The following is a 144,179-nucleotide window of genomic DNA, read 5'->3' as shown; positions in this document are numbered from 1 at the left end:
AATATTAACATGATAATAGGTGCTACCATGCAGAGACCTGTAGTTCTACAGCAAAAAAGAAAGGGGGAGGAGCAGGTGCACACTATAAGCACTAAGAATTCTAGTGATCAAAAAATCTATAATAAACTGCAACAATTAAAATGGTTTTAAAAGTACAGTTTCTTAGTACATGTTTGGCCACCTACCACGTCATGGTGAACCTTGTACAGGTGGGTCCCTAACATTCCCAATACTGACACACTAATGAATTTATCCAGAACTTACCTTTCAGGCTACCTGTGGACAAGCCAACGAGCGGGCGAAACGCACGTCAACTCTACCCGGACACCCGTGTTGCACACACGGGATCCGACAGACAGACCCATCCTACCCACGACCAGGCATCCCTAAATCCACGGTATCAGGTACCTCCTCTCCGGCGCTCTCTCATCCAGCCGCAGGCCGAACCATACCTGCAATGTCAAATGACAACAGGGAGAGATTCACACCTGCTACATGGAAAGCAGAAGCGCCATTTTCTTCTAGTCTGCGCAGTCCGACACTCTCTTACCTTCCGTTTACTGATCCTAGAATCACACGGAAAGGAAGCAGAGGTGTTAAGATCGCTGTTCTCAGACAAAGGTTTTCAATGAATAGATCTATACATATACCGTGGTGCCTGATGGCTATACATTACTAAGAAATGATCTATATGTTTATTATGCAATATTAAGACAAGTTTATACTGCCTAGATATTGAGCCCTGTGATAAATAACCTCATGCTGGTCGGTTTATCTGATCTATCAAAACAAGGTTTCCTTTCTAACTATATGCTGCTTGCAAACAGATGTTGTTATTGATATATGAATCTATCATGAAATAAGATTGTATTTAGCACTTATAAAGATACAAAAATGTGTGTTAACTGCATTTCTGAATCACAACCTGTGGTAAGTATAAGGCAGAATAGCTGATACCTCTATATAGCAGACTTATCATTGTTTATATCTAGTGGTCACACATTCTTTAGGCTGACTGAGAAGATGGCCCTGCAGACCATGTTTTTCAGATAAATGCCGACTTCATATGCCAGGTTTTCTAATAGCACTATTTAAGGCTACATAAAGGCTTATAATTATGATAAACTTTGTCTCTATCTTTCTCCGTGGGTATTATTTGATAGCAATTTCTCTTATATGATTTATTATACGGATACATCTGTTTCAACACAAGCAATTTAGCAAAAGTGTTTTGATAGAAAAATTAATAATTTTAAATAAAAATGAGGCAAAAATATCTAACAATAATTAACATTTTCTCTCCAAAGGACATATAAGGGCCAAGCAGGTAGCTAAGCGAATGCTCCTGTTACTCTAAACATACTGACCCCTTTTCAATGCATCTCAAATAAAAGTTAAATCTTAATTACACATATTTACATATTTTTTCTTAAAAAGAGTGCCCCCAAAAAGGTTTTCTTCTTTTCCCTCCTGCTTCTTTGGGAGGAACTCCCTGAAATTAAAGGTATTTCTAAGATGAAAATAATAATGATAACTTACATAACAGCTGTCCCGAGGGATTAATGCAGTACGGACCTCTGCTGCCTGAAAGCACTGCCCAGTACATGACTGTAACTGGGAAATACTGAGAAGGGACCCCTTGGTGTAGAGTGCTGTACATTACTGGGCATGCTGCTGGGGAACGTTTTCTCAGCCTCTGCTAATACAGTAAGTGCATTCTCCTGCTGCTGCTGTGCCCGACAGGGAAAATAAGGGTCAGGATCTTTGCAGATCCTTCCCCATTCTCCCCCTCTTCCCTGCCAAAACTGTGAGACAGGCACAGCTGATGGCAGTGCTGGGCCTGTGTCCAGGGCCGGTGTAAGGTTTCCAGGCGCCCTAGGCAAAATTTCACCAACTGCCCCTGCTCCCCCCTATTCATAATATGCCAGGCATCAGTCTCCCCAGTTTATAATATGCCACACAGCAGTGTCCCAAATTCATAATATACTATATAGAATATACCACACAGCAGAGAACCAGTATCATATTGTATCTCATAACACTGCCACAAATTCATAGTATGTCGCACAGCTGTAAATTATGCAATCAATTTTTTTTGTGGACTCAGTGACGCCCCTAGGCAGCTGCCTAATGGTAGCACCAGACCCTGGGTATTAGGCCCAGACCACTAGTATAGTAAGTAGGCCGCGTCACCCTTAAAGTATCCCGTGGAGAGTTCTCAGGCTCCCACCAAAATATAGTGTTTTCCCAGGCAACTAGAAGAGAAGCTGGCCAGCTCTAGTTAGGCAAGTAGCAAACAGTTAAAGAGACAGCACAGTGTTCTACTCTTGTGTGATTACCGTCTGTGATTGTTGTTCCGTGCAGGGCAAAAGTTGAATGGTTTATTATTATGCATGCCGCACTACACATACTGTAGGTTGAGGGCGATATTATCATAGTATGTGTAGTAGCGTGACACAGATTTAGGACCTGCACAGTCGTGGTGTTTGATTACCTCCTTACAGGGACCTGTAGGCGAGTGAGCAGACGAAGAACAAGAGTGGACATGGTGAGCAATATATGTGTGTACTGTCTCACTGTCTGTTTGTCCCTCTCTGTCTTTCTTCCTTCTGGGCGGACAGTGGGCCTTGCGCTCCAGTGCAAGGTTGAGTGATCACCTGGTGCCCGAGTACCTATAGGTGAAGCTCGGGATCTGAGGCCAAAAATGCCAGTGATGATCTTCACTTAAAACCCAAATCTATTTGTAGTGGTCCTCCGTCCGGTAGGGCGTGTCGATTGACCTGAGGAAGGACGGTTTTCACATCATCTCCTTCCTCCTAGGTAGTCCTGTCCATATCCAGTTTGGAATTCCAGGACTGTCTGATCAACATACGGCATGAAGTTGAGAGGGTGTGATGCAAGGTTATATACGGAAGTACACCTGCACGACAGCAGGCACCGCACTCCTCTTACAGAAAGGCCAGGGGGGCACAGCAGGGTGCCTTGCAGACCTACTGCCAGCATATGAAGGCTTTTGCAATTGCGAAAGCTGGATGCCAGCAACAAACAAGCTGGAAAGGTGATTCACTGGGACAGAGCTTTCTCACAACCTCTGTCCTGGCAGCTTCATTTTAGTGCATTCATATGATATTTCCTATTATTGCATTGTAAACAGTGGCAAATTTTTCACATAACAACAACATTTCATATGTAGGTTGTGATAAATGGGCCTCTAAGGGCCACATGGTCCTGAGGCTGAAAATGATCAAGGGTCTATTGTGAAAAACAGAGGCGCTGTGACCAGTGCAGTGTGGGTGTGGCTTGTGCTATGTGGGTGTGGCCAGTGCTGTGTAGGTGTGCCTGGTGATATATGGGTGTGGCCAGTGCTGTGTGGGTGTGGTCGGTGCGATGTGGGCGTGTACACTTCTTGCACTATTAGCCCCAATGTCTCACTAAATACGGATCATTTTGTGAGGTAAATGGAAATGTAATTTTAATACTTATGATTTATGGCCGACTATGTGACCATCTGGTAATCATGCTGTCATGATGATGGGCCTATTTTTATGTGTAGGCCTGGAGCTCTAGTCCCATCTACCCCATTGTTAATTTGGTCCTGAACAAAAGGCTTGTATTATCATCTTCAATGCCTATTATCAGTGGCATTGAAGTCATAACCTACAGTATCTCAGTATATCAATCAACAAACAAGTTGTCTATTGCTTTTGAGTTACTAATCCCTATATATATATATATATATATATATATATATATATATATTATATTATATACATATGTAAAAGTACATAATAAGGAAGATTAATTGAAAACACCCATATCTTAGCTTGTAGTCATTACACAGAGGAAGTTATGCACAGTTATTTGGGTTTAAATTAAAAGTGATGTGTGTAGTTCTGGGATGGACCCAGATTTACTGGACAGTCAGTCAGCAGAGACTTGGTTGGGCATAGAAGATAAAAAGTATGAACAGGGCCATAACTAGGTAGTGTGACAGGGCACTACAGGACAGGGGGTGCTGTTTGGGTCTGGCAATTTTTCTATTTATTATCATTCCCCAATATCTCCTGGCCTCCCCTACCTCTTCCCTGGCTCTTCCCCATGAGGCCATGGCCCTTTTTCAGGTTATCTTCTGTGCCTAATTAAAAAATGGGGGGAGCACCAATGCTCTCTGTGGCACAGGGCACCAAAAAGTCTCATTACGACATTGCCATGGCACAGGGCACCACAGGGCAGGGGGCGCTGTTTGGTCGTGTCAATTTTCCTGTTTATTGTCATTCTCACTTGTAGCTTCCTCTTCTTTTATCCCCAGCATCTCCTGGCCTCCCCTATCGCTTCCCTGGCCCTTCCCCATGAGGCCATGGCCCTTTTTCAGGTGCACTAGGGGGGGGTGGGGGGACAATGCTCTCTCTGACACAGGGCACCAAAAAGTCTAGTTACGGCTCTGGATATGAGCACCTTTTTTTCTTGGTTTAGATTTTGGGGATCAATCTTAATTAGGAGACTGTTCCATCATTTCTGCTGTGCCTTCAGCACAGATTAGCTGCATGTTAATTTGGTAAGTTTATTTCCTTTTTATTTAAAATTGCAACACATGAATATACTTTGTAATATTTTTTCATTGTAAATTTCTGTAATTAAGTACTGAATGTCTTTTTGAAAATAAAGCATTCTTTTCTAATCTAATTTATATATGCTCAAGTGCGCCGGACAATTTTTGCTGGATTTGGATTTGGCTCTGATTTGTCATCTGTCTGTGGATTTGGTTTGCCAAACTTGCCGTGACTGGTTTTTGATTTGGATTTTCTTACAAAAATTGCAAAAAAAAGCTAAAATCACATCATTTGGGCTTGTTTTTGTTCATAGAGTATTATTAACCTCAATAACATTAATTTCCAGTCATTTCCAGTCAATTTAGACCACCTCACAGCTCACAATATTGTATTCACCATTATTGGCCAAAGGCTGCAGTAAGCTGGGTGGTTACTAATCAACAGAGCAGCGGCACAGACACCGAAGTTTAAAGCACATCTATTAAACATCGCCACTCACTGCGGAGCCAGAGTTCTTGTGTGTTATGGACACACAGAGGGCTAAGGCCCAAGGAGTTATGTTGCTTTTATACACAGAAGGCTACTGCCCAAGGAGTCACTGTGCTTTTATACACAGAAGGCTACTGCCCAAGGAGTCACTGTGCTTTTATACACAGAAGGCTACTGCCCAAGTAGTCACGATGCTTTCAATTTATACACAGAGGGCTATTGCCCAAGGAGTCACGTTGCTTGTATACACAGAGGGCTAAGGCCCAAGGAGCCACGGTGCTTTTATATACAGAGGGCTAAAGCCCAAGGAGTCACGGTGCTTGTATACACAGAGGACTACTGCCCAAGGAGTCACGGTGCTTGTATACACAGAGTCCTACCCGGCTAAGGCCAAAGGAGTCACGGTGCTTATGTGCACAGTGAGGTACAGCACCCAAAAAAGGTTTGTTTTATTTAACTTGTAACTTTTTTTCTTACTTTTTTAAACTTTTTTTAAATTATACACACAGCCACTTGTGAGCCTGGACAAAGCCACTTTAATCAGCAGAGTATAGCGCAGCATACATCAGCGTGCAGTGTGCCCCTATACACAGTCACCTTGCCAGCCCAGCACAGCCACTTGTAAGTCTGGATCTTCTGGACACAGTCACTTTAATCAGCAGAGTATAACGCAGCATCCATCAGTGTGCAATGTGCCCCCTACAGTCACTTACCCACAGCACAGCCACTAGTCCGGAGGAGTACACAGCCTGAGCCTACAGAGCGCCTAGTAACAAATGGTGCCTTATACAGAGGCCAAACATCATCCAAGTCTCGTGCGAATCTGACATTGGGAGGATGACATTCGGGCTCAAGGTGAATCCGAGTGGGGTGGGAACACCTGAGCGGTTCGGATTCCTAAGAGTCCAAACCGCTCATCTCTAATTATGACTGCCCCACAACAAACTCAGTGAGAGCTGCAGGAGTTGATCGAGGTTGCAGAGTTGTACACTCACATTAATATACTTGGTTTTATAACTATCATCACTATCATTGTGCACTTGGGACAGCCATATGCTTTGTGCAAAAGATATATCTGTAAATAGGTGTAGTTATGCATATGTACAACATGCATACAGTACCTCACAATTCTGTTGACAAACTTTCAATGAATTAAGGCTACGCGTAAACTACCCATTGCCACCCAGCTATGCCCCCACCAGCCACAAGGTGGGCTGTGACTGTTGCATAAGATGTGTCACATGATGTTTGGTACGCTCATCTAGCGGGCATGTGCAGTGCAAAACCAACTTGCTTTCCTCTCTACATCAACTTAATGGAGACTGAGGTAGCATTGGGACATTCAGGTGAAGATGGCAGAGAGGCAGCTGGATTTCTTCTTCAGGGTCCATAGGGATCCACAGGGATACCATGGGGAATATTATTGTTGGAGACCAGGTACCAAACAGTTAAAGCTTCAGATCCTAGGATGCCTCGGGTCCTCCTCCATGTATACCCCACCACTAGCCATAGGACTTCGGTTGTTCGTTTGGAGCGGCAGGATGAAGACGCACCTTTGTAACAGGTCACTGCTCTGGCAGTCCTAAGCTTTTATTTTAGGTTTTTTGGTTAGCAGTACTAAGCGTCTGAATTAAGATGCATACTGCAACTCCATCTACTTCTGCCGGGCCGCAATACTAGTAACTGGGCTGGTGATTTCGGTGGGTCGTGGTTAAGCTTGCTAGCCGCAATGTTGCGACCTGGACTGCAACCGGATGAACGGAGATGTCAGGTAAGGCGATTCCTCACTTATGGGGAATTGCGCGTGGCAGTCCTGCTTCTGGTGTCAGAGACGCACCAGAAGCCGCTGCTGTCAGGGCCCAGGATTGTCAGCATCCTCACTACATCAGCAGATGTAGGCTTTATCGTCTGATGCCGGGTATCGGCAGCAGATGCTTCTGCTGCCACAAGGCCAGCATACCCAGCTAGTTAACGCAACTTAGGGGAGGTAGGTGCTCCCCGGCAGCTCTACCCCTGACCCAGACGTAGTCACTATGAAGGCTTTTACGCGTCTGGGTTGCTCCGCCTACCCTCCCTGTGTAATGTGATGCTCACAGTCCACGCTCAGTGCACCCTGTAGCTGTTGATCTCAGGGGGGTTTGGGTTAGTCTCCCTGTATATCTCTTCCTTTGATTAAGGTATATAGGGCCTGATTCAGAGCCGCTCGTAAGTGGCCGCTCGTTCGTTCCTACCGATGTTCGCACAACTGTGCAAGCATACGGATTTTAATACGCATGCACGAACCAGTCAGTGCGGCCAAAAATCGTGTGCTCACTAAATAGCGAATGCCTGCTATTTTGAGTGACAGAATGAGGCATTTGTGGGTGGTAACAGGGGAAGGTGCTTGAATACGGGGAGTGGAGATCCGAACGCAGGCGTGCCAAATGGTGAAAACGGGCGTTTTAAGGGTGTGCATAATTAACAAAGCAGCGTCATCGACCACGTCAGTTGGTTGTTTTATAGTCAGAACTGCTCACATGATTGTGGTAGGAAAAACCAACCACAAGAATAGCGAGCAGTTCATACGCCGTCCGATGTACTCGATTAATCTAATAAATAGCGGACATGACATATGATGCGAGCGGCCAGGGGACGTTTTTTTCAAAATTACGTTTGCATGTTTTGTTCGCTCGTTCAGACATAGAGGCGTGAACAGACCGCAAACAGCGAACGGTTCATTTAAATAGCCAGCCCCTTTTTCTGAACGAGCGAGCACAAATAGCGTCCGGCTCTAAATCAGGCCCTTAGTGCTCTATATCCTACCATTCCTTTCTGTTTGTGTAGTTGATTTAGAGTTGATTGTAATTTATTACATATGCATTGTATGTGACTGTTTGCTATTATTTATAACTATCACTGTTTTTCTCTCCATCCTCTTTTCTCTGAGTACTTCACATTCAGTAATATTTTGTGAAGGCTGTCACATAACATTGCAACTATTGCCTTTATAGTAAACATGTTAAAACATAAAGGAATACAGGAGGGGGAGCCCTCTATACTGGTTTCATGTAAATCATGTACAACTTATTTGTACCCTCAGGACATTAAGGATGGTTTGTGTGTTATCTGTTATTAAGAGCCATCTCACAAGTCCAGTTAACCTGTCCCTGGACAAGAGCCTTCTTGGGTATCTTTGTCCCAGGTAATGAAGCACTGTGTGGATCGTATGGCTGCTCCCACTATGCCTCCTTGGATGGGGTGTCCACAGCATGCTATGGTTGAGCCTCCTATGCATCGTTCCTGGAAGGATGTTTATGGTTATTCTAGTCAGAGTATGGCACCATTTAAAGTTGATAGCAGACCGGTAGTTACTAAGGCGCCTAAGCGCAAGTTAGCTTTTTATCAGTCTGCACAACATTTGGACTCAGATGCATTATCAGAGGATTCAGATGATGTACAAGGTTCCTCTCCAGGGTCTAGCTCGGGGTAGGAGGACCATCCATCCACAATGGATGTTCCTTCTTTGGTGAAGGCGGTTAAATCAATCCTAGACATTCAGGATGATGACCCAGCTCATAGAAAGAAGGCTCCAGTGTTTAATCACCACTGGAAAGTGGTCAAAATGGAGTTTCCTGATCTGAACAGCTCACTAAGCTTATGGATGAGGCATGGGGTAACCCTGACAAACGTTTTTATGTGAATAAGAGAATAACATCGTTGTATCCTTTCCCGGCTTCGGTATGTACTATGCGGGAGGGACCTCCTACTGTGGATGCTCATGTGACGCATTTAATCAGAAATGCTACATTGCCTATGCCGTCAGCATCTTCCCTGAAAGATTCCATGGATAAAAAGATTGAAATATGTCTCAAAACGATCTTTTCATCATCGGAGCTGTTACACGTCCAGCTATGGCTGGAGCCTGGGTAGCCAAGGCTGGTGAAGAATCGATGAGAGCATTGGAAAATTCTCTACCAAATGCTACCAGAGAACATATGATGTATATATCCCATATATGGGAAGCGGCTTCCTATCTGGGAAGAGCTGCTGTAGATGCTGGAATTTTAGCTTCTAAAGCATCAGCAGCTTCAATAGTGGCACGCAGGGCCCTTTGGTTAAGATCCTGGAAAGTTGATACAGGATCAAAGAAGGCGCTGGAAGTTTTAATTTTTTTATGGAAAAGTACTTTTTGGAGCAGAGTTGGATAAAATAATAGCTACTCTGGCAGCTTCAAAGTCAGCAGGTCTGCCATCTACAGCGACTATAAAGTCTAGGCAGGTTTATTTTCGGTCCTTCCATTCTCAGAGATGAGCAAGGGAACAGCCTTCCTCTAAGACGTCTAGTTTTCGTAAAAAATATCAAGGTGACAAACTAAGAGGTCTGGCCAGGCAAGAAGTACAGCTTCTAAGCCGAACGACAAACCCTCTGCCTGATGGGGCGGGCCTCCTCCTGTGGGATCCCAGGGTGGGAGGCTGACTTCTTCAGTTTGCGGAATGTTGGCATCAAACAGCAACAGATTTCTGGGTCCGAGAAGAGGTCTCTCAAGGGTATGCCCTCACTTTCAGGAGGCATCCTCCACAGAAGTTTTTACCAAAATAATGGCAGTCATGCCGGCCTATCTCAGGCATCATGGAGTCAGAATTCTGCCATATCTGGACGACCTTCTGATAATGGCACAGACTCCTGTTGTTTTACAAAACCATCTTCAACTGACCATAACCTGCTTACAAAAGCACGGCTGGATCATCAATTGGAAGAAATCATCACTTTCTCCAACACAGCAGATGGTACATCTGGGAACTCTCAGGCACAGACGGTGTTTCTGCCAGAAGACAAGATTGTGGCCCTATCATTGCAAATATGCAAGCTGATTCACAATGAAGGGTATCCATTCTGCTAGCAATGCAGGTCCTAGGATCAATGGTATCCACCTTCGACATGGTGGGGTATGCTCAGTTCCATTCAAGGCCTCTGCAAAGATTGATTCTCTCCAATTGAAACGGACAGTATCATCAAATAAAGTCCCAGAGGATCCTTCTTACTCCAGAGGTTCGTCACTCCCTCCTGTGGTGGCTGAGAAAGGATCATCTGAACAAAGGGTGCCCATTCTGGATTCCAAATTGGATGTTTCTCACCACAGATGCCAGTCTGCGCAGATGGGAGCAGTGACAGGTCATCACACCTTTCAGGGCAGGTGGACAAATCAGGAAAGTAATCTGCCAAAAAACATTCATGAACTGCGAGCTGTATACAAAGCACTTGTCATGGCACAGGACCTGCTCCAGGGCAAGCCGGTCCAGATCCAGTCTGACAATGCAACAACAATGGCCTACCTCAATCATCAGGGAGGCACTAGAAGTTATGCAGCCATGAAAGAAGTGACAAGGGTTCTGATTTGGGCAGAATGTCATCTTCCGGCCATCTTGGCAATATTCATACCAGGAGTATTCAATTGGGAAGCAGACTTCCTAAGTCGCCAGGACATACACGCCATAGAGTGGTCTCTACATCCGGGAGTGTTTCAGCTTCTGGTAAACAAATGGGGTCTACCAGAGATAGATCTCATGGCATCATGTAACATCCACAAGGTCTCCAGTTATGGGTCCAGGTCCAGAAATCCATCAACAAACTTTGTGGATGCCCTGGCAGTAAGATGGGACTTCAAGCTGGCGTATCTCTTTCCTCCGATTTCTTTCCTTCCAAGAGATCTCAGGAAATTCAAGCAGGAAGGCAGAACAGTAATACTCTGCCTAGGCCCAGACGTCATTGGTTCACCGACATACGGAATCTGTAAATAGAAAGTCTGTATCCTCTTCCTCTATGGCAGGATCTGCTAAAGCAGGGCCCGTGCCGGTATCCCGACTTACCTCGTCTGGCTTTGACGGAGTGGCTCTTGAATCGTCCATCCTGAGAGCAAAAGGTTTTTCCAATTCTGTAATTCAAACGATGCCTGGGCACGGAAGCCTGTCTCTGCCTGCATCTTTTACAGAGTTTGGCATTCTTTTGGTCAATGGATTTCCCACAGAAAGTATGATCCTAAGGTGTTTAGGATTTCCAGGATACTGGCTTTTCTCCAGGCAGGTTTAGACCGTGGTCTCCACCTGGCTACTTTGAGAGTGCAGGTTTCTGCACTGTCAGGCTGGTTCCATAGGAAGATTGCCTCATTACCAAATGTTAGAATTTTTTTCCAAGAAGTTCTGCGAGTTCAGCCTCCTTTTGTTTGTAGCACACTGGGATTTGTTTTTGGTTCTTAATGGGCTACAAGCTCCTCCATTTGAACCTCTAGACTCTGTAGATTTGAAGTGGTTGACAGCAAAGACACTTTTTGCTTCTCGCTATCTCTTCTGCTCGCAAAGTTTCTGGTTTGGCAGTGCTTTCTTGTTGCTCTCCATTTTTGATTTTTCACCAGGATAAAGCTGTTTTTCACACAAAGGAGGGTTACCTTCCTAAGGTAGTATCCTTTTCATGTAAATGAAGAAATTGTAGTTCCAGCTTTTCAGGCTCCAGATCTTTCTGTAGGTGAAGCCTCCCTGGATGTAGTTCGTGCTCTCCATATCTATGTGGAGCACACAAATTCTGTTAGAAAATCAGATGCTCTTTTTGTATTATATGGTTTTGACAAACAAGGATGGCCAGCTAATAATCAGACTCTGGTGAGATGGCTATGGATGACAATCTCTCAAGTGTACACACAGGCTGATCTCCCTGTCCCAAGCACAGTGACAGCACATTCTGCTCGGGTCTGTAGGGCCATCATGGGCAATTAGTCATGTTGCCTTTGCTGAGCAATTGTGCAGGGCACCCACATGGTATTCTTTCCACACTTTTCTTAGGTTTTATACCTTTGATGCTTTTGCCTCTCAGGATGCTTCCTTTGGGCGACGAGTTCTCCTTTCTGCTCAAGAGCGTCCCCCCACCCTAGGGGAACTGCTTTTGGACATCCCCATGGTATCCCTAAGGATCCTGAAGAAGAAAATTAAGCATAGACTTACCTAGATAACTCCTTTTCTTCTAGGTCCATAGGCTCCACAGGGCTCCCACCCTGATGCACCTGGCTGCATGGGTAAATTTTTATTTTGGGCACAGATTCCCTAATTTTATGTAAGAGTGTTTCTGGTGTATGATGGATCTTCCTTCTCCTCTTTCCTTTTCCTGCCTTGAGGCTTGTTAACTAAACTGAAGTCATATGGCTAGAGGCAGGGTATATATGGAGGAGGACCCGAGGCATCCTGTGAGCTGAAGTTTTAACTGTTTGGTGCCTGGTCTCCAACCATAAAGTTCCCCATGGTATCCTTGTGGACCCTATGGACCTCGAAGTAAAGGAGTTATCTAGGTAAGTCTACCATAACTCTAATTATGTGGGATAAGAATACATGAGATAATTTAGTGAAGGAGATGAAGATTTGAGTGTCATCTGAATGTCATTAGTGGAGAAAGAAGGAGTCTCTGAGTTCATCAAGAAGAGAGATATAAAAAGAAAAGAAGAGAGTTCAGAACAGAGCCTGGAGTGATCCCAATTGATAGAGGAAGACAAGTCGTAAATAGACACAGAAGGAGCGAATAGAGTGGAAGGAGTGGAGAGCCCTTTGAAGGCCAAGGGAGTGAAGCATATCAACTTAGCTAAGAGTAAAACTTTGGTCACTTTAGTGAGAACAGCCTGAGTATGATGAAAGCCAACCTGCAGAGGGTTGACAAGATACTGAGTGAAGAGACAGTTGATCAGGCCATTCAAGCCATTTCAAGAGGTTTGGAAGCAGATGTGTACAGTGAAATGAAATGATAAGAAGAGTAAAGGGAAAGATGCCGATGGAGAAAGGTAGGTCAAAGAGGGAAGTAAGTGCCAGTAAGCACTGGAAGAAATAGAATGTTGGGAGAGAGAGAGAGAGAGGAGTGAGAAGATCTTGGATATAGTTACAGGAAAGAAAGAGCTGAGGATCGCTATTTGAATGGAGACAAGTTGGATCTGTCGAGAGGAGCTTTCGTGACTAATTATGTAAATTTTGCCTTTAAAGTAGGTGGAGAGGGAATAAAAGGATTGGAGGTGAGGGAGGGTAGAGAAGTGGGTTAATTGTGGCAATAGACAGCAGAGCTTGTTAGAGAGTTTTGAGATAAGGGATCTGAAGTAGATTTGCTAAAGTCAGCATCAGAGTGAGATTTTTGCAGATAGCAAGTCTGTTTGGAGTGCCAAGTTTGGGGTTCACTTTTCCTGAGATGATGTGAGGTGACTGGGCCTCTTTGTATAGACTTATAGAGAGAGTGGCATTGTAGAAAAAATACATCATTAAGGCAGGACGTGGTAGAAATGGGAGTAGTTGTTGAAGAGAGTCTTAGAAGAGCGTAGGGTCAAGGCCACATATGTAGCTGTATTCATAAAGATATAAGTGCAGATGGGGAATGAGCATCATGATAAGTGTAGGAAATTAAGTCCATTAGTAGAGACCACAAGAAGAGATAAGAACAAGAAGTTTAGAGGCAACAGTGAAAGTAGGGTTGACAATTAGGGTGATGAAATCCCCTAGAATAAGACTAAGTAGATCAGTAGAAATGATGTGAGAAAGTTGTCAAGGAATTGAGAGACAGGAGATGGAGTAGAAAGAATAGATGTATGGTATGAACTTGAAAGGATGACAGAGGGTCCAGGGAAGAATGCAGAAAGCGTCACCAAGGGACAATAGGATGATGGTCACTGTAGAGGGGAGTGTGGGTGATGGATAGACTCTCACAAGAGAGTGCAACAATGCAAATGGAGTGGAAGCCAGGTTAGAATAATGAAAAGGAATGATATCGCGATAGGTGGTGGATTGATATGTTTGTTGCAGATGGATCTATCTTTCTAAAGAGTACATGAAAAGGGGAGTAGCATAAGAGGAGGCATGAAAATTAGGCACTAAAGGTAGTAAGTTTTGTGGCAGAAGGAGTAACATGAGTAGATAGTGGAAGTTGAATGCAGCCTGAGGTTGGGGCTAATGTTAGCAGCAGCCAGGAGGAGGTGGGTGAGAAAAAGGACAAGAGCAGGGAACATGTGAGTGATGGGAAGTATCCTAGACTATGCAGTGAAAATAGTGAAAGGTGCAGAGATTGATTAGCATATTCTCGCAGTGGCTGGGTGCATGCATCTGGTAGTGTGCGTTCCTAAGTCCTCTACCCATGGTTACTAAGTGTTAACACCTGATGCACAATTGTGTGAACCATCACCCAAGCCTGACTACTCTCTCACCGAGGGGAGGCTTAGGGGTATTCCTTTGGTAGTTATATAAGTGATGCCATTTAGTATACAAATAGGTATTTGAGACCCTAAAAAGTTTGTCTATTGTTGACAATCAGCCAACATTTGTATTTACACACTTTCACTTAAATATGTTAGTTGTTTCATCAAATGGTTTATTATACTGGACTTTCATGAAGTAATGCTGATGGATAAATGGGGTAAGATGTAACATTTCAATACTTTAGTTTACAAGTAATTAATATAAACACACTAGTAAATTGTTTTATGAACACAGATATACATCTGTACTAGAGATGAGTGGGTTCGGTTTACTGGAATCCAAACCCACCCAAATTTAGGGGTTCCGAGCTTATCCGAGTCCTGACTCAGAATTTCCTGCCGGACTCCTATCCAGAAACGAGGCAAAACCATTCTCCTCTTTGCGGAGTCGGATCTCTGTGTTATGGTCCGGTAACTGTCCGCTGGTTGGCTGAGTATAGCTGTCTCTCTGCCAACCAGTGGCCTGTTAAAATGATAGTGGCCGCTGAATTTCAGGTGCCGAGTTCCGGATAGCAGGAGCCAAGAAGCAGTAAGAGGTGAGAGGCTGCAATATTTCTGATCTGTGCACTGATGTTAGCTGGGGGACCGGTGCCGGGAGCTGGGGGACTGGTGCTAGGTTCCAAGAGCTAGTGGACTGGTGCCGGGTGCCAAAAGCTAGGGGACCGATGCTGGGTGCCGAGAGCAAGTGTTACTGCATAACACTTGCGGTAACGCTAACTGTGCATTAGACACAGCCTAATCAATGGCCACATACGCAGAGCTGGTACTAATGGGACAACGTCTGCTGGGAGAGCCTGACATTTGCAATGCAAAATTCCCTAATCTGTGTTTCAGAATTCTTCAATGCCAATATCTGTGGTATCTCCATTGTGACTTTTGTATTGGTACTAAATTGTACAAAAATATTTGCTAGCACCCTGTAAGTATTTTGTTTGGATATATACAGTAATTATATATATATATATATATATATATATATATATATTATATATGTTATATATATACTGCGTATGTATACACACATATTAATACACCTGTTGTTAGAATAGTGTTTCTCCCTGTATACATTTTAGCTCTACTTCTAGTCATTAATTCTAGCTCCCTATTTTCCGTGTAGTGCAATATCTCAATGACTTTTATAAGAAGGAGCACTGCTGATGTCCCTTATTAGGTATAAGCAGGGCCTAAGAGCGCTGGCACCTGAGGGGCAGCACTGAGGCTGCTGGCATAATAATAAGGATGTCTCTCAAAAAGACTTCCTTATTTAACTTAACACTAGCAGCAAATTCTATAAGCCGCAGCTGCCGCCCCCACTTATCAGCTGCTGTCTGGCTGAGACTGGACATGTCACAGTCTGACATGTCTAATGCAGCAGAGCCAGCAACAGCAGTGCCCGATGCCCGCCTCTTCCCTCTGCATGGTTGACGCATCCTCCCTCGACACCAGCCACCAATGTTCTGCTGTCTATCTGTCTCTTCTCCCGCCCCTCCCTCGAGGCTCCGTCCATACCTACTTGTGAATATAAAGAAACCACAACCTCCTGCAATCAAAGGTAAGTTTCTGTGGAAGGATGGCTGTTTTTTTAGCGTTATATGGTGGATTGGATGTATGTGCATGTGCTCATCTCTGGGGAAAATAGTGTGGCTGACATTTTCCCGGTAAGTTTTCTTCTGCGCATGTGCAAATCAAAAGAAATAATGCCCGCCACTCCATCTTTGTCAGTGAGGTAAATATTGAACAACATGGGTGCAGTGTAGGCCCATTCTGTATATACTGTCTGTGTGTGTGTATGTATGTATATGTGTATATGTGTATATATATATATATATATATATATATATTAGGGGTGAGCGGGTTCGGATTTCTGAAATCCGAGCCCCCCCGATCCGAGGCCGATCCGAGTCAGGCTCAACTTTTCCCGCCTGACTCGAGGCAAAACGTCATCATCCCGCCTTCCGGGTCTCGCGGGTTTTGGATTCTATATAAGGTACCCGGGTCGGCGCCATTTTCTCACTCGGCTGTGGACAGTGAAGAGGGAGGGTGGGAGTTAGGGCTGGCTGGGCTGTGTAGTGTAGTGTAGTGCAGTGTAGTGTTGTGCTGCGCTGTGCTGCTGTTGTCCATAGGGGCTGTGTCCACTACTTCAAAGTCCATAGGGGCTGGCTGTGTTGTGCTGTGCTGCTATTGTCCATAGCGGCTGTGTCCACTACTTCAAAGTCCATAGGGGCTGGCTGGACTGTGTTGTGCAGTCAGTTGTCCATAGGGGCTGTGTCCACTCCAAAGTCCTGTGCAGTGTCCCAGTCCTAAAGGGGTGCTGTAGTGTTGTCCAGGGGGTGCTCTGTCCATCAGGGGTGCTCCCCCCAAGTGCAAAAAAATAAATATTTTTTCTGTGTTTGTGAATTGTGTGCGCAGTAGCCACACGTGCATCAACAAAGTAGCGCCAAGCGTGCGCCTGTGTCATAAGTAAAGGGCCGGCTGGCTTGACCGTTAAAGGGTGCTGTAACCCCCAAAGCGCACTCCAAAGCAAATAAAAAAATATTTTCTGTGTTTGTGAATTGTGTGCACTGTGGCTGCACGTGCATCAACAAAGTAGCGCCAAGCGTGCACCTGTGTCATAAGTAAAGGGCTGGCTGGCTTGACAGTTAAAGGGTGCTGTAACCCCCAAAGTGCACTCCAAACCAAATAAAAAAATATTTTCTGTGTTTGTGAATTGTGTGCACTGTGGCTGCACATGCATCAACAAAGGAGCAGCGCCAAGTGTGCGCCTGTGTCCCATAAGTAAAGGGCCGGCTGGCTTGTCCGTTAAAGGGTGCTGTAACCCCCAAAGTGCACTCCAGAAAAAAAATATATATATTTTTGTGTTTGTGAATTGTGTGCGCAGTAGCCGCACGTGCATCAACAAAGTAGCGCCAAGCATGCGCCTGTGTCATAAATAAAGGGCCAGCTGGCTTGACCGTTAAAGGGTGCTGTAACCCCCAAAGTGCACTCCAAACCAAATAAAAAAATATTTTCTATGTTTGTGAATTGTGTGCACTGTGGCTGCACGTGCATCAACAAAGGAGCAGCGCCAAGCGTGCGCCTGTGTCCCATAAGTAAAGGGCCAGCTGGCTCATTTCTTAAAGGGTGGTGTAACCCCCAAAGTGCACTAGTCTCCAACAAAAATAAAAAATTATTTTCTGTGTTTGCGTGCACCTTAGCCGCACGTATATATCAATATAACATAAATGGAGCACCAAACTTTCTCCGATAAAAATAAAATAGGGAAAGACCAAGAACCACTTCCTCCTAGTGCTGTTGCTGCTGCTGGGAGTTGTTCATCATCCCAGAGAGGAAGTAGGAACACCACTACTTTTACTAAACAATTGACCCTCCAACAGTCCTTAGCGAGGAGGATGAAGTACGACAGCAGTCATCCTGAAGGAAAACGTATAACTGAGGCCTTGACTGCTATGTTGGTGTTAGACGTGTGTCCGGTATCCGCCATTAGTGCAGTGGTATTTAGACAATTGATGGAGGTAGTGTGTCCCCGGTTCCAAATCCCGTCTAGATTCCACTTCACTAGGCAGGCGATACCGAGACTGTACAGAAACGTCAGAAAAAGTGTCCTCAGTGTCCTGAAAAATGCGGTTGTACCCAATGTCCACTTAACCACGGACATGTGGACAAGTGGAACAGGGCAGACTAAGGACTATATGACTGTGACAGCCAACTGGGTAAATGTATCACCTTACGCAGCAACAACAGCAACGTCACCAGTAGCAGCATCTCAGAAACGCCAGCTCGTTCCAAGGCAGGCTACGCTGTGTATCACCGGTTTCAGTAAGAGGCACACCGCCGACAACCTCTTAGAGAAACTGAGGGAAATCTCGCCCAGTGGCTTACCCCACTTAGACTCTCCTGGGGATTTGTGATATTTGACAACGCCACCAATATTGTGCGGGCATTACATCTGGACAAATTCCAGCACCTCCCATGTTTTGCTCACACAAAAAACTTGGTGGTGCAGAATTTTCTGAAAAGCGACAGGGGCGTGCAGGAGACGCTTTGGGTGGCCCGAAAAATTTCTGGCCACTTTTGACATTCAGCGACTGCATGCGCCTGTGTCATAAGTAAAGGGCCGGCTGGCTTGTCCGTTAAAGGGTGGTGTAACCCCCAAAGTGCGCTCCACAAAAAATTAAAAATTCTTCTTTTTTGTTCTGTCTTTGTGAATTGTGTGGGCTGTAGCCGCACTTGCATCCTCAAAGCAGCAGCGACAAGCATGCGTCTGTCTGTTAAAGGGTGGTGTAACCCTCAAAGTGCGCTCCACAAACAGTAAAAAAATTCTTTATTTTCTTTGTCTTTGTGAATTGTGTGGGCTGTAGCCGCACCTGCATCCTCAAAGCAGCAGTGACAAGCGTGCATCTGTCTGTTAAAGGGTGGTGTAACCCTCAAAGTGCGCTCTACAAACAATAAAAAAATTCTTTTTTTTCTGTCTTTGTGAAATGTATGGGCTGTAGCCGCACCTGCGTCCTCAAAGCAGCAGCGACAAGCGTGCATCTGTCTGTTAAAGGGTGGTGTAACCCTCAAAGTGCGCTTCACAAACAATAAAAAAATGCTTATTTTTTTTCTGTCTTTGTGAATTGTGTGGGCTGTAGCCACACCTGCATCCTCAAAGCAGCAGCGACAAGCGTGCGTCTGTCTGTTAAATGGTGGTGTAACCCCCAAAGTGTGCTCCACAAAAAATTAAAAATTCTTCTTTTTTTTTCTGTCTTTGTGAATTGTGTGGGCTGTAGCCGCACGTGCATCATCAAAGTAGCGCCAAGCATGCGCCTGTGTCATAAGTGAAGGGCCTGCTGGCTTGACCATTAAAGAGTGCTGTTAACCCCAAAGTGCACTCCAAACAAAATAAAAAATAATTTTTTGTGTTTGTGAATTGTGTGCGCAGTAGCTGCACGTGCATCAACAAAGTAGCGCCAAGCGTGCGTCTGGCTGTCATAAGTAAAGGGCCAGCTGGCTCGTCTGTTAAAGGGTGGTGTAACCCCCAAAGTACACTCCAAACAAAATAAAAAAATATTTTCTGTTTGTGAATTGTGTGCACTGTGGCTGCACGTGCATTAACAAAGGAGCAGCGCCAAACATGCGCCTGTGTCCCATAAGTCTGTTAAAGGGTGGTGTAACCCCTAAAGTGCACTCCACAAAAAATAAACAATTCTTTTTTTTCTGTGTTTGTGTGCGAAATGTATGCGCAGTAGCCGCACGTGCATCAACACAGCAGCAGCGCCAAGCGTGCGCCTGTGTCGTAAGTCAAGGGCCAGTTTGGACATCTGGTCTGGACTGAAGGACGTGCCAACAATTTCTGACATGTCTACTGTCACTGCATATGATACTGTCACCACTGACAGAATGGTGGAGGAATTATTTTCTGTGTTTGTGAATTGTGTGCACTGTGGCTGCATGTGCATCAACAAAGGAGCAGCGCCAAGCGTGCGCCTGTGTCATAAGTAAAGGGCCGGCTGGCTTGTCCGTTAAAGGGTGGTGTAACCCCCAAAGTGCGCTCCACAAAAAATAAAAAATTCTTCTTTTTTTTTCTGTGTTTGTGAAATATGTGGGCTGTAGCCGCACCTGCATCCTCAAAGCAGCAGTGACAAGCGTGCGTCTGTCTGTTAAAGGGTGGTGTAACCCTCAAAGTGCGCTCTACAAACAATAAAAAAATTCTTCTTTTTTTTTCTGTCTTTGTGAATTATGTGGGCTGTAGCCACACCTGCATCCTCAAAGCAGCAGCGACAAGTGTGTGTCTGTCTGTTAAAGGGTGGTGTAACCCCCAAAGTGCGCTCCAACCAAAATAAAATAATCTTTTTTTCTGTTTGTGTGTGAAATGTATGCGCAGTAGCCGCACCTGCATCCTCAAAGCAGCAGCGACAAGCGTGCGTCTGTCTGTTAAAGGGTGGTGTAACCCTCAAAGTGCGCTCCACAAAAAATAAAAAATTCTTCTTTTTTTTTCTGTCTTTGTGAATTGTGTGGGCTGTAGCCGCACCTGCATCCTCAAAGCAGCAGCGACAAGCGTGCATCTGTCTGTTAAAGGGTGGTGTAACCCTCTAGCGGGGGGCTGATTCCACAGCCAGGGGTACCCTTTCACCGGGCCCCCCAGCCACAGCATCAGCCCTAACCGCTAGTCAGCCCAGGCCAGGGATCTCTGAGGAGTTGGGGACCCTTCCACTAAAGGGGTCCCCCTCTCCAGGGCACCCCTGGCCTAGGCTCATAGCCCAAGGCTATCCCCGCCACCCCTGGGCAGTGGGTGGCGGGTTGATAGTGTTAAAAATTGATTTGACAGCATTGTCTTTACAGTAGAACTGCAGGTCCCAGCAAGCCTCCCCGCCACTGGTACCTGTAGCTCACCTGCAACGAAATGTGTAAAAAAAAACAAGACACACACACACCATGAAAATAAAGTTTTATTACATACATACACACTCACATATTCAGATGTTCACGTCCCCTTCTCAACATAAAGTATAAAAATGGAAGTAACTGAAAAAAAAGATCCAATACTCACATTTTGTCCCACGATGTTCTCCACAGTAATCCAAATAGGGCCCCCGGATACACTGTAACAAGACGCTACAGCATATTGTTACAGTAACGATAATGACAGCTCTGGGCTTGAGCTATCGTTAGTGCTGAGAGGCCAGCCAATCAGTGCCGGCTTAACATTAGCGGCTGCTGATTGGCTGGAACCCACGTGGAGGGGCCGCTCATTGGCTAAGGCCCTCGTGGGTCCCAGCCAATGAGCGGCCGCTAATGGACTGGCCCTGTAGCCTGGTGCTGGTACCTAATTTACGGTGGAACCATGCTCGTTTTGTTCCCCGAAATTTTAGGTGCCAGGACAGGTGGTAAGTCCGGGGCTGGTTAAGCTTTAGGTGGGGGACCTTATGTAATTTTTTTTTTTTAATGATTTAACCCGTTTTTTACAGGTCTTAACACACAAGCAGCTTACACATATCTCACTGATATGTGCAGGCTGCTTGCTTGGGTGAGTTTGGAAGAGAGAAAACACTGCAATCTCAGGTGAATAATCTCACCAAAACTCTTCTTAAACTCTCCTTAAACTCACCTCTAACTTCTCCTCTAAACTCGCAAATTGGAGGAAAAAACTCGATCTGCCAAACCATCGAAAAACTCACTTTCACCTAAAGTCACTTCTTAGTAAATTTGCAAGTTGTTAAAGGGAAAACTCACCCGAGTTTTGGTGAAGCAAAGTGAGTTTAAAAACTAAAAACTCGACCAAACTCGAATCTTAGTAAATTTACTTCTAAGTGGTAGCGCAGTGTGTTATTCTTATTCATAAATAATCTTGTGACACTGTAAGTGGCAGTGCAGTGTGTTATTCTTTTCTTATTCATAAAAAATCTTGTGACACTGTAGGTTATTGATTCTGCAGTGTAATATTTAAAATTGGTACAAATTGGCGTGTGTGCTGTACCCCATTTCATTTGTGTTTGTTGATATGGAGAACGATCAGTTGAGACTTAAGAGGAGAACAGGAACCACATACTAGTGCTGGAGCTGCTGCCAGTGCCACCAGTCATGACGATACTGGTCCATCTACATCATCTACTAAAGCCGATGCCCAAGGGCATACAGGGCTTAAGTCAGGGCATCTAACATCAAGAACTATCTTTTACAGTGGTGAAGAAGAAAACATCAAAGGGAAAGTTAGCCGCAGAAAGACATAACATTGGCAATATGCCAGTTTCACCACTTGAAGTGGCAAGGAAAGGCAAAGGCCTTTGTTTATGACTGATGGTTCTGCCTCTTATGATGATGTAAGCACAAGTGAACATGCTGACATAGAAACTGAGGATGCTTCTGTGGAAGTGCACCAGGATGAGCAGGATATTTGTGTAACTGATGCTAATAAGGATGTAGAGTATGAGGATGTTGATGATGAGGATTTTGTTTGTGCAAATTAGGCACCAGAGGATGAAACAGTTGTTGCCCATGATAAGGAAAAGCCCATTGTCATGCCTGGGCACAAGACAAAAAAACTTGGTTGTGTTGACTCATCTGCATCACCAGTGGTTATTTTGCTGAAAGTTTAGTTTTTTCTCGGCAGATGCACTTGCTGGAGAAACTGAAGGATAAGCCACCGCTGCTTCACGTGCCACTTGAGCTGACAATTTGCTTACCAACAGCTCTTTGCATCCCTTCAGATCTGTGTCCGTTGGGAAGAAAGACTCAACGTCTTCATCCCTTCTGGGATGAAAATTCAACTCCCAGCAGCAGCAGGCATAGTGCTCAAGGATTCTCAAAGACACAACGTAATACTTAAATCTTAAATCTTAAATCTTGCATTTGCTCTGTTTGGCTTGTCCACATATTTGTGGTTAAGTGGACAGTGGGTATAATGGCATTTTGGAGACCACTAATTAAGTTGTTTTTAATGTCCCTGTACAGGTTGGGAAATGCTTTTCTAGTGAAGTGGAATCTTTGCAAAAGATTGTTTAACAGTGAATTGTTTTTAAAAGCACTACTAGTAGTCTTCCTGGTCCCCTTCTGGGATGAAAATCCAACTCCCAGCAGCAGCAGGCATAGTGCTCAAGGATTCTCAAGAAAGACACAACATAAGACTTAAACCTTAAATCTGAAATTTTGCATTTGCTCTGTTCGGCTTGTCCATATATCTGTGGTTAAGTGGGCAGTGGGTACAATGGCATTTTGGAGGCCACTTATTGTGTTTTTTAATATCCCTGTACAGGTTGGGAAAAGCTTTTCTAGTGAAGTGGAAACTTTGCAAATGATTGTTTAACAGTCAATTGTTTTTTTTTAAAGCACTACTAGTAGTCTTCCTGGTCCCCTTCTGGGATGAAAATCCACTCCTAGCAGCAGCAGCAGGCATAGCACTCAAGGATTCTTCTCGGGCAAGGGTTGATGTGGATGAGTAAAATATTTTTTGTAAATGCCTCTACTCCCCTCCCCTCCTCCCTCATAAATTTGCTTCAGAATAAAAAAATGTAATTAAATTTACTACCAATCAACCCTACCTGTCCCTGCCTTCAACTACATACATACTCCAATTCCCTCAGGTCTCTTGAATAATAAAAATATTTGTTTCCTGATGTGCCATGTTGGAAGTTGAACTGCCACGTGTTTGTGCCACCCACTGCTGCCACTTAGCTTAGTCAGACAGCTAGCTTGGTGCAAATTTTGGGCTTAAACCGGATGAAAACAATATTGTGAGCTGTGAGGTGGTCAAAATTTACTGGAAACGAGTGGAAATTAATGTTATTGAAGTTAATAATACTGTAGGAATAAAATAAAACCAAATTATGTGATTTTAGCAGATTTTCTTAATTAAAAAAAAAAATACAGATCCAAAACACGCAAGGGGCGGTTTTGGCAAAACCAGATCCAAAACACAGGGAGATACAGATCCAAAATCAAAACTAAAACATGGGGGTAGGTGCACATCCCATATTTATTTATTTATATATATATATAAATTATATATATAGTGTGTGTGAGTATATATATGTGTGGATAGATAGATAGATAGATAGATAGATGGACAGATAGATGGATATAAATACTTGTGAGGGTATTTGAGGGACTGTAGGATAAAATTATGCCTAGGGCACGGTAATAGATGTAATAGATGTAATAGATGTAATAGTTCTTTACTAGAAATAGGATTGGTGAATTAATAAGTTATTGCTGCTCTGATCAGTGTCGGGAAGCTCTCTCTCTGGAGTTACCAGCAGTTGTGGCTGGGAGACTGGTGATTCATGTTGACCAGGGCCGGCAACAGAAATCTTGGGGCCTGGTACATTCATGTTTTTGGGGCTCCCTACACCCTCTCCTAGTCCTTATCCAAGCCCGTCACACACACCCCTATTCCCCAGCCCATGTCACACACCCCTCTTCCCCAGCCCATGTCACACACCCCTCTTCCCCAGTCCATCACACACAGCCCCTGTCACTTGTCCCCCTCTTCCCCAGCCCCTGTCACATGTCCCCCTCTTCCCCAGCCCATGTCACACACCCCTCTTCCCCAGCCCCTGTGTCATACACCTCTCTTCCCCACTCCATCACACACAGCCCCTGTCACATGTCCCCCTCTTCCCCAGCCCCTGTCACATGTCCCCCTCTTCCCCAGCCCTTGTCACATCTCCCCCTCTTCCCCAGCCCCTATCACATCTCCACCTCTTCCCAGCCCCTGTCACATCTCCCCCTCTTCTGCCAGCCCTTGTCACATCTCCCCCTCTTCCCCAGCCCTTGTCACATCTCCCCCTCTTCCCCAGCTCTTGTCACATCTCCCCCTCTTCCCCAGCCCATCACATGTCCCCCTCTTCTGCCAGCCCTTGTCACATCTCCCCCTCTTCCCCAGCCTTGTCACATCTCCCCCTCTTCCCCAGCCCATCACATGTCCCCCTCTTCCCCAGCCCCTGTCACATCTCCCCCTCTTCTGCCAGCCCTTGTCACATCTCCCCCTCTTCCCCAGCCCTTGTCACATCTCCCCCTCTTCCCCAGCCCCTATCACATCTCCCCCTCTTCCCCAGCCCTTGTCACATCTCCCCCTCTTCCCCAGCCCCTGTCACATCTCCCCCTCTTCCCCAGCCCCTGTGTCTGCCATCCCCTTCATCTGTAGCTCCCCACTTCCCGGCCCATGACTCTCTAGCCCAGCCCGGCCTCGACCAACACTTACCTGCTGCGCTTGCCTGTACTTTTCTGTCTTCTCTGGTGGCTCATGACGTCATGCACGCTGTGCTGGTCCGGCCTGTCTGTGTTTGCTGGGGCCCTGGACTAGTCGGGAGTTATCTAGCCGCAATCGTCGTGCCGGGTGCCCTGCTTACACAACAGGTACTTGTCTGCAGAGGCAATGGGGACACATTATCTGGGCTCCCAAAATTCCTGAGGGTTCGGGGCCTCTCAAAATCTCTGGGCCCGGTACAAGTGCCCCCCTTGTCCCCCCTGTCGCCGGGCCTGACAATGACAATACTGCAGTGTCCCATATGGCTCATCCCATTTTAATTGTAAGCTCACTGTCTTATGAACCTGTTAATATATTTATGCAGTAGCTGATTAGTGTTCACTCTAGCTCCGGCGGCAGGCACCCAAAAAGGGGGCGTGGCCATGAAAAGGGGGCGTGTCTATAAGATGCGTCCCCTTTTCGTCATACTTGGGGGCGTGCCCGGCGCTTACGGACATGCTGGGCAGCCCCCAAGCGCTGCAGGAAGGGAGAAAAGATGCCGGGCACATGCGCCCGGCGTCTATTCTCCGGCGGTGACCAGGTCACCGCATGTTTCTCCAACGGCGGGACACTGCGTCCCGCGGGTGAGAACGGCACCCGCAGGCTGTGAGGGCAGGGCGCTTTTTGCCCTCCTCCTGGAGGGCAGGGTGCTTTTTGCCCTCCAGAAGGAGGGCGGGGCGCCGCGGGGCCCGCTAAAACAGCCTAGCGGGAACGCTAGCTGATGGAGTTCAGTCAGTAAACAATATCACCATTATTCGGGTCAGTCTAACACTGGAGGGGCGCTTATAGCTTAACAACTGGGTGCTGCTGCTCCAATTTATTATCAGTTATTTTATTGCAGGGAAATGCACGGTTAGTGTGAGGTATTTTACTTCATGAAATTACACAGTTCAGTGTACAAAATAACAAGGGAACTGCAGACTATGGGGCATATTCAATTGGATGCGAGAATAGCAGGTTTTTTGCTATTCAATTAGGTGCGTTTTTTTTTTTTTTGCACGCCGGGAGGTTTTTATTCTCGCACCTCCTGAGCAAGGTAAAATCACCGGGACTTGCTCTGACACCCCCGCGGCACCCCCACCCTGGGGACTAATTAAGCAATTGGAAGTATCCAATTAGCTTAATTAGTCCTTAATTACTTACCTTTGGCAGCGCTGTCTTCTTCATCCTGCGTCGGGAGCTGGCTCTTCTGCAGCAGGGTGAGTATGTTAGTGTGTTTGGTGTTTGTAAGTGTGTATGAGTGTGCGTGTGTGTATGAGTGTGTGTGTTTGTATCCTGGTGTCAGTGTGTGGCCCCCCCGTAATGGCCGCTGGGAGAACTACATCTCCCAGCAGCCGTTGCCGCACCCACCAGCCCCTGGAGCCTCCCAGGAGCCCCAAGGACTCCCAGCAGACCCTCTCCATTAAGAAGAGAGAGGGGATGCCACCGGGAGCTGTGGAGAGCCGGGCAGGTAAGTTACTTTTTTTAATTTATTTTTTAATTTACGCGGCGCATGGTGTTCAGTGATGAAAACCACACGTTCACTGCTTTTTTAATTGAATCCCGCAGGTATCGGGAGCGTGCATACCCGCGTAATTCCGAAATTGGTCGTGAGGGGCGCGAGGTGTTAGTCTCGCTAAACCTTGCGCCCAATTGAATATACCCCTTTATCTCTCTCCAAGCTTTGATAAATCTTCCCTTAAGACTGGCGTGGTTTTTAGTATCTCTGCACTTCCACAAAAATAGAACAATGTGGGTCAGGATTTTTTGCAATTTGTTAATACAGCCGTATTGTTCAGCATGATATATATATATATGTATAGATATATGTATATATATATACATTTTTTTTTTTAAAGACCACCAGGATCCAGATGTGGCTTATAGCATGCATTGCAAAAGAGTTTTCTCTTAACTATATAGGAAAAGGAAATCTGTTTTACTGGCAATAAATCATGTTTACTACCATTTAAACACCTCCAGAAAACTATATTTTTCCTGTTGTCCAAAGCTCAAAGTATTTGAACATATGATCGTGCCTTTTCCTCGCAGGGATGTCTGTTTATGATTAATTCTTAAAGCAATCAACAGTTGTGTAATGCCGGGGGAATTATATTGTGGGAGTTAGCATGTAGAATAATTAACAATATTTATGCCCTGAGACTTAGCACAGGATCAGATTGGTGTGGGAAGAAGAAACACTTGCAATTTTGAGAAAGTAACTGAAGGTACAATTGTATATGAGAGATACTGTAGAGTAAATGAGGGTTAATGTACATATGATGCTGGAGCAGTGTAAGAAACTGTGTACTAGAGATGCTGCAGGTCTACTGGAGCAGAGCTACAGTTAAAGCATAGGTGTAGGTGCAGGACTGTAGCAGCAGTGTGAGAGACTGTGCACTGGAGATGATGCAGCTAAGGCACTGGGATTTCCACAAGGAGATTTCCAGGAGGAGACACATATGCAAATGAAGCTTTGGAAATCCAGGAACCGAATACTGCTCCAAAGATACAGAGAGACTTCTAGGAGGTTTCCAGAAGGAGATGGAGGAACACTGGACCACAAAAATATTCAGGAACCGGGTGCCGTAGATCTGTTGGCCTTCAAGGCTACATGAAGTCCAGACATAGAGGGTGTGTACAGGAATATTTAAATAGGCCGCCTCTAAAGTGCTAGGATTGGCTGATACTGCTCAGATGAGCAGGATTGGATAGGATTGCGTGGGACGCTGAGGCAGGTGCCACAGGTAAGGAGCTGCAATTCCACAAACCCTGCTGTGAGAGAAGGAGGGACCAGTGATTGACTGTACCCAGAAAGTAGGAGCCATGGTCTGGCAGTTTGTAACATCATGTATGTTCACACCAAAGTAGTCTTTTATGACTGTAATTCATTTTTATTTCTGTTCTTATTCATCTTGATCTATATTGAGGTTAGGTGGGATAAATAGATTTAATAAAAAACACTCTATACAGGTTGAGTCTCCCATATCCAACTATTCCGAACTATGGAATATTCCTAAATACAGAATATTTTTAGCATGACTGAGATAATGAAACCTTTGATTTTTGTTGGTTCAATGTACACAAACTTTGTTTAAGCCACAAAATTATTGAAAATATTGTATAAAATGACCTGCAGGCTGTGTGTATAATGTGAATATAACACATAAATGCATTCTGTGTGTATATGGAGTCCCATTCCCAAGATATCTCATTATGGTATGGAATTATTCCAGACTACGGAATATTCCGATATCCAAAATAACCCTGGTCCCAAGCATTTTGGATATGGGAGACTCAACCTGTATAAAGAAAAGCTGGTTGGTGCATTGCGATTTATTGAGGGAGAGAGTACAGGAAAATGTCCTTGCCATGATGGAATTTATACAAGTGTATAACAGTATCTTAACATGTTAGGAAGAGCTTTTAGTCTCCATTAGCTCACAAACATTCTTTTTAGTATTTATTAATTCTGTCAATAGAGATTGGTAGAGATTAATCTAGAAGCAGAACTCTTTTCGTATCTGATTCATCTAGGAGCCTTCATTTGGGGAATATACTACTGTTGTGAAGGAAGGTTTATTTACATATTAGGGCTTTTAATGTTGAAAGTGCAGTAGAAATACCACAAACTCTAAACTTGGTGAGGTTTGTAGTATTTGTGCACTTTTTAAGTAACAAAAGCTGGTCACACACACTTCATTTTGGTTTTGGATAAATGAGCGCAATTGTCAGGTGACCCAATACAAACACAGGGGCATATCCAATTGGGCGCGAGGTTTAGTGAGGTAAAAACCTCACGCCCAATTTAAAAATACCGCGGGTATGCGGTATCCCGATTCCCGTGGTATTCAATTCCAAAAATACTGGTCGTGGGGATTTCAGTTCTGAAAACCCCGTGACGTGTATTTTTTCCTGAATAAAAAAAACCACCACTTACCATACCGGTGGTCTCCAGTAGTCTCCGCGGCTCCCCCTCTATCTTCTTACTGGAGAGGGGGCTGCTGGGAGTCCCAGGGGCTGGTGGGAGGAGCAAGGGCTGCTGGGGGATGTAGTTCTCCCAGCGCCCATTCCGGGGGGGGGCACACTGACACTTCTACACACACATACACACTTACATACACCACACACACTAACCTACTCACCACTGCTGCAGAAGAGCTGGCTCCTGACGCAGGGTGAAGGTAAGTAATTAAGGACTAATTAAGCTAATTGGATACTTCCAATTGCTTAATTAGTCCTCAGGGGGGGGTGCTGCGGGGGTGTCAGAGCAAGTATCGGTGATTTAACCTAAAATCAACGATTTTAGGAAAAATCACGCTTGCTCAGGAGGTGCGTGGAAAAAAACCTCCTGACGCATGTTTAATAAAAAACCACACACCTAATAGAATAGCAAAAACTATACTGCAGAATTTTGTGGTGTCTCATCTTATGAAGGGGTGAAGAAAAAAGAAAGAAATATAGTACGACTCGCCGATGTCTCAAAGCCGCAGCCTGTTACATTTACCCCCTACTCTTGGAGAAAAAGTTGGAACAGTAGTTATTCTACTATAAAAACATGGCCCTAGCCAAGCCCTTTGTAATGGCACTAGATGGGTTGTCAAGTAATGATGTCAATGTTGATTGACTAACAGGATCTTCAAAGGAAGGAGGGTATTTGTCCCAAGAAATGTATTGGTACCAAGTGACCCTGACCTATTCTTCACATTACAGTGAAAACAGTGTCCTACCAGCCTTTCACGATGACGATGAATAAAAGTCAAGGTCAAATTATAGAGACTGCTGGCATGTATTTACCATTTTCAATATTTGGCCATAGACAACTTTATGTTTCCTTTTCCCAAACAAAGGGGTTGAAGTATTAAGCAGTGAAAAGAGTGGAGAAGTGGAGCATTGGGGAAGTTGCCCATAGCAACTGTTTCCAGGAGAGAAACATGTTTGTTTTTAAGTAACAGCTATAACTAACTCCTCTAGGGGCATATGTATCAAAGCTTGATGTGAGATAAATTTGTGAGATATATATCACCAACCAATCAGCTCCTTACATTTTGCAGGCTGTGTTTAAGAAATTATAGTTCGGAGCTGATTGGTTGATGATATATATTTCACTATTTTATCTCACATCAAGCTTTGATACATAGACATTCATTTTGCAAAGGTTTTTATTGGATTACCTCTGAGAAAATGAGCATCGTGTTAAAAAGCTACAAACTTGCTGTCTAAAATAATAATAAAAAGTCTATTTGGAAATGGATCTTTAATTCTAAAATCATAATTAGAACATATGTTTTAAATAACAAATGAACAGTGTCCTGATTCAAATTTCTGGAAGCAATCAAGAATTTTTACAGGATTTTTATTTAACATTGTTAAAATATAAAAATGGTGTATTACAGGCATTTCTGTTAACGATAATGAAGAATTTATAATCTGCCAAAATTCTTCTGTTTTAGTTTTAAGAAGTAGACATAATGCTGATGTGTTTTTGTTACCAAACATCTTGACACATGAATTTTTTTTTTGCATCGGGATAATTTTTACTTGTCTCATTTTCCTAATGAAAGCCATGATATAAACACATTGATATCACCCAAAACTTGATGTATTCCCAAGACACTTAAATACATCCTGATCACATTAAACCACACTATTATTTTATTGTTCTGGTTTTTCAACTTTATTATTGTCTGAATAAATTAGAAGTGACATGATTATTTTACTGCATAATTTCTATTTGTTTACTTAATTTATCAGATTAGAAAAATAAATAAAACAGAAACAGTGGTTTGTGCATGAGTTTAGTACACTTTCAGTATGCTAAATGTACTTTTTTTTAATGCCTCAAAACTTTCCTCAAATTAGACCGAGCGAAGACATTGTAAAGCTAAAAAGTTCTCAAGATGTGCTTACTGTATAAAAGAGAACATGGTCTCATCTGAGCAGGCTCTAAAGCTGCCCATACACTGGCAGACCATAGAAACGACAGCACGATTACAACATTGTAATCATGCTGTCGTTTCTATGTCTGTGATAAGTCTACACTGATTGAGCAGTCGTTCAGTGTAGGCACATCAATCATCTGCAACGTTATCGTCAGGTTGACCAGCATGTTTGCCCGATGATTGATGTCGGAAATGACCAGCGTGCACGCGCATCACAGGTCGTTTCCGACTTTAAAGTGCCCGATTTGCAAGCGATTGCGCGATAACGACGTTGTTATCGTACAATCGCCTGTCAAAATCGCCTAGTGGATGGGCAGCATAAGTCTAGATTAAAAAATGAAATAAATTAGAAAAGAATACAAAAAAGATAATTGACAAAACAGAAAATTATACAACAATAACAAAAACGAACATCTTTTAAAACAGCCACATGTCACGGAATGTCTTCACCTTAAGCCAAACTAATAAGTTTAAAATTAGTTTTCTTTATCCGGATATCATCAGGTTAAATGAATCCTCGTGGTCGGCAATTTCTGGCACCTGGCAATCTGAAATACCATATCTGCCTGACCTTGGGGAAATGCTCCCATTTACCCAGTGCTGGATTAAGCCTTCAGGAGGCCTGGGGCACTTAAAACAGGGGATCCCTCCCCTTCTTGTCAGCACTGCTCCCTGGCTGTGCCCACTGTGTGTGTGGGTCCACACTGCACACTCTGCACCCATATTATATTATGCTTACCTCTCTAGAGTTCTACGTCGGCCGGTGCTGAAGACAGAAATCACCAAGAAAATGTACTACGGCCATTTTCCTGGAGATTTGCACGTGAGCAATAGAGAAGTCTCTGGGAACATAGATGGGGTGATATGTTCCCAAAGACCTGCGCTTGCGCAAAGCAGGGGCTACTGTGCTGTCATAGAGGAGGGGGTCAGCACAGAGGCTGCACAGGGCCCACTAATCTCTTAAACTGCCCCTGGATGTAACTACCTTTGTGGGGCCCATAGCTATATTTTGAAGGGGTTCCCTTTCAAAGTGCACATACTTTCTCTCTAGCCAGTAAAGAATAAAGGACACATCAATTCCCTGTACCCACATCCACTTGTCACTGCTTCCATGTGACAAGATGCCTTACAGTGGTTAGGGGCATAAGCATTAGTAAAAAAAAAAAAAAAAAAAAAATACATTTTGTACAAAGGGATATGATGTTTTACTTCTCTTGGCAGTGTATATGGTATAATTATTCTATACCTGTGTCAGGGTCCCCCTGCCACAGTGAGCTCAGTCTCAGCCTGCACTGCTGCAGACTGCTACATTCACTACTGTGTGGAGTGGGCGTCACCTCTCCAGAGTCCACACTAGCTTGCTTGACCTTCTGCACTTCTTATAAGTGTTTGAGTGCAGCTGCATTCGGATGTTTGTGTTCACTGTTCAATCTCCTCTGTATCCAGCCCAGTCCGCCTGGTCCGTCTCTCCTCAGTGACACTGGAAGGAGGCGTGGTCCCTGCCAGCTGTGTAACTCTTTGTGCAGTGTGGCTGTGTGCAGGCAGCAGGGTTGGCACTTCATAAAAGCCCGCACCCTCTGCACCTGCGGTAGCCGGTCAGGCAGTAAACAGAGAATGCTGCCCGGACGCTATAATGCCAGAGCTGGATCAGAGAAGCTCTGGCCAGGGGGCCCTTTAGAAAGGGGGGCCAGGGGGTACTCTCTCTCTTCACCCCCCATTAAACCGTCTCTGCTTATACCACAAGGATTTTGCCTGCTTTAAAGTCGGCCTATTTACAGGAAATCCACATCTGGGTACTAAATAGAATTCATTCATCCTCCCAAACAGGTTTATGCCTTAAATGCAACGCCCCCTGTGCTACACTTTCCCATAACTTATGGTTCTGTAGAAAAATTAGGCAATTCTGGTGTAAACTCCTCGATTATCTGACCGCATCTCTTCATATTAGTCTACCTAAGATGGCTAGTGCCTTACTCTTTACAGACTTCTCCTCTTGGGAGGAAGTTCATGATATAGCCCATATAATACATATACTGTCAGTTTACGATTACGGTGGCCAATCAAGTTATTTTGCAGCACTGGATCCAACAGTCCACTCCTACATTGGGGGAATGGAAGATCGCTTTGCTAGACGTCCTTTATCATGAACGTCGCATGTCCACATTTTATATTGAGAAGGGGGTGGCATCTTTCTACAAAAAATGGGAGTGTATATCAATAGCCTTCCTACCCAAACTCAGGAACAGATTTAGAATGTTTTTGAGAACACAAATAGGATTTTGCTGTTATAACTCACTTGAGATGAAGAGAAATAGCTCGCCCATCTAATTTTCCCTTCCCTCACCCTTTTATTTAGAAGTGTTTGAGTTCTGCCTACTATTATTTAATGTATTTTTACTGGTGTTTAGATGTGGATCTATTTGACCTTCCCCAACCCATCTTGCTAAGCCTACCAACTCAGGAATGATCATTAATATATTTCACTTCTGTAGATTTTGTACTTCTTTTCTTTCGATTTTCTTTCTTCTTTTACCTTCTTTTTCTTTTCTCTACTCTCTTTTTATTTAATTTTCTTTTCTCTTCCCTTTATTACACTATGGTATTTTCAGTATATCTCTATCACTTGACTAAATCCAAGTTACTTTAGCTGACTTATTTCATGTTATGTATGAAGGTAACGGCCAGAGGCTATGCACCAATAGTTTTATAAAACAGAACACAAAACTACAGCAGTTTTGGTTATATGGAATTTATTGTAGAAATAGAACAGTACCAAGTCATGGTACTTTCTTGTATGCTCTTGTTTTACATGTTTCTGCTTGTGTATTTCTGTATTGGTCTATGCTGTACAATAAACAGAATTTATTAAAACAAATTGCCATGTATCTTAGCACAGTGTCTCTTTAAAAAAACTAGCTAGAATTATCAGAAGGAAACTTTTCATATGACCTCACCATTAAAGCAACACTTAGTTACATTTTATTTCAACAGTCTACATAACTTTGTTCCAAAACATTACTGGCCACAACCACAAAATTAATTTGTTAAAAGCAGACAATGCTTTTGAGGGAAAGAACATGTTGCTAACTTCTGAGCATGGGGTGGATCAGTGTTAAGGGGAATGTTGTCGGGGTGGGTGTAACAATCAAACAAATATCAACAAATTCTAGAAGCCAATATCTCAGGATAAGTGGAAAAATTTAGGGTGAAAAGGGGCTGGATAGTTTAGCAAGAAAATTATTTAATTCTTAGCTCAAAATAGACTATGATTAGAAAAAGTACTGGTTTTGGCAGGGGCCTCGGTTCTCAGATTTAGACATTAGTGAGGGGGTGGGAGTGCCTGGTATATCCGCGGATTCATTCTCAGAGTCAGAATAAATGAACAAAATGTAATATAAGAAATACTGTACACATTAATAAAAGATGTCTAAAACACAAAGTAAATATCAATAGGATAATGTCAGTCAACAGCAATTTTTTCACTTGTCAGGACTATTTAATCAGTATATAGATGTACAAGTGGTGACCACTGTAGATGTTACATTTTGGATTACTTTATTCATTGGTTATATAATGATTTACAAAGGACAGAAAGGTTTCCAAAGCATATTCAAGGACATAACTAATATTGAATATATATAACATGCAAAATGATTCAGAGTTAAGACCAAACCAAAAAAAGAAGCCGATAAGAGTAATTTGTTCCTGGAACAAACCATGTTGGAATCCAAGGGGTGAAATTACATTCATTTTTTTGCATACAGGGAAAATACTGGCTGCTTTTGCATTTATCAATATACACCCACAGGGACATGGGCTCCGAAAGGAAGCCGCTTCTGCGATATGTTTAGAGTAAAGTGACCGCATCAGCAGTCTCTGTGCTCCTCTATCTGGTCTCCTGTGCATGGGGATGACGTTACCTATTGGGGACAAACTAAATATGACAGCTTTGCAGTCCCCATAGAAACCTACAGGGGCTGCAGCTGCTGTAGAATATGAAGGGAACGCAGCAGATATCGGAGCATTCCCTCCATGGTAGGAGCTAGGGGCTAGGAAAACACCTTCATAATATAAAGAGGGATCTCAGCTAGCAATGGTTGTTTAATCTTTTGGAGAAGTCTGTGTAGACTAGATTGGTAAATTCCTTGTAAGTGGTCTCCACACAGCTGTACTTTCATATTTATTATAAGCAAATTGTTCTTGGTTTTTATTCTCTGTCATTTCTTGTTATTTTGCATATTAATCTGTGTGTCCTTTATGTAATACATTTTTTTGTATTTGCTGCATTGGAGTAATTTTGCACTCAGATTAAGAGCCTTAATCTTAGCGTTTTTTCTCATGTTTTTCCCAGGAGCCTATATAGAACTACTATGGTCTATGCTACATACATGCTTCAATGGGCAACATTATTTTTTGAAAATGAATAATTAATAATTGTGTGAAAGTAGAATCTAAGAGCTAATTCCAATTAACCCTTGATGGTGGCAGCTGAATTATGTCATTTACCGTAAGTGCTGACATAACCATTAATCACTGATAGCAGTTTCAGATTGAGGCATCTGGGGACCTGCTGATCATGACAAATTGGTAGGCAATGGTGGGATAATAATATTTTTCATTATCAGAACTTAAGTAAATTATTGGCTGGTGATTCCTGAGAGAGAATCAACATAATTTACCAGAAACCACACAAAATCGTTTTTGCCCCCTGTCTTCTCTTCTATTTTTTTTTTTTGCAAAAGTGAAATCCAAGATGGCAGCAAAATATAAGCAGCTGAAAAGGATAAGCTTTTGGTCTTGTGTAAAGACTGAGGAATTATTGGTCTAGGCAAGAACAGAAATCAAAATGATCCAGTTGCTTGTTGAGGCCGATAAGAAGCTAGATGCCGGAAGAAGTCAGGCACGTGCCAGCTCTGTTTTGGAGAGTCAGCTGGCACTGGACATTACAACATCCCCAAGAAGAGGTGGGACACATCTGTTCGTTCCAGTGAGGATCCTTACAAACTGCCCTCAAATATGTGAGGGATACAATGTGTCGCCCCGGGAGCTGATACAACAGTTCCAAGCAGCCGCAGAATGCCAAGCACTTACAGAATGTGAGGTTGCCAGGGAGACTGTGGAATGCCAATCAGCTTGTATGGCTGCAGAATAGCAAGCTACCATGGACCAGGAGACTGCAGAATGTAAGGCAGAACGCAGGCACGAGCCAAAGCTTGCCAGGCTGAACAGCCAGCCTGCAGACAGAGACTCACGTCACTCGCCCCTACCCAGAGCATTTGACTGTGCTGGAAAAAGACCGGGACCTACATATTTTTTTTAGGGTATACAAAAAGTTTTGCAGACAATATGCACTGCCCCTCAATTAGTGGGATAACTATTCAACTCCTGGAGTGAAGAGTAAAGCTTTGGAGGCATTTGTCAACATTCCCCAAAACACAGATGGAGATTACACCACCATTAAGCAAGCTGCTGCTACAGACAGAAATTCAGAGGCTTTCAACACAGTACCTTGGATACATATTTTGGACTTGTGGCTCAACTAAAAACCATAGTTCATCAGTGAGTTAGGGGGGTGAAGATGACAGAATATGAAGAACTCAAAGACAATGATCCAGGAGTAGTTTCTTTCCTGCCTCCAGCAGATGTGAAAGAATGGGTCATGGACGCGGAATACGCTCAGGAGGCTGCCAGCCTGGCAGACAAGTACATCATCACCAGAGCTCCTGCCACAAGGAAGTCTTGCAAGTTGACCAGGCAAACCGCCTGGAAAAAGAGGTTTACCGGGATCTCCCTCATTGTTTCCTTCAATTGCATCGGCTGATTTTGCACCTTTTGGCAGGGTGGGGGGAAAACCGGTTTTGGGAGACACCCACAGGTGTTATAACTGCAATGAAGTGGACACATCAGCTTTACTTGTCCCAAAAAGAAGAGGTCTACATTGGGATTCTTTGCAAGAAACCGTTGCCCGCAATCCTGCTCTTTGGAACACCCCAGGAGCATCCCAGAGACCATCTACAAATGGTCATTGTCAAAGATCAAGTAGCTATGGGTTTATGTGACACAAGTGCAGACAATACACTCCTGAGAACATTATTCCTGGAAAATCAATTTCTGTGCAAGGGGTGGGTGTAGTGCATCCTATTGTACCAATCACAAGAGTATTCTTAGATTGGGGAGCAGGGAAAGGATTATGAGACATTTGGGTGCTGAGCAATCTCACTGCCTCTGTATTGCTCTGAACTGATTTGGGGAGGATAACATCTGTCTATGTATCAGTGTATAATGTAATTGCTGAAATGTCACAACTTAACCCTATTACTTCCAATATGTTCCCAGATGCTCAAGTGAAAAGGCATACCAATGTATGTGATAAGGTTGATTTGTCTGTGAAGAAAGATAACCTATTAAATCCCCAAGGTCCCAAGCCAGAGCAGGGTGATAAAATGTATATGATTGTGTCTACTCAGGATGAAATTTCTGTGGATATGATGAAAAATTATAAAGCCAATTTACATTTGCCAGAGTATAACCACATGTACAAATGTGGTTAATGTGACTCAGGTAGTAGTAGTAGTAGTTACCTGAGCAGTGGCGTAAGATCATCCTAGACGCCGAGAGGCAAGTTATAATTTGCAGCAATTTGCATGCAGACAGGCTATAGATAGACGAAGGCAGCAGCTGATGGTCTGACACTGAGCTCTCCACTAGTGTATGGTGGCCTCTCAGGTGCCGGGAAGGGGTGCCATGTATTGGGCGGCCGCGACGGTACACTCCGGGTACATAGTTACAGCCCTAAATGGGGTGAATATGTTGTGGACAATGGAGAAGGTGCCCCTTCAGTGCTGGAGCCTGGCGGCAGGCACCTCCATTGTCTCCCATAGCTCTGCCCCTGTACCTGAGCCAAAGAAACACAGATAAACTAAATCTACATTAACCTCTGAAGGGCTGGGTGGGGAGTTGTCAGGGACAAGAGACAGTAACATATCAGAAGCCACCACAACCCGATCAGCCCTCCTCCCTCTAAACTTTGCAAAGACACAGGCACACTACCAGCCAAAACCCTCCTCTCTTCTCCCACACACAGACCAAATGATGCAAATTGAAGCTTTACAGATGGAGCAGTGGACTGACCCCTCCTTAGACGCAATGAGGACATTGGCCAGTCAGCAACCCCAAGAAGGGGACCCCGATAAAGTGTATTGGGAGATCAGAGCCAAAGAGTATGGTTTCCAAACTGTCATTTCTCTCTGTACTGAGATGGTTCAGGAGGGGGAGGAAAGCATTCTGGTTCCACCAAATTATGACAAAGAGAACTTCAGCCTCAAACCCCTGCTGCTGATACTGAGCTTGTACTCCTGCCACATACCACTGAACAGCAGATCATGTGTCATCAACCCCCCCACTGGGCTTTTGGATAAGGACCTAAATGAAATTATACATGGAAAATCAATCAAACTTTAGTACATATACACCTGTGTTTGCTACCACTTAAGTACAATGAAGTGTACAAGGTTATTGCTGGGTGATCTGAAGAACTTTCCTCATTTAGTGGAATGTTGTACAGTATCTCCTTCAAGTGACTCACAGAAAGGTAACCCACCCGTACATTAACAATGAGGTTTTGGCTGTTTTGTTGTGCTAAACAGGCTAACTATTTACCCTTCTCCTATAACTAGGTACTTCTGACTTCTTTACCTTTCAGCCAGCCCTGACTTAGTGACTTTGAACAAGTGCATATTTTTGTAAGTTATCAATATTGTGGTGTTCAAATTTCTCAGAATTGACGGTCTTCCTAGAAAAACAATTTTAACATTTTCAAAGTATTTTCATAATTTATTAACATAATCCACAATAAAAAAAACAAAAACAAATGATTTCATAAATGTTCAAAGCCAAGTTACCAACATCTTGTAAAGGAAGAGTCAGCATTAAAAAATATCAAGACCATGTACAGTATAAAATAACTTCCCATATTACAGTAATGTTTGACATCAGTATACAGTAAATGCTTGAAGATATATATATCAGAGTGGTCTCTTGTTGGGAACTTGAATTGCAATTAAAAATATATATATTTAAATGTGAATTGAACAATACAAACATATGATAAATAAATGTGTCACAAATGTTAATTAAATTTTACATTAATGACAAAATAAAAAACCTAATCACATAATGTAGTGGATAGAGTTACGGCCTGGAAGATTACATCTTCAAAATGGGTTCTTCTTCCATAAATAAGCTACTTAATGCAGCACAGGCAAGTTCTACCACCTAGATCAGAGTTAGACGGACCATCAGCTATATATATGTTCAATCAGTTTTTCCCAGTGACACGTGACCAAAAACTATTTGCATAGATAACCTCATTTTCCTGCTGTGCTTTTAGCAAAATGGTAGACATCTGGATAAATGTTAGTTGTAGACTCCAACTGAACAGTACCCAGAGAGGCAAAACTACAGAAAAGCATTAAATGACCAAATTTACAAACTAGAAAGGCCTTTTCTAAATGAGTATGTGAAAATGTGTGGGATATTAGTTTAAAAATGTATAAAAAGCTAATAAGAGCACCATTAGGGAGCTGCAGCCCCACATGGGAGCCATTAGGAAAGATAACACTAGGCACTTTTGAAAAATCACTACCTCCTATTTATAGTAGGCACAACATCACCTAATGGTGGCCTGTGGTGGCATACGGCACTTGGAGAAAAAATATATAACTCCTATATATCATTTTCTACATTTATTTTTATAAAACATTGCTCTTTGTAGAAAATGAGTACCACAATTAAATAAAAACACATTGATAAATACCTGTTTTGTTATGACCATCTTGATAAATATGATTAAGGTTGCCCGTAAAATGTTACATGTATGGATTTGCATAATTTCTACATTGCAATTTGTGAAGTTTTGTACTTTGTTATTATAAATAATGATATATATAGTAACAAAAAAACACATTGATACATGCAAAACATTTTAAAGAACAGATTCCTGACAATATAAAATTCTAGCATATGCAGAGGAACATTTTCACATGATAAAAAATAAAAACTTGTATAAAAAGTCTGGAACAGTGCACAAAGTTGCAGTATAAAGAAAGTTTCATGAAATGGCAAAAACCAAGAGCACATTCATCGTGTGGATACTATAAGGTACAGCATATATTATACATTAACTCACAAAGTACATATTTGTAAATTTATATTATCACTTCAAATTAATTTGCATTCAATGTCTTTTGAGAATGTCTCTCAGTTATCTAAGGGAGACATATGGATATAATAGGACACCACTAAATGTGGAGTACATTTCATCAGAGTCTGAATTGGCAAGTTTGCCACCTGTCAGGACAATGCTGACTTCATCGCCAGCCTTCAATGGTAGAATGAGATTGAATGTTCCAACCCCACTGCAAACAGGTCTCTTGGAACTTGGCTTATGGTATTCTAGGAGCTCTCTTCTGTATCCAGACGTATCCAACCGTGCCACGCTGAAATTTGACACTGACAAAACAGCTTCCACATAATACTCCTGCTCTGGAGTTAGGACTGCAGTGATCATGTAACGTCCTTCAATGGGAGCTGTGAAGATGCCTGGAAGAAAGAACATAATGATGATTTCCAAGTCATGAGTTGAAAAGGTTTCCAGGGGTATACAGCCGATCAGATAGATTATTATTTAGCAATAAAATCAAATGGTAGTGTCTCACTTATAACAGATTCACAAGCAGATAACACTAGTTATCCCAAAGGAACTCTCTTGTACACCATTTGCTTCCTGTTTTTTATGTTATATGAAAATTACTAGGGAGAATGTAGTTCAATATTGTTATTGAATGACTTTACATGTCCGGTGTCACAAACCAAAAGTGGGTCCTATGTTTGCATTTCAAGCAGTAAAACTTGTGCACAGGTGGGCCTGACCAGAGATGGACTGTATTACAGAAGCAGCAGGAGGTGTCTGGAGGAAATGGAGACCTCCTTGCTGCATCTGAGAGATCAGAGTGTAGCGTCAGTAGACGCTGCCTTGGATCACCATCACAACCATCGAAAACGATGGTTGCCCCTTTGGCCAGGATACGTAAGCTAAGAGTTACTCGGCCTGGCCGGTTCCCGGCCACTTGTTAGGCCAGGAAATCTGTATCCACCGACACAGACCCTGGCCTCATTCCTCCCAGGAAACGGGGTCGACGCTCCCCCGTTTCCAGAACGCTGGCCAGGAATGCCCCTGCTTTGCCTCCCAAATGTCACAGCCTGTCAATCAGGAGACACTGCGAGCGGACTCGCAGATGTTGGGCGACACATGTGCAGTACACATCCTGCATATGCGCAGTCCTCCAACAATCGCACATGTGCGCTAACCGTCGGGTTAGTGTACATCTTTAAATCAGGTCCTTGATACTGTATGTAACTTTGTTGACCTTTTTTCAAATATGACCCTACTAAGACATGAACGGTCATGAGGCTCTGAGTGTCCCTTGGTCTCCACGATCTAAAACCCAAATAAGGAACTGCTGCTGCACTGATTGGAATTGTCAACATACTAGAAAATGAGATGGCGTAAATTTACAAAGACACAGAACATATTCTTTATGCAACAGTCACAAACTTTGCAAAAAAAATAGGAATATATGCCCAAAATGTTGTACAGGGCAGGTTTGTAATTTATAATACACACTATATCGTTGTAAAAAAGATTTGGTACAAGGAAAAGTCTCGTAAGTTTTTTATGTTTTATAATGATTATTCCTAGTATGCATTGTATCCTGAAGACAAAGAAATGGTTCGTTGTATAGTTTGTAGGTTGGGTAAGGCATAGGTTTGCACATTCGCAGTTATAATGAAAGCGTTTAAATGATGATTCATAAAATCACTGCCTTCAAAGAGAACTTGGAAACAGTTTACAGATGCTTTTCCTTCCAAATCTATTTTATAAGGTCCATAAGCGATCATGGGAGTCAGCAGGAATTTTTCCAAAGTGTAGGGGGTCAGGGGTGGAATGCTTTTCATGTGATCCATATAAAAAGAAATAATCCAAGACTGTTGCATAAAATGTTTAGGTATGGAGTAGAACAATCTTTTTGAAACAAAAAAACATCAGAATGCTGGACATCAAGGAAAAAGTGTAATGTATAAAGAAAATATAGCGCAGTTTGGACTGCCATTTATAAGGACTCTTCCAAGATAAAAAAAAAAAAGACAATATATGAAAATTCACACACACAATCACAGGAAGTGCCCTATGTATTAAACGGATAAAGCATAATGCATACCTATCAATAAGGAATAGTGCCAATTACCAGTAATTACAATGGGCAAACCACCCAAAAAGTGGCTTAGATGTGTGAGATGCATAAACAACGGGCACACTGGCGTTAATGGCATGCACTATACTAGAGATAGTAGCCATTGTTTCTAGTGTCACCACACCCACTACCACTGTTACTAATATTCACTAATACTGTGAGAACATTCCACTAATGTTTCAGCTTTCGCAGCACATATGCTTCTATCCAGAAGCGTTTACCGCAGACGCATGCTCAGAAGGTGTCTAAGCAGAGCGGTGACTGGGAGGCTTGTATGACGTTGTCGGCCCCTTACCCAAATTTTACTATGGGGCCCACTGATGTATTATTCTGCCCACTGCTCTAACTAAACCGGTAGCGGCTAAGGAGATATTTTTGAATCAAATTAAAATGAGAAAATAAACAGACTGTTTAAAGCAAAAATTTAATTTGTTGCTACAGATGTGTCCACATACGTCTATCCTTAAATCCTGACAGCTCCATGAGACGCAGCATGGACTTGGCGACTATGCTGTTCCCTGCTTCCTGCCGCACACTTTTGTACAAAATCTGACATTTATTTGAGCTGCTAATGTGACAAAAGTACAATAAACGGGAATCCTGGATACTGGCTCTGGCATTCCATGCAGTTGGTTTATGCACCAAACCTTGGAGAGAGATAAAGTACAAACCAATCAGCTACTAACTGTCATTTTAGGCTGTCTTTAAAAAATGACAGTTAGGAGCTGATTGGTTGGTACTTTATCACTCTCCAAGGCTTAGTACATAGACTCTTCAGTCACTAACATTGGTAAAAAAATAAAAAATAAAGACTGAGGACAGATACAAGTGAGCTGCACCATGCATCGCCCCACACATCATTGAGTTTAAAATTCGACTTTATACTAATTAAAAAGTACTAATCTGAAGTGCCTTGTACACTATAAGCAACTTTGGATGTGGCTACGATGCCTATAAGATACTAAATTCAGAAACACAAAGTACAAAAGTACAGGTATTGCTAACAGTGGCGGAGCACCTAAGCTGCGCCATGTGTCTTGCGCCACATGCAGTGTAAAGTATAGGTGCATCTGTACATATTGCAAATCATTTAAAAAAAACAATCTATTTAACCACATAGTTCCATATTTGCATGTTAATAGATCATCCAGCTCTCTGCGTCAACCTTTGATGCTTAAATGTTGTCTACATTGCTCCTTGATGAAGAGTCAAATCATTTATTCTGCTTAATAAGAGAATAAAAAAGCACAAGCGATACATACTGTATATAGACACAGTCAGATGGAATGCATTGAATGACTCATGCTCAAACGTCTCGTTAAATGTTCCAGCATGGTAAACTCCCAGTTCTCACAGATGAGGTAATAATGACTGCGCTCAACAGGAACAAACTTCCATTTATGGGTCTCAATAGTTACACTAGGAAGCACTAGTGAGAGGCAGGAATATGCTATGCTACCATTGCCACCACTTTCATGACCCATAGAAGATTGCCTATGCCCCACAGCCCCGTGAAATGCCAGCAAAGTATCCTTCTGCTGAAAATGATTTTCTTTACATACACAAACAGCTGATTAAATTCATGCCACCATAAAGCACACATAAGTGCGAGCCGATGGAACCTCAGCGTGATTTATGGCCAAGATTATTTGCGATGTCTAACCACTGACATCTTGCATGTTGTTGTCATTAAAGACATGTGTTCCATGAAAGTGGCATTAAAGGCCGCATATATTCTTTTGCTACTACTATGACCACATTTCGGACAGATGAAGGACTATGCTAGAGGGGGGAAGCTTGTAATTTTTTTAACTACAGTTTAGTCTAATAAAATTTATTCTATTAGCAATTAAATCTAAGTATTTTCATGGGCTTTGGCTGGAGATTATATCCTTGTATATTTTATTGCATTTTGTGCAAGACACATTAAATGTAGAAATAAATATTTGCAAAGACAGTAACTATGAACAACTTTCAACATAAAAGGTGTAAAATAAAATAAAGTTGGAGTGTCAAAAGCAATAAATTAATCCAGCTTTATATTTAATTGTTTATTTAGGGAATAAAATGGTCATTTGGAATAACCAATTTAGGTAGCAAATGAAATGGCAAATATAAGAAGCATGCATATATAAAATGCAAATAGCGGCAACTAAATTATAATTTATTTTACCAACAAGTTAAAATGAATTAGACTTAATTTTTCAAAGTAATTCCCTGCATAAGCCCTTGTTACACTCTGTGCACTATAATAGTTATAAAGGATAGAGTCAGACATTAGATGCATGGTCGAAGGTAAGAATTGTAAGCATACATTTATTTCTTAGTAGTTACGGTACTATATAACAGAAAGGAACATAGCCTGCAGCAGTTACACTCAGACAAGTACTGGCACGTTACCTGTAATGGGGTTATAATGCTCGCCATCGTTAACCAACACGCTATTAAAGGGAATGAGTCCAACTTCAAAAAGATTTGGTGGCTCATTAAATCCAGCAGAAAACGATATCTGAGCAGTTGTGACAGTTTCTCCTATAAGGAAAGAAATAAACAAGGGAACTATTATACAGATATGATCACCTTAATGCAGTTAAGAGACTACTTGGTAGCTTGTAAATGGTTGCCTACCTCCTACCATAGTATTGGTGGCTATATATTGTATCTATATCAGGCTTTGTTTGTTAAGTAAAATCATGGCATTCCAGCCAGAGGTTTAGGCTATTGACCTACACAGAATACTGGAACAAGTAATCCAACAACAGCTGGAGAGCTACTGAATTGTTAAGTTTGTTATATGGCAAAGGTGTAATCTCCTGCACTATAAGAACATTTAGCACACATGAGTATTGTCACATACAGAGGAGTAGGTAAGGCCTAATAGTAATGTGATGGAAAATTGCTGCTGTTCTGACAGTGTATTTCAGCATAGGAGAGGACTAGGAAAGGCAGCAACAAAACTTTATCAAAGACCCCTTACTTCATCTAAAGCAAGTTCAACTAGTGTCAATGGGTCAATAGGACATTCCACAACTGTATTCTCATATACTACATTACATTATCTTATTTTTGGAACAGTATTTTGCCTGTAAACAAGAAGCCAAGATGTATCCTTTGTCATAGATATACTTGAATAGTGCTGCTCTAAAGCAAGATACAGATGTGTGAACATACATCTATCCTTCGTGCGCTACCGGTCGTCTTACACAACGCATGAGCTCCGTGCAACTCGGTGGCGCCGAGCATCTTTTCGTGTGATTTTTTCTCTTAACCACTTAACAATTTTTTTTTCTAAATACCGCACAGAAATTGTCGGGGGTTTTTTTATGAGTAAATTAGGTAAAGAACATCTATTCCAACGTATCCAAAATGATTTCATTAAGAAACCAAAAAAAAGGTCTTTTTAAAAAAAAATATTTGTAAAATAATTGGGGTTTTTCAAACATCGGAACATCGGTTCACCACCATGGAAACATTAGAAATATTGCGACTTTCATTTTCACAGCGGCTTCAGGTATCAGGTACACTTTAGGGGGTGAGAGGGGGTTTAATTAACTTTTTCCCAGCGGCTGCTAATCTCTGCAGCCGCTGGGTGGGGGGTCCTGCTGTGCTGACCGATCAGTAGTGATCAACAGCACGGCAGACACAGGGGGAGGGTGCAGGCAAGCAGAGGGACCAGAAGGTACCTCTGAGAGCAGCAGCTGCGAGAAGATTTTCTTCCTGGAGCCACCCTCACTGTTTATCTGCCAGGTCACATTATTGTGACCAGGTCAGATAACGCACTGCCTGGTGTGGTCAGAAAAATGCGACCATGCCAGGCAAGTAGTTAAATTGAGTCATATTCGCAAAGCGGCTTTAACACTGTAATGTAGCATTTCACATGCAGATACAGCCGCAGTCACACACAGAATTTAGGCATGCCGCATGTGATTGTGCATCTTATTCGTATCTCTTGTGAATAAGGGAAAAAGTCGCACGTAAAGATTCTTGGCCTTAACGAGTCACGCCATGGCATGGCACAACTAGAAGGGCTGTTTAAACGCTAGGAGACTAGATATACAAGGAAACATCTGTAGTTTTCTTCCCATTGCATCATTAAATAGCCTCGGGAAAAGCTCTGAGCAGTGACCTAAGGATCAGACTTTTTCTCTTAGGGTATTGGTGTGTATTCTGCTTTTTTTAAAATCATATTCATTATATATTGATTAAAATGATTATTACCTTTGGATTCTGAAAAAGTAGTAATAGTTATGTGATCTGCAAAATGAAAGAAAAAATATTACATTTCATGCTGTCCTCATTTTCCCAACATTAATAATTTTCCCATTCTTATCTTTCTCCTGCAGCTCCAATTTAAGGATGTTTATTAGTAATGTTATATAAATATGACTAAGGATTATGGCTGCTCGCTTCCTCTGGAAATCTCTCCCTCTCCCTTTCAGACTCTCCACCTCTCTACAAATCTTCAAACAGGCTTTCAAGATCCACTACTTCAAAGCCTTTCAGCTCTCATCCTAACCTGCTGCTTACATGCTTCTTCCTCACTGTCTACCCTATCTGTGTCACCCCTGCCTGTATGCCCCTCCCCTTTAGAATGTAAGCTCTCACGAGCAGGGCCCGCTTCCCTCATGTGCTTCTCCTTACATTACGATTTTTCTCGCCAAGTTTGGATTTTTCCCGCCAAAAATTGGGAACCTCTCCGATCCTGCACATCCCTACTCCAAACTCCCCACAATGGCACTTAACATTTGGTTGTTTACGTCCTGCTGCTTTTTTGAGTGTTATGATCGCTATTGCAGCAGTGTTTATAAATTATGTTCTATCCTGTATTGTTTTGTACTGTAAGTTGCTGTTTTCATGTTTGCTCATTAGTTTATGTACTGTGTAAGGCGCTGTGGAACCATTGTGGTGTCATATAAATAAAGGATAATAATAATAATAATAATAATAATAATAATTAGGTTGTTTCATTGACAAAAGATAAGTTAGGTGCTAAGGAGTTACATTGTATGCAGTAAACCAATTACCGGTTTACACAACATATATAGATTAGTAACAAGTTACATAAAGTAATATTAGCATAGGAGTATAATTACACTTTATATTGATGTATATACCAACCATTATCTCCTACAGACAAAAATATATTAGTTTTTAAAGAACAAGTATATATGTTGATTGAGTGCAATAAGTCTAACAACTGAAAGGTAATGGACAATGTAAGCAATGTATGTAATGCTAAAATGTATAACAAAAATGCAAAAAGCTCATGTTGTTTAAAGAGTCCCCTCCTTTTACAGATGCCACGGCAACCATACACCTCAAAGCAAGGGGGAAGGGTCTTGAGAATAAAGAGTGGTTTATATTAATTACATTGTCAGGAGAACATTGATAATTAGGAGAGTTGCAGAGTAAAGTCCCTGAATAATAATTTGATCAACATCACTCCTTGTTCTCAAGAACACATCACTGCATTTTGCAATTTACTGTTTGGTACATATACATATAGAAGGGGGCACAAAAAAATGGGTTTAGTATTGTATGCAAAATTATGCATATGAGTGCGTATAGGGGCATTCTAGTCAATTAAATTTCTACATAACGGTAAAATTATTCTAACAGTATATAAATTAATTTAAGTTTTAAGCAGGTTTTTAACAATTGTGCATTTTACAATAGGTGCCAATATAATGACACAGTATGTGCAAAAAAATGTGCAAAGTAATTTATATCTAATTTTGAAATTAATAGAATTTGTGTAAACATTGTTGAAATTGTGTTCAATGAATAAGAGGTTACAGATTACTCTGAAGAAGTTACTTCTATATTAAATGATTTAGCCTTAGTATGTTTGGCTGTATCAGCTGAGATATTTGATTTTAATGTGACATTACTACAACCACCAATTAGCAGCTCACACGTATCATATGGTATGAGTCAAGATGCCGCATATCATATGGATTCCATGTCAGATCATTAAGGAGACAGCAGAAGCAGTGTACTGTACCATATCACACTGTGTAATTATTCACCTAACTTCTGATTCTTTAACTCTGATGTAACTTTAATGTATATTAACTGTATGTAAATATAATCCCCATGAATGTTTTATTCCTTTTTGCAACATGCAGATAATAATTTATTGTGTTTAGCCCAGTTTCCTTCTGGTATATGAATAGGATAACATTTGCCGGATTGACATGGGACAGCCGTCCTGGATTTTAAAACCACACAAACTCATTTCAACTTGGGACTTTCAGTTCTATTTTATTATGAATAGATATTAAAGAGTTTTGGTATAAATTTGACGCTGTCTAATTCTTGAAACCCTGTGGTAAGGGATGTACAGTACAGAGATACAATTAGCACTGGGACAACGATCCCATATTTATGGAGACTACCAGCAGCCAAACCTTAGGACTGCTACAGAATCTGAACTAAGATAATTTCTTTTAGAATAAAGCCATCATCTATGCCACATTGCAAAGTATTTCATATGTTTTGTGGCCTAAATAATAGTGTGTGACATAATGTAGTATCATGTACCGCCGATATATGGATATTACATTTTATTTTGTGAATAGCTTTTGGGTTGTGATATTTTTATTATTTGTTTTCTATCTGTGACAAAAAACTATTAAATAATTGCTAATAATATATTTGATCCACGGATGTAGTTTTTATTATTATTTATTATTATTTTATTAATTTACTTTCAAACACTTTAGGTGTACAACATGAACAAGAAAGAGCTACGACCTGGGGGAGGTCCACAAATATAAGTGCATACAGTCCGTTCACACACAGGTAGAGCAGATTGTGAAAGAAAAGGATTTGAAAGTTTTGCATAGGTTTAAGTGTCGCATAGTCTTATTATCTAGAACTGGTACAGACGAGACAAAAGCGATTATATAAAAAGGCCCAAAGCACAGATGGGCTGTATAGTTCATAGTAACATATCAGATACTAAAAACAAATGGTTGATGGATTGTCAGGAATTACTGCCCATTTAGGCCAATTCCATGCAATGACCGGGGGCATGCTCACACCGATTTGGGACACTGCATGGGGAGTCTCCCAATTTTTATTATTGTTTGTTAGGAGATAAGTGTATGTACAATAAGGGTGCAGATAAAATTATGTATACTAAAAAAAAAACATACATACAGATGTGTCCACATACACTTATTTCCTTGCGCGTTAAACAGCCCTTCTAGTCAAGCCATGCCGTGGCGTGACTCGTTAGTGCTGAGCGTCTCTTCATGCAACATTTTACTTTCAAATGTGTCTTATTCACAAAGTGACACAAATAGGACGCACAGGCAGCTTCTGCTGAGTAAAATGATATGCAGCATGCCTATATTCTGTGTGTGACTGCGGGTGTATCTGCATGCGAATGCTACGTTACAGTGTCACAGCCGCTGACACTGTAACATAGCGCTTCGCATGCAGATACACCCGAAGTAACATACAGATTATTGGCCGCATATCATTTTACTCAGCAGAAGCTGCTGGTGTGTCCTATTTGCATTACTTTGCACACAAGACATATTTGAAGGTGAAAAGTCACATGAAAAGACTCTCAGCGCTACTGAGTTGCACATCGCTCACACGTTATGTTTAACGCGATTTGTAGCACATAGAGGTAAGATGTATGTGGACACATCTGCATTATAAAATAGTAATTTCAAATCAGCTACCTATGCATAAATAGATGTCTGTTATGCATAAAACATATACCTACATGTAAATATGAGATGCAAAAGAAGAAAATAAGGGTGTGCAAATGGTGAAGTTTGAACATTTTTTTACTTCTAGAATAAAAATACATCTATCTGGATATAACGTTATGCAGATATTACAATGCCGACCGCCGGCTTCCCGAATGCAAAATCCCGGCAAGGGTTAAATGACAGGAGTTGAAATCTCGACGCCTGTCAATTTACCTACGCCGGGAGACCGGCGCCCGGCATCCCGAACGAAGGGATGCTGGGCGCGGGGCGGGTTAGGTTTAGGGCTCCCGGGGGGGGACTTAGGGTCAGGCACCCCCTGGGAGGTTAGGGTCAGGCTAGGGGAAGGGGGGGTTAGTGTTAGGCACCCCTGGGGGGAGGTTAGTGTTAGGCACCCCCCGGGGGGAGGGAAGGGGGGGGTTAGGTTTAGGCACTTTGAGGGGGGATTAGGGTTTGGCACTTGGGGGGAGGGTTAGGGTTAGGGGATAGAATAGGTTAGAATATACTTACCTTCCGAAGTTCGGGATTTCCACCTGTGTCAGGCTGCCGCTGCCATGCGGCCGGTGGTAAATCATAAAGAATCACCTGTAACAAGTGGTCTGTGACCCCTGATGAAGTCAACATAAATTGCAAACACATTGGACGTGACGGAGCAGCACAGTCATAGTAGAATCCTCTTTGTGACAACCAGGCTTGGCGTGGAACTACCAGCATGGCACCAGCGGGAGCTTTGACTCAAAAGAGCTGTGGACCACTCATTACAGACATTGTGATACTGTATGTGTATAATGTTTTAACCAGATGTTCATGTTTTTAATCTACAACTAAAATATGTTCAAACTTACTTTGCCATATGCACACTCTTAATTTTATTATTTTCCATTTCAGATCATCATTTAACTTGAGGAAGGGTAATAAAAGGGAACAGCGTTTTTTCAGGTTTGAACTGAATGCTATATAAAATGTACTTACTGCTAAAAGGAAAGCTAAATTGCAATTTGTGCAACTAGATTTGATATATACTGTACACATATAGTACACACACTTATAATCATGAAGATGATTACCTTTGGTATCTGTAGTTGGCTTGGGATATCCTGAAAAGAAAAAAGAAAAACTTTATTTTTTTTTATTTATTTTTTTAAGATGAAGAGGTTCATCAACAAAGGTTACATCCATGGAGCACGGCTTGTACATGCTATGTACAGTATGGATCGTACTCCATGATCTCACTATAGAAAAAGAACAGAGAGTCCTTCTCACTACAATATAACATAAAGGAGAAATCCTTTACATTCCAGTTAAGAGTTATTCACTGAAGCAGCTTCACAAGGCTGAAACATGCCAGTGTTCTCTATTTTGCAAATGTACTTGCTTGTATAAATAGAGTCTTTTAGGAGTGGATCAATAAACAATGTCAGGCGTCAGAAACACATGTCTCTCTCGTGGTTTTTGAGCTTAAATTAGATCCACGGGTTGACAACTCTGCGTGAAAATATGAGATATGGTAAGAACTTACCCTTGTTATCTCTATTTCTACGAAGTCCATAGGGTTCCACAGGATACCTTGGGGCATAGGTGTGACGTCAGTCGCAGGGCACCAAAGAGTTAAGCTTTCAGCCTCCCAGGATGCACTAGGTCCCCCTCCTATACCCCGCCCCCGAGCCAAGGCACCTCAGTTAGTTACCAAGCCATAGGCCGGAGGAGGAGAAGGAAGAGAGAGAAAAAAGATCTGGACACACACAAGAATCACATTCTCACCAGAGGGAGACGGAAAAAACGGTGACCAGAGCAAAGCCCATCTGCAGCACAGGTGCGTCAGGGCAGGAGTCCTGTGGAACCCTATGGACTTCGTAGAAATAGAGATAACAAGGGTAAGTTCTTACCATATCTCATATTTTCTACTTCAGGGTCCATAGGGTATCCACAGGACACCTTGGGGATGTCCCAAAGCAGTATCCTTTAAGGGTGGGGACGCTCCTGTGCAGAAAGGAGAATCCGCCGCCCGAAGGAAGCATCCTGAGAGGCGAAGGTGTCAAACCTGTAATACCTCACAAAGGTATGGAGAGAGGACCACGTAGCAGCCTTGCAGATCTGGACTGCAGAGGCACCACGTCGAGCTGCCCACGAAGGACCCACAGACCTAGTGGAATGAGCCTTCAGAGAAGGAGGAACCGGTAGGCCTTCATGAAGATAAGCTTCAGAAATAGCCATACGGATCCAGGCTGCCAAAGTTTGCTTTGAAGCAGGCCAACCCTTTTTACGGAAGCCATAGAGGACAAACAAAGCGTCCGACTTCCTAAACGAAGAAGTGCGGTCAACATAAGTCCTTAAGGCCCGCACAACATCCAAAGAGGCCTCACCCACGGAAAGACCCGGTGAGTTAAAGGCCGGAACAACGATTTCCTCGTTAACATGAAACTGGGAAACAACTTTGGGAAGAAACTCGGGCCGAGTGCGGAGTACTGCCCTGTTCCCATGAAAAACCAAGAAAGGGGGTCTACAAGAAAGAGCCCCTAACTCAGAAACACGTCTGGCCGAAGCAATAGCCAGAAGGAAAACAGTCTTAGCTGTTAGCCATTTAAGATCCACTGATCCCAGTGGTTCAAACGGCGGTCCTTGGAGAGCCCTTAGGACCACAGCCAAATCCCAAGGCGCCACAGGTGGAACAAAGGGTGGCTGAATGCGGACAACACCTTGCATAAAGGTGCGCACATCCGGGATTGTAGCAATCCTACGGTGAAACCAGACAGACAGGGCCGAAACCTGTACCTTCAAAGAAGCAAGGCGAAGCCCATGATCTAGTCCCGCTTGCAGGAAGGCGAGAATCCGAGACAGATGAAACTCCCGCGGTGCATAACCTCTCGGTCGACACCACTGGAAGAACGTATGCCACACGCGATGGTATATCCTCGCGGAAGACGGTTTCCAAGCTCGCAACATGGTACGCACCACAGAGCTGGAAAACCCCCGGGACCTCAGCATGGCCGTCTCAACAGCCACGCCGTCAAAGACAGCCGAGTCAGGTCCGGGTGACGACAAGGACCCTGAGACAGAAGGTCCGGTCGTAGCGGCAACCACAGAGGACTGTCCACGGACAGACCCTGAAGGTCTGAGAACCAGTGCCGTCTGGGCCACGCGGGAGCTATCAACAGGAGCGTCCCTCCTTCCTGTTTGAATTTCCGGATTACCCGTGGAAGAAGGGAGACCGGAGGGAACAGGTATGTGAACCGGAACGTCCACCGGACGGACAGAGCATCCACCAGAGACGCCCCTTCGTCTCTTGTGCGAGACCCGTACACCGGCAACTTGTTGTTGTGCCGGGACGCCATGAGGTCGATCTCTGGAAGACCCCATCTGTCCACGAGTAGTTGAAAAACGTCCGGGTGCAGGGACCATTCCCCCGGATGAACGTCCTGGCGACTTAGAAAGTCCGCCTCCCAATTGAGCACTCCCGGGATGAAGACCGCTGATATGGCCGGAAGATTGCGCTTCCCCCAAACCAGGATCCGAGACACCTCTACGAGAGCCGCCCGGCTTCGGGTTCCTCCTTGCCTGTTTATGTAGGCCACGGTGGTAGCGTTGTCCGACTGGACCTGTACCGGGTGACCCTGGAGAAACCGATGTGCCTGCTGGAGAGCATTGAAGACCGCACGGAGTTCCAAGATATTGATTGGAAGCTCCGCTTCTGTCGGCGTCCACCTGCCCTGGAACAGATGTGGACCCGAAACTGCTCCCCAGCCCCGAAGACTGGCGTCCGTTGTCAACAGGGCCCAATTTGGAACCCAGAACGGACGTCCCTCGCTGAGGTGGGTCGGCTGTAACCACCAAGCAAGGGACAGGCGAACCTCTGGGGTGAACACAATCGTCTGGGACTTCAGAGACTGAGGCAGCCCGTTCCACTTTGACAGGATCAGGTGCTGCAGAGGTCTGGAGTGAAACTGGGCATATTCCACCATGTCGAACACCGACACCATGGAGCCCAGTAACCTCATCGCCGAGTGTAGAGACACCCGGCGGCTGTGCAGACACCTGCGCACCCTTGACTGTAAAGCAGAGATATTTTCCTCCGTCACAAAGATCTTTTGCTGTCCCGAGTCCAATACGGCTCCAAGATGCAGAATCCTCCGAGACGGGATTAGAGTGGACTTCTGCCAGTTGATTAGCCAGCAGTGCCGTTGCAGCAGGGCAATGGTCAGGTCCAAGTGGCGTAACAGGAGCTCTGGAGATCCCGCCACCAATAACAGGTCGTCCAAGTACGGCAACATGCGGACTCCCTGCAGCCGCAAAGAAGCCGCCATGACCGCCATCACCTTGGTGAAAACACGTGGTGCTGTCGCCAGGCCAAAAGGTAACGCCCGAAACTGGAAGTGGTCGCTGCGGATTGCAAACCTGAGGAACTGTTGATGGCGCAAAAGAATAGGGACATGCAGGTAAGCATCCTGTATGTCCAATGACACCATGTAGTCCCCAGGTTCCAGCGCCAGAATGATGGACCGTAGGGTCTCCATCCGAAACTTCGGTACCCTCAAAGACTTGTTGAGTGCTTTGAGGTTGAGAATCGGACGATACGACCCATTGGGTTTCTGTACCAAAAAAAGATTTGAATAGAAACCCTGGCCCCTCTGGGAGAATGGAACAGGCACTATAACTCCAGCCTGGAGCATAGTGTGCAATACCTTCCGCAGCTCCGTAGCCTTGTTCCGGTCTGATGGTAGACCCGTGGTGAAGAATCGAGCCGGGGGGTCTGTGCCGGAAGGAGAGGGCGTACCCGTGGGAGACCACCTCCAGAACCCAAGTGTCTGTCGTAGTGACCGACCAACACTGGGCGAACTGCAGCAGGCGGCCTCCCACCCTGGGATCCCCCAAAGGGAGGCCCAGACCGTCAGGCCGCAGGCTTGTCATCTGGCTTGGGGGCCGGATGTCTGGTACTCCATGCCTGCTTCCGGGGCTTGACCGACTTCCTAGGGCCAGCCTGACGAGGAAACGACTGTGGTTTGGGCCTGCCCTGGGCCCTAGATGACCGAAAGGACGATGGTCCAGAACCAGAAGGAGCAGCGGCCGACGGGAGACAAGCCGGTTTGGCTGCCGCCAGCGTGGCCACAATCTTATCCAGATCCGGACCGAAGAGAACTTCTCCGGTAAACGGCAATGCTTCCAGACCCTTCTTGGAATCTGCGTCCGCCTTCCAGGATCGCAGCCACAAGGTGCGACGAGCAGCTACCGCTGCTGAAGAAATTCTAGACACCAGAGTACTAATGTCTAGAGCCACCTCATTGATGTAGGTGGCCGAATCACAGAGATTTCCAATCAACTCCGCCTGTTCGGCCGGACAGTCGGAATCAAAAGAAGCCTCTAATGAATCCGCCCAGCGCTCCATCGCTCTTGCAACCCAGCAGATGGCCATAGCCGGCCGTGCTGCCCCCCCCGCAAGGGAATAAGCGGACTTCTGGCAGATTTCCACCTTGCGGTCCGTAGCATCCTTAAGGGAGGACATGGATGGCATCGGCAATGTGGCACTACGGACAAGACGGGTCACGTGAGAATCCACCTGTGGAGGGGATTCCCACTTAGCAAAATAATTATCCGCGAACGGATAAGCCACCGCCAGGCGTCTCTGCGGCTGGTATCTTTTGCCAGGCTGTTTCCACGCCTCCTCTTAATGGTCCACCAACTGACCCGAAAGAGGAAAGACTGTGGCATCGCCCTTCACGTCTTTGAAAAAGGCATACTTAGACTTAGCCGCTGGGGGAACTTCGTCCTCAATCACCAAGGCTGTGCGGACCGCCCGAATAAGTCCAGGAATATATACTTTGGACTTCGCATCAGCGTCCTTAGTATGGAGAGGTTCCTGATCGTAAGGATCCAGAATCTCCCCATCATCAGACGTCCCTTCGTCATCCTCATAAGGAGCGGACAGAGACGCCACCGGCCGTTTATGAGGCCGCATCACAGACTCCCCTTGCAACACATCTGACAAGTGCTGTACAGAACTCGTCAGGGAGTTAACCCACGCTGGCTCCTGAGAAACCGGGAGCGGGGAAATAGGGAGACTGTGGGGTACCACCAATTGTCGTGGGAAACCCTGCATGGGTGACGACACCACAGACTGCTGGGACAAACCCATCGGAGTAAATGCAGGCTGCGGAGCTAACTGGCCCACTAAAGCTGTTAGCGCCTGAGCGAAACAAGCCCAGGGCGGCTCCTGTACCGGTGCTGTAACCGTAAGAGGCCGCGCCATGGACAAACACTGCCGGCAAAGGCCCTCCGCGCTACCCTCCCCCTCCGCTAACGGTACTTTACACGTGGTACACTGTAGCCGAAGGGGAAAATCACTTTCAGACATGATGGCACCACGTATGTGACCCCTCTCACCAATTATATATTAAATAGGCGAGAGACCACCCTGCAGCACCGCAAGGGCTTAGCAGAAAGAACAGGGACAGTAATAAAGCTGACAGTCTTGAGAAGAAAAGTTACAGGCAGCAGCGCTAGCACAGTCACATACAATGCAAAGAAATCAATTCCTGCACTAACAGCGTTGATCACTCAACTACACAGACACAGGGCCTGGTAGGACACAGCGCTGCATACACAGACCTGACCACAGCGGAGGAGAGGTATGCGGGGGGACCCAGACCACGATGCTTCCAATGCAGGCTTCCAGCAACGTTCACCATGCTTCTGAAAAGATGGCCGCCGAGGAGCAGAGAGAAGGCTGGCCTGGGGGAGGAGCGCTGACACAGGGCCAGTCAGCACAGTGCAGAGAGGGCTGTGTGCAGCGGGGGAGGCGCCGGCTGTGAGACAGGGAAGGCGCGCTCCCCTGGCATGCATTTAACCCCTGGGACGCCGCAGCGCTACCGCTCTGCTGCGGTCCGCTGTCCCAGGGGGTAGTGGAAGCGCAGGTTGGTCGCCTGGCTCCACGCTGCAGCCAGTCCCCAGGGAGCCCCCTGCCTGGGGACTTAGGACCAAGTGATCAGCGGGGACCCACTGCGGGACCCCGCTGCTTACCTCTGTCCCCCTTGAATCCGGCCATGGTCCGGAACATCTGGGGTCACCGCTAGCTGTGACCCCAGATGCCCACCAGCATCCCCGGATCAGTACCGGCGTTCTGGTACCGGCGGGGTGTAGGGAAGACAGCATGGACGTCAGGACTGACTGTCCATGCTGTTCATCCAGATGTGCAGCCACAGCTGCATGAAGAAAAAGCTTCAGGGGCTCTTCTAGCCCCTACTCCAACAGGTGCACCCGACTCCGGCCGGGCACCAAACTAAACTGAGGTGCCTTGGCTCGGGGGCGGGGTATAGGAGGGGGACCTAGTGCATCCTGGGAGGCTGAAAGCTTAACGCTTTGGTGCCCTGCGACTGACGTCACACCTATACCCCAAGGTATCCTGTGGATACCCTATGGACCCTGAAGTAGAAAGTTCTTCATGTCCATTACTAATAAGCTAATACAGTCCAAAAACAAAAAAAGAAATATGTATCAAGGGAAAAGGTACAAGAGAAGAAAGCGATAGTGATGCAAGGGATACTGTCACAGAAATACCCAACATAGGCCTATATACAAAGCACGAATATGGACGCTAATCCTTTCCAAGTAAGAAGACACAGAGGCATCAGGTGGGAAGCAGAGGAGAGCATGGCGTTGTCAGCAATGATACCCATGAGGGGAGGGACATTAGGAAGGGGAGGAATGATGAGCTCTGTTTAGGGCATAATTACATTATTACAATCACATGAGTATGAAGTATTCTGGGAAGACGGCACCTAAATAATTGTCTCTGGAGCGTAACTCAACAGTAAAAAAAAAACTGTTTATGTTTTATCATTTAATAGGTAAACCAATGTATCTGGTCACACTGGCTTAACCACATCTCAAACACATTTGCAGATATGAATGTTTAACAAAAGTTAATGTGAACATGGTGGCTTATCTCACCATTGTTTCTCTTAGATGTCGGTAATAGGGAGCTGAGAAAGCTCCTTTTGGCTTCAGCGAAGCCTTCGAAATTTTGCAGAGTCCACGCTGGGGAGGAAGCTCAGTGAGCATGTGCACATGGCCATCAAGCATGCGCATTAGTTTACAACCTTCACTGGCAGAGGCAGGCTGTTGGGAGCTGGGCAGAGTACACTGCCGACAAGGAGGACGCCAATGGACCTCACCAGACAGGTGAGTAATAATAAGTACCACTAGCAATGCGATACTAAACAAAATATACAGTTGGTAATTAGTATCAGAAATAATTGGAGCCCTCTGTTTGTGGTATCGTTTGGAGAATACCTACAGATGTGTCCATACTTGTCTCTGCTGCAATCGTACCAAACAACCACTCTCAGCACTCATGGTCCTGTGATTTTTTTGGCCGAGTTGCATGGGACCTGGCAGCACACTCACGCCAGGCATATCTCGCTGTATGGCATATTGAGACTAGATGAACAAGGACACATATGTATCTGTCCAGCATTCCAGCAAGCTTCTGGAGAGAAACAATGATTCCAAGGACAGGAAAGAAACACATGTTCTCCCACTGAGCCAACCTCAGTTGCTTTCAGTTAGTTCTCCTGCTGACTATGTTCTGCCAACCATACAGTTCTGCATTTTATCCTGTGTCTTGGACATTCCTCCCTCAGTCTGCAGTGCCATAACCTATACATTCACTCTCCCCAATTAGCCCCTCACACTAGTACACTTAATACCCAGAGCTACTGTAGGTCTCAGAACAAAAGCTTACAGATCCAGAGCCATCAATGCTACATGCAGTTCATAATATATTCTTGTCACATATTAATCTACATTTCAAAATATAGCTCTGTTTCACCTATCAGTAAGGATACATTTAAAAGTAACCTACCTAGATAACTTTACAGTGGCATGGACATAATTAACTTACCAGGTGCCCCTGCAAAGCCTTTTGACATTTGCATGTCTTGCTGTCCATCAACACCTTGCTGTCTTCCTGATCCAAACTTTATCATTCTACCTGGAGGTCCAGCTTGACCTTGCTCTAAAATATATCCATTGCGGCCAGGAATCAGCGGTATGACGATAGACCCCGATGAGGTAGGTGGCACTGGTTTGAGTGGCGGGGATTTTGGTTTTGTATAGGTTGGATCTTGAGGTTCTTGTGGCTGTGCAGGTTGTTTAGGAACTGAAGGTACTAGGGGCACTTGGGGATTTATTGGTTGCTGAGGAGCTTGGTGTGGTGGCTTCTCTGTGGCTCTTGGTAGCAGTTGAGGTATAATATTAATCTGTGGTGTTTGCTTTGGTTCTGTACCTAAAGAAGGACAAAACACTGTTTAGCGTGTCTGCAGACCTGATGCTTGAGATGTTTTTGTTTCATTACAAGTTAAACATACTAATTAAAAGCATTCCATCATGTAGATTCCATAAATCTGAAAAGAGAATTATTAGGATCTTTGCATGATTAAAACAAATTTCGGTTTATTAAATTTATTTATTGTTCCAAGATTTACAGATGGACAACAAAGAATGGTTTACATTGTTAATTAACTGTTGAAATGTTTAATCAGAAGATGGCATACAACATAACTCTAGGGGGTATATTTACTAAAGTGCAGGTTTATAGAAGTGGAGATGTTGTCTATAGCAACCAATCAGATTCTAGCTATTATATTGTAGAATGTGTTAAATAAATGTTAAGTACAATCTGATTGGCTGCTATGGGCAACAACTCCACTTCTAAAAACCATCACTTTAGTAAATATACCCCTAGGATTATTATGGTCCTTTATATTTAAGCGCAGAGGGAGAAACATGTTGGGTGGAATGTGACTAAACATTACACAACCATCTCATCTGCTATGAACTCATGCTCTCTGCCAGCTGTACTTCTGGAACAGAAGATTCCATTACAGTTGTATCACTGAATTGATACAACTGAATAGCAATGTTAACGTTTAGCACTAAATCTATTTGACTGCATGTTTGATAGAAGATGGAGGTATTAGGTGTGTAAGAGGTGTCACTTCTTAATGTTTTGTGCAAGGTACAATACATAATGGGGCTTATTTATTAACCCAAAGTAACATGTGCAAACGTGATGTATCCCATAGCAACCGAGCAGAAATGTACTTTTATTTTCTATAGAGTACTAGACAAATTACATTTATAATCGGCTAGCTTGAACAGCTCATTGCATATTTGTGTATATTACACCCCATTAGGAACTATGCCTTATAGTGTTTCTTTTCATTAATAAGAACTGCTTGTGGAAACATGGTTTGTTAAGTCTGAATTGCATTTAGCTGTCTGTCGAATAAAACATATATAAAAGTCATTTGGGACCATTGATCCTTTTTTATAAAAAAACACACATTACACCACACATAGGGCCTGATACAGAAGTGGACGCACTGCCGATGTCTTACATAGAGGAGCATTTTTTTGCTATCGCGCATGCGGTCTAAGTCACACCGTGTATGCATCCAGATTGTGTCCGTGCAGAGTCGCAGTTATTATTTCAGGCGCAGGCAGCGAGAAGCATTCCTAGCGGTGAAAGGGAGGTGTCTTAGCACACGTGTGTGTTATGGGCGTGTTGGTGAAAGTTTTTGCATACACAGACTTTCCACTGCTCACACAGGAGCCCAAACTCGGGCGGATAAACTGCGACTGATGGTGGCGTCTAAGGGTGTACCAATCAGTATTACTGCAAGCACAAAAAGTGACGCAGCTGCAGGCACTTCTCCGTCCACTTCTGAATCAGACCCATAACCAGTGGCGTAACTAGGGCAGGGCGGGTGGGGTTCGTGCCCTGGGCGCCGTTGGACCAGCGGCGCGGGGGGGGGGGGGGGGCGCCGCCGGCCACGGTACCGGCCCGCCCGCCCTAGTTAGCCAGTGTAGCGCCGACCGCAATGAGTGCGGTCAGCGCTACACATTTACACAGGACCGGCGCTAGGCTTCCAGCGCCGGTCCTGTGCTGCACGCCTGAGCCCGTTCCCTCCCCCAGGAGGCGGGCTCAGGCTGTGCATAACACATGCATCGCCGCCAGCGCTGGCGGCGATGCGTGTGTTAAACAGCAGCCAATGAGAGTCAGATAGACTCTCATTGACTGCTGCAGCACCCACTGCAAGAGCTGGACTTCCGTCCGGCTGCTGCAGTGGGTAATGGGACTGACGTCATGACGTTTGTCCCATAATGCTGAGCGCGCCCGCCCGGGCGGGAGCGGCGTCGCGATCAGGAGCAGAGATTCAGGTAAGTATATTTTTAGATATATATATAATTATTTTTTTTTGTAACCTATCTGCACAACGGGGGAGGGGGGTGGCTACTACCGGTGGGACCTCTACTGGGGGAGGGGTGACTACTACTGGGGGGACCTCTACTGGGGGGACCTCTACTGGGGGAGGGGTGGCTACTACTGGGGGGACCTCTACTGGGGGAGGGGTGGCTACTACTGGGGGGACCTCTACTGGGGGAGGGGTGGCTACTACTGGGGGCACCATTGGGAGCACCTACTCTACTAGGGACTACTACTTGGGGGGGGAACTACCACTGGGGGCATTATGAAAGGGGCCTACTAGAGGCACTGCACTCGGGGGACCACTACTGGGGGCAATAATAGGAAGGGCCACTACAGGGGGCACTGGATAGGGGGGATCACTACAGGGTGCCTGCATAAGGGGACCACTACTGGGAAAACTGCATAGGGGGGACTACTGGAAGGGGCACTATATAAAGGGCACTGCATAGGGGGGGGGGACTACTACTGGGGGCACCATATAAAGGGCACTGCATAAGGGGATACTGCTACTGGGCGCACTGCATTGTGGGGACTGCTACTGGGGGCACTGCATAAGGGGAACACTACGTGGGGCACTGCATTTGGGGGGGCCACTACTGGGGGTACTGTATAAGGGGCACTACTATGGGCCTGCATAAGAGGGACCACAACTGCATACTGGGGGTACTGTATAAGGGGTACTACTGGGGTTAAGGTGCATATGGATAGGAATGTTCAGCGTGAAAATAAAGGGGTGTGTCATGTTGACACGCCCCATTTTTAGGTGACCACGCCCATTTTTCCCCGCGAATATCGGTGTGTTAGGGGGGGGGGGGGCTCCGTTTTCAAATTTGCCCTGGGCTCCAAATACCCTAGTTACGCCACTGCCCATAACGCAGTGAACATTCCAGCACTAACTATGAATGCTCTGGATGTTTTCTCCACATGGATTAATTAAGTCAAACAATTTCAAAGTCTATAAAAGCTATTTCAGGGCTCATATACATGGTCATTTGTCACTATATAATAAATCAGGCATGTAATATATACGCGTATGTAACTGTGTTGAGACAAATCTGAATAAAGCAATGCTTGTTCTGTGGCGGCACTCAGCAATACGCTATACTGACACCTTGTTTTTGGTCTAATTAGTGATTCTTAAAACTAGCTCCAGAAACAGGAAGAAATGAGTGGAATCATTTCAGAAAAGAATAAATTAGCAGAGTGCGGAAGGTGCTATCTATCTTTATCAGCTTGTAACTTTAGGTGAGTAGCGAGCATTGTGTTTGTGTGAAAGGTCACACTACACCCTCTTTGGCCTTATTTATTCAGCATTTGGAGAGTGATACGCTACCTTATTGATATTTCTTTACATTTTTGTAGATAAGCTTTGTAATGAAAGTATATATTCAATACAGATAAGTGCATATTGTTTACTGCTGTCATTTTGTATTAACATTTTATTATTATGCTGCTTATCTGGATTCGGCAATCACACTAGTTCACTAAGTTTTCAAAACAATTTAGCAAAGTTACAAGCCAGAAGTAATAGTCATAGGAGAAAAAATAAAAGGTGTAAAACTTTTAAAATGACTGGAACATATGACTGTGACATAGTAGCATGCTTTTACATCACTTATATTAGCTGTTCTCCCAAAATTTACATAGGTTCTTTCTTTAAGTTATTTAATTTTATTGGTAACGATAATTCCTACCTGCTCCAGGCCGACTCTTGACGAGGTCTTGGAGGTCAGTAGTGATTTTGGTTAACTGAGTTTGGAATACCTGGACAGAATTCTTCAAGCCATAAATGTCATTGGAATGTGACTTTATTGTCCCATTGATGGAGTGTATACAGTTCCATAAACTGGTAACATGTTTGTTAAGCCCATCTTTAATCCTTTGCAGGCTGCCAGAAATTGTGTCCAGCTTTCCACATACATTTTCCAGCTTAGAAACTCTGGTATCAACTTTAGAAATCTCAGTTTGGATTCCCTGAGAATTATCTGTGCATTTCCCTTTGTCAGCAGTTACTTCACGCTTGAGAATGTCAAACTTGTCTTGGAGATTGTTACAACATTTGCCATTTGCAGAAGTGTCTGAGGTAGTAGTAAAAAGTTTTTGAACAACATCTACTTTGGCAGAAAGACCTTTTTGCGTATTACCAACAGTAGAGTTAACTTCTCCTAGCTGTCTTTTAAAGGAGTTTAAGCTATCATTCAAGAGGACCACATTATCTTCAATTTTGTAAAGATCAAATCTAATTATGCCTAGTTCCATTTGCAAGGCTTCCATGTCCAATGTCTTGTTTTGAAGCAACTCAAATTTTTCATTCACTGTGTCAGTAAGCGACTTTAGGAAAAGAGAATTACCCAACTGAGTCTCAACCAATACTTGGTAATTATTGTGGTGTCCATCAGTGTTGCTTAAATAACCATCCTTGCCAAGCAACACTGATTTCAATTCATTGTCCAGTCTTTGTACTGTATCCTTCAGCTCATCTACGTCATGTAGAACAGTGTTAAGCAATGAGCTGCTGGGATCAGGAGTAATACGTGTATTAGTCTGACTATTCTCCAGCAGTTGGAGCCTCAAGTCAATAAGATTGCTCATATCTTCCACACTGTTGTTAATTAGACCTCTCAAAGTGTCCTCAATATAAAAGCAATGCACCTCTGCATTTTTTTCTGTGATGTTAATCCTAAACTCTAATTCATTATATCTATCATTCCAAGACTGGTCTGGTTTGTGGGCGTTTAGAAGTTCCACTTCATTGTCTAATCGGACATTGAGAACCCTATGTGCTTCAGCAATTTTTTCAACCTTTTGCTCCAAGTTCTTCATTCTTGTGTCATAGTCAGCATTTGAACTATTGCCTGGTGCAGCTGGATGCATTTCAGATCGCAACTTGTTTACTTCTTTGCGAAGTTCACTTTCTTTTTCTAGAACTAACTCTTTGACTTCCAAACAACTTTCAGTTTCTTCACATTGTGTTTGAACATTATTTAATTTATACTCACAAGAATTTTTTAGATCGGCCATTTTTCTGTCCAAACCCTCCAGCATCTCATTTCGTAGAGCTTCTAATTTATCATCTAGATACATCTGATTGACATTAACACTGGACATAGTTGCAGTTGGGCCACGTGTCAGCTCTTCAAATTCAATTAAGCGTTCCTCGTATGTATTGATTTTTCTGGTCAATTCATCAATTTGATCAGTTTTGTTCCGTAGTTCCTCTCGGGCACTTGTTAGTTCAGAAATGACATCTTTTAATCCATCCTCTCTCTCGGTACTGCCGGAGAGTCCAGGTACAAAGTATTCTGTGTTACCACCAGTAGCACTGGCTGTTGGTGCCAGGTTGTTGAGCCATGCATTTAGAAATTTACTGGCATCTTCTTGAACAGTTATCCTTAAATTTTCATTTACTCCCGACAAAGAGGTTTGTAGGTCAATGACAGTGTGTGTAAGTCTTAGCATTTCTTCCTCAAGAGTTTGAATCTTTTTTTCCTGTGCTTCATTTAACTCTTGATAGTCTCTTTTGGTGTTCAGGGCCTTTTGTTGTTCATTTGGTTCTGTTGTGAAAGAATAAAAAATGTCCATTAGACATTACAACTAACATCTTCATATTATATCAGTGCAAGTTTGGGCACAAGAACTATAAAGTGTACCAATTTATAAAGTTTAACTTCACTTTCAGCAATTGTTTATCCTCCCAACAGCCTTGTATTTCACTTGCATGCTGGGTACACACTGGCAGGTATATTAGCCGGTCGGCCAATATATCGTATGCCTGTTGGCCAGTGTATACCAGCGATATGCCTATGAACGACGTCGTTCACAGACATATCATGTCGGTTCTGCTGCACAGCCGATGGTAGATATATATCGGTCGATTGTGCTGTGCGTACAGGCGATCAGCCGACTGCCTGTACTCTTGCAGTGGCAGCCGTGGGGACCCCCGGCCAGCAGGACCCGCTAACAGATGGAAGATGATGGTTGATCAGTGTGTATAAACAACCCAGTGCTGTGCAGTCAGGGGAGGCAGAGCCTCCCCTATTATACTCCCTCCCCAATCATACTCCTCGTCATGATCCAGAGTTTTGAAAACAAATAACCTGTGTTTATACATATGCCTCCCCAGCCATTGACCGCACCGCACGTCACTAGAACAACCATCATCTGCAGATATATCTGCTAGGTGTGTACCCAGCTTAAAAAAGACAACAGACAAGCATGGGTCTCTTGTTTCAAACACTAAAGGTGCATACACACACACAACGATTTTTTGAACGATTATCGATAATGATATCATTTATCGTTCAATCATTGGAAAAATCGTTCACTTTCTGAGTTAAAACGATGAACGATTATCGTTCATGCGCGTTCATGTTTGTAGTTCAGTCAGACTGACCAACTCAACGATTTTCAGTAAGGGAATATGCAAAAATGGTTTGTAGTTCAAAAATATCGTTCATTACATTTAGTAAATGAACGATTTTAGTAAACGATTTTCATTCATTTTTCCCTTGAAAAAATGAACGAAAATAGTTTACTAAAATCGTTCATTTACTAAATGGTTGTGTGTGTATGCAGCTTTACAGTTCAATACAGATTTGAGTGCTGTTAGAAAGTTGGGAGGTATCTTCTGTTCACCGCAGCTCTGCATAAAATTAGTGTATGTTTGGAGGGGAGAAGGCTGACTGACAGCCTATCAGTTCACAAGTGCTAGGTACACTCCCGTTGTCACATGACCATGCCCTGTCCCGATTCCTGGATATGAAATGTAGGGAACCGTGCTTTATTTTGTATTGTAGATGTGGTGAAACAAATGAAACACTGTGAGCTGTACTGAATAAGGTTATTGTATGTCATGAAGTGGTACTAATCACAAATTAATAAAATATGAAAATGTAAATGTTCACTCCATCATGATGAATAGCTCTGCAGTCTGTGTGGCAGATTCACAGCTGCGAGCAAAGCACTCACAACTGCGCTGCATGCATGGAGATAAGTGCAGATATTTACCCATATGATTAATTCTCTGTGGCCGCCATCCCCAGCGCATCGCACCACTCCTACATAGTGCAAGAGTGCTGCCAAATTCAGATGGATCTCTGCACACCCACAACTCTGCAGCATAACTAGCAGGTCTGAATACACTCCTATAACATACCCTCGCCCATCTTAGCCTACATACCAAAGTCTCATTGCTGCTCAGTAATACCCCCTCAGCCGCAAGTGGTGATGCTTTTGTGTCACATAGGACTCTAAATTACCTGTAGCTGCTCAGCCCATGTGTGAAGATGTCTTATCAGTTAATCTAGCTATGCTGGCAACTAGTGAGACCATGTGCTGACTCCTAGCAATCTGTCCTGCATCTGTCTATCAGAAGTGCTGACCCCAGCCTTATCTCCCCAACATAAGGGTTTATTGGCCAGTTTGTTTAGTTAGACCATTTCCAGTCTGCCCAATGCTTTCCTACACTGAATCAAGTAAAAATCTTTATTCTAAAGTTAGAACTTTACTAAAACCAGATGTTTACTGTAGTGTTTGTTTAGTGTTTTAAGATCAACAAAGATACACAATGCTTGCTGGCAAGCAGTGGATACACTGCATTAGTCAATGAAAAGATTGTATAACAGATTTATTTTTCTGAACCTGATATAGTCTCCATCTCTACGATGTTCTACGGATGTATTGGGGGGCGGGGGCAAGCAGGCTTGTTTGATTGGCTTTAGGGCACTTTGTCATTCAGTTATATACCCCTGTATTTACAGTAAGACACATAGGGGCAGATGTATGAAGCTCTGGAAAGTGATAAAGTGCAGAGTGATAAACGACCAACCAATCAGCTCCCAACTGTCATTTTTCAAACACATCCTGTAACATGACTGTTAGGAGTTGAGTGGCTGGTCATTTATCTCTCTCCACTTTATCACTTTCCAGAGCTTCATACATCTTCCCCAAATACTGCTTAGCATGCCATACCCGGGACTCAAATTGTCAATCTCAAGTACGACAGTCAGACACCTAACACATGTCGCTATTTGCTCTTGCATAGGAAGCTTGTGAGTCTAAGTATATGAAGCTAGTTGTAATTGTTAAACTTGCCAAGCTGCAATGTTTTAAACTGACAATTACAACTAGCTTTATATAGTTGGATTGGCTTCCAATGCACAAGCAAATAGTTATGTGGCTGACTGTAGCATGTGAGTTTGTGAGTTCAAGTCCCCTGAGTGAAATGCTGTTTTAAATACAGGGGGATGTAACTGAAAGTTATTATTGATAAGGTGCACAGAAATCACACTATGACTGATAGCTCACAAGGTAAGTATATGAATATGGTGTAGAATGTTTGATGTTCATCCCTTGCTTGGAATGTTGTTAAGTTGCTAGTTTCTAGACCCATCAGAAACCATTGATGTTCCTGAATCAATGTTTAGGAATAAACAATGTTTTATGACCTGTTTTCTTTCTTTGTCTGTCCCTACTTGTGGGTATCTTGGGAGTGGATAGGGCCAATATAGAGCAATTCTTATTAATTCACATTATTTTGTATCAGAGCCCTCCCTATATACATATATGGAAACTCCCCCTTGCAAATTCTGTGTTTGCCCCTGTAAACCATTATGGAGCTGATCTGATTGGTTTCTGTTACTAGCTATGTATATCAGAAGACAAGTTGAAGTGCATGGAGAAGTTTGATTAGAGCATGTTGAAGAAGCTGTGGCACTGCTGATGTGACAATGACATGCCCTTTCAGTAGCATACACATGAGCCATATTAGTTTTTCATTTCAACAGTGTAAGAAAGCTGCTAAATTCGGACCTCTGGGGGCAGAAATCCCTTTGACTTTATTAGTTAAGGTAACTAATTTCCTCCGAATGAGTAAGGAGATTTAAGGTTTCCTAGCAAACAGGGGCAGAACATGGCATTGCTGTACCCCTAGGCAAAATTTGAGCTAAAGCCTGGCTAGCATGGCTCATGCTCTGGTCTTCTGAACATCCTCGTGCATCAACTCATGTGCAGGTCAGCCCCAGGTTGCAGTATATCTTTGTGTTTGCATTCAAGAAAAATACTCAAGCTTTAGGATGTTCCATCTCTAAACCTGTCCTCAAAACTAAAATCCCTCTACTCCCTTACCCCAGAACAACCTGCATTTGCTCCTAACTAAATGATGTTCTATTGCCTTCTAGATTTATATTATGCCTCCTCACTAACAAAACAGATTTTCTCATTATAAAGCTCTTATTTCAGCATTTTAGCTGAGAACACTTCCTGGGATGGTAACGCCCTGTGTATGTTATTATGGGAATGAATCTTAAGGGTATATTTCTATACATATACAGTATATCACCTTACGATTATTTTATAACCACCACAATAACCTTGGGGAAAAAAAAATAAAAAAAGTTATTCTCACCTGTTTCTTTCTTTTCCCCGCTTGGTCGAGGTGTCTGCACTGCTATTTGCTTTGCCTTGTCAGCTGGTCCCTCCTTGCAATCAACACCCCTAAAACCAGGGCAGCACCTCCACTCCAGTTCTGTAACAACTTTGTAGGAGGTTACGTACCTAGGTCTGAAGTTCACTTTATAACTGTAAGTGAATAGTAAAGAATTATATGTATGTTTTCTAGTTCATCAGAAATCAATTTAACAACTAAAATAATCATAACAAATCCCCCCACAAAATAAACAAGTAACTTTATTAAGTCATAATATTTCAAAGAACCTTGCGACTTAAACCCAAGGTTTTGTAGGAGCTTTGAACACTGAATGGGTGACAATTCAGAGTGTGTCTTTTTTCCTGTGGAGTTGCATTAGTTGCCACGGGCTGACATGGAGAAGCAACCCCCCGACTGAAGCTACATCTCTCTCATGGGATGACCAGAGAGTGTAGAACAGGTCTATGAGGTCACATAAAAGGCAAAACCAGGTTGGTTTTGCCTTTTAAATGATTGCCCATTTAAAACATCTGGCAGACTTGCCAGCAACCTGCCGATGCCTGCAGTTTGCAAGTTATTACGGTACATTTATCCCTATGGGTCATACTGCAACACCAAAACTTAGAGAAAGACCTCCAAGTCTTGTCATCACACTTCAGGTTCAAAAGCTCAACATCGAGTGAAGAAAGCCATCAGGATAGCTTGAATAATCATTATATAGGCATACATGCACTACAGATTTTGAAAGTATGGTCCTTCTATACTTTTTCTAAATGGGAAAAATAATATTGTCCTATTTAGAGAGCTAGTGATGTGCACCCAAATAAGAATGGTAGTGGCTATTTATTTATAGCTATTTCCATATGGAAGACAGAGAACATGTGTATTAGTGAAGTAGTACATGCAATACATATTACATTGGGTCAAGGCATTAACAACAATTCTTTTTTAAACATGTCACAGAATAAAATTGACTTGCATGTAATTTCCTTTTACGGACACGTTACTAAACAAAACTGGGTGAAGTTGCTTCCCCTGCTATTTCTTACTATAACTCCTCTGCCAAAAACAAGCTGTACCTATTTTTAACCAAAGAACAAAACATTTGTAAGATCATCCGGTTTTACATTCTTTCCTCACTAATGCCAAGAATATATGTTTGTAAATTAATTGTAATCACCGCTGTGTATCTGAGGAAATGTTTATCTTGCTTTTCAGGAGATCTACATTGCCATGGAGAAAATAAACTCTTATGAATTATGCCATTGTAATAGAATCAAATGAATAAAATGAGGCACAAAATTAGAAACTTTACAACTAATTGTGTCCTATGACAACCGGGCAAAAACAGGAAATGAAAACATTGAAATCTGTCCACAAGGAGATGACAAAGAAGAAAACAAAAAAACAAAAAAGATCTAATTATTCCAAACAGAAAAGTACACAGTCCTGTCTGTGTATACATGTGTACAGAAGGAATCAGTATGATTTACCGCCTGTCATTTGTACCTTGCCGGGATTAGACAGTCGGGAAGCCAGTGGTCGGCATTGCGACCGTCGGCTTCCTGACTGCATCCTGTACAGGAGGTCAGCTTTGGCAAAGTAAACTGGGTTTAAAGGAAGAAAAAAATACCTTAGACAGTACTGACTTTAGAACCTCATTCTTTCCTTTGCAACTATCCTATTTCAGGGTATAAGTATCAGTTTCATATTAATCTTATCAGCAACATATATAAAGGTTTGGGTGGTTTTTGTGTCTAGAAATATTAAGAACTTTTCTATCCTGTAAAACTGGAGGTCTATTAGGGTGTGTGGAAAAACATAGTGACCACCATGTTTGTGTCAAACGTAATGTTGTTAAAACTGGTAAAATATAGGCATTATAGAGGTATTAACCTGTTAACACAGAAACTTTAGTAATTTCTAAATATAAATGTCTAGTGCCAAATCTGACAGTCCTAGGAAACCCACACGGAATCACTACTCATATTATACACATGGTTGCTTAAGAAAACACTAATAAGATGAAAGAATAGTAATAAAAACTCTGTGTAATGTGATACCCAATAGATATCTACATTCATTTCCAGGAGGGGCATCTAAGTGCGACATGTCGAACATTCACCAGATCATGTCATGCTCACTACATTTTATTATAGCAGGCTTATTTCTATTTGAATTACTCCTTTGCGATACATATTATGTTATGGAGTCTGGAAAGTAAGAAAGTATATGAATAAATGCATAAAAAGTGAAACTGTACTGTGCATCAATAATGAAACATGGGGACAATTTAATGGACCAAAACCTGGAACATTTGGCAGCCAAGGCCATTACACTCTGATAGGTTGTAAGTGCCAAAGGTACAAGGCAAAAATAAACTAAGACTGTATACTTGCTTTTCTATAGTAGTTAATCTTTCTAGTTTTATATTGTTATTATGGGAATAGTGACTACATGTTTCACTCTGATTATATAATTGCCTTTTGCTACTGAAAGCAGAATTGCCCTGGGAAATTATGTGTAGAAAAAGCAATGAATGTGATTTATTTCATACAGGCACAAGTTGGAAACTTTACTAAGAAATACAAATATTTATGTGAGTTCAGGAATTTACTAAACTATGTCCAGAGTACCAGAGCAGCCATTACACATAGTTTATAAAGCAGGTAATTGATATATGACAAAATGTCTTAGTAGTGTTTAAAACAATTAAGCCATTGTTACAGGAGTATTTAAATATGCAATATATTTACTAAATTAGGTTATGCTAATACCACACACAATGCAGGTTTTAATAAATAGCAAAGTGCGGACATAAAGCAACATGCTCATAAATCAAACGGGTTGTCTTTTCGATACATTAGGCCAGTGAGTAACAGACTTCAAACAATCACTTACTGCACCAGCCCCTGCCTGCTTTGTAGTTATATTTGTTAGTTACAGCTTGCAACAATTGTTTGAAAAGCCTGATGTTATTATAGACATACCACCCAACATTTAGGATTTTGGAATCATGACCGGTGGAGTAGTTGCAACACACATGGCCCCTAGTATGTACATCCACACCCCTGGTCTGCATTTAATAATAAATAAATAAAAAAAATCTACAGATGTGTCGTCATACAACTACCCTCAATATGCCATGCAGTGCGACTTGCCTGGCGTGAGTGAGCCGCCAGGTCTCATGCTACCCTGCTAGGATCTGGCCTTTTTATTTTGCCAAAAATGCATCTAAATTGCAATGTGATGTGATTAGGATGCACGAGCAGACAGTGCATATTAATTTGATATGTGACAATTGTATATCAGTGTGCACGTGAGTCTGTATATGAACCACAACAGAACTTGGAATGAAAAAAGCTGCGGCCGCTTCCTTGTAGCACTTCAGATTCGGATTCAGGGCCTGATTCAGAGCCGCTCGTAAGCGGCCGCTCGTTCGCTCCAAGCGATGTTCGCACATCTGCGCATGCGTCGTAATGCACATGCGCCAACCAGTCAGTGCGGTCGGAAATCGTGTGTTCGCAAAATAGCGAGTGCCTGCTAATTTGAGTGACAGTATGAGGCGTTTGTGGGTGGTAACAGGGGAAGGTGCTTGAAAACGGGAGGGGAGATCCGAACGCAGGCGTGCCAAATGGTCAAAACGGGCGTTTTAAGGGTGTGCATAATTAACAAAGCAGCGTCATCGGCCACGTCACTTGGTTGTCTCTTAGCCTGAACTGTTCGCATGATTGCGGTAGGAAAATCCAACCACAAGCACTGCAAGCAGTTCAGACGCCTTTCGATGTACTCGATTAATCTAATAAATAGCGGAGATGACGTAGGATGCGAGCGGCCAGGGGGCATCTTCACAAAATAGCAAGCGCATGTTTCGTTCGCTCGCTCAGACATAGAGGCGTCAACAGATCGCAAAGACCGAGCGCTTAATTTAAATAGCCGGCCCCTTTTTCTGAACGAGCAAGCGCAAATAGCGTCCGGCTCTGAATCAGGCCCTCAGTCACACACAGATAAAAAGAGTCACGTATCAAATGAATCAGCACAATCTATTGGTGTGTCCTAGTCACATCACATTTCGACTCAGACGCATTTTCAACAAAAACAGATGTAAAAAAGTATCATGGGACCTGGTGCGCCAAGAGGGGCTTTTTAGCACAACTGCAGCAAAGATGTATAAGGACACCTCTGTACTTTATTGCCAGACGAAGTGATGGCATCTGACTTCAGTGCCCATGGCAGTGACATACCTCCCAACCACCCAGAAATCGGGATGATCACAAGACAGTCACCTCAAATCTGTACTGTCTTGTCAAAATCCGGATAGTTGGGAATCAAGGATATGTGTCATTTTCTTTGATTGAATGTAATTGTTATTGAGATTAAGAGTAATGTTTGACCCTTTTGGAGTTTAGAGGGTCACCCAAGTGGCCCCTAAAGCATTACATATTGCTCATCGCTATCATCAAACTCACAGAGGGACTTGGACATGCAAAAATGCAATCTATTAAATTGGCACAGTGTGTCCTCTGCATTTGAGCCTTGTAATTCAAGTTTAAAGTGCTGCACTGAATGATATCTTATTTGTGTTTTACCACTGAATGTTGCATTATTTGTATATGTACATTCTCTATAATTATCCCACTTCTGGGAGTTATTATTATCTATTATATGTATTTTTATAAAATGGTTATTTATAAGTCATTTGGGGGTCTATTTACTAAGCAGTGTTAGGAGACAGAGTGAAAAGTGATAAGAAAGTGATAAGGTACCAGCCAATCAGCTCCCAACTGTCATTTTCAAACACAGCCTGTGAGATGACAGTTGGGAGCTGATTGGCTGGCACCTTATCACTTTTCACTCTGTCTCCTAACACTGCTTAGTAAATAGACCCCTTGGTGTGTTAAGTATCTAAGCGCTACCTGGTTTTTCTTCCTAGGTCAACTCTAACCTTCCTCCCTTCCCCTAAAAATAAAAAGCAGCCACACATTACCAAACACACATAGAGACCAGGCAGTCCCCTAAAATTGAATGAAATATTTAATACATTTACCCTGTAAAACAATGAACCTATCAACAGTTTAGAAACTCAGTTTCATGAAATAAAATTAAGCTCAATTTGATTTTAATCCATTTCAGTAAAGCAATTACAGAAACTAATCTGAATTTAATGAGCTGTTTGGGAATTGTAAAATGTGCCATTTTGCATCATCCCCTATAATACACAAGATTTCAGAAGTTCTAGTTACGTAATAACTACTTTAGATCCCATAATTTATACAGATATTAGCAGGCTTTTTTGCCTATATTAGCATGGGATGTAGTTAAATTGCCGGCGGACGGGATGCCGGGCGCCGAAATAACGACGCTGGAATCCTGTTGCCAGGCAAAATGCTGATGCCAATATCCTGACGGAGATTAGGATACCGGCAACTGTATTCCGCAAGCACCGGAATCACGAACTTACGGACCCCGGTAAGTATCGCAGTTTCCCTGGTTATAGGGGGTTTAGGTCTAGACACCCCAGGGGGGAGATTAGGGTTAGGCACCCACCGGGGAGGGTTAGTCTACGGGGAGAGGGGGTTTAGGGTAAGGCACCCCCCGGGAGGGCTAGGTACCACCGGGGGGGAGGTTAGCATTAGGCACTAGAGGGGGGGAAGGTTAGGGTTAGGCACCAAAGATGGAGGGTTAGGGTTAAGGGAGGAGAGGGGTAGGGATAGTATACTTACCATCCTTGACGGGATCTCCTGCGCTCGGGCTTCCGGAATCGGGATTTGAACCGGGGGCTATTCAGCCGCCAGTATTTCATACCCATTCCATTAGCGTCACTTGTATTTTATAGCACACAAGCCAAAATCTGTAGTGCTATATCTTTATTTCCAAGAGAACACCAACCTGACACCCAGAGCAGTCTTAACAGCAGTGTAGACCCTGGGCAAAGCAGTGCACTGGGACCCCTACCCACCTATTCACGGGAAAAAATACATAAACAGTCAATAAACTTAAACCTTTAGTTTTATTGGTACTTTAAACAAAATCAGTGTATAAACATAAAAAGTAATGTAAAGAGAGGATTACTGACTACACTTCCCTCTTCTCTTCTCCAGTTTGAAGTGCAGTTCCTGCTCTGCACTGCAGCTGTGTTTAAAGTATGGGATGCCGTCTGAGTGGGGGGGGGGATGTACCCCCTGTGCCCCCTTAATTCGACTCTGTGGCTGCAGGCTGAGAAGCAGGAAGAGAATGCTGCCTGGCTGCTTTGATTGTGTGTAATTCGCAATCAGTGGTCGGGGAGCTTATTTCTCTGCTTGCCCCTCAGCTGGCTGCCCTATGACAGAGCGAGCAGCCACACACTCCATGTAGATACCCTCCAGCCCAGCCCGCCCCTGCTCAAAGGCCCCAAGAATTGTGGGGCCCTGGGCAGCTGCACTGTGTGCCCATATGTTAAGATGGCCCTGCTGACACCTTCAACATACTGGTGTGCTGTTTTAATGCAAAATTTTCAATACAAGCCTTTCCGATAATCATTTCTCACTTACTGCGGGCTGTACAAAAATAACAATGCCAACAAACAGCAACAAGTAGGAAAAAAAAAAAAAAAAGTTAATTTGATACCAGAAAAAGTACTAAGTATGGAATATAAACTGTTCTGTCGGGGAAAGAATTAGCTGTGTTATACCATGATTCCTATGTAATGCTAAACATCTGGAATATATTTGCAGTTCTATATTTTAAGTATATAGCTTTTCGAAAAATATATCCAATTAATCAGAACTGCAAAGGATTCTGTCTTCTACTAGGCTTATTTACAGATGATGACAATTTAAGATCACTGAAACAACAGTACACAATTATCCTGGTGTCTAGAAAAGGAAATGAGACTAGAAAAAGAATGTTAATGTAAAATATCACAGGTCAAGTAACACCACTGTCCTAATGGTGCAGCCGGGTTGTAGTCAGGAAGCAGACGGTCTAAATGCCGACCGCTGGCATCGAAAACCCGACGCCTGTCATTAGACCTACGGCCGGAGCCCGACACCCGGCATACCGAATGAAGGTAAGCTGGGCGCCAGACGAAGACAGCCACTCTGGAGGGTTAGGTTTTAGAGCTCCCGGGGGGACTTAGGGTTAGGCACCCCCCCGGGAGATTTAGGGTTAGGCTAGGGGAAGGGGGGGTTAGGGTTAGGCACCCCCGGGGGGAGGTTAGGGTTAGGCACCCCTCCGTGAGACTTAGGTTTAAGCTGCAGGGAAGGGGGGGGGGGGTTAAGTTTAGGCACTAGGGGGGGGAGGTTAGGGTTAGGCACCCCCTAAGGGAGGGTTAGGGTTGGGAATTAGGTTAGCGATACTTACCTTAATTAGCGATCGGGATCTTCACCCCTGCCAGGCTTCCGCTGTTGGGATAATACCTACTACACCCGTGCAGCCGCACTATCGTTTTACAATTTTGTCATGAATTACCTTTTGTCAACAGTATATTTAATCTACGAAGTATATGGACAAGTAGCAGGTAACAATTCATTTTGTACACTAACAGAAATAATTAGGTGCCCAAAATTGGTAAATTAGTCACAAAATCAATTTTGTGGTAGCTAAAACAGTTTTCTGAAATAACATAGGGGGTCATTCAGACACGTTCGCGAGCAAAGGATGCTCGCAAACGGGTCGATGTTGCCCCACTGCGCATGCGCACGACGGAGGGAGCTCCGTCGTGCGCATGCGCGAGACCCGGACAGCGACAGCCAAGCTGTCGCTCCGGGTCTCGCACCAAAGGGGGCGTGCTGTCGATGTTGATTGACAGCACGCCCCCTTTGGTGGGCGTGCTGGGGGCGTGCCTGCCATACGGAGGCGTTCTCATGGGAACACCTACCGTCTGAAGCCGGCCCCACTGACATCACTAGTGATGTCAGTGGGAGTGATTTTGGCTCTGATAGAGCCAAAATCACTCCTGGGCTTGCGGCAGCGAGACCCTACCGCAGGGTCTCCGTCGCAAGCCCGATGGTCGCGATGGTCAAGACCATCGCGACCATCATCATGGACGCTCGCTATAGCTGTGGGTGGTAACCCACAGCTATGCGAGCGTCCATGAGGACGCTCCAAAAAAAGGTAGGAGGGCCCTGATTCAGAGCGAGCGCTCTGGTCAGAGCGTTCAGCTCTGAATCAGGCCCATAATTTTAAAAGTTCTATTTTGCACCATAAATTAATCTGTTAAAGTTTTTATCACTGATCATTACAGAAAAAATAAATAAGTGTAATATACACTTATATACACAAAGTCAACATTGTTCACTAATTTCAGACATCAATAACACAATAATTTTGTTCTTCAATTTTTTAGGGATTTTTACATAATGGATTTTATTTACACAAAATATAGAATATTGCAAAAAAAAAAAAATTTATTAGCAGAAATTCAATAAATCCAATAAGCCAGTCAAGAATGAGAATCAGTTGATGGTCATTTACTGTATGTAACGCACCGTGCGCTGCGGCATAAAGAATAGTAGGGTCACACCCCTTGATGATGTACGAGTGAGTGTGAAAACTTGGGTATGTGGAGAAGGATTTTGCAACATATAAGGGGCATATTCAATTGGGTGCAAGGTTTAGCGATGTAAAAAACCTTTCGCCCAATTCTGGAATACTGCGGGTTCCGGAGCGGGCATACTCACGGTATTCCAAAATTGGATGTGAGGTTTTTTATCTAATTTTAAAAAAGTGGTCGCGGGGTTTTCAGCTCTGAAAACCCAGCGCCGTGTAAACAAACAAAAAAAAAACATTTTGCACTTACCTTCCCGGGGGTCTCCACGGCTCCCGGTGGCCTCCCCTGTATCTTCTCACTCTAGAGGGGGCTGCTGGGAGATGTAGTTCTCCCAGCACAAATTCCAGGGGGGGGGCACACAGACACTGGGGGGGCCACACACCCTGCTACACAGAAGACCTGACTTCTGACACTGGATGAAGAAGATAGCGCTGCTGAAGGTAAGTATTTAACTACTAAATTAAGCTAATTGGAAACTTTCAATTGCTTAATAAGTCCACAAGGGGGGGTTACCGGCAGCTGCCAGAGCAAGTTCCGCTGATTTTTCCTAAAATTATCGATTTTAGGAAAAATCACATTTGCTCTGGAGGTGCGAGAATTAAAACCTCCCAGCGCGTAAAAAAAAAAACGCACCTATTTGAATAACAAATAACAGGCACCTGCAGGAAAAGCCTCGTAGATAGTTTTTTGGCAATTCCTGCACATAATTGAATATGCCCCTAAGTGTTTAAAAAGTTTGACTTATGTGTCTGATGGGGTCCTGACTTCTAAGTTTGTGTCTAATGCTGGCCATACACTAGTACCACCAGCATAAGATAAGATTCATCTTGCGATTTCCCTTGAACTCCCCGGCAGTCCCGGCCACACGATGGACACACGATGTACATACGATCTCATGATATGATCGATCTGCAGTTTAAGAGGGAAGGTCATTGAAAGAACATACACGTCTTCAAAATGTCACTGAAATAACGCCGGTCGGATGCACGATGCATCGCATGCACAAATAGACGGCACGATCTGCATACGATAATAGATATGATGGGCTGCACATCTTAAGAGCTGCGGGAGCGTGCAACGGATCGTATCCTACCTAAATAGTACACGATGTCCGCATGATTCATCGTACGACGTGTCGAAAATCGGGCAATCGGCCTGAAATCGCACTAGTGTATGGCCAGCATAACTCTGATTTCAGTGACAGACTCTAGTATGTTACTGCCAACATTTATTTTGTTCAACCAATGTGCTCATTCATTTCATCACTGTTATCTGGACGTTGCCAGACTGGCTGCATCTGTACTTCATCTATTTTACTGTAACTAAACTACATGTGTAGGGACACCAGTTTGCTGATTTGATCCACATGGTGTGACACAGTGGAACTATGAGGAAGGAGATAAGAGTCATACATGACCACCACCCACACAGGCAACACAGGATTACAATTACATTGAGTAGCTTTACACTATTACACCTCCAGCCTTGGGAAATGACATCAATATCTAGAATTAAGAGAGGTTATGTTTAAGAATTATATTAGTCACTATTACATACATTCTTCTATAACTCCACGTTATGCGTTTTTTAATTTGTTTCATGAATGGGAGCCACAAAGCCCATTTAGGTATAGGCATAGTTTCCTATTCTTTAGGAATACTGTTACTGTACACTGCTGAGTGCACTATTTGTACAGACTGAGGGGTCAGTGTCAGCTTTCCTCTGCACATCATTACTACCTGTAAGCTTGCCAACTCTCCCTGATTGTTAGAGAGACTCCCTGAAATAGCAACAAACTCCCTGAAGAGTCTAGTAATCTCCCTGATTGTACATTATCCCCATTATGTAGTGGTTATATACTTGGGAAAAAAATAAAAATCAGAGATATTATCAGAGCCACCTCAAATTTAATATATCCAAAACAGAAATAATTATAATTCCACCGGCCAATAGTAGTTACCAACCTGATATCTCTATTACTGTTGACAACTCGACAATCAGCCCCACCCCACAAGCTCGCTGCCTAGTTATCATCCTTGACTCTGAACTGTCTTTTGTTCCCCACATTCAATCTGTCTCTAAATCCTGTTACATACATCTAAAAAAACATAGCCAAAATTCGACCATATCTTACGCAAGACACTGCAAAAACTCTAAAACACGCACTCATAATTTCCCACATTGACTATTGCAATAGTCTCCTTATTGGTCTTCCCAAAAATAGGCTCTCCCCACTACAGTCCATTTTGAATGCAGCTGCGAGGTTGATCTTTCTCACCAAACGTTCAGTGTCTGCTGATCCACTCTGTCAATCCCTCCATTGGCTGCCGGTCTACTACCGTATTCAATTTAAAATACTTACACTCACACATAAAGCTATTAACCAATCCACACCAACATACATCAAGATCTGCGTCTCTCATCCCCGCGCATTATTTGTTCCCATGCACAGTTACAGGACTTTTTTCGGGCTGCACCCACTCTGTGGAATGCCCTCCCACGCACAATAAGACTTTCCACTAGTTTCCAAACATTCAAAGGTTCTCTGAAAACTCACCTCTTCAGACAAGCTTATCACATTCCAGGACCGCCCACCTAACCTTTTATAGCTCCCTATCGAACTCTCTTCTTATAGTAAACACCAGTGGCATAACTAGGGCAAGACGAGCAGGGTGCGTGCCCTGGGCGCCGTGGGACCAGCGGCGTGGGGGGGCGCTGCCGGCCACGATCAGGCCCGCCCTAGTTAGCCACCAGTGTAGCACCGACCGCAGTGAGTGCGGTCAGCGCTACACATTTACACAGGACCGGTGCTAGGCTTCCAGCGCCGGTCCTGTGCTGCACACCTGAGCCCGTTCCCTCCCCCTGAGCGCTTGCCCAATAGCGCCAGGAAGCGGGCTCAGGCTGTGCATAACACACGCATCGCCGCCAGCGCTGGCAGCGATGCGTGTGTTAAACAGCAGCCAATGAGAGTCAGATAGACTCTCATTGACTGCTGCAGCACCCACTGCAAGAGTCGGACTTCCGTCCAGCTCCTGCAGTGGGTAATGGGACAGACGTCATGACATCATGACGTCTCTCCCATTATGCTGAGCGCGCCAGCTCGGGAGGACTGGCGGGAGCTGGCGGCGGCGGGAGCGGTGTCGTGGTCCGGAGCAGCAGCGTGGATTCAGGTAAGTATGTTTTTATATATATTTTTTTTAAAACCTGTCAGCACTACTGGGGGCACAACGGGGGAGGGGGGTGGCTACTACTGGGGGCACCATTATTGGGAGGACCTCTACTGGGGGGGCTATTACAGGGGGCACTTAATCGGGAGGGGGAACCTCAACTGGGGACCACTACTTGGGGGGGGGGAACTACTACTGGGGGCATTATAAAAGGGGCCTACTACTAGGGGCACTGCACTGGGGGGACACAACTGGGGGCAATAACAGGAAGGACCACTACAGGGACCACTGGATAGGGGGGGGTCACTACTGGAGGCCTGCATCAGGGGGACCACTACTGGGAGCACTGCATGGAAGGGGGGGGGGGGGGACTACTGCTGGGGGCACTATATAAGGGGCTTACTGCTAGGGGCACTGCGGGGATCACTACTGGGTGCCTGCATAAGGGGGACCACTACTGGGAAAACTGCATGGGGGGGGGGGGGGGACTACTGCTGGGGGCACTATATAAAGGGCACTGCATGGGGGGGGGACTACTACTGGGGGCACTATATAAAGGGCACTGCATAAGGGGATACTGTACTGGGCACACTGCATTGTGGGGACTGCTACTGGGGGCACTGCATAAGGGGGAACACTACATAGGGCACTGCATTTGGGGGGACCACTACTGGGGGCACTGAGTAAGGGGAACTAATTGGGGGCTGTATAAGGTGGACCACTACTGGGGATACTGTATAAGGGGCACTACTATGGGCCTGCATAAGAGGGACCACAACCGCATACTGGGAGTACTGTATAAGGGGTACTACTGGGGTTAAGGTGCATATAGATAGGAATGTTCAGCGTGAAAATAAAGGGGTCATGTTGACACGCCCCATTTTTAAGTGACCACGCCCATTTTTTTTCTGCACGCGCACATATCGGGATTTGGGGGGGGGGGGGCTCCCTTGTCAAATTTGCCCTGGGCTCCAAATACCCTAGTTATGCCACTGGTAAACACCTATTACATCTTCTCTTTCTTCGATTTAACATCCTCCTAACCCTAGGCCAACTTTCCAGTGTGATTGGATTATACAGCCCACCAAGAACATCTGCAATCGGGCTGGACCAATTTTCAATATATAGCACCTCTCCTTATGTATCAATACCTATTTCCCTATAGATTGTAAGCTTGCGAGCAGGGCCCTCTTACCCTTATGTATGTCATGTATGTATATATGTATGTATGTCTTTTACAACCCAGTATAATGTTAATTCAAATTGTAAAGCGCGACGGAATTTGCTGCGCTATATAAGAAACTGTTAATAAATAAATAGATATATACATTCAAATGGTATAATCAGTGCCATTTCCCTGCATTGTTTATAAGGCACAATTATCCATATGGCTACATGTATTTTCATATAAGGTTTCTCATATGGAACCCCTTGTAAAACGTTGTCTCATCTGCACGAAAGCTCATATCAGGGCCGTAACTAGGGTAGTGCGACCTTTGCCATGGCACAGAGCACCGTAGGACAGGAGGTGCTATTTGGGCCTGTCAATTTCTTCTTTTATCCCCAGCATCTCCTGGCTACTCCAGGAGTACCCTTATCCCTTCCCTGGTCCTTCCCCATGAGGCCATGGCCCTTTTTTAGGTGCACTATCTTATGTCCATATTTATAAAATGCTCTCTGTGGCACAGGGCACCAAAAAAATCTAGTTACGACTCTGGCTCATTACTTATTTACCGAGCTGTACAGACATACTGTTACTTACATGTATAAAGTAAACTACATAAATCAATAGGTGTCGTCTACAACACTGTAGATATGAGCTATTTTGCTTTGATTGTGTTCATGCATGAAAGATTCCATGCTTATACAACTTTGATAATTTTTTCTGTGAACAAGGTTTTCTATTTATACAGCTGTACGTAACATGATGGCAACGCATCACGAACACAACAGTAATGGTTATCAAGCTATTCTGAAAGGGTCACTATTATTTCATGACAACACGCCAATTGATACCATAAGCATCCTCGACCTCTGGATTATATCTGATGATCCTTGGAATGCTGGAAATGTGAGTGATCCGCCTTTTGCACACTAAGCTATGAACTTTCAGTCCTAAATGTTAAGATGCTGGGTCTTGTTTGCTTAAATCTATAAGTATGACATTCGGTGCCGTTTGCTTATAACTCATTATTTATTTGAGGAACTACTTCATAGGCAGAAATTCAAACTGGTGGCAAAATTAGGTTGAGAACAGCAGCTGGTAGCTACTGTATTACACCAATTTTTTCTTTTAAGGGTCTATTTTTTTTATCAATTGTTTTTCAAAGACTGGAGGATCTAACAAATAGGACAACTCCAAAATAAACATTAAAAAGGTAAAAATGAGATTGCAGGGAACATTCATGTGATTGCTATACATGCAGATATATGTTGAAGGGGTCATGACCCACCTTAATGCTAAAGAAAAAAAAAAGTCTCAAAGTGAAAAAATGTAAACTATCTTCTATGCTGTTGCTCATGTCTCATATGGGTCATGTATTCCAAAAATCAACTTGAAACTCTAGTATGCATCATATTTATAGCAACTATACATAAACAAGGGAACATTACGGATCACATTGCATCACTTCTACTTGCTGTATTCCATTATAGTAATCGGAAGTGACAGTTTCTCATTATTCAACTGAAAATGAAGAAAACATGATTTATTTGACGCTTCTAAGTGGCGGATTTATGACAATATGCATTACTTGTATAATCAGTTCAAAATCAAATAATATCATATAAAAAACAAACAAATAAACAGTCTAAAATAATAGATCACTTTCTACAAAGTATATAAAATAACATACATTTATACAGTGCTTTAGCAGTGGGATTTAATTAATGGATGAAAAATAAAATTAAGTTAATTCTCGTTCACTACAATATTAGACTACACTCACAAAACTATAAATAACTGGTAATAAATAAATTATAACTACAGATGTCTTATCTTAAATTCTCTGTTCTTAACAACAACCACTGAAGCTAATCAGTTAATGGGAATTCCTGAAGGAATACAGGGAGTGGGCAACATAGACAATCTAAAATGACAAATTAGCCTAGTGATGTAGGTGCATTATTTTGTAAGTATCTTGTGTTATTAGGCTCCATAACTAATTCCCTTTAATGGATTCCCTTTACAGTGATTAGTAACAAAGGCAAACACACACAGAAATATTTGCACATTCGAACAAGACATGTGGGAATACAAACAAATATATAACTTCGGAAACAGGACATTTTTCTTTGTACTTCTTACTTCCTTAGCCCAATTTTAGAGGCCCAAGTCCCCAAAATCTGACTGAATCATTAAAGTGGGTGATCAGAATACCAGTTTAAACATTCTATACTGCCAAGATGTTGACCCGACTTATCAGCAGCTATGGGCTCCTATAAGCAGCAGACTCAACATTTGAAAATAAAGATAATTGCTGGTTTGAAAGCAGAGGTAAGCTATGAAAAGATATCCAAGCCCTTCTAGCATGAAGACTCCATGTTGGAAACATTACTAATGGTTGGAAGTTAGAGGAACTGTTGAAGTCAAATTAAGGTCCAGCAAACCCAATTTTCAGGAGATAAACCATTCATATGACCTAGGGGTTGTATCAAGCCTTGGAGAGAAATAAAGTACCAACCAATCAGCTTCTAACTGTCATTTGACAGACTGTGCCAGAAACATTACAGAAGCTGATTGGTTGGTACTATATCTCAAAGCTAGATACATTTCCCTAGTCACATACATCAACATCTGAAGTATGCAAAACACTACCAACATAATTCAGAAACTTTTTGACATAAAAATCTATGGATAGATGAAACACAAAATGTTCTTTTTGTCCACAACCATAAAATATGCATTTCGAGACAATTGAGGTGTTTGAAGAAAAGATCACCTGCTTTGGGCTGATGTTGCAGGCAGTAGCAAGGAAATGTCCAGGTGGACTAAATATCCAAAACATGCCTCAAAATCCATTATGAAGTGCTTACGTAAACAAAATAAAGGTTTTAGAAAGTACTTGAGGATAACTTATAATGTGCAGGGAGGTCTCAGACTTGCAGTATATGCATGTGCATAAAAGTATGAATAAAAGCAAAAACTGTAAAATCCTTAGTTAGCTACAAGAAAGATTGTTGTCATTTCTGACAAGGGAGGTGCAAGGAGGTACTGACTGACAACATGCCAGGATGGGTACATTTCCTAAGAATCGTGTTCGACTTCTAAATAAAATCACTGGACAATGCCAGAACGTTTTACACTCAAAATCACAAATTTACTAATCAGCGTATTTGTCTATTTAGATTCAATGGTGGTACTCAGCGATTTCTGGTGTGTTCGAGATCAGTCGATTTTCACGGTTTACAATGGGCTCTGCTGACAAATAGGAGCATGAATCCGCTGATCTGTGCAGTCTTTTGTGTTAAAACGAGTAAATAATAAAAAAAGCATAACCCCACAAAAAAGCATAACCAGCCTTGGACCTCTGAGCCCAGTCTGGTACTGGATAATCGTCAGGAAAACCTTATTATCCAGTGCCAGCTGATTTTTCCAGTAATCAGCACAAAGCTGAACCAGCTGAGGGGTTTACACTATAGCAGGGAGACACAAAGCGTGGGGTGCCATGCCATAATGCTAAATCAGCCCCAAACTGGTCAGCCCGTGGCTGGAAGTCCTCAGACAGTGGGGTCCCCAAAATTAAACTGGGGTGCCCTCTTCCAGAGGATCAGCCCAGGGCTCTTTCCCGCACCACTGGTGGTGGTAGGTGTGGGGGTAATTGTGTAAAAAATAGATTTATAGGTCCCACCCAGCAAAACTGCCCCTACATGAAGGTACTTGTAGATTCACAAGTGCCGGCATGACCAGATATAGTTCCATTGAAAAGAAATATTACAAAAATGACAGGACACACCCACCAATTTTTGTAATACTTTATTAGACATACTCACACTCAGTGCCAGATTAATGTCCACAAGGGCCTGGAGTTGAAATTTATGAAGGGCCTATTGTGTGCTGTTGCAGGGAGTGTGACCAGCGCTGTCAGATTTACCAAGCTCCAGAACGTGAATCTTATAGTAGCCTATGTTTTGCATACAGATGCGAAACATAGGCTACCCGCAGTCTCACAGAGAATATAGGCATGCCACATATCATTTTAATCAGCATAAGCGGTTTGTGTGTCCCATTTGCACTGCTTTGCAAGTAACATGCATGTTAAGGGAAAAAGTTGCATGAAAAGATGCTCGGCACTACCAAGGGCTGTTTAGCGATCAAAGAGGCTAGATGAATGTGGACATATCTGTAATACAGAAAGCATCTCAGTGACCACCATATAACACAGAGCGCATTGTAGTAACTGTCATATGATACAGAAAGTGTAACCCCTTTTCTTACTGGGTCAATAAAATGTGCCTCCACCCAAGCTTAATTATATGTGTGTATAATACCTAGGCTCGCTTGGGTAAGCCTGATTAAACTTAAGTGTATTTTGCAATGTGGTGCACACAATAATTATCACAATAAATCACCTACTTCTTTCTCCCTTTTGAATCCTGTAGGTACAGATGAAATGGGGCCTTCTTAATGCTCTTCCAGGTAAGTAAACACGTTATTATAGACTTTTGTTATTTTATGTTAACAGATGTGAAAGAATGAGAGCAAACACATTAACAACACATCATAGGGCCTGATTCAGAGCCGGACGCTCTGACCAGAGCGCTCGCTCTGAATCAGGGCCCTCCTACCTAAAAATGGAGCGGCCTCTTGGACGCTCGCATAGCTGTGGGTTACCACCCACAGCTATAGCGAGCGTCCATGATGATGGTCGCGATGGTCAAGACCATCGCAACCATCTGGCTTGCGACGAGACCCTGCGGTAGGGTCTCGTGGCCGCAAGCCCAGGAGTGATTTTGACTCTATCAGAGCCAAAATCACTCCCACTGACATCACTAGTGATGTCAGTGGGGCCGGACCCAGACGGTAGGCGTTCCCATGGGAACGCCTCCGTCTGGTAGCCACGCCCCCGGCACGCCCACCAAAGAGGGCGTGCTGTCAGTCACCATCGACAGCCCCCTTTGGTGCGAGACCCATAGCGACAGCTTGGCTGTCGCTATGCGGGTCTCGCGCATGCGCACTAGCTCCCTCAGTCGTGCGCATGCGCATTAGGGCACCATCGACCCGCTTGCGAGCGTACGCGAGCGGGTCTTAATTAGGCCCATCGTTTTCAGCATACATTTAGGGAACATGCATATATACTAATATACTTACTATGTTCAAGAATAACAAAGTTACACTTTCCTCTAACACTAATGTCTCTTTGATGAATATACAAATTGATGAAGTCCTCTATCAATTGTGTATATAGACATCCTTGTTAATATCCACCATGTATTGGTCAGTTTTCAATGTCTTTGAAACATTCAAACATGACTTCTTGTATTACCAATAGTTTCTTAAACTAACATAAATACCACAATAGGGGCGGGCGAAACAGGAGTCAATGAAGGAGGTTTATGTATCTATAGCTATTTATCACTTCTCTGTAACATAAATAGCACAATAAGGGCGGGCGAGACAGGAGTCAATGAAGGAGTTTTATGAAAAGAATTTGTAGCAGTACCCCAATTAAGCCACAATGTCATATATAAGTCCTCCAGAAGTGGGGATGTTATTGATGTAATATAATCCTTTTTCTTTGTACCTAGGCCAGAGCTATGTCCCCAATTATTAATGAGATCAATCAGTACTTACACTGTAGATAATTTGAAGGTCGCTGCTTGCCCAAAACCTCAGGATAAATCAGTACTCCAGGTGCTCTTCTCTCCTCAGGATTATCTCCCTAGTACTTATCCTCCTTTTTTGCTATATGTTTGTCTAGGATTCCAAATAATAATGTTAGTATAAGTCTCAAGGTGACTTCTGGGGTAGAATAACTCCTATCTGTACTGTTTACGTTTAGGGTCAATTATTAATGCTGTATAAGAGATCCAGTGTGTTACTGGTGTAATAGTAGTCACTGTAGGTACAGCGCTGCTGCTGCTCACACTGCCACTAGTTAGCTTTACTCACTTCTGCTACCAGACTAGCTGTCAGCTGCCTGTATAATGCAGGCTCGCCTTGCCTTGGTATCGGTGGCTGGGACTCAGGCACGGCTATCAGCTATCTCAATATGGGCAGTCTCTCTTACTGACCGGCCCCGGCTCTGACGCGACTGTACTCTTCACCTCCGGCCGCCTTCTACTGGAACAGCCGCTGGGAACTGTGGTCACGTCTGACCAAGTCGCTACCCATCCAGCCTCACTCTGGCCCTGCGCAAACTCACACTCCCGGACGCTGCTAGGCTCTCCCTTCACACAGCGCCGATGGAGTGATGAGTGGCAGCCTCTGGTGAGGGGAACTCCCGACTGTCAGCTGCTGCTAACAGTTCTTAACTACCACTCTCCAAACGGATCCTCATTTCCTGACTGAAACCAAATCACTCCCACCTATATTACTCCGCCCCTGCTCTGCATGCTTATGTTCCAACATTAACCCCTGCCAGTCCCGCCCTTTTCCAATCAAAACATAACATTTTACAAAGATTCATCTCTATATTTAATCTTATACGCTAAAACAACTTTCCCTAATAAATTGTGATATATCATATCTCAGAGATCTGTCACAATATATCTATACTCCCTGTATAACAAACTCTAGACAAATATCAATATGGCTACAAAAGCATCATAGTGACCACCATATAATACAGAGAGCATTACAGTGACCGCCAGACAATACACCAAGCATCCAAGCGACCGCTATACACAGCTGCACATCATTGCCCCTGCATTGGGATAAATCAAACAAGCAGCTGCTGGCAATTCTATATACGTATACAGGGTCAAATGTAGGTTTTCTAAAGGGGGGGTTTCCACGTCATACCACTAAAGTGGGCATGAACACCATGCAAGGGGGTGTAGGTATAATTTTAGCTAATTCTAGGGCATATCCACATCATATATGATGCCTTAAGCTAGGCACCCACTAAAGTGGCTGAGCGGCTGTACGGCAGCCCACTGACCAAGTGGCCGATTTGGTAAGTGATACATACTTACCAAAGGGCAGCTTGATGTCTGAAAAAACATCACAACTGGGCAGGCATTTAAATTTGCCCACTTTGGTTGTGATGGCAGTATGGGTGGCTCCTACGGTTAGTACATGTGTTGTCGGTGGGTCACCTGTACACACAGGCAGGTGTACAGATATATATGCAGGATATATCGGCATCGGCTGTGTTGCAGGACCGACCTGATAGGTCTGTGAACAACGTCATTCACAGACATATCATCTGTGCAGACCCACAAATGCACTATGCACATTTGCTTGCTGCACGAACAGCATATGCCATAGTGTGTACCCAGCTTAACACTCACAAGGTACTTTAGGCAGGAATGAGGCCTAAATGGGCAGTATGTTTTTTTTAAATTATATAGATAAAAGGCACTCACTTGATTCTGCCCCAGTGCAGATCAACTTCTCCCTGCACCCCTAGCACTGGGCAAACCAGTAGGCACGGTTTCTGCTCACCTCTTCTCTTGAGTTCCCACTCCATGCACACACTCTCCTACAGAGGGGCTCTCTCTTAAGGGTCCCTTGAGCTCTTTTTACAAGCCGGTTCATCTGCTCCGATCCTGGTGCACTTCTCTTTGCTCCTCTTTTTCCAAGCACTGACTCCTCCTCCCTATCTCATTCGTTGTCTGGCTGTCACAAATATGTCCTGTCCGCACAGAGTGACAGCAATATGCTTTGCTCCATTGACCCGTGGTGGAGCTTTCAATGACCCGGGAGGCGGAGCTTCAACTCGGGGAGGGAGTTTCAGGTGGCCCCGAGGGTAGGCGGAGCTTCAGACTAACGGGGGTTGGGGCTGAATTAGTGATGCTGAGGGACTATTTTTATGTATAGGCCAGGAACTGCAGCTCCACCCGCCCCATTGTTAATCCAGCCCTGTTCACACTTCATATTTACCTACTCCTTGGATGTGATCAGTCCCCTTCTCCATGTAGTAGTCCAGGGTCTTGATAAAATACAAAAATGCAGTTACCAAAGCCCACAGACATGCTGTACAGAGTACTCTATGTACAGCACTGACTCCGATATGACAGTTACCATGTGGGGCTCTGCACTACACAAAGGTGACGTGCTGATTGGCTAAGAGTTGGACACTCTCAGCCAATTAGTGAATGGTTTCTATGGCAGCATCCACTGATTTACTGAGACTGGCTGATCTTCAGAAGGGAGTACCCAATTTTATTTTTGGGTTCCCCATTTCCGGAGGATTTCCAGCCCTGGGCTGATCAGTTTGGGGGTGGTTTTACATTATGGTAGGGGGATCCCAAATCTTTGTGTCTCCCTGCTATTGTGTAAGTCCCCCAGCTGGTTCAGCCCGGTGCTGGTTACTGGAAAAAAGGGGGACCTCAGGATGGTTTTCCCCTGATTTTATCCATACCGGACCGCTTTCATTACACGGTCACAAACAAAGGAACCCCTGTAGTGAAGAGCCAGACAGGTGAGTATTTTTCCTATTTACTAACCTAACCTCCCCCCCCAACCCTCCCTTAGTGGTGCCTAACTCTAACCCCCCTCTAAGTGCCTAACCCTAACCCCCCTTCCCCACAGCCTAACCCTAAGTCTCCCGGGGGTGCCTAACCCTAACCTCCCCCCGGGGGTATCTAACCCTCACCTCCCCTTCCCCTAGACTAACCCTAAGTCGCCCCCTGGAAGCACCTAACGTAACCCTCCCCCCCCCCCCCCCGCGGCTGTCTTTACTCGGCTTACCTTCGATCGTCACGCCAGGTGTCGGGCTCCCGGCATAGGTCTAATGACAGGCGTCGGGATTTCGATGCCTGTCATTAGACACTTTTCGGGATTAGACAGTCGGGATGCCGACAGTCGGTATTAAGACCATCGCATTCCCGACTGCATACCCAGACAAAAGCCTGCACAAATCATACTGATCAGTGCAGTGCTGTAGACAAACACGCTGCTCACAGGCAGGTCTGTTGAGTTTGTGCAATGTGCTGTGATTTTGGTATGATTTTGATTGTGTTTAAAATCAGGTTTATTCCCAGGCAAAATAAAGATGACCCTTTATATGAATATCTGACAAGTCTCTATCTCTGTCTGAGCCTCTATATTGGAGTCAGTCAATCATAATCATGATTTATTCACATCATTGAGCAAGCTCATTTACATTGTGGACCTGCATTAAGTGAGGTTAAAATCAATACATAAATACAGATATTTGATGCAATAGTGCATGTTTACTTACAATAGGATTAATAAAAGTACATATGGGTTCAGGTCAAAGGCATTTGGTAGTAGATCTATAGTAATGTGGTAGAAAGACATTAGCTTTTTTTTAACCAAACACAACAAACACCAGTTGGTATTCCTGTAAGGCATCATAGCCCAACAAGGAGATTAGGTAAAGTGGATGCTACAAGTGAAGTGACGTACATGGTCAGGTTAAAGAGCAGCCAGGCTATAATGGGGCAGACATGTGTCAGGAGATCTGAGCAACAGCTGGGAAGAGGGGGGTCTGGGACTGGGATAAGACCAGGATGGAAGGAATAGAGATGCTGTATGTATACAGCATAGTTAAGCAAGAAAGGGTGACATTATGCCTTAATTAAGGCAAAACATATGTAGGTGATAAGTTTTACACTGATGCCAGAAAGGAGGAGAATGGGGACAACAGGGAGGCTATGAAAGGGGAGAGAGATATGTTAAGATCATTGAAAGCAGTTTCTTGAAAATAATTAGAACATTTTTAAAACACAGTAATACTAACAGGAGTCCTCACATCAGTGATCTCTAGGATAATCCAGAGTGACTGTAGGATGAATCCTATGTCAGAGAAAATGCTTTTGAGGGAACAAGATACAATGAAGGGCGGGGGTTTAAAGAAGGAATATAAGAAGAGATGATTAATGACAATAATTAGAAAATTTCCCAAGCAATAGCCTCATTAGTTATACAATATACATCATCTACTTGCCTCATCTGATGGCAGCAGTGCCATCAATTCCAGCATTTAATGATTATATCTTAACATAGTATGAGCAATACATAATATATAGATCCATGCATAATACATAGCAGTACAGACCTTCACTCATCACATATCTAATAGTATAGAAAAAAGTAATAGATTAATATTCCAAGAAACAGATATTTTTGAATAAATGAAATGTTACCTTTTTGGGGGGTTTGCAGAGTGACCATGTATGTGTTATTGCTCTAAATATAATAGTGTGTGTAAGTAATAATAAAGAAACTTCCTTCTGCTAATATTACATTCTCCAAGGCTTTTTGCTGCCTAGAATTCCCAAGATCCCCACTATTTGTTTACTATACAATAACGTCAGGAGGCTACATTTGTAATGTAACAGATTTATAAACATGGAAGGAACCCAGTCCAGAAGATTCAAAATACATATATTTCACAACAGTCCATCTACACAACATAAAAGGCAAGTCAACAATAAATGTGACAGTGTAGCCATTACACTGGGAAAACACATAATAAACACAGTGGGGTGTTACAAGAGACTTGAGAATTCCAGCAGTAATTTACAATTTATAGTAACATTTCCCCTCCTGACTTCCCTTTGAAGTTATTGTTGGAAATAGGTTTCCACTTCATATTGAGAAATGGATGTACTACAAAGCACTGGACAACACACAAATGCTTACGTACATTTATCTATTCATCCTATATCAAGAGCCGACATTGTGTATTAAAAAAAAAAGCTTAGATAGGATTTCAAACGTTTCCCTCCTAGGCTGCCCTTGCTGTGTTCCCACCTCTCATTCCACATGCTGTAAAGCTCTGTGGCCCAACTGCCACTCTTTGCCATACACCATATGTTATAAATAAAATTCAAGGCTATGTATATTTCCTATCAAGACAACCTTTCCTCCTTCACATTCAGCCCAGCATTGTGACATACAAATGTTTCTGGAGCTACTGGCTGGGAATCCCTGACCTTCACATTGCAACCTTAGTGTTGGATCCAACCATGCCCAAACTTGTTTATACACAGGAGAAATATAATCAAACCCGATAAGCATTTACTATTTAATAAAAACTAGCTACATAAGTACAATATCTGTATCATAGCATTAGAAGTTATTCAACACAATGAAGTCTTATTCAGTGTGACGTTATATTCCTATGTCCAAGCCAACAGGTAAAGCAAACAACATAAGTTTGGGTAAATTTGTGTTCCTATTGATTGAACCCTCCCCACGGACTTCCAAATAAACTGGCCTTAGTTTATAGTTGCGCAAATTTTTTCAAATGGCTTGTTGGTGGTAGGGAACAGTACTGTAACATCTACAGTACTGAGTGAAAAGGCTCTCTGATTGTAAAGCACTGCATATCAGTGTTGCTGCTGTACAAATATACATACCTACTTACTTTCCACTGCCCTCCTCTGAGAGGGGGAGAGGTCCATGGGGTAGGTGTGGGGATGGGGAGATGATCACTGACAGTCACCTGCTGCAAAATGCAGTGATTTGCAGCATCATGCAATGGGGATGGGGCTACAATTTGCTATTTGCTATGAATCACACCATCCAGCCCACTTAACTATGGTGTGGATATTGTTAGGCAGAATTATCTGCCTGGAATAAGAAAGTAGTCATTGGTGACTGGCATTTCGCTACAGCTCCCGGGGGTTTGACACACAGTTGGAACAGAGTGAGACAGCAGAAGGCAGAGACACAAAACATGAACCTGTCACTGTAAAAAAAACAAAAAAATTAAGACAGTCAGGTGCCTCACCCTACATGGGCACTGCCATTGCCAAATGCTGGTAAAGTTGAAAGCTCATTAAATAGCATTATTCCTAAGATGCCAGATTTCTAAAGTAGGAAGATATATGAATGCAAAGCAAGTGGCTGGAGTACTATGTTGAGCAAGATCTAATTTTAGACAAAAAAATGGACGATTCCACTGGCGCTGTCCTTTTGAGAGGATCACGTCTGGATGTGGCCCTTAAATTATACCAGACCCGTAGAGAAAACAAATTATTAATCATAAGCAGGTCTATACTTCATCACATAGGCGGAGGTGATGTTATCCGCACACCAAATCCCATATATATGCGTTCCTTAAAAAGGTATCTTTACAAATCCAGCACCAACGTGTTTCCGACCACCTAGGTCCTTCCTCAGGACGACATCCTGAGGAAGGACCTAGGTGGTCGGAAACGCGTTGGTGCTGGAGGAGGACAGTAGGACACTACACCTTTTGGAGGTCCCAATACACTTTTTTATACTTTTGTGGATCAGTCATTCGTTTTCTATACTCAGTCCGGGTGAGATATGGATACATGATTGTGGGACCACTCTTATGTGTTGGAAGTGTTCTGCTCTCCATTTTTAAACTGTATTGGAATTTTTATACACTGTTTTTTGTGAGATCTTTCTTGGAATAAAATATATACAGAGGAGATCGATCTGTTTGGTGAATTCTCTCTACATTGAAGTCTAAAAGATACCTTTCCAGGAACGTCTATATCTTTATTAAGGTGAGCTTGGTTTCAAGGGTTCTTGCCGTTAGAAGTTTACCTCAAGGGTGGATTTGTAAAGATACCTTTCAAGGAACGCATATATTTGGGATTAGGTGAGGGGATAACATCACCTCCGCCTATGTGATAAAGTATAGACCTGTTTATGATTAATAATTTGTTTTCTCTACGGGTCTGGTATAATTTAAGGGCCACATACAGACGTGATCCTCTCAAAAGGACAGCGCCAGTGGAATCGTCCATTTTTTTGTCTATGTATTTGAAGGTGTGGTGCTCCAGGGCCTGAACTAGGCTGCAGTCCGGAGCGCAGGAGATTTGAACTCTTTTTTGTCAAGAACTAATTTTAGTCAAAATCTATTCTATTCACGTAACATACATACGGTACTTAAAAACATGTTTAAATTTGCAATTAATAGTAAAATACTTCAATAGAATGAAACAAATCTAACCTTACTTGTAAACCCAGTCTTGATGAAAGTGGTGCATCTCTTTGGTATTCTTTAACATAGCATACAAGATGTGCCTTTTAACTCACCAGTATCTTTCTTTTATTTCTGGGAAAGTGTTAACAAAATGCTAAAAGGACTAATTACGCCAAGTATGGTATGCTAAATGTTTACATTATTCACATCTTATACATAAATAGGGAGCTTAAAAAACAAGTGGAACCATTTAGTAACAAAATAACATAACTGAAAACCCTGAGTATTAGAATTCCTCTGCCCTCAGAGAAATGCTAGCTGCTTCAGATGCCAGGTCTTTATAAAATGCTGGCACAGTGTGAAGTCCTGAAACTTTTACCATCAAGTCAGTGGCCAAATCTTGCCCAATATATTGCAAATATCAGAGTAAAAATGCCAACATATACAGCAATCAGGGCCAGGGTCTAAGGAAGAGATCCAAGAATACAAAAAGTGAATTAAAAAAGTTATAAAACACAACACACATTTGTTTAAAACACTTGGTGAATATGTAAAAGGACAAGTAATGGAAAGTAGGAATGAGACAGACAATAGATCTTTGTACACTACAGTGAAGACTTGAATTTCATGTCTTGTATATCAAAGAAAATGTAGCCAGTAAACAACATGCACTCCCTTGAAAGTAATGTGATAATCAGATGCAGCGCTTGAATCACTGACAACATAAAAATCCCAAATATAGGAATTAAATGGAAAACATTAAATTTGAAGACGGTAACAATAAGACAGTGTTACAGATGATATTCAGAGTTATTAGAGAAAGCCTATGGAAATTCCAACTACAGTACTCACTGGATAATATTAATAGACAATCATACAAAAGTCCTTTTTGAATCGGTATATAAAAAAGAAAAAAAGGCCAATAATGAAATGATTTTGGTGGCATGAATAGGTCACTGATGGTTCTGGGAAATGCCAAATATGATTACGCTTTTGGTTATGTAGTCAGATCGTCGATATTCACTATGTTTAGATTCATAATGTTGACATCATAATATCGAATGATATGATGTCGACATTATTAAAATATCGACAATAGCGTTAGGCTTTAGCTAAAAACTGCTTGTCCACATTATCACCATGTCAACATTCCACAAGTTGTCTGTCGATATGACCGTACTGACATTCTCATGAACGTCGACTAAATATACCAAACCCCTCTTGTGCTATTGGGCACACTACTGAATGTAGAATCCCTGAGCATGCATACTGAGCGGGGTTTTACTAGTCCAGAAGTCACCGGTTACAGCATTGCTGCTCTCTCTGATTTTTGTACATGTGGTCTATGGCATAACTTGTGTTATTTCGTCTGCTGTCTGTGTGGGATCAATGTACAGAATTATTACCCGCTGCTTTGCCGCTACCCTTCTCTTTATCTGTACCCCCTGTTTATTCCTGTTGCCTGATTGAAAAACGATAAAGGAACAGAAAATTATAATATCTAGACTATAAGCGGACTTAGCAAGTTCAAGGCACCCTGCTGTAGTAAAAAGAGGTATGCCAGCCTCACGAATACATGACAGAAAAACAACAAATACTGTGCTGGTGTGTCTTATGCTGGGTACACACTGGCAGATATATTGGCCGATTAATTGATCGGCCAATATATCTTGTATGCGTTGGCCAGTGTGTACCAGCGATATGTCTGTGAACAAATGTCATTCGCAGACATATCATGTCCGCTGTGCTGCACAGCCGATGGCAGATATATCTGCACATATATTGGGGCACTGTACTGTGTGTACGGGCGGTCAGCCAACCGCCCGTACACTTGCAGCGGAGGCTGCGGGAAGGGGGCGCGACAAGCCCCCCGGCCAGCAGGAAAAAAGATGATGGTTGTTCATTGTGTATGAGCAACCATCATCTGCAGATATATCTGTTTCGTGTGTACCCAGCTTCAGTCAGAGAAATTTAAACTTTCACAATTAACTAAACAATTTATTAAAACAAAGATACATACAATAAAAAAACAGCAAAATAAATCATAGATTAGAGATAGCAGCCCGAGTAACCAAATGTTGCAATAAACTGGTATTCATTAATTGGAACTCTCCGATATTATCGCTTCAAAGTATCCAGTTAGCACACTCTATTACAGTGGTTCTCAAACTCGGTCCTCAGGACCCCACACAGTTCATGTTTTGCAGGTCACCCAGCAGGTGCATATAGGTGTAATCATTACTCACTGACACATTTTAAATGGTCCACAGGTGGAGCTAATTATTTCACTTGATTCAGTGTGGTGACATGGAAAACATGCACTGTTTGGGGTCCTGAGGACAGAGTTTGAGAACCTGTGCTCTATTATATAAGAGTAGCCATATTCTTAGAGAATTGGTATGATTTACCGCCGGACCCATGCCTGGCGGTTGGAAACCCGACAGCGGCATCCCGGCAGAGGAGGAAATCCTGATCGTTCAGGGTAAGTATTCTCTAACCTAATTCTACCCCCTAACTCTCTCTTAGGGGTGCCTAACCCTAATCTTCACCCCCAGTGCCTAACCCTAATCCCCCCTCTAGGTGCCTAAACCTAACCCCCCCTTCCCCGCTGCCTAAACCTAAGTCCCTTGGGGGGGGGGGGGGGGAGTGCCTAACCCTAACCTCCCCCCGGGGTTGCCTAACCCTAACCCCCCTCCCCTTCCCCTAGCCTAAACCTAACCTCCCGGGGGGGTGCCTAACCCTAAGTCCCCCCTTGGAACCCTAAACCTAACACGCGGCTGTCCCTTCGATCGGGATGACGGGCGCCGGTCTCCCGGCGTAGGTAAAATAACAGGCGTCTAGATTTAGACGCCTGTCATTTAACCCTCACCGGGATTAAGCAGTAGGGAAGCCGTCTGTTGGAATTAGGTCCGCTGGCTTCCCAACTGCATACCAGTCTTAGTACCTGGATTGATTTGGAAAGAATGGCACACACAGAGCAGCTATATTAGAGCCGTGTATGCAGTCAAAAAGTTTAGTAAACCATCATTTCAATGCCTCCATGAATTGGTGGTTATAATTAACCACTAGTCGTCACCATTAGTAATCCAGTCCGTCTCTCATATCCAGGACTCCGGACTGTGTATGCAGTTGGTTAGTGCAAACTGACACAATAATTGATTAGCAGTGCAGCGAGCTCCCAGCTTCCTTACTTTGTAGCTGGCTGCAAATTTCCGGGTTAGAGGGACTTTTAGCTGTGTTATCTCCGCTTATAGCCGCAGCAGTTAGAGGGCAGATCTGCTGGCTGGATTCTCGATAAGAAAGAGGCGGCTTTTTTCAATCAGTAGCGGTATATAATATCTCCGGTCCCTTTAGTCAATAATGCTTTCAGAGCTACAGTATATCTCTCCTTTATATATTGTTGACTGAAACGTTGAACAAACTGACAAAGGTGTTGTATTGATTCTTTTTTCTACAAAGACCCATCAGTGTCGCCTCTCTATTTTACTGTGTTGCATGTATAGTTGTTCTGAGGAATACATAGGAAGGCACCAGGCCAAGTATTCATTTTGCTGCTTTTGTCAGCAGTCACATCATCAATAAATACAAGGGAACCAGTTCCATTGGCAGCCATACATGCCCACGCCATGACACTACCACCTCCATGCTTCACTGATGAGGTGGTATGTTTTGGATCATGAGCAGTTTCTTTCCTTCTCCATACTCTTCTCTTCCCATCACTCTGGTACAAGTTGATCTTTGTCTCATCTGTCCATAGGATGTTGTTCCAGAACTGGAATGGCTTTTTTAGATGTTGTTTGGCAAACTCTAATCTGGTCTTCCTGATTTTGAGGGTCACCAATGGTTTACATCTTGTGGTGAACCGTCTATATTCACTCTTGTGAAGTCTTCTCTTGTTGACTTTGACACATATACACCTACCTCCTGGAGAGTGTTCTTGATTTGGCCAACTGTTGTGAAGGGGTTTTTCTTCACCAGGGAAATAATTCTTCTGTCATCCACCACAGTTGTTTTCCGTGGTCTTCCGAGTCTTTTGGTGTTGCTGAGGTCTCCGGTGCGTTCTTTCTTTTTCAGAATGTTCCAAACAGTTGATTTGGCAACACCTAATGTTTTTGCTATCTCTCTGATGGGTTTGTTTTGATTTTTCAGCCTAATGATGGCTTGCTGCACTGATAGTGACAGCTCTTTGGATCTCATATTGAGAGTCGACAGCAACTGATTCCAAATGCAAATGTCACACCTAGAATCAACTCCAGACCTTTTACCTGCTTAATTTATAATGAAATAATGAGGGAATAGCCCACACCTGTCCATGAAATAGCTTTTGAGTTGATAGTCCCATTACTTTTGGCCCCTTAAAAAGTGGGAGGTGTAAGGTTCTGAATTTGTTGTGGACCCGGGGTGGTGATAGAAGCAGACACAGGAGCAGACTTAAATGAAAAAGTGGGGTTTTTAATAAGGGACTGAGAAGACATGGGAGTGGCAAACAAAAGTCCAGGTATAGCACTAAAGTGCACTTGATAACTGTTGTGAGGGTTAATGAACAAATGTCCAGGTAGTGACAGGCAGAACAGTCCAGTATAGGTATGGTGAGCTAAAACAGAATGCAGGCTTGATGAGCTGTAAGTGAATGCAGGTTTGGTGAGCTATAGCTGATGCAGACAGAGGTAGTGAAGTCCAGCTGGGAATGAAATGAAACAAGGTGCAGGGAAACAGCAGGTTCAGGTACTCAGGCAGGTAGAAAGGTATATGGAGGAGGTAGGGGAATCCAGCAGGGTTTGGAGCAGGTTAGGAAAAGCAGGCTTAGGCAATGAATCCAATAGACAGGTTTAAGCACAGATACACTCTCTCTCAGCTCTCGCAGAGAAACACGTTGCACTGGCAATGCAAGGGAGCTCTGAACTCCCTTAAATCCCCAGTGCACAGCCGTGAATGGTCAGAGAGGAGCATGTGACACAACAGGATAGAGCAACTAGGTCACCTGACCAGAGACAAGATGGAGGCGCCCATGCCAGAACGGAATGGAAGCACCACCAGGCCTAACCAGACCAGAGTGACAGTATGCCCCCACAGAACAACGCACAGCCAATGCTCTTCGCCAGGCACCACCGCCACCGCCAGACGCCCCTCGCCATAGCGTCCTCACAGGTATTAACCATCGACTACCATGCCGAGAGACCCTGGTCGTGACAGGAGGCACATATAGAAACCGTTGTAATTCCTACACCGTTCACCTGATTTGGATGTAATTACCCTCAAATTAAATCTGAAAGTCTGCAGTTAAAGCACATCCTGTTTGTTTCATTTCAAAGCCATTGTGCTGGTGAATAGAGGGCAAAATATGAAAATTCTGTCAATGTCCCAATATTTAAGCACCTGACTGTATATGTGTATATATATATATATATATATATATATATATATATATATTTATATATATAGCACTAATCCACAGCACTCACCATTCCTAGATTCGGGGTGCAACATGGTATGCAGGGCCGCAACTAGGGGGGGGGGCTAGAGGTGCACGTGCACCGAGTGCCGGATTGCAGGGGGTGAAAAAAGCTGACTCGAGGTGGCTTGGGGGCTGCAGACTCAGAAAACGGCCATCCAAAAACGGCCGCCGCCAAAGAGGAGACAAATGCTAGAGTTCCTTACTGGCCCTCTAGTGTCTGTCTCCTCCTTGGCGGCGGCTATTTTTGGATGGCCATTTTCAGCAAATTCCATGCTGAAAGCGGCAATCCAAAAATGGCCGCCGCCTAGCAGGAGACAGATACTAGAGGTACTAGAGGTCTGTTAGGCCAGCGCAATGCACACAGCGTTCCCAGCACCGGGAACGCTGGCGCTGCCGGGAGAAGATGCTGAAAGCTGCATCTTCTCCCGTGAAATCCCATGGCAACGAGCATAAACCCCACTGGCAACAAGAATGAAACCCCATGGCAAGAAGCATAAACCTCATGGCAACGAGCATGTAACCCCTGGCAACGAGCATGTAACCCCATGGCAACGAGCATGTAACCCCATGGCAACGAGCATGTAACCCCATGGCAACGAGCATGTAACCCCATGGCAACGAGCATGTAACCCCATGGCAACGAGCATTAACCCCATGGCAACGAGCATTAACCCCATGGCAACGAGCAGGTAATTTTAAAGTAATTAGAAGCCTTACTGTGGGGTATGAAAATGGTGTCGGGCAAATATGTAAGTGGCACTTTGGTAATAGGCATTACAGTGTGTGGCATAATGTGTAATGGACATTATGGTGTGTGGAATACTGTAAGTCACTATACCAGGGACATCTGAGTAGTGCACTGCCTTATGGAGGAGCAAGGACAAACTTCAGGTAAAGGAAGGGAGGGGGCGCAAAATTGCTGCCTTGCACCGGGTGACAGATATCCTAGTTTCAGCCCTGTGGTATGTGACCACATTGTTTAAATAGAAATCACAGGGGCTCTGCACTCACCATAATAACTAACAATAATAGTAATAAACATAATAAACAGTGGGGTTTTGGTTCATGAATTGACAAATGCATTTAAGCTTGCAGCCCCCATCCTATTCTGAGCAATAGAGTAGGGACTTGCATTAAAGTGGGGTCCCGTAACAGGGGCTGCAAGCTTAAAAGCATTGATCAACTCATGAACCAAAACCCCACTGTTTATTATGTTTATTGTTATTATTATTGTTAGTTATTATGGTGAGTGCAGAGCCCTTGTGATATATATATATATATATATATATATATATATATAAAAAATATATAAAAATAAAAGATATATATAGTATAGTGAGCAGGGATAGGAGACGTGAACCAGCTAAGATTTGCAACTTTTACAGTAAATGGATACGTGTCAGCTGAAAATTCTGTTCAGACAACAGTAGGTTGGAAACCGCTTTAATAAATGCTCTTTTTCCAACAGAAGTCAGCAGAAAAGTTAACAGTGTGGAAATGATAGGAAATATATTTAAATGGACTTACTTTTAAGATTGACAATATTTGCCTTTCAGTAGGGGCGTAGCTACACATGGGCCAAATAGCTACATTTATACACAAGAGGCTCTGATAGGGAGTTGCCCCTTCAGCAGCTGCTCCTCCTGTTAATATGGGACTAACGCCATGGCCCAATAGTCCTGGATGCAGTTAGTTTGTTATCAGCAGGGCTGCTGCATGCACTATCCTGCCATGCCATTAAGAACGTCTCTACTTTCCAAGTATAACTGAAAGAAAAAAAAATGCTGGGATTTTTTAAACTGGGGAATCCAACATCAGCCGCAGGTGGAAATAAACCATACAGAAAAAAAAAAAATCTAAAAGATTTTCATAAGGGTTCTATGCCAGAACAGTTGTATCACACTAAGATGTACTAAGCCATGGAGGGTGTTAAAATGGATAGCGATAAATTACCAACCAACCAGCTCCTAACTGTCATTTTTTAAACACAGCCTGTAACATGGCAGATAGGAGCTGATTGGCTGGTACTTTATCTGTCTCCAAGGCTTAGTACATCTCCCCCTAATGGTGTTAGCTTCTATAAAGATGTTACTAGTAAATGGATCTGATCAAACTTGCCTACAGCAACCTGCATCACTGGGAACACTAGCAACTGAAGCGATCAGAGGCAAAAGAAGCAGATCCAGTTTGATCCAGTCAGCGGGAGCCCTGACAGCGTGGAGCGGTCCCCAGCATGAAGTCAGGTAAGTTCTGCCCAGGAGTGTGGGGGCTGTTCTGCACTGGGTGGGGGGACTACTACAGGGGACACTGCATAAGGGGCACAACTACAGGGGGCACTACATAAGGGGAAGTACTACTGTGGGTATTATGTGTATAAGGGGTAGCACTGTGGGCATTGTGTATAAGAGGCACTACTGTGTTTCATAGTGAATAAGGGACACTACTATGTGGTGTAATGTGAATCAGGGGCACTACATGTGGTTTAATGTGAATAAGATTGTGCTACTGTGTGGTTTAATTTTAATTGGGGATACTATGTGTAATTTCTCCAGGACAGATCCCACACCCCTTGCTGCGAGGTCACGCCCACTTTTTGCATGTCACGACCCCTTTTTTGGGCTTGGTAGATCACAAAAGGTTTATAGCTTTACAAGTAGATCACGAGTCCAAAAGTCTGGCCACCCGTGAATTAGTCAAAATGGTTGTGTTACAAGTCGCGGTCACGACTGGTCCCTTTCTGACAGCTTTCCCAGGCAGGACGGGGCTACTCCTGTTGCTCGGCGATCGGCACGCCTCAGGAAGCGATGTTTCATCCACATCATCAGAACCATTACCTGTATCAGCTCTAACTGTACACTTCATCTCTTGAATTCCCTTGTACCTCCGTGTGAGCCTCTACTACCCCGAGCGTAAGTCCAGGCGGCCGCCTAAGTATCGGTGAATGTATCATAGTTCTAAGGGAACAACGGGTGGTTGTTTTGGTAAACCATGGATATCTCTAAAATCTGAACTGTTGGGGAGCCTTGAGGACTGCGTTTGGGAACCTCTGAGTTAGACAATATCTTCTATATGGGTAACTGTTTGGGAAATGTATAAGGCAGCCATTGGAGAAACTAAGGGGGAATTTTATTGCTGCCGGGCATTGCTACGATGCCTGGCTGCGCACGTTAGCCAGTTATGGTCATGCCAGACTCCAAAATTTTCCTGTGCTCCTCTATGGGGTGCGAGGCAAAATTTGTGATGATAGTTGATGCGATTTGCTATTCTGGAATAAAATATAAAAAAAAACAAAATAGGGTTTGAAAACAGACAAAACAAAAAAAGAAATAAGTGAAAGATTTCTGTTAGGTTATATGTGTTCAGTGACTGCAATAGACTCTTTAATTGTCCCCTGAAGTCAAATTACTGCAACTGTAAGCTGGCCATATACCAGACTAACTTTCCTCCAAACATCCAACTAGTTGATTGGTTGGAATGAAAATCCAGTAATGTATGGGAGCAAATGACAATCAGCTATTTGCTCCCAAACACCAAAGGACGGACGAAAGATGTTGTTCAGACAATTTGTTTAAATCGAACAGATCTAACCAACTTCCCTGAATTACCTTTTTCGTGTTTTCTGGTGTTTGGGAGCAAATTGCTGATTGTCATTTGCTCCCATACATTACTGGATTTTCATTCCAACCAACTAGTTGGATGGTCAGAGGAAACTTGGTCTGGTGTATACCCAGCTTAAGAAAGGTGGTTTCATCATCAGCACTGCAAAACTGGCCATATACCAGACCAACTTTCCTCCAAACACCCAACTAGTTGGTTGGTTGGGATGAAACTCTGGTAATGGAATGGGATTGTTTTACCAGCTGTTAAAATCCCGACAGGGAAAGACCGGCAGGACAGAATGCCGACAGCGCAGGTAAGTCAGTCTAACCCTCCCCTCTCTCCCCCCCTCTAACCCGCCTTTAGGGGTGCCTAATCCTAACCTCCCCCCTTAGTGCCTAACCTCCGCCCGTTAGTGCCTAAACCTAACCCCCTCTTCCCGCTCCCTAAACCTAACCCTCCCAGGGGGTGCCTTACCCTAACCTCCTCCCCCTAGTGCCTAACCCTAACCCCCCCTTTCCCTAGTCTAATCCTAACCTTCTCGAGGAAGGTGATCCCATGCTGCATCTTCAGACGGAGCACTCAAATCTGCAATGCTAGCAATGGGCATCTTCAGGCACCTCCTGCATCATTAGCATTATTTCACATCACTGCTGCGTCCAAAGATGCAGCAGCGATGAAAATAGAGTACAGCTATGAATCAGGCCCTATGTCCTGTACTCCTCTTCGGCAATATGCAGAATTCATACAGGCCAATAGGAAGAGCATGTACTATGACCTCAATAATTTTCATTATCTGTGCCATCTGCCAGATAGCAATTAACACCAATGTTTGGTTCCTGATTTCCATATTATGTAGACAATGCAGCATTCTGTACGTCTTAGTTTTATTTGCAAACATGTCAGTGTATTGCTTATTCACATTTAGTAAAACCAAAGTACTGAGAAATTACCTGAACTAGAATTGCTATTATCCTACAATGAAAAGGGGCTATAGCTACAGATACAGCTTTAACTGTTGCTATCTTTAATAACAAAAATATAAATACAGGTAATATTATAGTTACAGCTTCAATTGCAAACATATGGTTATAAAAAGCACTATTGAAACTTCAGTGTCAATCCTGCTGTTCATAATAAAATAAAATAAAATGGAGGTCCATAAAAATGTATGTAAAATTGTTACATTGTTTTAACTTGGATAAAATAATTAAATCACTGCCTGTGCAATACATACATTAGCAGACATTTCTGGAGACAGGAGATCTCTGCCTTGAAGACAACCCCCACTAATTAACATACAGAGAGTGTTTTTCCATGGGCATGAATGTAGGTTAGTTCATAGCATGGCTGTGTATTACCAAATTGCTCAACTAAAGTAATCAGAGAGCAGCTCTTCAGAACCCCCTAGATCCTTTTCTCTCATGCATGCTGGCTGGACACTGGAAGTACCACCCAACACATACATTCCCCAGACTCTTAGGGGTAGATTTGCTAAAGTGAGAGTTGTTAGGAGTGGAGATGTTGCCCATAGTAACCAATCAGATGCTAGCTATTATCTGCTAGAAGGTGCTAGTTAAATGTTAAGTAGAATTTGATTGGTTGCTATGGGCAACATCTCCACTTCTAAAAAAAAAATCTTACTTTAGTAAATATACCCCTCAGTGAATAGTACATTTCTAATTAAATGACACAGACAGTGATATTATTACTAATCTTTTAAACCATCTGCAGAACTTGAGAAATAGAGAAAGCGGAACAATTACTGTAAGTGCTGGTTATATGCAGTAGTTTTCAAAAAGGGCTAATATTTGGTAATTTACTTTTAGGTTATTTATTAGTATGTTAAGAATTCTTTGTGAGGACTAAGCACATTGTATAATCCTGTATTTACAAGAACATAAGTTTGCCTCAGTTGTACAGCTTCATATACTATATTTTGTTTATGTACTTTGTAAGGCGCTGCAGAACACTTGTGGCGCCATATAAATAAAGGATAATAATAATAATAATAATAATAATAATATAAAATGGGTGTATTACTGTATTTACTATGTTTGGAAATGTCTTATCTGGAGAGATTGATGTTAAATTGACCTAGTTGGTAAGAGGTGTAAAATGCGCAGTCACATCTTTTTTAAACACTAGAAATGCTCGATCTAGTGCAGAAAATTGATACAATAAAGTGAAAATCTGTTGCAATGGCACAAATTTTTTTAATACTTTTTAGTTTGAGAAAATGACATGTTTGAGCTGGTTTGCACGTTCTAGCTTTGATACATTTATAAAATCAGTGCAATGTGAAGTACACAGCACACAGAACTGTAGGCTACTTTTGTAAAATACCCATGGGACATCTTTAACATATCTATACCTATATAGGTTCACAGTATTCAGACAATGTTTTTTGTCTATCATCAATTTAATGCATAAGCAATGAGAAGAGTTCTCCTAGCTATGCTAGTCCTGAACAGCTATGTAATCAATCAACTAACTTTAATATGCATCAATTCAGGGGCAGATAGGGATAGTAAAAAACAAAACAAAAATAGTTTTTCCCTACTTCATATAACTACCTAAGATATCAGAAAATATATTACATATACTGCACAAATACACTGAACCAGGCAAAGAGCTACACCTTCCAACATTTAGGCATGCAAAATTAGGTATTTGATCGACGATGTTTAGATTGACAGTTAATAGGTTTACACCAGATGGTCCGCAGGTAATAGGTCGACATGGTCAAAAGGTCGACGTTGACAAAAAGTCTGCTGACAAATGGTCGACAGTGTAAAAGGTTGACATGTTCAAATGGTTGATGCAAAAATGGTCAACAAGTTTTTCCAAAATGTTTAAGGTGAGGGTTAGGCTGCAAAGGGGACAGTTAGGGTTAGGTCTTAGGGAGAGGGTTAGGATTAGGCTAGGGCAGTGGTTCCCAAACTATTTTGAATCACGGCGCCCTAGAGTATCAGCATTTTTCCCCGGCACCCCTGAGCCAAATGTTTCTCACTGAGAAATTCAGAAAAAAATTAAATGAAGTAAATTGTGCTTCTATGTCAACCTTAGGTTCAGTTATGTGGTGGTTGACAGAGCTGCGTTTCTTTTTGTCCACATGTTCTTTGATTGGCAGCCATTAGCGCTGATTTTGCCTATCACACTGAATAAAATTAATTTTATTTGGTACTGGACCACCAACCCAAGGCACCCCTGCAAGTGCTCTGAGGCATCCCAGGGTGCCACGGCACACAGTTTGGGAACCACTGGGCTAGGGTTTAGTTTAGGCACTAGGGGGAGGTTTAGGGTTAAACTAAAACAAAGAAACAAACATGTGTCTACCATTTTTTGTGTCTACCATTTTTTTGTTGGCCATTTGAACCTGTTGACCTTCTGCATTGTCGACCATTTAGCCATGTCGACCTATTGACTGTCAATCTAAATTTATCTATTATATTACACCCGCAAAATCAGTACAAAATACCCAATTTTTTGTGAAATCCCCTTCAATGTCTGCGTATTGGGACGGTCAACCGTTCCGTATTGACTTTCAAAGCAGAATGTATCTCAAACGTGTGGCTTTGCTTTGCCTTATGTGAGCAGGGTTCAACATAGAGAAATGAAAGATTCCAGTAACAAAGTGGACAAAAAAAAAAACATTCAAAATGCAACTCATCTGGATAATATATAATAATATATGTAACCTAATAATAAGGATATCATACTTGTTGATTTTTGGGACCTCCCCTGAAAGATCCGAAGACAAAGTTAAAAAGGAAAGTGCAGGGGGCATAGAAATGCCATTCACATCATCTTGCCAGGATCATGAGAACACTATTTTCACTAAGTTGCGAAATCAATCCCTAGTGGTGTGGGTGGGATTAAGGAGGTTTAATTGTTCTCTCAGGAGTCAGGGAGAACTCCCCAAACCTCAGGAGTTCCTTGTGCATCCCGTTAGAGCAGGCAAGTGTGAAGTATACCACTGTATGTGTACAACATCACATAAAGTAATATAATAAATGACCAATACAAAAGCATTCTTCTAACCAATATATAATACGGAGTGCTGACTAAACACCAGTGTACAACGGAGAGATTTATCTGATGATCACAATATAACACAGCCAAAACTAATTACTAGTAAAACAAATAACTCTCTCTGAATTAATACAATTGCTAAGCTCCAAACTGAACACTATTCCCACTCATTACCAGATGGCAGCAGCTAGTTTCCCTCTTTACAATAGCATAACATAACATTTTTGGTAGAAAACAGTGCTGTCAGTGACAGTGCAGAATGTTTTTGCTTACTAAACCTCAGCATCCAAAGGAATTGACTGACTTCTTAGTGAATTCTAGTGGACTGCTGGTTTTCATTAAGGAAAAGCAAGCAGTGATTTCATTGCCTAAGCTAATGGTTTTCAGGTTCCTGAGCTGCGAGTACCCTGACTATAACTGAAGCAATTTAGGAAAAGAGAAGGGACGGTGGGTGTTCCAGTGATCTCTGGGTAAGGATTGTAAGAGGAGTCAGAAATATCACATATGTAATAAGGGCCACAAAGTACAAATAACTGTTACTGACAGAATATATTCAACTGAAAATAAAGTCACATTCTCCTCTTCTTTTGGCTTAATAAAAGTCATTATATACAAATAATCAGTGAGAAATAGTGTTTTATCCATAAACATCTACAGACTTCTTTGGCTGAACTCGGCTCACTGACTGCTACGGCCAACTCTTTCATAGCAGTAATATCAATATTCCAATACCTGTCCTTTCACTTTCCACCCTCCCTCATTCTCAATGACTTTTTATACGATGACCAGGCCATGGGAATACTTGAAAGGAAATAGTTGGTTAGCGCTCACTCACCTGATATACTTGAGGCAGCAGCAGGAACCTCTAGCTCTTATTAGGTGAATGTAATAAAGGGGGGGTAGTGCCCGCGCTTACCCACAGGTAATTGGTAACGTAATTTGTGTTAGGAGTTTATATTATGCTCAAACACTGAGGTTATATTCAAAAAGTATATTTAATGGAATTGTAGCTTTAACCGTGTATATTACAGATATTAATAAAACCAATGGTGTTAATAGCAAACAGACAAACACTTTACAAGACAGAACAACAAATACACATATATACATGCATGTATGCAGATGCACAATGAGACCATCATTACCACGTTTCCTTCCTAGTGAACCACAGTGAATCACACACAGAACTACAATAAGTTGGAACATCAATTATTTATCTATTTATATAACTATAACCATCAGCTGCAGGCGACCATCCACCACTATACAAAGCACTATACACCATTATTGCACAAGTGCTTTATCAGAACATTACTGGTCTTCCCCATCTCCCCCCTCTCTCCCCTTCTGCTCTGGTCTCATTGTGCATCTGCATACATGCATGTATATATGTGTATTTGTTGTTCTGTCTTGTAAAATGTTTGTCTGTTTGCTATTAACACCATTGGTTTTATTAATATCTGTAATATACACGGTTACAGCTACAATTCCATTAAATATACTTTTTGAATATAACCTCAGTGTTTGAGCATATTATAAACTCCTAACACAAATTACGATACCAATTACCTGTGGGCAAGCGCGGGCACTACCCCCCCTTTATTACAGGCCATGGGAATGGCTAAGCAAATAGAACTGGTTAAGCAAATCTAGTTACAGTAAGAAAATATTTAGTGTTACTTATAAGTTATTTCTAAACGATATTACAATTGTTTTACATAATAGTAAGAGCCCTGTGCAGTCACATGGGTGATATGCTTCCTTATGCGTCGGTTTCTCATGGGTTATTAGGTTATCCCTACTTGCCATCAAGGGGTTCATTCATTATGTTATTTATCGGGGACTGGGCGCCCCCCGATAATTAGGTATCCAAACTGCTGCGAGTAGTAGCGGTGGATACAAAATCACCGGAGTAATTCCTCATTGCTCCAGGTATGTGGAGACAGCTGAACCAAAAATCAGCTGTCTCCGCGATCCCCTTCACTGCTACTTCTGTAGCAGTGAATGTTAACACTTGTGAGTCTGACTCGGCAGAGGTACTGCGCATGCATGAGCATCTGTTCACGTATGCGCAACCTCAGGGGGGAAGGAGCCAGATGGTGGAAAATTGATCCGAATGGATCCATCTTTGCAACCCGGGATCGGGAACAAACGCCATCTGAAAATGAAGTAAGTTCCCGCAGTCAAGCTCTGAAAATATAGTATTTTAGGAGCTTGAGGAATTTAGGTCACCCTACTACATCGGGGCTGAAAGGTAAACAGGAGAAATCACAGATATCTCCTGCATTACCTTTGTAATGAATAGCCCCGATACTTAATTTATGCTAAAGTCAAAAATGTAAATTTTCACTTGCTCTTGTGTACATTAAGTGATGATGAATAAATAAAACAGACTAAGCACCTGCTCCCTACACAGATATTGTAAAGTGTAACCTTCTAAATCACACCTGCAGCAGATAAACGAGGGTTTGTCACCCGCATAAAAAGGAAAAAACTAAGAAATGGAAAAATCTGCGCTGGTGTAGTAAATTACACTTAAGCTGGGTACACACCTAAAGATTTTCTGTCCAACCAGCCAACTTGTTGATTGGTTAGAATGAAAATCTGGAAATGGATGGGAGTAAATGATGATCAGCAATTTGCAACTAAATACCAGAAACAGATGAAAATGGTCACAGACAAGTTTGTTAAATGTTTGATCTAAACTATTTGTCCATTTTTCGGCGTTTGGGAGCAAATTGCTGATTGTCATTTGCTTTCATACCTTACCATATTTTCATTCCAACCAATCAACTAGATGGCTGGCTGGAAAGAAAATCTTTAGGTGTGTACCCAGCCTTATACTGCTTTTATACCGAAATTCCAGATCAGACCCGGATTTTCCCCGGAGCCGACCCAGGATATTCACACACCTGAGCCGTGTCTGCAGAGACCCGACTTTTCCGGCATTGAAGTGGACGCTTGGAGATGACGTCATCTCCAAGCGCCACTGAAGCTGGCCAATCGGCAGGCATGTGGCACAATCGAGGTCACAGTGACCCGGATCGCGCCGTTCACACTGCAGGGTTTCACAGGTTATTCCCGTGTTAAACCCTGCAAGTTACCTGGGTTGGATTGCCGGGTCACTCGACCCGGCAATCCAACCCTTTCCCCTTTTACACCAAGGAGCTACCCAGGTTAACCCTGCAATAACCCAGGTTTTAGCTCTGTTGTAAAAGGGGTATTATATAGACCAATAGATTATAATAACATAATGTTATTGTTTATTTAAAACATGTGAAAAAAATAGTAATAATCACTACAGTATTATGATTTCATAGCCCTTAAGTCAGTGGTTCCAAAACTCTTTTGAATCACGGCACCCTAGTGCATCAGCATTCTTTTCACGGCACCCCTAAGCCAAAAGTTTGTTATTGAGAAATTCTGAAAAAAATGTAGTGAAGATACAGTGAAGTAAATTGTGCTACCCGTCATCCTTAGGTTTGGTTAAATAGTGATGGACAGGTTTATGCTTCAATTTGTGCACATATTTACATTACATTGACCATAAAGAATTTGATTTGGTGCTGGACCACCAACCTGAGGCACCCCTGCAAGTGTCCCGAGACACCCCAGGGTGCCGCAGCGCACAGTTTGGAAACCACTGCCTTAAGTAATGATGGAAACCCCCAAGTGAGGTAAGCTACAACTAGTTCAACAAGAAATGAACATTTAATACACTTATTAAGGAAAAATTATTCTTGAACAAACTCCTTTAATGAATGATTACAGAACTCCCATATCAAGATACTACAGATACTATACCAAATTTAGCACAAATCTAGCTCATGATCTATGCTCATGCTAATACAGAGCTCCCTGGCTCAAGTCTCCAATTTACAAGGTGGAATAAAAAATTCACCCTAAAGATGTGGGCATCTGGTCACTTTCTGAATGTGTTGTTGACATTCAGAAAGTGGTCAGTAGGTCGACAATCATGTAGACATGCATTTAGATCAACATGGTTAAAATGTCGACACCGAAAATGTCCACCTATGTTTCTTATGTTAATTTTTAGGGCTAGGGTTAGTCTTATGCTTAGGCTAAAATAACGAAAAAACATGTTAACACATGACAACATTTTAACCATGTCAACCTAAATACATGTCTACATATTGACTGTTGGCATAATGACCATGTTGAACTTCTGACAGTCAACATTCGAGTGTCGACATTGTGGATGTTAAGAAGTCATATCACACCCAAGATGTGTCCTCATACACGTAGCGTCTATACGGCATATGGTGCAAGACACCGACACGACTGAGACGCTCTGAGAGGAGTAGCATACAGGGCCATAACCAGGGTGGTGCGACCTGTGCCATGGCACATGGCACAAGGCACCGCAGGACGGGGGCGCTGTTCGGGCATGTCAATTTTCTGTTTCTAATAATTCTCACTCGTAGTTTCCTCTTATTTTATCCCCAGCATCCCCTGGTCTCCCCTGTCTCTTCCCTGGCTATTCCCCATGAGGCCATACCCTTTATTTGGGTGCGTTTTGTCCCTATCTGAAAAATAGGGGGGGGGGGGGGGCGGCAATGCTCTTTCTGGCACAAAAAGTCTAGTTACAGCTCTGGTAGCATACTTCATTTTTATTTCAATTAATAACAGTAAACAACATATATAAAAGACATTTCTCTAATAAATGGTTAGAATTCTGAGGTGTCTGTGACAGATCTTTCAGTGTATCACTTAAACACAAACTAAACTACACTAAATTAACTTTCCTAATTAATACTGATCCGTAATGTCTTCCCAGGCTTCTATTACCCATTTAATGACTTCCCAATCACTTACGCCAGTGTTGGCTGACAGTGGATCTGGTTCCAGGCACACCTGTACTGAGGCTGGATGAAACTCTCAGTCCCCTCAATAACCGTGCAGCTGACATTCTTGTTCACGATGAACGCACACCAGTTCCTAGGGAGGAGAATCAGCAGAATGAGCAGGAAATCTGCCAGCAGACAACAGACTGTATTACTACATTCTAAGGTCATAATACATTGTTACTCAGGAACACTTAATTAGAAGTGCAGTCTATTAGTAGTTTAGATTCCATTATATTCAAAGGTTATTTAGTCAGATTCAGTGATCATTCTATAAAACGCTACCCTCAGAGGATAACTTCTATGACATCACTTTGTACATGTGTAATACTATTGCTGCATATACACGTAAAGATTTTCTGTCCAACCATTAAACTAGTTGATTGGCTGGAATGAAAATCTGGTAACGTATGGGAGTAACTGATGATCAGCAATTTGCTCCTAAATGCCAGAAAACAGATGAAAATGGTCGTTCAGACAAGTTTGTTAAATGTTTGATCTAAACAATTTGTTCAAACGACAGTTTTTGTCCATTTTCCGGCGTTTGGGAGCAAATTGCTGATTGTCATTTTCTTTCACACCTTACCAGGTTTTCATTCCAACCAATCAACTAGTTGGATGGTTGTACAAAAAATCTTTACGTGTGTACCCAGCTTTATACTTTAATCATGAACAAAGAAAGTTTAATGAGGTTGTTTTTTTAAGGGAGGACAGGATAAATAAAGTCGGGGGGGGGGGGGGCGCAAGAAGAGGTTGTAGGGCAAAATATAAAAGACTGAAGAACATAACTGCAGGTATTATCAGTCACTAATGTAGAACCAGCCGACAAGCAAACCATGAATAACATGTTCCAACCATCCAAGCTGTTGTAACGTGTTAGTCCAGAGGTTTCCAAATGCTGCCATTACAGTCCATGTTTTAAGGGTATCCATGCTTGAGGACAGGTGACTTAATTAGTACCTCAGTCGATTTGATTTAAACATCTGCACTCAAACATGGATATCCATAAAACCTGGACTGTAATGGTGGAGTTTGGAAAGCTCTGGGTTAGTCCATGTTTGAATGGTGATCGTACACTGTTATCTACTTTGTGGGCTGTGTGACAGCTTCATTCTCTGATAATGTAACCTGAGGCTCCTTCACTTAGGTACTGTATGGCCCTCTTGTGGAAACAAGAAACAGTTGTAAGCCCCTGATAATGTTATGTTAAAGTGTCAACCAGCAGAGTTGGCAGGATCTGAGAATTATATCATATAAAATAAATATAATGTTTTAAAAACAACTGCCTAAACCATAAATAATTCAAATCATTAAATAATTAACAGCAAATGAGTAAGGTCTAATTGATTCAACATATTTTGAATGTCATTTTATTAGTACAATTATAAATACACATAATTGTAAATATAACAATTGATTGTTTTAGTTTACATCATTATACTTTTTATACAAATATATGAACTGTCTAGGTAAAACGGCTTCGCCTTCAAATAAAATGTTAAAAGTAAAATAAAGTTTGCAGCCTTCAAAATCAGCTTTAATTCAAGCTAATAGACCTGTGCTTCTCAATCTTGGTCTTCAAGACACATTAACAGCCCAGTTTTTAAGGATATTCATGCTTGAGCACATATAGTTAGTCAAAATGACCGAAGTACTACTAAGTCACCTGTGCTCAAGCATGGATATCCACAAAACCTGGACTTTTAGGGTACCTTGTATACAGAGTTTGAGAAGCAATGTAATATACAAGTCAGGAGAGTAGTAATATTTTATCCAGTTGTGTTAATACTGTAATATATATATATATATATATATATATATATATATCAGTCCTTAGCTGCATACTTCCCACACCAGAAATGTGTATTTTACATAGGAACAGGACAAAATCATTCTGTAATCTGCTAGAACCGTCACATATTGTGGAGAAAAGCTTTACCAATAGTTATGAGTACTTCATATAGTACATTATTAATTATTACTAATAAAGCAATGTACTTGTATTGTTTTATGGAACTAAACAGCTTAGTGTTCTTTATCTCTCACACACACATAAACCGTATATAAACATCAATATAACTATAGTAGAATAACCATCTAATGTAGTGTTCCTCATAATCCAGACCTTGGTGATAGCTAACAGGGCATGTTTTCCAGATCACCTATCATTAACTCCCAGAAACGTATCTACTGCCTCAGTAATTAATACAGCCCGTCCTCCAGGTAGGGGATCCGGGAAACACGCGCTGCTAGCGGACCCCTGATATGAGAGTCACGGCGCTGCTAGCGGACCCCTGATATGAGAGTCACGGCGCTGCTAGCGGACCCCTGATATGAGAGTCACGGCGCTGCTAGCGGACCCCTGATATGAGAGTCACGGCGCTGCTAGCGGACCCCTGATATGAGAGTCACGGCGCTGCTAGCGGACCCCTGATATGAGAGTCACGGCGCTGCTAGCGGACCCCTGATATGAGAGTCACGGAGCTGCTAGCGGACCCCTGATATGAGAGTCACGGCGCTGCTAGGCTCAGTCACTCCTGCTCTCCCGCGTGTGGAAGTGACAATGTAACACTGGGCAGGGATGCAGCGCACTGCTGGTAACACATTGGGAAGAAGAGAAGCTGCTAAAAGTAAGAACTTACTTGCCCCTCTGTGCAGGCCGGTGATAGGTGAGCTGCGGGGTGGCCTCTGCCACAAGGATCACACTGAGGATCACAAAGAGCCCAGTCCACAAGCTGGGTCCTGTCCTTGGCCGCCGCATAAGGTCTGGATTCATTTAAAACTGTGGAGGAAAAGTTTCATGTAATTCGTCCAGGAACCCTTAGTAAAGAAGCTGAAGCCTGAAAAAAAACTCTTCCAGCAGAAGACTGAAAAGTAAAAAAAAATAATAATAAAAAAATATATATATAATCTCAGGCAGATTCCTCGGTACCGATGGGACCCTGTATAAATGTGAGTGAGCCTCCCTCTCTGGCTGGATATCCTAGTTTCTACTTCATCCTTCCCTTCCACACCTCCTCCTCCGTCCACATGATGACGTCAGATCTCCTAGTTTAGTTGCTGGCGCTGCCTTCTCCTCAGTCAGACGGACCCTCTGCTTCTTTAGGCTGTTCGCTCACTTGTGTGTGTGGTAGCAGCAGAAATGCCTGTGTGCAGTTGTTCTATGCTGCTGATAACGGGAAGCCTGGGGTCCCTTCCCATGTAGGGCTGTGCTGGACTTACTGACAGCTCGTGCTGCTGCTCTCAGCCTCCCTGCTTTAGGATGTTTTACAATCAGTCGTGTTATTGAAATTATTGATATAAGTTGGTTTGGCATAGGCAGTTTTCTGAGAACTCATTCATACTTCGTTTTGCAGCCAAATAATACAAAGTAATTGATTAAAGGGAAATGGGAAACATACAATGGTAGTAGGTCTGCTCCAGAGCCGGATTTAAGCTGGGTACACACTGACAGATACATTGGCCGATCAATTGTTTGGCCAATGTATCTGCTGCCCATCAGGCAGTGTGTACCCGCGATATGTCGGTGAACATCGGCATTCACCGACATATCACATTGGCTGTGCTGCACAGCCGATGGACAAATATGTATGCAGACATATCTGTCCATCAGCAGGTGTGTACGGGCGGTCAGGAGACCGTCCATACACACACAGCAGCAGCCACGAGGAGGGGGGTGGGACACGCCCACCGGGACATGCCCCCTGGTTGCCGGGACCTGCGGGCAGGCACAGATGATGGTTGTTCAGTGTGTAGGAACAACCATCATCTGCAGATATATCTATATAGTGTGTACCCACCTTTAGACCTCATGGTGCCCTAGGCAAGATACCAGTTTTGGGCCCCTCCCTCCCTCAAACAATCCATAGCACTATATTTTAATTTTTGATTCATGCCTCTGTACAGCACCCTGAATAATGTTGGCTATGTATGTATGGGTTGGGTACAGGATGTCAGCGCTCAGAATCCCAATGCCAGCATCCTGACAAGGGTGCCGATACCTGCCGGTAAGTATCCTAACCCTACCCCTAACCTAACCCTCCCTCCCCGCAGCCTAACCCTAACCCCTCTCAGCACAGAACCCGCCTCCTCTCCCCTCTCAGCACAAACCCCCTCTTTCCCTACATCACTGACCCCTCTCAGCACAAACCCCCTTTTTCTTCACATCACTGACCACTCTCCTCTCAGCACAGACCCTTCCCACCCATCACAAAACAGACCCCCTCTTTACTCACTTTACTGACCCCTCTACCCTCTCAGCACAGCTCCCTCCTCCTCTCCACTCACACCACAATCCCCCTCTTTCCCTACATCACTGACCCCTCTCAGCACAGACCCTCCTCCCCTCTCAGCACAAACCCCCTTTCCACACATCACTGACCTCTCTTCTCTCAGCACAGACCCTTCCCACCCATCACAAAACAGACCCCCTCTTTCCTCACTTTACTGACCCCTCTACCCTCTCAGCACAGCACCCTCACAGCTCAGACCGCTCTACCCTCCCCTTCCCTCACCTCTCACAGCATAGCACAGTACATTTCTCCCCTCCCTGCTAGCTCCAGCAAACTTACCTGCTGGCCGGGGCCGCAGACCTGTCCTGCAAGGATCCTCGAGCTCCGCCTCCCACTAAGTATAGTCACGTCTCCCTCAAAGAGCAGTGCTCCTGAATAGGGATGGGGTGTTCTCAGCTGGCGCATACCCTGCCTAGGGCCGACCCTGTCCTGAAACTCCTCCCCCTCCTCCCCCCCACCTGGTTGGGCAGGGCCCTGGACGTGCTGCTGGCTGTTGCTGTGTCCTCTCGCCTACCGGTGCCAGCAGCAGCTCAAAATGCAGGTTCTCTCTAGGGACGTATTTTGGGGGGCCCGGCCACAAGCCCCTTGGGACATGCCGGGCCCTAGGCGTCTGCCTATATTGCCTAGCTGTAAATCCAGCCCTGGCCTGCTCCCTGTAATCAAATAATTATCACACCTCACACCAAATAATGAAATTATTACATTCAGCTTCTGTCAGTGAGAAATATTAGCAGTTGGATCACATCACTAGCTCCCACATAACTCGAGTAGTCACTGACTATGAAAATGTATTTTTACAGTGCATTACTAAAACTGATCTGTAAATGATTGAGGTTTTTGTTTTGCAGATAGTCAGCAGTAAACTGCAACATTACAGACTATTCATAATGATATTTCCAATTTAGGTAAATAAACTGCAAGTAAAAAAACACATATATATCAAGTCAGTGGGCGAACTTCATCCCAGTCACCGGGTGGCAAAATACCCTTCACCCCCATTTCTAACCGCCATGTATAGTCTTTCTGTTCTCTCTGTAGGAAGCAGCATGAGTGGAGAAGACGGTGGAGAGACACAGATGCACACAGTAAATGATCCCACACTGCCTCTCTAATGCTACAGGCAGCACAAGGCTCAGATTGCAAAAATGCTGGACCAAGACCCAGCACACTAGGCTGAGTGCCCTGGTTTTCTGTAACTGCCCCCTATTCTGTAGCTGGGTGTGGTATAAAAGAAAGACAGATAAAAGGTCAACAATGTCTAGATAGACACCATGGGCCAAATGCAATAGGTTGTCTGTTTTGGGAACAGTACAAACTCGCACTTTCTCACACTTTTAAAAAGTATGAGTTTGTCCTGCAACTCGCAAATTTAATAGCCTGCGAACATTTCAGCTAAAGGCTACTACATATGCGATTTTAGGCGCGTTTTGGACTATTTGAACTGACACCTTTTAATGCGACAAAGCATTAAAGGTGCAAGTTATACAGAAGCCATCACAGATCAGTGAGATCCGTGACGGCTTCTGTGTGTGTTACTGGGTTTATAAAAGAAAGCATAACCAGCCCTGGGCTTTCTAAAGCCTGTCCTGGTACTAAAAATACAGGGGGAAAAATGCGTAGGGGTCCCCTATATATTAATAACCAGCACAGGGCTTTGATGAGCCGCCCTGGTGTTGAAAAATGGGACAAAATGAGTAGGGGTCCCCTGTAATCTCAACCAGCACTGGACTCTTTCTTGGGGGGGGGGGGTAATGCCACAACCAGGGAAAACCTTTCACCGGTTCTCCCGGCCAAAGCATTACCCCGTACCGCTAGTCAGCCCAGACCGGGGATCCCTGGGGAATTGGGGACCCCCCCAATAAAGTGGTCCCCCTCTCCAGGGTACCCCAGGCCTCGGCTGATAGCCCAAGGCTAACCCCGGCACCCGTGGGCAATGGGTGCCGGGTTTATAATGTCAAAGTGTAGTGTAAAAGAGTTGTAAATATTGTCTTTAGCTGTGGTACTACTTGTCCCAGCAAGCATCCCACGCATGCTGGTACTTGGAGAACCACAAGTACCAGCAAGTGGGGCATTATGGGCCCGCTGGTACCTGTAGTTCCACAGTCAAATAAAAAAGTAAAAAAACACAACACACACACCATTTCAGTAACAGTTTAATATAACATACATGCACACTCACACTCAATATCACACATACTCACCAAGTATCCCTGATGCCATCATGTCCCCTTGTCCAGTAGAATTCCATAGGGGTACCTATAATAAAAAAATCCATACTCACCTCTCCTATGTGTAGTTCAGGTCCTCTTTGTTCCATGTAGGGATCCAGGGGGTAAAAAAACAAACTGAAATTTCCTGAAACCATGCCGGACAGGAGGAAAGGTATGTTTACACATACCTTTCCTTCACGTGAATGACTGGGGCCCACGCGTGCCCGGTCATTGCAGGAGCCGGCAGCCAATCAGCGGGCAACTCCGTCAGAGCTGCTCGCTGATTGGCTGTGTGCGGTCAGCCTGTCTCCTCCATAGACTTCAATGGTGAGAAATCTCCATTGAAGTCTATGGTGGGAACCGCGACGTATCCATTGATGTAACCACAAGGTTGACCTCAATCATTGGATACAATGTTATGCTTTTGGAGAGGGGCTGCACATCTGTAAAAAAAATATATATATATATTTTCATATGTACACACAGAAACATGCACATGCATGTTTCTGTGTGTACATATGAAAAGTCTATGTTGCTGTGATCTGCTCAGCATATACTCGCTATCCTGAAGCAGGTCTATTATTTAGGGACTTTTGGTTATCTTTTTTTCGCAAGTCTGAAACTCGCACCCTGTTACATTGGGTAAGTTGTTTTAAATGGGAAAACACCTGGATGCGATTTTGATAATGGCGATTTTTAGTAACTCAGAAAAAATGCGAGTTTGAACTGAAACCCTATTACATTGGAGAGTTGTGAAAAAGTGTGATTTTACCACAAAACTCGCAATTTACCAAAACAGACAACCTATTGCATTTGGCCCCTAATGTTAGACAGGCAATAGGTTAAAAGGGACAAAAGTTCGACAGGAACAAAAGTTTGACACACTAAAGGTCGACATGGAAGTAGGTCAACAGGTACAAATTGTCTACATGGTCAAAAGGTCAACACATTTTTTAGTTTTCTAATCCTAATCTTTACCCTAACCCTCCCCTTGGTGCCTAACCCTAACCATTGGGGTAGGTGCCTGAAGCTAACCGTCCCTTTTAGTGCCTAACCCTAACCCTCCGATAAGTACAGTCAGGTGCATAAATATTGGGACATTGACATAATTTTCATATTTTGGCCTCTATTCACCACCACAATGGCTTTGAAATGAAACAAACAAGATGTGCTTTAACTTCAGACTTTCAGATTTAATTTGAGGGTAATTACATCCAAAACAGGTGAACGGTGTAGGAATTACAATGGTTTCTATATGTGCCTCCCACTTTTTAAGGGGCCAAAAGTAATGGGACAAACGAAACAATCCTAAATCTAACTTTCACTTTTTAATACTTTGTTGCAAATCCTTTGCAGGCAATTACAGCCTGAAGTCTGGAATGCATAGACATCACCAGACACTGGGTTTCATCCCTGGTGATGCTCTGCCAGGCCTCTACTGCAAATATCTTCAGTTCCTGCTTGTTCTTGGGGCATTTTCCCTTCAGTTTTGTCTTCATCAAGTGAAATGCATGCTCATTTGGATTCAGGTCAGGGGATTGACTTGGCCATTGCATAACATTCCACTTTTTAGCCTTAAAAAACTCTTTGGTTGCTTTTGCAGTATGCTACGGGTCATTGTCCATCTGCACTGTGAAGCGCCGCCCAATGAGTTCTAAGCATTTGACTGAATATGAGCATATAATATTGCCCGAAACACTTCAGAATTCATTCTGCTGCTTTTGTCAGCAGTCACATCATCAATAAATACAAGGGAACCAGTTCCATTGGCAGCCATACATGCCCACGCCATGACACTACCACCACTATGCTTCACTGATTAAGTGGTATGTTTTGGATCATGAGCACTTCCTTTCCTTCTCCATACTCTTCTCTTCCCATCACTCTGGTACAAGTTGATCTTTGTCTCATCTGTCCATAGGATGTTGTTCCAGAACTGTAATGGCTTTTTTAGATGTTGTTTGGCAAACTCTAATCTGGTCTTCCTGTTTTTGAGGCTCACCAATGGTTTACATCTTATGGTGAACCGTCTATATTCACTCTTGTGAAATCTTCTCTTGTTGACTTTGACACATATACACCTACCTCCTGGAGAGTGTTCTTGATTTGGCCAACTGTTGTGAAGGGGTTTTTCATCACCAGGGAAATTTTTCTTCTGTCATCCACCACAGTTGTTTTCTGTGGTCTTCCGGGTCTTTTGGTGTTGCTGAGCTCTCCGATGCGTTGTTTCTTTTTAAGAATGTTCCAAACAGTTGATTTGGCAACACCTAATGTTTTTGCTATCTCTCTGATGGGTTTGTTTTGATTTTTCAGCCTAATGATGGCTTGCTTCACTGATAGTGACAGCTCTTTGGATCTCATACTGAGAGTCGACAGCAACTGATTCCAAATGCAAATGTCACACCTAGAATCAACTCCAGACCTTTTATCTGCTTAATTGATAATGAAATAATGAGGGAATAGCCCACACCTGTCCATGAAATAGCTTTTGAGTTGATAGTCCCATTACTTTTGGCCCCTTAAAAGGTGGGAGGCACATATAGAAACCGTTGTAATTCCTACACCGTTCACCTGATTTGGATGTAATTACCCTCAAATTAAATCTGAAAGTCTGAAGTTAAAGCACATCTTGTTTGTTTCATTTCAAAGCCATTGTGGTGGTGAATAGAGGCAAAAATATGAAAATTCTGTCAATGTCCCAATATTTATGCACCTGACTGTACCTAACCCTCCCTCCTGGTGCCTATCCCTTACCGTCGGGGTAAGTGCCTAACCCTAAAGCTGCATAAACACACAACGATTTTGAAAATGAACGATTTTAGTAAACGATTTTCATTTAGTTTTTCAAGGGAAAAATGAACATAACTCGTTTACAAAAATCGTTCATTTACAAAATGTAATGAACAATATTTTTGAACTACAAATGATTTTTGGAACTTTCCCTTAATGAAAATCATTGAGTTGGTCAGTCTAACTGAACTACAAACGTGAATGCGCATGAACGATAATCGTTCATCGTTTTAACTCAGAAAGTGAACGATTTTTTAAACGATTGAACAATAAACGATATCATTAACGATAATCGTTCAAAAAAATCGTTGTGTGTGTATGCACTTTAACTGTTGGGTTAAATGCCTAACCCTAAAAAAAGCAAAAATTTACTAAAGTGAGAGTTTTTAGAAGTGAGTTTTAAAAGTAATGTTGCCCATAGCAACCAATCAGATTCTACTTAACATTTAACTAGCACCTTCTAGAAGATAATAGCTAGAATCTGATTGGTTGCTATGGGAAACATCACTCTTAAAACTCACTTCTAAAAACTCTCACTTTGTCTATCTAGACATTGTCGACCTTTTAAGTGTCTATCTATAGTGCGGATACCTGTCACAAGCCGTGGCAGCGGCTTGTTTCCCACCGGCTCGGGACCTACACTGACTCACAATATTCAGAATCCAGTTACGCTGATTACCAAGCACCAGGGATGCTGCAGAGAGTGACCCATACTACCACATGCTGCTGATTGGCTGCCCCTCCTATTTGTAGCTGCCAGATTCATTCCCCCTTGCGGGTTAAAAAGTTTTTTCCTACAGCTCGGTCTGGTTGTTCCAGCTATCCTCCGTGATTGTCTACACTTCAGCCGCTGCTTCTGTTTACTACTCTCCATCTCCCTCCACGCTACCTTCCAGGCTTCAGCAGGTAGCTCAGTTATTCAGACTGTTGTTCCACTCTGCTCTGATTGCTGTTAACTTTCTGTCTGTTTTCACCATCCACATGCTCTGCTCAGTGTATGCAGGCTCAAGCCTTTGGGTCCGTGTTTCCTCTGTGTAATCAGCAGCTACAGCTTTCTCAGCCCTACTGTGTGTAATCAAACTGTACTTTTACACCTGCACTATTTTTAGCCTGTTGTATCCTGCACTCCTGGCAGGCAACTCATCTAGCCAAGTTATCCTGCACTCCTGGCAGGCAACTCATCTAGCCAAGTTATCCTGCCCTCTTGGCAGGCAACTCATCTAGCCAAGTTATCCTCGCCTCCTGGCAGGCAACTCATCTAGCCAAGTTATCCTGCCCTCCTGGCAGGCAACTCATCTAGCCAAGTGATCCTGCCCTCTTGGCAGGCAACTCATCTAACCAAGTGATCCTGCCCTCCTGGCAGGCAACTCATCTAGCCAAGTGATCCTGCCCTCCTGGCAGGCTTCACTACAAGCCAAGTTTTCCTGCCTTTTCTGGTGAGACACTTTTCTATTCATTAAGACACTCTCATAACAATACCTTTGTAACTACCCCCTCCCCCATCTTGCTTCCATAGGCAAACACCTCTGTTGCCTCCAGGAGAAATGGACCCCATACATCTGTGATGGATTGTGACAATTTGTCGCTGATTGTCTCTATAAATAGCCAATGTATGTGCTTCCCCAATTGACAGTTGTATCAAAAAGTGATTGCAATTGCCAAATCAAGTTGTCCAACATTTGGATTTCACATATCAATTGGGGCTGTAGATTGCTAGTGTATGGTAACGATTAGCCAATTTGCCAACCGTTACTAGTAAAATGATGAGCCTTTCAAGATTGGTAGATCTGTCTTTCCTGAAGAAAATGTGCAAATCACTAAAAAAGATTTATAATGTATGGGGCAGGTTACTAGATTGTAAAGCTGTGGTCACCACCCGCAGCCTATACGAGCGTGCAGTTTGATGGCCGCGATGGTCTTTACCATCGCGACCATCAAAACTGCGAGCCGGAGCCTGCGGTTGAGGTTTTCAACCGCAAGGCCCGGAGTGATTTTGGCTCTATCAGAGCCCAAATCACTCCCACTGACATCACTAGTGATGTCAGTGGGCCGGCTTCTGACGGTAGGCGTTCCCTTGGGAACGCCCCCGTCTGGGAGGCACGCCCACCAAAGGGGGCGTGCTGTCAATCAACATCGACAGCACGCCCCCTTTGATCAGACACAACGAGCAAAGGAAAGTCCTTCGCTCGTCGCGTCTGGCGCATGCGCACGACGGAGCTCCCTCCGTCGTGCGCATGCTCAGTGCAGACCATCGACCCACTTGCGAGCGGACAGCCGCTCGCGAGTGGGTCTGAATCAGGCCCAGAATTGCTTCAAATAATAATTATGAATTTATTGGAATAACTTTCCATCATTTAAATAGTTTCTGCAAAGAGCTTCTATCAATACATCAGAATACAATACATTTTCCGATTTAAAGCTAATAAAACACACTTTAAATGGACAAGATATTTCATTATCCAAGATCACTGGAACAGTTGTAGATCCTCTATAAGCTATGAATAAATTTGTTACATGAATGAACACAAACAGTTGCACAATTTCATAAGACAGTTTATAAGTAAACCAATTTTACCTAACAGGCAGTTTTGCTATCTGCAGATTTACTAAGGCCAAAACCGCTGCAAAACTTCTATCAAAACACATTTTAGAATAGAATTGAACAGGGCTGTCATTTAGAAACTGCTGCAAAACCGCCACCAAACCCCCGGGGTTTAGAATAGAATAGAATGGAAACCGCCACCAAACCCCCGGGGTTTAGAATAGAATAGAATGGAAACCGCCACCAAACCCCCGGGGTTTAGAATAGAATAGAAACCGCCGTCAAACCTCCGCTTAGTAAATTTTGCCCGCTGTGTTTGAAAAATGACAGTTGGGAGCTGATTGGCTTGCACCTTATCACTTTTCACTCTGTCTCCTAACTTCTTAGTAAATAGACCCTTTGGTTTCACACCACTTATCTCCGGTCACCGTGAACAGCTCTCTGTCTCAGGTAAGTGTGCTGCATCTCATCACTTTCCTCACTCTTTCCTCAGTCAGCACTACAGTCTGTGGCAGTTCAACTGTCTGCACATGCCGGCTACTGCCCACCCATGCCCAGAATGCCAGGCACCCAGAATGTTCTGGCACTGCAAACCACATGCTATAAAGAGTCTTATGGTGATGGCCACTGAAGTGGGGTGGCAAAAATTGTCCATTAAGTTCAATATTTTACATTAAATACAAACAGTCCCCTTTAATGCAATAAATTATAGCTCACATAGCTGCTTATTACATAGTGTGGGCAACCCAAGACTAGTGGGGTACCACAACCATACCCAGAATATAGTAGTTGAACTTATTACAGTGGTGCTGTATGGCGCTGCAGAACAATTGTGGTGCCCTATAAATAAAATGTAATAATAATAATACATGCACTGGGAAATTGGTATGGCCTGTGTGTGACCAAGTCAGCATCCTCTGTAATGCCTATGTGGTCCTGATCTGCATGTGCTCACACAGGCGTATGAGACACAGAGGGTTTGATTCATAGTTGTACGCTGGAGCAATATCTTCGCAGTCTGTAAAGACTTGCGCTGGTGTGTGCTTGAGCAGCTTAAGTTAGGTTGTTAATAGAACTGTTGTGAAAAACGAGCGCTATGTGTGTGTTAACTGTAGCATTAACATGTTAGCTTGTTAACATGCAATAAAACAATAAAATAGCAAACAAAAGCAATACAATTAGTTGCTGATTAGCAATAATGTTATAGCGCTTTTTCAATATTCTCTGCGCCTCTAAGAAGCTGAGAGAGTGCTGGAATAAGCTATTTATGGCTGGAAAGCCTCCTTACCATAACTTGCCCTGTCACTTCCCTCTGGTTCTCCTGTAGCGCTGGCAGTCTCTTCTCCCTGCTGATGTTTACGGTCTCCATGCTCCACAGGTTGCAGGAGCCAGGGGAGGCCGGATGGTGTCAGTATTATGGCTGTTCAGTCTGCGGTGCGGGTAAGTTCCAACGCATTTCATACTCAGGGCCTGATTCAGCAACATTCGCTGATGTGATCGCGGCAGCAAGCGCGTACGCAGTTCTGCTGCACAATTATGCAGATGACTGCGATTGCAATGCTGCCGCAGCACAACATAAAGATGCCCACTTCCCTTTACTCACATCCGTAATGCCTTGCAAGTCTGCGAAAACATCGGTACCATCGAGTACCATCGGAGCCTCAATCACAATTAAGGCAGGTCAGACCTCACTCACAAACTGCTAAACTTCCTGTCGGTATCTAGAGCTCAGGCTGCATATGCGTCACAGGGGCATAATTATGCATGCCCCTGTAATGGCAGTGAAACGCACTGGGACGCCTGCGTTTCATGCCAATTATCGTGTTTATCGCACCCATAGAGGTCAGGTTTAGCAGCATAAAACAGCTAAATCTGACAAAAGTGCCGGGCACGATCGTGAAAAGTGCCATTTGAGTGCCCAAACGGGTCACTTTTCGCTGATTTCAGCTAGCCACCCCCCGGTGTCGGCAGCTGATTGCACCCAGCAGGAGCAACAATTGAATAGCTCCATCAAGTAATGTCCCCTTTAGTAGTGCCCCCAATAGTAGTGCACACAGTAGTAATGCCCCCTATAATAGTGCACACAGTAGTAATGCCCCTTATAATAGTGCCCACAGTTGTAATGCCCACATTAGTGCCCCCTATAGTAGTGCCCACAGTAGGAATGCCCCCTATAGAAGTCCCCAAAGTAGTAATGCCCTCTATAGTAGTGCCCACAGTTGTAATGTCCCCATTAGTAGTGACTCCAGTAGTAGTGCCCCCCATAATAGTGCCTCCAGTAGTAATGCCCCTATGTTAATGCCCCCATTAGTAGTGTCCACTGTAGTAATGCCCCCTATAGTAGTGCCTCCAGTATTAATGCCCCTATATTAATGCCCCCATTAGTGTCCGCTAGTGGGTACTGTTGTGCTTATTGCATTGTTTTGCAGCCTATACAATTCAAGCAAAAGTTGGAACCCTGTATTGCTTGTCCTTTTTTGTACATTTGCTGGTAACAGGATGTAGCTGGCAGTTAGTTCCTGCTTGAGGTTTTTCTTAGCTTTTTTGTAAATCATCCTTGGTTTTTCACAAATGATTGTTCTGATTTCTTCATCCAATTTCAGCACGTGCCAGTGCTTCTGCAGCAGTTTTTTTTTTTTTTACTGTTATTATGAGTGATGAAGGTCATCTTCGAATCTTCATGTTTTGCTTTTTGCTTGCATCTGATGAGCTCTTTTCCTTTCGAACTTCTTCCCTTCCTTAAGATGTTTTCTTAAATGTTACAAAATTCTACTGGCCAACAGCAATCACCACCACAATTGGATTGCCAATATCTCAGGAGGGCAGTTTAGAAGATTGCAAAGAAATTGCTCAGACTATGATGTATTTCAAAATCAAAGTGAGGATAAATAAATTAATTTAAAACCTTTTTTTTATAAACCTGACATAGTGTCCACTTTAACCAAATCAATAAAGTTTTCTATTCAGGAAAAGTGATTCTGTTTTTATAAAAAAGGACCTCTCACTGTAGCCATTAGTATCTTTGATAAAGTACACCAAGTACGAAACGCACTTACCAGCACCGAGGACTGAATGCCCTAAATACTCACACAGCTCAGCCTCCCCTGGCTTCCACCAAGCATGGAGCAGGGAGACCAGAAACTTCAGCAGGAAGAAGAGACCACCGGTGCTACAGAAGAACCAGAGGGAAGTGACGGGCAGCAGTGGCTCCTACCCTCTTGGATGAGGGGGACTGCCGCTGCCCGAGGAGGGGAGGAAACAATCCCGGACTTCCGGCCAGCTGGGTCCTGGCACCTGCTCAAAAGATCTGGCAGGTGCTGGATCCGGCGCATGTGCAAAAGCGGTGGTGACGTCACATATGTGCAAAACACCAGCTTCTAGGGACTGCATCTGCTGCAGCCACTAGAACCCCCGAAAGGCAGGGGGTATCTTCCCAGTGGAAGCATGCTTTCGACTAATCGCAGCTCAGACTGCCAGTCCCAGGGGGAGAAAACATCACAGAGTGTAGCTACTTCAGTCACAGACTCAATTGGCTCACTGAGGTGGCGGATTTTACTGGGGGACCTGCAGCCTTGCAACCCCTAGGTAAAATCCACCACTGGTGACAGTGCAAGTTTAGGGTAAGAAGGCTTTCCAGACATAAATGGCCTATTCCTGCACTCAACCAGCTTCCTATTCATATGTCTGATGTTCACGCAGTCCGATGGACACAGAAGCGAATCAGAGAAGCTGGCAGGAGGTCTACTTACACAAGACCCCTCCTGCTGCATTTGCATATTTTAGCATAGGTGCTGGGTACAAAGACGCAGCGGCTGTGCAATTTGCTTACAACTATGAATCAGCCCCAGACACCAATATGGATAGAACTAAAGTATATCATGCAGGCTGTGTTGTGTTACATAAACATACCTATACAATAAATGTACATGGGGGGAGGAGGATTAAAGAGCAGGTATAAGAGTAGTTACACATCTTACACATCTTTTGGAGCCCTTGTCCCTGCGAGTGTTTTATAATACATTCGGGTGAATCATAATTTCTTATTACCCCAAATAGTGGTTAGTAGAAATTATAATTGTCGGATCTACTACCCGATAATTAATAAATCTCCCCCTGGAGAAGAGCTAGAACCATTGGAGAGTCCTGTCTGAGCAGGAAATGCTGCACACCGGCTCAGTAGAGATTTGTGTTTTAGTAAAACATAGTAAAATAAACGTTAAGGTTTAATTATTGATCTTTCTTTAAAATATATTAACATACGTATATTACAATTCATGTATTGGGAAAGGTTGTACCTAGGTTTCTTATTAATTCTTCTTATTATTATTATTAATATTATTAATAGGTATGTGCTCATTATATAACATATTTAACAATTATTTTAGTATAACAATACATTTGGTTCAAATTTTTACTTTTGAGCGAAATTAAAAAGTGAGCAGCAATAAAAAGTGAGCAGCAATAATTAAATGGGGATTAAATTGTACAGATTAATATAGTATTGCAGTGGGAGATTGTAGCAATGTCCTTTGAATGATGTACTCGGCAATCAATATGATACCCACTTTAGCCTTAATTAAGTCTGCGCATAATTCTAAATTGGTGTAAAGCCTTTTCCAGGGCTTCAGTGTAACCACTTACATAGTGTATATTGTCAGCAATGAGTAGAATACATGCAACACAAGAACAATGTAAATTGTATAAATAGGAAATAATAGTTGCAGAATGAGCTAATTATATGTGTGGTGGGAATATAACCTGTGGCTGTCAGTCAGTCAAGTGTCCGGCAGTTATAAAACTCCCCACCCACCAATGAGAAGAAAAGAAAACAATTCATAGAATTTACTTGAACAATCTTTTAGTATTACAACAACAATAAACCCTAAATTATACATTAGGGGTATACAGTATGTAAACATTAATAAAGTCTACCCAACAACTCTGCTCGGGAGCACTTTAACAGAACCCCCCTGACAAAATGACATAATCACATGCTTAGAAGATAACAAAGACTCTAGCACTGTGACAGAGGGGCACATTTATTAATGATTGCATTTGAAATGCGATCATAGAGTGACATTAGTTGCGATTATAGTGCCAGAATGTTTCATCCGGCACCCACAGGGACAGGGGCTACGAAAGGAGCCCGTCCCTGTGATGTGCTTGGAGTGCTTGCGAGGCTACTGCACATACGCGGCTGCCATTGCCGGGGAGAGTTCAGGGGGTATCCTCTTCCGGCTAATTATGTGAAGTGTAACTCATAGGCTATAACAGGCTAACACCATCTTCAGATTATTTTAGCAGTGGGGGCCAATCTCTGTAATGCATCCCATGCCGGATATTGGTAAATTTGGTGATATTTTTAGAAAGATGGCCTGTATTTCCAAATAAATCACCGGAATAATTCCATGGGCTGTTGCCAGGTACGTAAATATGCCACTGCCTCCGCTAACCCCAATAAGAAGGAACCTGGGGATCTAGTAGTCAATGCTAATACCTCCTCACTATAGTCATTATTTAAGCAATATAAGGGGCTAAACTGAACAGTATTTAGACGAAAATGCAATATAATTAAATGGAAGAGATGTTTTCAGCGGTAGGAAGTGTGGCATGTACATTATTACACAGTGAGCTTCCAGAGACCTGACAACGACCATAGGCACACTTCTGATTGTGAAGCTCTCAATAACGGAGGCTACTGTAGGTGAACCCCTTGAAGTATATTGGTAAGACCATATATATTCACCAATGCCAAACCAAAGCTTCTCGTGTTGCAAATCCTGAATTCATCATTACTAAGATAAATATGTAATATCCAATCATGATTTAGAAACGAGCACAGCTGTATTTCATTTTAGTTGTTTCCAGTTGTCAAAATCAGCACAAGAAATGTATCACTTTCAGGGGGTATTCTGATGAGCAGTCAGTGATTGCTGGATAGAACTTACTGTAGGTACAAGGCAATAGGACAAAGGCTTTGTCTGTGTTGGTGAATTCTTGAGTGAAAGTTTATTGAGCGTACACTGAGAATTCACTAACATCACTATTTATTAAAGAAACTACAAATAAGCATTGTTCAGTGTCCAATTATTTCCGTGCTGAGTAAGTGCACTTTAATAGAAAATAAAAGTTATTAAAAATCTTTGGTGCCAGTAAATGTGGAGTTGTAGGAAGTAATGTAATAAGAAATAATTTACAGAAAATATGGCAATACATAGATCTGGCTACTGCTGGTAAGTAATGAGAGGTTCTGCAAAAAAATCTTTTTGTATCTGCTAGGAATTAGGACCAGGATAACGATAAAAAGTGCCAAAAGTAAAATAGATCTATGAAGGTTAAACTACTAATGATAATAGAAAGCAGCTAATGAGACTCTTAAACTGGCCACACACTAGACCAACTTACATCCAACCAGCCAACTAGTTGATTGGTTGGAATGAAAACCTGGTAAGGTATGAAAGAAAATGACAATCAGCAATTTGCCCCCAAATGCCAGAAAATGGACAAAAACTGTTGTTTGAACAAATTGTTTAGATCAAACATTTAACAAACTTGTCTGACGACCATTTTCATCTGTTTTCTGGCATTTAGCAGCAAATTGCTGATCATCATTTACTCCCATTCCTTACCAGATTTTCATTCCAAACAATCAACTAGTTGGATGGTTGGGTGAAAGTTGGTCTAGTGTGTGGCCAGCTTTAGGCAGGGGTCAGCAACCTCCGGCACGCGGAACAGTTTTAAGTGGCTCACAGAAAGTTCTAAAGAGTTACCAGCTAGGAGCAATCTGTAAGTTCCAGGCTTACATTTAGGACTTCATATCTTATAATTCAAATAGCACTTTATTTATTCAGTTATAGAAAGCAAACAATACTAATATGCCTAAACCAACTGATTACCTATATGCTGGGTCAGTGCGTTAGTCTAGCTCAGTGGTTCTCAAACTCGGTCCTCAGGACCCCACACAGTTCACTTTTTGCAGGTCACCCAGCAGGTGCACAGGTGTATTCATTACTCACTGACACAATTTAAAAGATCCACAGATGCAGCTAACAGTTTCACTAGTAATTATGTGAGGAGCCCTGCAAAACATGCACTGTTTGGGGTCCTGAGGACCGAGTTTGAGAACCTGTGGTCTAGCTTACTGCCACCAGCTCTCACTGCTCCCCACACTTTATAGTTGTGTGGTTTGAAATGTGTTACATACAGTCTTTCCTATAACTAAAGGTATGCAGCATTTCTTAGTCCCATTATTAATATTATATTTTATAAATATAGAACTGGCTTTAAATGTGATATTATTGCCATTGTAGTCCATACACAGAACAGCAGATAACTATCATTTTTAAGATAAGCCTAGAGAAGAAAGCAATCTGGCCCTTATGGCTTACAGACAGTATTATGTTTTATTGCACAGTAGATTGTTCTCTATGGTCATTCTGTTTAATAATAACCATTTTTGCAGTGATGGTTACCTTGCATGCCAGGAATGCCACTCAGAGCAAATGTGCCCCAACTGCAGGAAAGATAAAGCGTCTGTGTGTACAAGCTCCTCTTTATAACCGCAGAAACGCCACAATCCATTTTTCTCACATATGCCTAATTGTCATACTGTATATTGGTAAATGTATAGGTATATAGGTGCCTGTCTCTATTCTCCCTTTGAGAACTGTTCATAGAAATTATTTATGACTTTTTGTTGGCTTGTAGATCCAGATGGAAATGTGCATGGTGGATATAGTAGAGATGCCACTTAAATCCAATTGTACTACCACATTAGAGCTACCTCCTTCATTAATGTAAGCTTTTTCATTCATTTCAATTCTCTTGCCGTAACAGTAGCTTCAAACTGCCTGTTCTGATACTGCACATGCGTGGCCATGAGGTCACGTATGTGAAGTCTTTTGCAGTAATAGCCCGGGAGGGGCATGGAGGCTTGGGGAGGGGTTTCCTTTCTGGCAATAATCCCTCCATAGACTTCCATCAATTAACACCATCGGAAATTGGGCCAGACCACAGGCCACATGTGATAATAATAGTGATTGGGGTTTGCAGCAATAACTTACAAGAGCAGCTGTCCAGACATGAATACACATTTCTAAATGACTCGATTTAACTAATTTCTTATCACTGTGAAAAGGAACTAGACTTTTGAGGGGGCTCGATATATTAGGTTGACATGAGAATGTCAACATAGTCATAATGTCGACAGTAAACATGGCTGGCCAAACGGAGGCGTTCCCGAAGGAACACCTGCTGTTTGGGGGCGGCCTCAGTAGTGAGCTTCCGGCTCTATTAGGCTGGGGCTTGCGATGGACGTGACCCTACCACAAGGGTCTCGTCACAAGCCCGATGGTCGCAACTATCGCAACCATCACCTGGCTGCTCGCAAAAGCTGTGGGTGGTGGCAAGCGTCCAGGAGGCCGGTTCACAAAAAAAAATTCCGCCCTGATTCAGAGCGAGCACTCTGAAAGAGCGTCCGGCTCTGAATCAGGGCTTGTGTTTTAAGGTAAGTCTATCCTTTACCCTGAACCCTAACTCCTAACCTAACCCTAAAACTAATGTTGATATTTCATGTTGGAGCTGTCCATATCAGCATTTTCCAGCTGTCGACATATATGAAGTCATCATTTTAACCATGTCAACATCATAACTGTTTACATTCTGAATGTCGACAAACTGACTCCATACCTTTTTAGAGGCTGCACTGCCCACAATAATAGGCCACTTAGTAAGTATTTAGATGTGTTTAGAAAATACAGGCTCTAAATAGATCTAGGGCTCAATGCAATAGCCTCCGAGCTACAAGCATTGGAGATATCCCAGCAAGTCTGGCTGATGTTTTAAAATAGCAATAATTTTAAGACAAAATAACCTGGTTTTGCCTTTGAAATGATTGCTACCTTAAAACATCAGCCACACATTCTGGGATCTTGCTGATGCTTGCCCCACCCACCTTGTGCTTTCCATTCCATATGTACCTTAATGCGCCCAGTAGTAGTGCCCCTTATGCAGCACCCCCAGTAGTAGTGCCCTTTATGCAGTGCCCACAGTAGTAGTGCCCTGTATATAGTGCCTCCAGCAGTAGTGCCCTGTATGCAGTTCCCACAGTAGTAGTGCCCTTTATACAATGCCCCTTATATAGTGCCCCCAGTAGTGCCCTTTATACAATGCCCCTTATACAGTGCCCCTTATATAGTGCCCCCAGTAGTGCCTCTTATGCTGTTCCCCCTTATGCAGTGTCTCCAGTAAGGCCCCTTATACCGTGCCTCCAGTAGTGTCCCTTATACAGTGCCCCTTACACAATTCCTCATTTACGGTGCCCCTAGTAGTAACCCTTATACAGTGCCCCCAGTAGTGCCCCTTAGATATAAAACACACAGACACACAAAACACAATACTTACACGAATCCCCGCTCCTGCGCCTGCCGCTGTCTGCTCCTCCCTCTTGGCACTATGGGAGAGATGTCATGACGTCTCTCCCTTCATCCATGGTTTAAGCTCATGGGTGCAGCAGCCAATGAGAGTCTGTCTGACTCTTATTGGCTGCTAAAACAAAGTGAGTGTACTACCCAGTGCCAGCGGCAGTGTGTTTGTTTTACTGTGTAGTGCGTACCGCACTCAGGGGTCTACTTACTAAGCCTTGGATGGAGATAAAGTGAACAGAGATAAAGTACCAGCCAACCAGCTCCTAACTGTCATTTTTCAAATACAGCCTGTGACATGGCAGTTAGAAGCTGATTGGCTGGTACTTTATCTCAGTTCACTTTATCTCCATCCAAGGCTTAGTAAATAGACCCCTCAGCGCGGTCCACACTACACACTAAGGGCCTGATTCAGAGCCGCTCGCACAACTGCGCATGCATACGGATTGTAATACACATGCGCGAACCAGTCATTGCGGCCGAAAATCATTTGTTCGCAAAATAGCGAATGTCTGCTATTTTGAGTGACAGGAGGAGGCGTATGTGGATGGTAACAGGGGAAGGTGCTTGAAAACGGGGAGTGGAATTCAGAACGCAGGCGTGCTTAAAGGTCAAAACGGGCATTTTATGGTTGTGCATAATTAATACAGCAGCGTCAGCGACCACGTCATTTGTTTTTTTTTTTAGTCAGAACTAATCGCAAAATAGCGGTTGAAAAAACCAGCCACAAGAATAGCGAGCAGTTCATACGCTGTTCGATGTACTCGATTAATCTAATAAATAGCGGACATGACGTATGATGCGAGTGGCCAGGGGGCGTATTTTTCAAAATTTCGACCGCAAGTTTTGCTCACTCGTTCAGACATAGAGGCGTGAACAAACCGCAAAGTGCGAACGGTTCATTTGAATAGCCACCCCTTTTTTTTAAACGAACTACTGCAAATAGCGAGCGGCTCTGAATCAGGCCCTAAAACCACTGACCTGGATGACGACAGTAGGCTACGTTCTCGTTAAAAAAGTCTTCTGTTGAACAGGTAGATACTAGATGTATAAGGGCGTATGATAACTGGTGTACACATAAAAAGTTAATGAAACCCATAGCAACAAACTCTAATTTTCCTAGTAAAGCTTAGAAAATTAAAACAATCAGGCAATCATGGGATACATTGCTATTTATTTTATTGGTTTTTCTGTTTTATTTTAGCCGTACACAACTTTGTTATTTCATATTGACTATTAGGTGTAAATTTACTAAGATTCGAGTTTGGTCGAGATTGCAATCTCAGATGAGTTTAGGGATGTTTTTCATCTTGCAGATTTACTAAGGACAAACTCAGGTGAGTTTGGGAGAGAGTTCTCATTTTTCACTGAAAAACTCGGGTGAGATTGCAAACTCGAATCAACTCACCATCGGCCAAACTCTGAAGTACTTTTCATGAAAAAGATGCAATTCAGGAATTTACCAAGAATCAAGATTACAATCTCGGGTGAGATTGTAGCAAACTCGCAGAGAAATTGAAGTTTCAAATAGACCACCTCCTGAGCTGCGAGTTTTGCAGAAACATACACAGATCAGTGTGATTTGTGTATGTTTCTGCATGTGTACCTAATTTAAAATGTTTTTATTAAAAAAAAAATGACGTAGGGTCCTCCCCCCCCAAAGACATAACCATCCCTGGACTGCTCAGCCAGTCCTGGTTCCTAAAATTACGGGGAACAAAACATGTAGGGTTCCCCCATAATTTGGGAACCAGCACCTGGCTGCAGGGCCAGTGCTGGTTTTAAATAAAGGGGAGGGGGGGGGAATTGCATAGGGGTCACCCTATATTTTAAAACAGCAGTGGCCCTGCAGCCAGGTGGTGGTTCCTAAACTATGGGGGAACCCTACAAGTTTTGTTCCCCGTAATTTTAGGAACCAAGACTAGCTAAAGAACCACGACTAGCTGAGCAGTCCAGGGCTGGTTATGCTATGGGGGGGGGGGGGCCTACATCATTTTGCAGAGATAAAACACTGCAATCTCAGGTGAGTAATCTCATCTAAACTTGCTACGCGGAGGAGAAATCTTGATCAGCTTCACTATCGGCCAACTCACTTTCAGCTAAACTCACTTCTTAGTAAATTTGAGAGTTTAAAAACAGGAAAATCTCCCGAGTTTCGGCAATGCAAATCGAGATTAAAAAAACAAAAACTCGATCAGACTCGAATCTTAGTAAATATACCCCTTATCATGCAAGGAAAACAGACAATGAGACTTTTTCATCCTTTTAGTCTGTTTAATGTAAATAAATATGAATATATCAGTGTGAACAGGCTGCACTTTGTCATGCTTCACATCTGATGTGGGAACCTGACAGTATACACTCATTCTTTAAACTTAGAGGCAGCTGCTGTTGAACATCATGGTATGCACTGAAAGACATGGGAATGCAAGGACTGAGAATTATTTCACTCGCACAAGGGGTGACATTGACTCGGGTATTTCCTATGAGCTACTCTGGTGTAGGTCTCAGCCTTCTTCACTGGTGTAGGTCGTTTTCCTATAATATCAGCCTATTCATGGATATACTGTATGAGACATGTTTATATCACTGTTAATGATCCCTTATGAATTAGGTTGTAGCCTAAATCTCAAAGCAAACACTTTTCAGTGATTGGAAATAACAATACTAAAGGTTGTCTAAATGTTTCCATTTTAAAATTTCTTACATTTACTTATATGTTTTATTGCTGGAGACTTAAATTCCATAGAATATAAACTACTGCTGTCAATGCTTGCTCAGTTACCCAGAAGATTACAGCTTCAGACTCTGTGATGTAATTATACAGTTGTGTCTTACTTAGGTCTACCTGATGATGTCACATAGAGGTTGCTAGTGAAGAAATAGGCAGCCTTCCCTTTATTGAACATATACTGTACCTGAATGTGCACAAGTAGGACTCACTCTCAGCAGCCAAGGATGAACTGATAAAATTAGTCTTTCTTTCTGCATCAAAGGGGTTAATATCTACTGTTTCTATGTTTATACTACCCAACACTTTTAATATGGAAACATATTTGAGGTCTTAAATTAAATAGTTTACATATGAAAATGTTTATATCCCATGAATGCACATACAAAGTAATAACATCAGCCTTATGTGAACTGAATGCTCCACTCTCTGTATAATGGAAGCTGTTGCTGTACAGTTGTACAATTTCAGCATAGGCTGGGAAAAAATAAACAAACGAGGGATATTCATTACCATTGCACATAAGTGGAAATCAGTGTTTATTTATTATTATTTATTAGCAGTTTCTTATATAGCACAGCATATTCCGTTTCGCTTTACATTTGGAAACATTAATAGAACACAACTGGGTAATAACAGACAGATATATAGATAGGAAGGCCCTGCTCGCAAGCTTAGTACTTAAATCATAGCACCTAATCAGATATCAGCTTGTATTTGTTTTGTGCAGGTTAGATGAAAGCATATACCTGACTGGCTGTTATAGTTTTAGTGCAGACACACCTTTGAGCAATGGTTATAAATAAACTAATGTGTTCTTTAAACCTCTCTGTCCTGTTGTCAACATCCTGGGATTTATGTGTTACTATGGATTTACTGAAGAGAGCACTCTGGAGTGTAACAGCTTATGTATACAGTAAGTCAACTGAACAACTTAGATTAATACTTCGGGCAATTAAAGAGAAATTATTCAATCATACATTTACTTGTTAAGGACAGCTACCGTACAAATGTAAAAAAAAAATAAAGGATAATATCTTTAACAAAATACATTTCAAAATGCAGTCATTGTTTAATATCTCAAATATGAACAAATATTAATCAGATGTAACTATGAAGCTTAGTACTCACTGTAGACCTGGCTTTAGAATTAACATTAAGCAATTTGATGGTGTTTTGTATTTAGTCTGATTAGTAACTATTTTCCATTTTAGGCATTAAATAATTAACACATTGATAAATATATTTTGTCTGTCATTGACTGTTTTGACTGCCATGTTGACATTGGCCAAAATATTGACAACCAAAAGGTCGCCATGGAAATAAGGGTGATAGGATCATAAGATCGACAGTCAAAATGTTGACACTGAAAAAATAAATGTTGAAGTGACAATATAAACACAGTTCAAATATAGACAAATCGTAAGGTCAACAACCAAAATGTAGACACAGTTAAAATGTCTACAGTCATAATGTCGATACAGCTAAAATAATAACTAGCGATGAACGGTAAACAGTGAGCGTGTCATGTCAGAAGCTAGCAACGCAGATGATACTACCCTTCAGGGGCGTATCTACCTCTCGGCCAGGATGGCACTCACCAGGGGTGCTGGCCGAGGAGGGGCATCCTCCGGCGGTGCCACCCATGGCCAGGGTTTAGAATCAGGGCGGGACTGCCAGGAATGGAGTCCAGGGCCAGCCCCTGGATCCTATCCTGTCTAGATGTCCGGGGCTGGGCAAGCCACTGGCGCTTGCTGGTGGCTGCCTGGTGCAATGAATAAAGTTTTTTTTTCTTTGAGACAAGGTGCGCATGATGTCATGACGCATCAATGCGCTGTCAGAGACTGAGGAGCCAGCCACAGCATGATGGGCACAGTCACAGCCAGAGATGGTGAGTATCTGTTGGCTGCAGGGGCAGGATGCAGGGGCTAGGGGCTGGAGCTGGAGAGACAGAAGGAGGTTTGAAGCTGTAGAGACAAAAAGGGGGCTGGCTGGGGGACAGCAGAGGGGCTGCCTGATGAAACAGAAGGTGCTTGCTGATGAAACATAAGGAGGCTGGCTGGAGAGAGAGAAGGGAGGCTGGCTGGGGAGACAGAAGGGGGGTTGCATGATAAAACATAAGGAGGCTGGCTGATTAGACAGAAGAGGTTGATGGCTGGGGAGACTGAAGGAGATCTACTGTACACACAACCGAGACAGAAGGGGGGCTGGCTTGTGAGAGAGAAGGGGGGCTGGCTGGTGAGATAGAAGGGGGGCTGGCTGGTGAGAGAGAAGGGGGGCTTTGTTGGTGAGACAGAATGGGGGCTGACTGGGGAGACAGAAAGGCGTGTTGGCTGTTTAGACTAAAGGGGGGCTGGATGATGAAACAGAAGGGGGGCTGGCTGATGGAACATAGGGAGGGGCTGGCTGAAGAGACATAAGGGTGTGCTGGTTGGGGAGACAGAAGGGGGTGATGTCTGATGAAACATAAGGAGGTTGGCTGATAACACAGAAGAGGTTGCTGGCTGGGGAGGCTGAAAGGGACCTATACACAACCGAGACAGAAGGGTGGCTGGCTGGTGAGAGAGAAGGGGGGCTGGCTGGTGAGAGAGAAGGGTGGCTGGCTGGTGAGAGAGAGAAGGGAGGCTGGCTGGTGAGAGAGAGAAGGGAGGCTGGCTGGTGAGAGAGAAGGGGGGCTGGCTGGTGAGAGAGAAGGGAGGCTGGCTGGTGAGAGAGAAGGGGGGCTGGCTGGTGACACAGAAGGGGGGCTGACTGGGCAGACAATAAGGCATGTTGGCTGGTTAGACTAAAGGGGGACTGGCTGATGAAACAGAAGGGGGGCTGGCTGAAGAGACATAAGGGGGTGCTGGTTGAATAGACAGAAAGGGGTGCTGGATGGAGACAGAAGGTTGTGATGGCTGCAGAGACAGAAGGGCTGGCTGGTGAGCAGGGGCGTTTCTAGAGAGGAGGGGGCCCGTGTGCAGTCTCCAACACGAGCCCCCTCCTCTCCGCCTGGCGGCCGGCAGCACACTGAGCTATGCGCAGCCAGTGCCAGAGTTATAGACTCTGGGCACTAGAGTGTGCACAGAGTCTATAGTGTATGCACAGGTCACCGGGAAAAGAGCCACGGCGGCCATTTTTCCTGTACTTCGCATGCGCAAGCGATGGGAAAATGGCCACCGCGGCCATTTTCCAGTCGTTTTATAGCGCCGGACCCCCACGCCAATGTGGGATTCCGGAGAGGCAATTCTATGGGTGCAGGGTGTGCGGGACCCCCCTGGACCAAGGAGCCGTGTCCCCGCACACCCTGCACCCATTGCTGGCTGAGTAGACAGGCTGGTGATACAGAAGGGGTGCTGGCTGTCGAGACAGAATTGGGTTCTGGCTGGACAGAAAGGGGGCTTATTATTATATCCATCAGAATTTTTTTTATATTAAATGAATCTCTATTTTAAGTTTTTTTGTTCTTAACATTATAAGTACAGAGTATAATTATTCAGAAAATATGGAGGGAGGGTTGGGGTGCCAGTCCATTACTTCATATTTTCCAGCGGCGCTCAGACACCTAGGTACACCCCTACTACCCTTCATATGCTAATTGCAATTAAACTTTTAATTGCAGTCAGTCTGATTGTAATTAGCATAATGCTTTGAGTACAACAAATAGTGTCCCAGTGTAGGCCTGCTGTGGAACCACACAGGCCTACATGTCCTTCCGCAGATTAGCTGGTAGGGTCTGCTCAAACTGTTGCATGGCATGCTGGCATGTGTAGTTCCACAGTAGCATTCATTAACTGCCACGGTCTGAAACTGTTGCAGGGCATGCTGGCACGTGTAGTTCCACAGCAGCATAAATTTATTGGCTCGGTCATAATTGCAGTGGCTGCTAAATCCCATCACAGTAGTGCTGTTGTTAAGGCATGATAAAACTGTGGCAGGGCATGCTGGCATGTGTAGTTCCACAGCAAACATTAGTTACTGCAGCCATAATTGTCATTGCCACTAAATCCCTTCTTAGTAGTGCTAAATAAATTACAAGAATGGTATTGCTAATCCTCTGCTTGGTTGAGCTGTATAATACCCCTTTTACACCGGAGCTAAAACCAGGTTATTGCAGGGTTAACCCGGGCAGCTCCTTGGTGTAAAAGGGGAGAGGGTTGGATCGCCGGGGCGAGTGAACCGGCAATCCAACCCAGGTAAATAGCAGGGTGTAACATGGACGTAGCCCGTGAAACCCTGCTGTGTGTACGGCGCACTCCGTGTCTTGATGACCTGCAGTGCGCTGCAAGCCGGCCGGTTGGTCCGGCTTCAGTGGCGCTTGGAGATGATGCCACTTTCACGCCGGAAAAGCCGGGTCTATGCAGACCCGACTGCGGTGTGAGCGGTGCCGACTCGGGAATATCCCGAGTCGGCGCCGGCTAAATTCCGGGTCTGATCCGGATAGAAAGCCTGGTCCAACTCCGGGTCAGACCTGGAATTTTGGTGGAAAAGGGGTATTAATGACAAGTAAAGCATGTACACCTGCTTATAATTTGACAGTATGTGCGGTGTCAACATCTTGACTGTCTATATTTTGATTTGGTCAAGGATGTCGACATGCAAATGATAGGCAGTTACTAGTATAGGCTTTGTCCTAAATGTAAAATGCTATAATCAGTTTGTTATTTTGTCTTAATAACATAAATTAAACATGGTTTTCATCTTCCTGTAACCTTACAACATTATTTAAAGCAAAAGACTGATAGTAATGTTGGCATTCTAATTGCAATCATGTTGATACTATTGTTGTTATGCTAATATGCTAATATCAACAGCAGTATCAGCCTGATTGCAATTAGCATGCCAACATCAGTATCAGTCTGATTGCAATTAACATGCCAGTATCAGTATCAGTCTCATGAGTATAACAATACAAAAATACATGGTTTATTTTAAATTTGAATAAGTGACTCATGAAGCGGTGGATTCTGTAAGCTGCCACTTGCCGGTGGTTTGGTAGTAAAAATATGAAACGGCACTCAAATGCCAGGCTATACATTGATTGGAAGTGCCATTTTAGATTTTCACTACCAATCCACCAGCAAGCGGAGGCTTACACAAACTGCCACTTTGAAAATGAAGCCCCTTGTCCTAAGCTGGGTACACACTGGCAGATAAATTGGCCGATCAATTGACTGACCAATATATCGGGTACCGGTCGGCCAATGTGTACCAGCGATATGTCTGTGAATAACGTCATTCACAGACATATCGCGTTGGCTGTGCTGCATAGCCAATCCCCAATATATCTGCAGATATATTGGGACATCGTGCTGTGTGTACGGGCGGTCAGTCGACCATCTGTACACTTGCAGCGGCAGCTGCAGGGAGGGCGACGCAACACGCCCTTCTCCAACACACAGATCACAGATGATGGTTGTTCAGTGTGTACAAATAACCATCATATGCAGATATATCTGTTTAGAGTGTACCTAGCTATAGACGATCTCTGAGATAAGCCATATCAGTGCTCGCCGAAAAGTGTTGAACCAATTTTCAGTATGGTTTTTAAAATGGCAGCTCAGACTAAAGAAGAAACCACTTTGATAGTGGGCACTCGGCTAATAGCTAACAGCACAAATGGCTGATCATAGGGAATAGCCAGCCTAGCCTAGTTGGAAAAGATTTGTATCATGGTTAAAGATTATCTTAATGCAATACTCTTGTTTTAGGACCACACATAAGTAATCATGCTTAGCAATAAATAATAATAACTCCACCCTTGAAGTTTCCACCTTCACAGTTTTACAAGTATGTGACAGACTAGAGGCCCACACTGTTGACATTATTGTACTCTTGTTGGAACCTTCCTCAAACTAACATCCTAATGTTAATAGGCACCTGTATGCCATCAATCCCCTATGCGATGCAGCCACTATAACAATCTCACATGCATAGAGGTAAATATGCATATGACCAAAAACAACACCTTAGCGCTGATTCTGCAGACACTGCTAGTGCTCTAAAGCAAAATAACCTTAGGCAAATGGATTACACACGGAAATGTTTCTGCATATTACTATTTTCAGAGGGTAGAGAAGAGTAGTTCCGTAAAGGTTTAAAACATTAATGCAACCAGGGGCAGAACTATAGGAGACAATGGAGGTCGCCTGCCCCCGGGCTCCAGCACTGACGGGGCACCTCCACCATTGCCCATAACATATTCAACCCACTTAGGGCTGTAACTGTGTACCCGGAGTGTACCGTCACGGCCGCCCAATACATGGCACCTCTTCCCAGCACCTGAGAAACCACTATAAACTAGTGGAGAGCTCCATGTCAGACCATCAGCTGCCACCTTCATCTATCTATAACCTGTCTGCATGCAAATTGCTACATTACTGTGTCAGCGGCTGTGACGGGGGGACACCAAATTATAGCTTGCCTCTGGGAATCTGGGATGAACTTGCGAAACTGAATTCAACTATGTTAAGTTATATCATAAAAAGTACGATCAAAGGTATAGTATATATTATTACATATATTTCTTAATGAATGGTACTGACTATACATAGAGGGGCTGATTCAAAGTTGAAAATGATAGATCGGAACCAATCTTCTGTATTTAATCACCAGCCCAAGTTCATTAGTGTATGTCAGACCCTTGCATTACTGAGATCTCAGGAGACAGAATCACCACCACCAGACTTGGTTTCAAGATTCTCTCTGTGTCACAGCTGCCGACACTTGAGACTCCTGGAGGGAGGCAGGCCTACTAGGCACAATAAACTGGGGTGGTCTTAGGAATGACATTTCCATGAAACTCAGTAGCACAGGATAAAAGTAAAATAGAATTTATTCATAAAAGAAATATAATCAGCAAGGTCTCATATAAAGTCTCAAACAGCACAGAGATTCACATATGCAATAATATGTATAGGAGAGAATCCCCAAATATATATATATGTGCAGTCTTTAGCATATAAGAACTAATGTGGTAGGGAACCCCGAGTCCAGAATGAGGCAAACACCTCAGGATTACATTAAGGACCTTTGCCAGGGTAGAACCCTGTAGTAATGGAAATCCGGAGCAGAGCAGACCCTGCAGAATAGTATAGATCCGGGACAGGCCCGTGCCCTGCGGTGCAGTGAGAGATGAAGCAAACTTAAGCCTTGTGGAGTAGTGAAGTCGGAGCAGGGTTAAGCCCTGTAAGGCGATGAGATTCCAGAACAGGGTTGAGCCCTGCGGCGTGGCTAGAGTTTGGAGCGGGGTTGAGCCCCATGATGCGAAGAAGATTGTAGTGGGGTTGAGCCCCGTGACGCAGAGAAGATTGTAGCGGGGTTGAGCCCCGTGATGCGGAGAAGATTGTAGCAGTGTTGAGCCCTGTGGTGTAGCTAGAGTACGGAGTGGGGTTGAGCCCCGTCATGCGGAGATGACACTGTAATGGTGCAGTTGACAACTGTAACAAGGATGAGTTCAATATCCATAGGAACAAAAAGACAACAGGTAAAGTGCAGCAAAATGATGAAAGCACAATGATGGAGCAAAAAGCAATACTTAGACAATAGGAATGCTGGGCTCTGTAGCGCAGCGGATAACTGGCATCAGAAGTTCATCTGGAGTATAACAATGTCCACAGCAATTCACAGGCACAGCGGGGATCTGGCAGGAGTCCAAGAAAAGACCTGAAAGCAACGGTGCACAGACACTGAGACACAGTAAGTAACAGGCTTTATATTAGAGGTCTGTGATCCATAGGAAGTTTCAGAACATGTGACCCAAATGGAATCAGGTTTGAAATAATGAGCAATCTAGGAATCCCACAACCTGACGACACCTGGGAAACAGATGATCACTTTAACACTCTATCCCCTGAATGAGAAACAT

The 144,179-nt window shown here is 43.3% G+C and overlaps 1 protein-coding gene across 1 annotated transcript; it reads right to left on the bottom strand.

The window, feature by feature from the left end:
• Positions 1-38,750: 38,750 nt before the first annotated feature.
• Positions 38,751-115,445, bottom strand: EMILIN2 (elastin microfibril interfacer 2). The gene is made up of 9 exons (XM_088469638.1): positions 114,989-115,445; positions 112,318-112,440; positions 68,638-68,810; positions 62,927-64,786; positions 58,863-59,246; positions 51,037-51,066; positions 46,461-46,496; positions 44,643-44,774; positions 38,751-40,530 (listed from the first exon to the last, which is right to left on the bottom strand). Exons 1-9 carry the CDS (start codon positions 115,120-115,122, stop codon positions 40,193-40,195), a joined length of 3,210 nt encoding a protein of 1,069 aa, XP_088325764.1. The 5' UTR covers positions 115,123-115,445; the 3' UTR covers positions 38,751-40,192.
• Between the last annotated feature and the right edge of the window lie 28,734 nt (positions 115,446-144,179).

The sequence above is a fragment of the Taudactylus pleione genome, unplaced genomic scaffold (assembly GCF_031769625.1).
Source record: "Taudactylus pleione unplaced genomic scaffold, aTauple2 ptg000093l, whole genome shotgun sequence".
Taxonomy (NCBI): Eukaryota; Metazoa; Chordata; class Amphibia; order Anura; family Myobatrachidae; genus Taudactylus; species Taudactylus pleione.
The sequence above is the reverse complement of the archived record's forward strand: the minus strand, read 5'-3'. Positions and strand labels throughout refer to the sequence as shown.

What these genes read in the sequence shown, in the direction of transcription:
- EMILIN2 (XM_088469638.1), bottom strand. Translation starts at nt 115,122, where the DNA reads ATGAATCCAGACCTTATGCGGCGGCCAAGGACAGGACCCAGCTTGTGG. An exon ending in TACTTTTTCAGAATCCAAAG is followed by an intron (nt 44,775 to 46,460) that starts GTAATAATCATT and finishes CTTTCCTTATAG; the next exon opens with GAGAAACTGTCACAACTGCT. An exon ending in GCATTATAACCCCATTACAG is followed by an intron (nt 40,531 to 44,642) that starts GTAACGTGCCAG and finishes TCTTTCTTCCAG; the next exon opens with GCATCTTCACAGCTCCCATT.